The sequence below is a fragment of the Helicoverpa zea genome, unplaced genomic scaffold, assembly GCF_022581195.2.
Source record: "Helicoverpa zea isolate HzStark_Cry1AcR unplaced genomic scaffold, ilHelZeax1.1 pri_000016Farrow_1_scaff_6_deb, whole genome shotgun sequence".
NCBI classification, from domain to species: Eukaryota; Metazoa; Arthropoda; class Insecta; order Lepidoptera; family Noctuidae; genus Helicoverpa; species Helicoverpa zea.
The window spans coordinates 116,086-250,000 of NW_025899712.1; the positions used below are offsets into that span (position 1 = coordinate 116,086).

Here is a 133,915-nt window from a genome sequence, read left to right on the forward strand (position 1 = left end):
AAAACAAATTGACATATCTACGGTCTAGTCTTGTGGTTACCTAAAGGTGGTTTTCAATAACATATCTAGGTAAGTATGTCTTGTTTTGCTTAGAGATAGGATTATCTAGAATATTTCTATTAAAGATAGGACTTCAATCTAAAAAATAAAATAGTTTAAATAAAACATGATTTAATTAAATGTTCATTATAATTTGTTTTCCAGTCGAGCGCCTGCGACCTTTAATGGTTCATTTAATAAGGAAATAAAAAACTTCCAACGAGTTCTAGACGCTAGATTAGATAGGTCACTTACTAAAGTTACCTACCGACATTTTGCTGACTTAAATCTAGACTACATTTTATTCACAACATTTCACACTTTCGATAATAATTTTAAAAACTAAACTCAATAGCTACATATTTAAATATTTACTAGCGAAAGTTTTTTGCAAACGGGTGAGCAATTCTAGAGATAGATAATCTCGCATATAGATACCTAACGAACTATTCTTACATAATATACGCGTAGATAGGTGGTACATAATATTACTTAGGTACTTTTTCACTTCCATAAAAAAAAAAAAAAAAACAAAAAATAAAACCGCCCTCAATAATATAGCTAAAAGTCTAACAACAAATGCTGAAAATCGCATAAAATACATACAAGTCAAACTAAGAACATCCCTTTTTGGAGTCGGTTAAAAACTAAACCTCAATTTTCCTCCTAACGTATTCGAAAATCTTCAATGAAAAACCGCGCCTAGCATTAAAATTCTAAAATTCCTCTCGGTAACGTCACTGACCTTCAGTCGAGACGGCAGATGTCGTAACTACTAGACACTAGTACTTACTCCCGACGATGCTCGTGAAAGCAGATATAACTTAGCTACCTCACTTAGAAAGTTACTATATTTATATCTTTGTTTAAAGGGTGTGCCGTATGTAGGTATTGTACAAGTAATATTTAAAACATGTACATAAAAAAAAATATTGCCCGGGTAAATGGGTTGAGGAGGTGTGAAACACTGGTAGGTACTCAGCCGCATCCGGTTAGACTGGAAGCCGACCCCAACACAGTTGGGAAAAGGCATAAAAAAAAAACTTGGAAGATTAATTCAATGGCATGGAGTGCAGAATGAAAAACATCTCGAGGATATCTGGACTGTAAAGTCTGAAATCACCAACCTGCATTGAGCAAGCGTGGTAATTAACGCTCAATCCTTCTCCGTGTGAGAGGAGGCCGCAGCCCAGCAGTGTGACGATAAAAAGGCTGATGATGATGATGATTGTAAACTATCATTAAAAGGAAAATGTTTGTGTTTGTTTTAATTAAAAAATATTCAATTACAGTAATATGACTCAAGAATATAATTTTAAGTCAGCAAAGACATAAAATCACAGATAAAAATCGCATTAACGCTTTGTTCTTCAAAAACTGGCTGTTAATTGTAAAAACAATAACTCACTGTACAGAGCTACACACCTACCATAATAGTTTATTTTTAAACCTTTAAAACCAAGGTTATAATCATAAATAAGAAATAAAAAATTCTGTGTCCAAATGTCCGATACTAAAAATATGAATTGCAAAAATATTTAGGCCCAACAGAAAAATAAAAACTTTGATCTCTGACCCACGAAATGGTCTACAGTTATATGCTAACGATATTTGCAGGCTTTGTGGTCAAATATTATTTTTTTTGGTCTCGATATGGTCAATTTGGAAAACATAATATCTTTGGTCAATGTTTTCGGAGTGAATTCCAATACTTAAATGGCGATTTAAAAATCCAGCCCAGTGTTGCAATTGACCCCACTAGTAAATGGAACATTGGAATTTTTATTGAATCCTCCGTTCTCAGTCGTTTGTTTATAAAAAATATAATATAATAAACATGTTGTTTTTCTATTGTTTTTATATTCAATGAATTCACATAACAGAGAATAGCAGAACAGTGTTAATCAGGTGTATAAATGATAACAGTTTGCTCATAATATTTACTTTTGTTTTCAGGTAAACAATGGCAAATACCAAGGAGAACAAAACAGGAAGGAGAAAACTAACTCTTAATTAGATATCGATATTTACCGACCAATGTCAACGCTCAATTGCTTCGAGAATTCCACAATCGATTGATCGTTTTGTCCATGGAGAACAAAATGACTAGCGGAGGTGCCATAACGGAAAATCTCCTAAGAAAGTAGCGCGTCAAAATGCGGGTGTTCGGAGGACGAGGAACGTTACTGTCTTCGCCCTTATACGCCTTCTTTGGTCCGGATAATTTTTTGTAATACCAAAAATTGTTGACAGATGTCTCACAGTACCCGAACGCCTCGTTAGTTCACTCGTACTGATCGTTTTAGTCATGCCCACATACGTATTTGACCCAGAAGAAGGCGCCTGACCTACCTGCATTATAGCATCTCCGTTCTTCCTTCCATCTTTCCTTACTCCGTGGCTCAATTACTCCAAGAATTCCCATTCGATTGATCGTATTGTTCTAACAGAATTAATTCGTCACAATTGTCGGACCGAGTTTGATATATCGAGTCGATAAATCGACCTCACTTGTGGATGTGAAATCAATTATTTTTGTAATACGACACTAACGGCCATTGTCAGTGGTTTTAAAAATTGGGGCGTGAGCGTGACTGACTTTTAGAGATGTTTTTTTTATCGATACATTTATATTTACATGTATCGATATATTGATTCATTGTATTTTGATAGTGCCTTTACCATTAAATTGAACAGCAATACGAGTGTTGTACAAAAATGTGCCTATTTTAAATCAGAACAAATCGCTTTGTTTATTAGAATTATTAATTGTAATCAAAGAGTGATTATTGTCTCATAAAGTACAACTGAGCAAGCAATAAAATTGTAATGAATAATAAATATTAATTAAAAATATTTTATTGTTATATTAACTGGCCCAAGAAACACACCTTGCTTTGTGTACCTAAATACCTGCGTAAGCTTGGCCTTCAAGAAGTTTGTATTAAAAATACTTTAATTATGTCATCGAATACAGGAAGAAATAGTCATAATAATGAATTAGAATAGATTACAAGAAGTCTATTGTTATGTTATACTGAAATATTTTGTTTGCAATACGAAGCGGTTAATGTGATACTAGTCATATAAACACTGTTATAAGTGCATTGTTATTGAATAAACATATTTTTATTCTGAATACTGTGTTATTGGTAATTATCTATGACTTGTTTTATCGACATACGCACCTCCTTATTCATAGGAAAACATGAATTAATCACGTAAATAAAAATACTGCTTGATTTGGTAAAAGTGTACTTGATAGTTTTACAATCAGATTACATCGGTCATTTGAGTAATACATAAACCTTTTTGCATTTTTAACATAAACATAAATTGCATAATATCCTCAATAGGGGTTAACTGACTTCTATTATTTAAATTAATTATTAGTAATTATCACTTTGGGTTTAACATACAATTATTTGTTTGAGAATAACACTTTCCAAGTGAGTTATGACTTTCAAGCAGTTAACAAATATTAAATATTTAATCCTAGCACTCAGTTCGTTATTGAAGGCGGTACTTTCACCAAAGTTCACAAAATGTCAATCTACCTAGACAGTACATTCCGTCCGTCTGTCCGGCACAGACGTCCTCGATTTCAGAATTTATTTACAAATGAAACATCGCGAATGCAGCAATCAACTGATTCGCAGAAGAGATTCGTCACATGAATTACAGACATCGTTACAACTTCCTATTCAAACGACACTAGGCACTGAATACACACCAGCGAATAGAATAAAATCTGTTATTTTATCTACTATCATGTAAGCAAAAGGTCTATTACAATTAAATTCAGTAACATTGTCTTTTATAACTAAGGAGCCGGCGTATGCAGACACACCTTTTTCATTTACATCTATGTCAGCAGTTTGCGTCATTAGAGACGCATACACATCGAATTTGCTGATGCCCTTGAACTCAGCTACTTTAGGCTTAAATATTCTTTTAATGCCCATATCGTCAACTAATTCAGGTAAGTTTTCAATCTCTGTGCGCTGTTTGAATTTAGGCATTGTTACGTTAACTAATCTCTCATGTTGCCGTTTGTACATATTGAAAATTGCTGTCAACCTAGTACGCTGTAAGTTGTAGAATATCTCACTAGGCCAAAGCTTTTCTTTAGGCAAAAACACTAACATTTTAATTCTCTGTGAAGCACAAGGAATTTCTAAAACAGTTGCTCCTATATGAGGAAAGTCAGCGATATGATAGTTGCCTATCTGATTCATCATACTCACTGCACCAATTTTGACTCCTTTATTCGAGTAAAAGGGTTGTATCGTGGTCTCACTGCTGAAGGGGATCTTCCACTCACTTCGGAAATAGTTCGCGTCACTCATGATGAGCACTGTTGACATGAAGTCGTCGTAGTAGACGATCTGGTCGACCACTCCGCCGGTGCCGTCCTCGATTACGTCGTTGACTTCGCGTGCAGCTTTCATGGGCTCATTGAAGTCCAGCAGCATCACTCTAATGCCGTACAGCTTCTGAACTTCACGCACATAATTTTTCTTCACAGCCATTAACTTATCTATCGCAATCACACTTTTCCTCCTAACTTCATAACTTAAATCTTTATTGAGTTGCCTTAAAATATTGCCCAGTTGCCTCTTGAAGCACTTGTTTCTGTGATGTTTCGTTACCCTCCAAATTTCTTTGAAGGTGCTGCCGGTAGCACCCTCGGCGAGCGCGGACAGCTGCAGCCAGGTGGACAGGGGAGAGTAAACGAAATGGGCGTCTGTTTCTTGACTCACTCTTTGTAACATTTTCACTGAAAACTCGTATGCGGGTCGTTTGAGCAGCAGCAGAGCGGACCGCGTGCTACAATGGTACTCGAAAGCTAAAACACCGTAAGTCCACAGAGTCACTAACGTAAAAAGTTTAATATACATTTTGGCGTGTTTGTGTATGCGTTGTTATCGAGCGAACTGCGAAGCGCGCGCGCCGCAAGTTGAATGAGCCGGCGCGGCGACCGTGCCTACCTCGTAACACAGTTATTTATAATGATAGTCCAACGTATCTAGTATAGATTAGTTTGGAAACTTTAACTTTAAGACTCGGGAATTTTCTGGTTTGTAAAGGCCGAGATATGCAACAAGTTCACTTGTATAGACTTCGTGCGGTCCTGCGGGTTGTTTTGCGGTAATTATGCGCGCGCATAACGGTACATCTGGTATACATGTAGTACATCGGTGACCAAACTAACTGATCTAGGGTCGTGCCTTCATTATCGATAATGTTATCTAGTTTATGAGCTTAAAGCCGAAATGTTCTTATTATTTTTTAGAGTAGGTCTGTAACGTTTAATAGTGTCACGATGTCTTAGCATTTCTTTGTTTTGTAAACATTTTTTTCAGTAAGTCAAGGATAACTGGTATTAACAGGTTTCGGAAGAGAATTAATGGCGTCAACGATCATAGTTGTTAACACATCGTTTCATGTCTATTTAATTACCTGCCATTAATTAACGCAATTCGTCTGAACGCAACAGGTTTGCTAAAACAAATTGTAATTTAAATGAATAATCCTGTTTTAAATGGCTATAACTTCTGTGCCAGCTAGCTAAGGCTAAGGAAATAGATCGCACGGATTACCGCGCTCTGGAACATGTAGGTTTTAGTCAGTAAGAGAGTTCGAGAAAACTACAACTGCAAGTATATTGTCTCCTCAAAAGTCAGGCAGGCGAAAAACATCTGTTGCTGAACAACGGTCACTCTCAAGGTTTGCCACTTTGCTCCATCTTCATCAACCCGCTTCCACTGCTTCCCGGCGACATTGGCCAGATGGTCAGTCCATCTAGTGGGGGGCTGCAAATGCTGCGACTTCCAGGCGCCTTATGGATCATGTGTCATGTCTGATCATGTTTTAAGAGCTATGTACCCTGTAACTTAGCACGTAAATGTCGATCCTGCGCCTGATCTCTCTCCGGTCGTGTCGGATTGCCGTCCCATCGGGCTATGAGAGTGAAGGAATAGGGAGTGCACCTGTGTCTGCGCAAATGCTCGTGCACTATTATATGTCCTGCGCAGCTGGCTGATCTCCTTAAATGAGAACAGCCGCCGTGGCCGAAATCGGCCGTGGACGCCATTATTATTATTACCCTGTAATGATCTCACCCTTAGTCAAAGTTAGCAAACTTTAGTTGTTTAGACGTTCAGGCCGATAGTTTGTTTAGGTTCATAAATAAATACGAAGATGAATGGTAGTGCGCACATTACAAAGATCAGGTATTTAGCACGTGTCAGACTGAATAGAAACGTTGAAACGTATGTAACATAACCTGTAAATGACATCAACTACCTATATCCTTATATAATTAAATTCCAGTAGCAATATAATCTATTTAACAACAATTAAGAACCCCACCTCAGCAATTAAAGAAAACATAAAATGTAGAACTGATTCCGTTGATGTCATTCCTGATCTCATTGTCCACGCTGCGTTAGTTTCCAAAGGTCGTATGCCGGTCTATATAGCAAGAATAATGATGCACTGTTCAGCCGTGACGGGCATCGCTGAATTACAAATATTGTTATGTCCTTTAGGGCTAAAGTACACCGACAATATAAACACCAGTTTTCATAAAACTGATGTTTATCTAGCGACTATCAATTTTCACGTTACTTTTAAATAGAACCGTTGTTCCAGGGAAATCTTCTCCCGAGCCTTTTCCCAGCTGTGTTGGGTTCCCAGTCTCACCTGATGTAGTTAAGAACCAGTGTTTTACAAGGAGCGACTGACTATGTCTGTCCTCCTCAACCCAGTTATCCGGGCAACGGGTTGTTTTTGGAAAAAACGGACGTTAATGCTGTCGGTGAACTCGGGCCTCAGAAGCAGTGGAGCGTGAACATAAAATATGTATAGGCGCCAGAGGATATTACAGGCTGTGGGAACAACCCGGAGATAACAGAAATCTACAGCCTTTCTCAATAAATAGGATAATATATAGCCTTTATTTCCATGCAAATTACATTGAAGGTACATAAAAGAAAAAAATCTATTCATTATAGATTGAGTAATTTATTTAGTTTAGTTTTAAGTTTCTCTTTTATTCTCTTTGGTATGCGGTGTTTACCTTTAAGTAATGTTTGCATTTTAAAAGATTAATTTTAATTACTGTTATTTCATGCTTTGATGTAAAACATTGTTGGTAGACCTAATAAATATATCTTTCAATAAATAGGATATATCCAATACTAAAAGATTACTAAATCGGTATAGTGATTCCTCAGGTTAGACGGTTTATTAGGCAGATGATAAAAGGAAATTCTATTAATCTTAAAATGTAAGTGATACCGAACGACACTGGATGATGTAAGTCAAATAAACATTAAGCATGCTTAAACTATACTTAACGGTCCTTCAAGTGAGACTAGCCTTATATTATAACTTCGTTAAGTTGAGGCCGAAGCTTTCGTCATCTTACATGTTCGTCTGTTTCGTCATGTTAAGCATTTTATTAGTATATTAAGTGTCAAGCTACTAAATGTTCAGAAAAGATAGAACTAAGCTGATTACTTACTTGATAAACTGGGAGAGCCTTTTGTGTCAGTCTATTTTTTTAACCACATCTAGGATATTGATAGGAAAATTTTCAACAATGAAAAAAAATCTAAACTGTTCAGTGTTCGGCAGTTTTGGACCCTTTAGGGCACAAACGTACAAAAAAATGTTACTCTTTGTTATATAAGAAGAAGTTTTTGTTTTGTATAATTTTATAGTTTAAATTCTATCATTATTTAGCGTATGTTGGTTAACCTGTAATTGGCGACTGTGTAAGTCCCAGTAATAACTGAAATTGTACTCCAAGCTTTATCTACACAGAAGCTGATATAAGCATAGATAGTTACTATAAGCTATTATTCATTTAAGCATCGCGTATCTCATATCATAGTTGTATATGTTAGAAGCATATTATGAAATTGTATCAGCATTAGTGATTATTTACAGTAAGAATGTGCAGTCGTTTTTATCATATGAAGTAAATAAATACTTTAATACAATGGATGAATACGAATGAATGAATGATTTTCATTCATAAACATTGTACAAATGCGGCAGTAAGATTTATAATAATTTTGGACAAATTAGAATAATATAATATTAATATTCAACAACTGATTTATCCATTTAAGTCCATTCAGGTTCTAGATATTAATAAATTCTTTTTTTTATAACTGTTTTTATTAATACGGGTGTAAATGTTATCATGTTTATTCATGAATCAAGACATTATTGATAGCGTGTTGCAGATCTTAGGTTCCGTAAATAAACTAAATACTTATATCTAGTTCTTAAAATCTTAGATTTAGTTATAATTCTTTTCAGGAAAATTATTTATCTCTCGGGTGTAGTCAACATCTCTTTTGCAGATTTTAAAAAGAAAAATTTTATTGCAAATTTTCTTTGAACTAATTAAGTATAGGTAGGTACTTATAGGTTATATTTTATATAAAGGTAAAATTATATTTTCTTGATAGGTAATTCATACTCAGGAAAAAGTTATCTGGATTGTGGTACGTTGAAACTAAACATTTTTCTTTCTACGGATTTTTGGAATTAACACCCTAAACTCTACTTTCAATAATATCTAAAAAATACTCGTAAATATATTTTTTCTTTAAAATAAAGATAAAATAAATTAAATATCATCACTCAAGCAAACCTGTTTTGTAGTAATAATTCCTCTCATATTGTGATTAGCAGCTTAATTTATTATAATTGCCGTCATTCATATTGATTTATAGTTTTATTTAACCTTTCAACGGTCCAGTGGTTTACTGTTTCCTTTACAAATCTATTATTTAGGTCATATTATTATTTTAACATAGTTTCTATACGAGAACACCAACAATTTTCTATATGTATTCAGATCTAAAACAAAATGACCACAGAATAAGGAAAGAAGAGCGGAGATGCCATAACGAAGGTAGGTCAGGCGCCTTCTTGTAGGTCAAATAACGTACTGCAGGCGTGATGAGTCAATAGAACTAACGAAGGAAGGGTTCGGGTTCCTGTCGAATCAAACCACCCAAAACAAAAATGTGAAAGACTGCCAAGTTCGATAATATGGGAATGCTTCGCCTATAAAAGAAGTGAGATCTGAATAAGTACCAAGTTCCATACACATACCTCAGTTAAAAATAGTTACTTTTTAATGATGTTACTTGGCAAGTTTTCATACACCTTGTTATAAACCTACTAAACGCAATGAATCAAGTATTTAATTTTCTATTAAAACTTGCCAAGTAATCATCATTAAAAAGTAACTATTTTTAACTGAGGTATGTGTATGGAACTTGGTACTTATTCAGATCTCACTTCTTTTATAGGCGAAGCATTCCCATATTATCGAACTTGGCAGTCTTTCACATTTTTGTTTTGGGTGGGATTTCATTTATTTTTGTAAGGTTGTTTATTTTATTTTTTTCTTATGATGAAGTTAGTTAAAGAAATGTCTCATTTATACTATTTTTTAGATTTTTTAATATGCACTATGTTTCTTACAAAGAAATGAACTAGATTAACTAAATGGACTAGATTTACCAACTGACTGACATGACATGTTATCATATATTATGTTCGTGGATCAAAGTTACACATTCGTTATTTTCGAAAGTGATTCACACTTGGCCGTTTTCAGATTTTTACTTTACTTTGACTAAATACAAACCTTTGTACCATTCGAAGATATATTATATAAATATAGATAAATTTAGTTCGTTTTAGTTCCTTAGGGGTATAAATTTACACCGGGTATAAAACACCTTCATTATTTTGAAACCGACTCACACTTGGCCATTTTCAGATTTTTCCCTTTACCTTGACATAAAGACCTACCTCCATGCCAAATTTCAAGTCAATACGACCATTGGAAGTGGTCTAGGTTTTTGATGAGTGAGTCAGTGAATAAGTGAATAAGTGAATCAGTCAGTGAGTGTATAGTAAAAATAGCGATTTTCTGACGTCAATATCTCAAGACCTACAATAGGTATATTAATGAAATTTTGTATTTTAGATAAGTGAGGGGGTCTCAACAGATACTAGAAATTTGATATGCGTAAATAAAATAGATTTTGATTTACAGGGGGATCGAATTTGGCCCGAAATGGTTCGTGTAATATAACCCACGGCCGGTGTGTCGCTTTTTTGCTCGAACTTGGCGGACACACTGCCGTGTGTCTAGAACAAATCTGTTGAAGTTCATCGTACAATTTTTAATTTCATTACAGACTACATTACGTGATAAGTGGCCTCAACATAACATATCTTAACAACAAAATTGCAGAAAAAAAGTCTAGACACACCTGCCCAAATTCAATCATAACATTAGCGTTACATAGCTATATAGTTTCTATTCATTCAAAATTTTTGTCACGATAACGTCTAGCAGAGCCATGATTTTGATTAATTTATTTACTTTAAAACCAGAGGTTATTTCGCTTATTTTTGTCCGTCTCATTGTCAGTCGTCCGGTGTGCGATTCCACATTCCACAATCTGACCTTAATCACGCATGCGCTATAAATTAATTACTTGTTTAGTATGGAAATAACGCAGGACTTTCAATCATGGAATCGCAATAAAAGCTAGTTGACAGTTATAGCTAATAATAGCCATAGACTGGATATTTTACATTGCAGAATCGCGGATATAAAGAGAATCGAATTTCACTGTGATCAATCTTTAAGAGGATTAAGGAAAAAAAACTATAAATATTTGAATATATAAAATGAGTCCCCTCTTCGACTTAAATAAATAACAATAAAATATAGAAAATCTCCCTCCACTGATTGCAGTGGAGGGAGATTGTCTCCAAAGCATTGGCTTTGGAGACAATCTTTACTCACTAGCGGATTTTCCGCTCAGCTTTTCCGACAGCACCGCTCAATTCGTATGGGCAGGCCAACTTTCGGTACAAAAAAATAATAAAAACAGAGCCTGTAGCTCGCAGTTGACAGATCCGCTTAGAATGCGCGGCAAATCCGCCGGTATGAAATCGCAATTGCCAATTTCTGAAAATTTTGGTAATAAATAAACGAGATACCTTTTCAACACTTCAATCTATACTAATATTATAAAGCTGAAGAGTTTGTTTGTTTGTTTGTTTGTTTGAACGCGCTAATCTCAGGAACTACTGGTCCGATTTGAAAATTTCTTTCAGTGTTAGATAGCCCATTTATCGAGGGTACGGGTCGGTACGGGAAGTAGTTCCCACGGGATGCGGGTGAAACCGCTGGCAGAATCTAGTATTACATAAAAATGATAAATAATATTTTTAACCTAAGCCATTTTAGTGATAATTTAAGCCGCATAACTTAAGTAACAAAAAATATAGGGCATCCAGTCTAACCAGACTATCGAACACATAATTATTAGCGAGCCGAGTGTTTTGCGTCATTGTCGAGTGCATAAATAATTTATTTAGCTCTTAATTATATACTAAACGTATTTCGCTGTCTATCAAAAGGCGATAACTAAGTGACCTCCAATTATTACAAGTATTTTTTAGTAAATCTTTTGCACGTGTCATATATTGCAGTTTTGTCTGATAATAAAAAGGCAGTTCTGATAGTGTAGGTATATCACTTAACAGGAAAATGTGTGTAAAAAAATATTGTTGGTCTTGGAACTTCCAAATATAAGAAATGAACGGGGACTAATAAAAATTGGGGTCTATGAAAACTTTTCTTAAAACTTAGGAGGTAGAGTGGGTCAGCGCTGAAAACCAGCGCTGTTGTCTCGTGCCTGCGTGTGCGTGACACAGCATTTATGCTGAGCGCTGCCCCTTTTTCACGCATAAGTGACGCAGCTGCAGCGCTTTTATTTTTGTTTTACTGTTAGTTTTGTCCCTAGATTTATTTGTTTGTATTTGTGTGTGTTTCGTTTTCTGCGTCATTTGTGTGTAAAATAAATGGTTTTTCTTTCTTCTTTCTTTCTTTCTTTCAGGTAGGTACCTAAGACTGGAAGCCGACCCCAACATGGTTGGGAAAAGGCTCGGAGGATGATGATGAGGTACCTAAGACTAGTCTTCCTTACTTAGGTACTTGATTTTGGTGTGCTAGAATTATTACGATATTTATATGGTATTTTCAGCTGCATTTATGTCTTAGTAGTAATTTTACCTGCTCTTACACTGGAAACCAAGCCCAGCATAATTTAAGAAAAGACTGCGAATATGGCAATGACGGGTCCACTTTATATTTATTTGAGTAACTTTAATGTAGGTACTCAACAGTTAAAGCTTATCATAAATTATTTCACATAGCTATCACCAGCGGTTTCACCGGCTTTCCTGAGAGAACTACTTAACGTACCCGGATAAAAGTAGCCTATATATTATTCCGATAAATAAGCTATACTGCTACCAAGTTTCATCAAAATCCATCCAGTAGTTTTTGCGTGAAAGAGTAACAAACATCCAAACATACAAATATTCGCGTTTAAAATAAGTAGGACTAATATTAGCCAGATTTCAACGAAGCGTCTGCAATCCGAAATCTAACATCTCTTCCGTGTGTTCAAAGCTTAATCAAATCTTTGTTTTTGTTCGTCTGTTTGCGTTCAAAACATTGACCGGAGTCTTGGCTATCCACATCGAAAATTGCTGTTTACATTGGGTATAAAAACTATTGAACGTTGTATGATCAAATATCTAATGTTGGACAGACAGACAGTTGAGGTCTGAGACTAGATAGCCTTGGACGTACAATTGAATAGATCAAAATGTTTTGAGAGCTTATTACTTATTTTAATAATACGGGTAATCCCAACCAAGGAAATCTAAGTAGTATTGTACAAGAATGCATCTTCCTTTTCGAATCCTCTCTCTGATTTGCTAATTTTCTGATCCCGGATAGTAAGACACCTAAGAAAACCTATGTGTAGTTTACCTGATGTGTAGGCTACAATATTACTAAGTTTCACAAAAATCCGTTCAGCCATTTGAAGTAACAAACACACTTACACATATTCTCAAACATTCGCTTCTTGATATTTAATTAATTAATGTGATATGATAGCAATAACGTAAATATCTGATTGACCTGTGCTATCAGATCATTTAATTGAACAGGTGATTTAATCACTAGGCGACCACGTTTGTTCCTCGTAATAACCTTTGTTCGGAAGTAGAAATTGCAACATTCCTACTGGCTACAAGAAAAACAGCCGTGATAACATACCGATGTGATGAGTATTATAAATCTCAGGTTAAAGATCATATGATACTAAATATTGGCTCATATTATAAGGTGTTATTACTATAAGATAACAGCAAGATAATTCTGATCTATCTATTTAGAACACGCAAAAATTGGGGCCAGGATACTTCGATGGAGTCATTGGGTTGCCCGGGAAACTGGGTTGAAGAGGTCAGATAGGCAGTCGCTCCTTGTAAAACACTGGCACTCAGCTGCATTCGTTAAGACTGCTAGCCGAACCATAGTTAGAAAAAGGCTGGGCAGATGATGATGATAGTCATGATCACGGAGATGTAGTCACAATTTTACGGAGTCTAATACCTGAATTCAACTGAAAGTCTATAATTGTAGAATGCACATGTGTGTCATTCAATGTGTTTATCTTTCACCTTTTAGCGAGGTAACAAATGTTATACCTAAATATTGCACTTCTATGTGTATAAAGCGCGCGCGTGAAACCGCTGGCAGAAGCTAGTATTTAGTAAAGAATTTCACTAGTTAACTGCAGTCAGGCATTAATCTCCATCATCTCATTCCTTCAATTAATAGAAGCATACAGGAGGTAAGGTATAGCACTAGCATTTTTATTTACCTCGCCGTCATGCTTTTGTGTTCATAGAGTCTATTTACTGAACAACCAAGACTTCACATGAGGTCGTGAGCTATTTTGTATGTTCAATGCAGTTAAAAATACAACATTAAAAATACTTAGCTTCTGCAAAGATGCCAAGTAAATACCTATATTGTGTATGTTTAAGTTTTGGAAGTATGGTAATTCAAAAAGCAGAAATAAACCATTCAATAATTGTTTTACCTATAGAGCCTTTGCCTCTGTCCTCCACAACCCAGTTACCCCTGGCAACTCAATACTCCTTGGTAAGACTGATTTTCAGGCTTTATGGCTTTTGATTACCAGTAACGACTGCCAAAGATGTTTAAATGACAGCCGGGACTAACAGTTTATCGTGCTTTCCGAACCACGGAAGAACTCGATATGACAAGATGGTCACCCACCCATCCACGGTCCGATCGCGCCAAGCGTTGCTTAACTGTATGATCGTTCAAATTTGAATTAGCCACGAGCTCTTCCTAAATATTAGCACAAACATACAAAAACAATGGAATCACAAAACAAAATAAACACAATTGTAAGAAACAAGTGAAAACTGATTGAGTAAATTCGTCTGATTACTTCATTTTGGCTTGCGAAAGAAAGCGCGCTGTGAATATAATTAGTGAGACCTTTATTAAACTTGGTTCTATCGGCACATGTTTGGAATGAGTAGATCAGAGGCTGCCTTAAAATAAGGCCAGTCCCAGAAAAAGCTGCTGAGTGCAGATTGGTCAAGTGCACAAAGGTTCCGTACCATTTATGCTAATATAACTAGCTGTTCCACGCGGTGTCACCCGCTTCCCGGGAAACTTCTTTCCGTACCTAAATAAAACAGCCCATGTTCAGCGCAGATAGTGTAGCTGCGTATTTACAACTAGCTTCTGCCAGCGGTTTCACCCGCATCCCGTGGGAACCTGTGCACGAACCCGGATAAAAAGTAGCCTATAGCCTTCCTCGATAAATGGGCTATCTAACACCGAAAGAATTGTTCAAATCGGACCTGAGATTAGCGCGTTCAAACAAACAAACAAATTCTTCAGCTTTATTAAATATTAGTATAGATATGTACATCGCCGAAACGCATCCATAGGAAGTCCTAACTCTTTAATTTCGTTTACAACAAAGCTTACTTTCGAAGTTATACCTAATTGTTGAAAAAAATAATTAAATATGTCTATGAAGAAACTTAACAAGAAAATGCTTAGACAAAATTAAAAGGTGTGCTAACAAAATAGCAAACAAACGAACGCTTTAGCTCCTTACTTTTTTTCTTTCGTTAGCATACAAAAAAACAACAGTTAACGTAACCAAACAGATGACTAACACCGACATTACTGCGATGAATCACTTGAAATCAATTACTACTTAATATTCACTGAACTGTACTAAATTACAACGTACAAGGTGTAGATAAAATACCTCTATTAGGTTGTAAAGTGACTAGACTGGGCACAGATGCGATCCTCGTTTGAGATAGCAACCTGTCTTCCGTTTTAGATAGGTTTACATGATTTTGTAGGACTAACAGTATATCCTGCGGTTTTTTCTGTTCATGAAATTGAATTGATGTTCATGAAAACGTGATGGTGAAATATCGCTTCTGGAATTTCCCTATCTATGTCATTAAATAGTACTCAACTAATGTGGTTTTGTCTCCTTTAAGCAACCCCCTTAGGAACCACAACATTTCACTATAGCACAGTTTAGAAGCTTGTCCCTTAATAAAATAAATGAGAACAATTTTGCAAGGTAATTGAATATACTTCTCATTAATAGTTACTTACTTCGTCCTAGCAAATGTTATTGGATTCGGATCATTTCTGCAACATTAACAGTGTTTTCACACTACAGGTTTTTTGGCTCGATTTTTCCAGACGGCACATTCGTTTTGTATGGGCGTTACAGCAAACAATTGACAACTACTAAGTAGTACGAAATCTAACGCTTGGAATCGCTTTTGTTAGGCGCGACAAAAAATCGCTAGTGTGAATACGCTGTAGTTTTTAAAAGACAACAATAGTTTCATTCATAAGCCTTTTAAATTAAAAATAATGGCACAATTTAGAAACGATAACACAATTTTATTGTTCCTTTATGTTAATTTAATGCGTAGACATACGAGACCTATAAAAATATAAATTAGTATTAATTTACATTTTACGATCCTTTATTTACACTGTTATCATAATTATAATTAGATTATGATAATCAAATATTGCAGGTGTTGGTAGGTGTTTCGATTCAAAATATACGCATTGAAAATATCTTTGCTAAATTATACTAGCTGTGTCTATCTTTTTTTATTTTGAATCAATTTAGATAAGTATTTCAATCACGTAGCCGTGTCGAATAGTAAGCATAATAATCACAGAATAGATCTTATCCGTCTTACCACAAAAACTTTTTAACGTCAGTTTAAGACTTGTCTAAAAAAATGTCAAATTATGACGTTGACATATGGTTCATTTTGGAGCCACATTTTTTTTAGACAAGTGTAAAACAGTGGTTAAAGTTTTTGTAGTAAAGCCATATAAGTTTTATGAAACTAGACAGTAAAATACCCAATAGGTAAACTATATATATATTTTTTAAGTACGACCTACCATCATAAGTCTATCTGTATTACTTTTGGATAAATAATTTATTCCTATTTATTTATTTAAGAAAGATTTTCGCCCTGTCTTTCAATTCACTAACTAGGTATTTAAATAAGCAATTATTTGTCTACTAACCACGAACAGTTAAAGTCAGTAATTCCATCTAACAAGTGAAAGGCTATATAAACAACTGACAGCTCACTGTTCTATCTGACAGCAGTTTTGTGATAGACGGACATACATACAATATACGTCATACCTACTTACTTTCACTTAAACGTTTTATGTATATGAACAGTACCTTCTATGCTGATCTCATTCTATTTTTAGCCAGTTTAAAAGCTTGAATTTAATTAGCTGATTGACCTTTGAACTTTAAAAAACGGGCTAAGTGCGAGTCGCACCATTATAAATGTTGTTATTGTCTCTGATTACATTAACTTTAAATAAATGTTGTATCGGAGCCTCATAATATTTTTTATTCTATTCTAGTTTTCAGTGTCTGTTTTTGTAGCGGCATAAATCATCTGTGAAAATTTTAACGGTGTAACTATCACGGTTTATGAAATTCAGCCAAGTGATAGACGAACAGACGGACAGTTTGTATACCGAACAAAAAAGTGTGAAAAAGTTTAATTAAATGTACCTAGTAAGTATAAACTTACCTACCACTTCTGCTATTCTGATTATTATGCTTGTTGAAAATATTATAGCAATTCCGTCTAAACGTGAATTTGATTAAAGGTAAATACTTATTTAACATGTGAAACTTTGCGTCCCACAGGAAAAATAAAAATAAATAAAAAAGAAAGATACTTACATTTTTTTGTTACAATAGGTGTCTTATGACAAATACATAGATTATAAGAGAACTCTTGAGTAGGTACTTGACTTGGTTATTTTTTGGCTGCAAAGTTCTTACGTAGAGTATTTCAACCTTAAACAAAAGCCGATCGCAAGATAAGTGGATTGTACTGCATAATGGCATAATTGAGGGAGCGATACACACAGCTGATGTCAGATAGCCGAGCAAATAACACAGTGGTTTCGTTGCAAACCTTTTATTATGGCGTCTATCTTGGCTTGTACGAGGCTATATTGTGAGCTGAGCGAGGTAACATTACATTTCTTGTGTCATCTTTGTTAGGAAATAATACGAAACTACATTTTTTCAGTATGATAATTTATACGGGCCTGATGGAAGAGATTTCTTTTGAAATAAGCCGTGCCTCTGTAATATTTGTCCTATTTTTTCTTCTTGTCTGTGTTCTGTGTGTGTAGCTGTGTACATAAACTATTAAATAAATAAATATATTTTAACAGCAATAAACGCCTACTACAAAATTAATTTATTTGTTCTTATCGCACCCCTGCTTTTCATACAACACAAATACCTCTATTATAAGGCAAAATTTGATACTTCTTCACGCTCTGAAAGCTATATCAACTTTGATACAATTTGGTATGTTATGACCCTATGTTTCATCAGATGCAAGAAATAATTTCCTTAGGACGCAGGTGAAGCTAGGATAGGAAGTACAGAATGCAAAATGTCGCCAATGCAACATTTCACCCTAATCGGAGACCGGGAAGTGGGTCTAAGAAAGATTCCAAGATTTTCTTACATACATAGTTACAAGTGAACCTAATATAAGCGTGTTAAAAACAGCTTTACTACGAGCTAAAATTAAAACCTCATAATTTTTAAATATGAAAATCTCTCAGCTAGCAGTGTGAGACCTGACTCATCGGCCATCAGCAAGTCAACGGCCGATGTTCACGGTCGATTTTTTGCAATATCTTCATCATCCAACATTGTTTTACGTGTTCTTGGTTCACGGGCGAAATGTTTCTTTTTTTTTCTTTTTATAATTTTACTTAAAAACAGTAAAAGTTTGGTGGATTGTCTGGTGAAGGGTTGGAGGTTTTTTAAGCCTCATAATGAAATATTAATGAAGAATTAAGGTCTTTCATAATGAAATTCAATGTTACTATTACCTATTAATTATTTATGTATAATATTTTCTATAAGCCTTAGATGTCCGCGTCAAATAAAAAATGCTGAAGAATAGAATTCTCTGCAGGTAAGTTCATACAATGTTAGCCAATAAAGAAGTTGGTATCTAAGGGGTTAGTAAAGTAGTTTTGAAACATCTTTGAAGCATCTTTTTTAGAACAACGAGTCCCAAATATGATATCTTCTTCCTTCGACTATAGGAGTATATCTATGATAATTTATCCTTCTAGCTAGAGAATAGTCAATCTTGTTGGCGTTAAAAAATTAATGCTTTACTTCAAAATTAATGCAAGTAACTTTCAGCAGAAACCAATGACCAACATTAGTGGTTCATAAATCTCATTCAGTGCATCCGAGCAATAAATCCAATGTGTTTGTGTTTATCTTCGAGAATTACTGAACTAATTGTGATGGTGCTCCGGTTTGAGCTGAGACTATCCAGACGCGTGTAGAGCTATAAAAATAATTCTTTATGTTCGTTTCTTGTTACGGTTATTTTCGAAATTGTTTAATACATTTTTGGGTTCTTCACCTTCTGTATTAATAGCGAAAATTTTAAGTATGTAGGTACCTATGTTTGTATGTTATTAATTTGATATATAACTGGCTCATTATTTTTTATTTGATATCGAAACGTTATTATTTTTAACTCACTTAGTTGTTTATGGAGCTTGTCGTTATTTCGACTCTTTTTGGCTACTTGTTTGAAGTCATATTTGAGAACCAGAAAATAAAATATTATTTTAAACAAACTGCAATCTCGCCTATTTGCCAACATTAGTCTTCAATTTCATAATGAGGGTTAAATAGGACAGCTTTAAACGAATATATACTATGTAAGTACCTAAAGAGAAAACATTATTTTAGGTACCCTTAGGGCTCCTACTGAACCGATTCGAACAAATATGTCACTGTTTGCACTCTTCCCGTGTAACATATGCTATATTTTATACCGTAACGGGCAGTAGTTCCCACGGGACGCAGGTGAGACCGCGGGAAATCGGCTAGTTTTAAATAATGGAATCGAATGACCTATCTTGCTTGTCTTCTTAACTTACAGAACCGACGTCAAGTAGGTAACTAATAGTTTTTAGGAGAAATCTAAGAACCATTAAATATCTACCTCAGGTCATCACCCCGCCTAAAACATCAAATAAATACTAAAATCTAGACTAAATACAAACTCAAGAAAAAAATCTTTGAGGTAAGGAAACCATCAACAAAATTATATCAATGAATCACTGTTTTTACCGCCAAAAAGTCCAGAGACTAAAAACCGTATAAAAACAAGACCTAGATCGCACCTGCCAACAAATTGGTAGAAAATAAACTTTAAACATTGGCAAGACATGAGAAAACAAATGAATTTTCGTAATTAGTTAACACCTGGAGTTTGGGGTCAGTAACATCGTGGTAAATGTTTAGATTACCTAAATAGATCTTAGCTAAGTCTAACACCTGGTTATGCGCGAGTTTTCTTCGTCTTTGTATTTAAATAGTCCTGAAAGTCATAAAACTTATTGTGATTAGAAGTCCAGTGTGGGTGATTCTTTGAAACCGAGTGTTTTTGACTCATTGATCTGGCTCAATTTTTTTTTGCTCTTAGACCTGAATTGACGGCATAGTTTGACCCAGTGCCTTATGTGCAATATCATTTATCGAAGGCATCGATTTGCATCACGTAGATTAGGATTTAAAAGGTGCTGATTAATTGCTGGGCCAGATTAATTGTGACAGAGGCAGATGAATGTGATTTCGCACCATATTAATTAGAGGTATACAGATTAATGATACTTCCTTTATTTTTCCAATGATCTTTATTATAAAACTAGCCGTTTTCCCTCGGTTTCACCCGCGTCCCGTGGGAGCTACTGCCCGCACCGGAATAAAATATTACCTATGTTACTCGCAGATAACATAGCTTTCTAATGGTGAAAGAATACCTATTTAAAATCGGTCCAGTAGTTTTTGAGTTTATCCATTACAACCAAACAAACAAAGTTTTCTTCTTTATAATATTAGTATAAATTTTACCAAATATTGAAATAATTACTCCTATGACTACTTAATTATTTATTTATTATTAGGTTCACCCACAGCATATACATACACATACACAATACATACATAGAAGCATAAGTATTATTCTAATATATATGCCAATTAAGGGTAAACACAACATTTACATTAAATACGCCACATTACACACTACGGGTAAACTATCAGTTTAATTATGAATTAAGTAAACAGTCACACTCTCCTTCAAATTAATCATTTATTAAACCTCTTACGGTTGTTAAATCACACTAGCTTCAACGTTATAATAATTATATAAAATGGTAAACTTATCTTAATAAGACCTCTTAACTTAATAACATAAAACAAAAACGAATCTTAGCTTAAAATAAAAATAAACTTCACCGAAAACAAACTCTTAATTAGAATGAAATAAAACTTACTAATCAAAATCAGACTTAATTTTTCAGTACGATAGGAACTCTAAGCTTGAGATAGTAGAAAACTAATTAATATCTTGCCTGAATTACTAAAAAATATTAAATTTTTCATCATCAGAGTCTATTAAGTATGGATTTATATATTTCCTAAATCGACACTAAAATGTTTACTTCCATCTCTTGAAAAAGTATCTCTTAATCGAAAATCAGGTTAGATCTCCCAAACTTGCAGAACGCTGAATAATTAAATTTGAGTTTTTCAGGAACCTTTTATGAAAATGAAAATTCTCCTATCAGTAGTTGTTTGTTTTCTTCTTTCCTGCGTATATAGTTTTGTCTATTCTTTTCTTGTTTTTCTTTCCATAATTCTTCATTATAGTTTATTCTGTCATATCTTTTCTTATCCGCTAGTCTTTTTTTCTTAGTATTTCTTCTCTTGTTTACAATTGTCGTTATGCCATTTTGAAAATGTGGATCTAAAAAAATATAAAGCTATTCTAGCAACGATAAAAAAAACCCCAAAACCTCTAGCACAGAAATTGAACTTCGGAATAAAAACCAACAGGCCATTTGCTTTAATTTTTTGTATTACTTACTTAAGTAATCTTATTGAAATAAAAAATAAGTAATACTAATAAAGATCTATGTCCAGAGGAAAATAATTATTTCCACGGTATTTGAACAAAAAAAATGCACTAGAAGCCAACAAAAATTAACAGATATACAAACTACAATAAAGAAATGTCATCAGACATACCTGTAACATATGCCCGAATTTGAATGAAATCTAATTCATATGTCCCGCTCAAATTCATCTGGCTTTAAGAGCCAGATGAATCCAGACTAATGGGGGCCAGAAAAATTAGGAATTCGCAGATTATCAAATCCTGCTCCTTTATTTATAAACGTAAAGCATCAAACATGCAATTAATGTTAGCAAAACCATCTCATAAGACACTTTGCCTTGGTAACAAAACGATAGCAGATACACACTATCAGTTAATTAAGACAGATTGATATGACTACTTGCCTTACAAACACCAGATGACAACTTGCAATCGTATTTTTTTGGAAAAATACGTCCGCTCACGAGCACTCACTGTCACCGTTCGGTGCTGACCGGCGCGATCACTTACAAGTATACATTACTCTTTCAAATATTTTTCATTTACGTATAGATATTGATTGAACAAATCGAGCCAGCTTAATGATGAATTTAGTCGGGGACAATTTTTAAATTTATGTAATTATGAAAATACACCATTTTCTTTTATTTTAATGTTAAAATATTAAGAAACACATATTTAAAGATCATTTGGATTCATTAGTTTTATTGTAACGCGACCGTAGCTCGCAGAAAATTAAATAATGCAGCAAAAACCGTCGTTGGGACACACCAGATTAATTAGGTTTTACTGTTTTCTGCTAACTTAATTATAGTTTTTTTATAAATTCTAATTAGTTAAATGAGGCGTCGATAGACCTTTACCTTTTACATAAAACCTGAAACTTTCATTAAAATCGAATGATATTTTCATGTGTTCTTCAGTCAAAAACACGTAAAAACTGTGTTTCGAAGAATCACCCGTGTGCGTCTCTACATGGGTAGGTAGTCCGAAAATCGGGCATGCGTAACCGAAAGACACATTTTTTTAATACATTTTTAAAGAAAACTAAGTTACCAGTTACATTTTTAAAGAAAACTAAATGTATGAAAGTAGAATTGATGTATATTACTCAGCTTTGGTTAATTCATTCCTTTGCGTTTTTAATTTTCTCATGACTGTATAATATGTACAAAACAAAATAAATCATTCTAATCCTATCTTTAGAAAGTTACGCGAATACACCCACCTTTTACCCCCAACATTACCCATTTATTAAACATATAACTTGTATATTAAAATTATAACATTATCGTTATTTATTTTTATCTGCTAACGTTTGTAGAGTTTCACGAGTAAGATACCTAATTTATTTATCACCAAAGGAAAATATTATAATTAATTCAGATTTTACAGAATCACCAATTGCGTCACTAAATGTATAAAACCTGATTGATAACCTTTTAATTAATGTCGGGTATTTACAAGCAAACACTTGAATTAGTCTGTTATTTTTATGTTTTAAGTATAAAATATTACAGCAAATCTTCAAAAGTAACATAATAAAATGCACGCTATATTTATGATAATGATGATCTGTTTTATATAATAAAAATACTAATTGAACACAACTCTAAAAGAGAAGATGTCTAAAGTCAAAATTGATAGATGGTGTGTTTATACACAAATATATACAGCAAACAGAAGAGTTAAATAAAACTCTCTAATAACAATTAACAATTTGTCACTTGGATTAAATGCACAACTTCATAATTAATAATTATAACTACAGATTTATTTAGAAGTCACTGGGCTTTGAATATGCACCCGTGAAAATAGGAACATGTAAGATTCTATCAACAATCATGAACATGAAAGGTTTGTTGGCAACGAATTGTTCTGGTAACATCCTGGACTCGAACAAGGCTGCTGTAGCAGCTGCAGCCACCGTACCATCTTCAGTCACTTCAATGTCAGCCTTCTGGATGAAATTAGACAAACTCATCTGGTAGTCAGATATACCAGGGAAGCTCGCTTGTGTCGGGTCGAATAGTGTTCTCAAACCCATGTCGATAAGCAACTCCTTCAAGTTGTTCAGGTCTGAAGAAATTTTGAATCTCGGAATCTGCACTGCCACTGTCCTTGGTCGATGCTGCTCGAACAATATAAAGACAGAACTAACGCTGATGTACTTCATCTTTTCAATCATCGTTGTTACTGAAACCTCTTTATCAGGAAGGAATATCAACATTGAGTACCTGCTTTCGTCTCCGTAAGGAAGTTCCAAGACTTTGGCATTAATTTGAGGCACTGATGTCATGTTGAATGCTCCACTCACGTACATAAGGTTAGCGTCACCAATTTGCTGGCCTAAGTCGTTGTAGAAAGCACTGTATTCAGTGTCTTCGTAAGGGAAAGGTACTTTCCAAGCACCTTTGAAGTACAAAGCGTCTATCATAACTATCAAAATGTTTACCAAATCGCCTGAAGTGACTATTTCGTCGATGGCTTCGTTTGTCACACTTCGTACATGTTCGTTAATAACCGCAGCGGTTTCTGTCGCGTCTGCGAACGAGACGATGGCGGCATCACAGATACCGACCTTGGCTATGGCGTCGAAGAAAGATTGTTTGACGTACAGCGTGTCGTCCAAGAAGATGGTTGAGCTGCGTTCCAGCATGCTCGCGGTCGGGTTACTTGGTTTCATGGTCACTTGGTTCACGAGTTGGAAGTATAGGTTGTTGAAACATTTGTGAGGGTGTAGCTTGATGACTTCCTTTATCTCCTGGAGCGAGGTGTCTGAGGCGCCCAGCGACATAGCCGATAACAGAGTCCATGGTGACAGCGCCGATGAGACGAAATGGCTTTCAGTTTCTTGGTTAATCCTCCCCACTAGATCCAAAGTGAATTCGTAGACGGCTCTCTTGAAGAATGGTGTCGCCGTCTTCAAGTCGCACTGCCCCGAAATGAGGGGTATTAGCGCTGTTAGAAACAGAAATATTATTCCGTGTCTCGCCATTTCGCTGGCGCTGTAAAAGGACTACTAATCTATTGAGTGAGTTGTTTAACTGTCGTTTAAAGAGTCATGTTATCGAATGACCTGCAGATAACACAGCCAGAGGCCGGAGTTTGGCATGATTTTGATTGTGGTCATCGCTTCGAATTATGTAATGCAAGTCTTGTGTGATTTCATAAGTTAATTAGCATCTTATTTTTGCTCAAAATTGTATTCAACATTTTGCAAAATTTTACTACACCTGTTTCACAAACGTCGTGATTCTTAAAACACCTGCAGGATTTCAATAAATACCATCGATTTATTGTTTATCTTGAGTTAAATGAACTTTTAGATACATCTATTTTATCTATGATTGATTATAATGTAAACAATAGAAGCCCCTTTTATGAATAACTATTAATAGATGCAGAGATATTGAATCGTAACATATTGAAGAGCCCTTATTGGTAAGACAGTTTTAATTTTATTAACTTACTTTTAGCTTTGATAATAAGATCACATACTTGTGAGGCTTATGTAATGTGTCAAAAATAAACTGCCTAATCGTACCATTAATGATCGTGCTTTAGATCAGACATACGTATTACATATGAAATATGCTAGTGTCTAAACACCTTGGTAGGAACATAATCATATTATTATTTACAATCAACAGTTTAACTACCATCGTTCACAAATAGGTGTGGTTGTGTACATTAATTTAAACAATGCTCGTTTAAAACTACTTTGAAGATAAATTTTTTGATTAACTCTGCTCGTATTTATTAGCATTGTGCTTGTTTCAAAGTAAATGTGTATTACCTATAGATTTATTTAATTGAATATGAAGTCTAAATCGTAAGGAGACCATTCATCTCAAGAGTTGATGAATGTCCCCTTGACCGAGTTAAAACTCTAAATAAAATCTCAATATATAATTAATCCTTATTACTATGGGATAGATGGAGAAAGGTTTTTTTACGGAAACAACGCTAAACATCATATATAAATGGATATTATATTTGAATACCAATAGCAATCAACATCAAACCCGACTAATTTATGTCGATAACAAGCTCTTAAAATTACAATAAAATCACTCAACCTTTAGATTAACAGTCGAACATAGCCAGCAACATGTTTATATACGGAATACTATTTTCTCTATTAATATTAATACCATTTAATTCCGCCAGCTGTGACAATGGCACCATCAAAGATTTATTCGAAATTTCCATCTACAAATACACGTATAAATTAATGAGGAAGATTTATCAAGACAGCCAGAGTAACTTCGTTGTGTCACCTCTGTCCTCATGGATGCTACTCTCAGCCTTGTCACTCGGTGCTTCCAACAATACACTTCAAGAAATGACAAAAGAAGCCAAGCTCCACCCTGACAATTGTTTCAACACCTTATACCTTCAATACGCCTTGAAACTGATGAAGGAACTGAGCACCTTAACTGCAAGTACATTTGAACGAAGCTCCACAATATTCTTCGATAAATCGCTGCCAATCAAAGAATATTTTCTCCGCAATGTTTCCAAAACTGGTGTTTGTAATGTCCGGGAAATATCTTTCTTAGACGACAAGGTAACTGAGACAATAAATGAACTTGTAGAGAGTGATACAAACGACGCTATAGAAGAAATGGTCACGAATGTGAATGTGACTGGAGTTCTGGCACTCATGTTAGACGCTTTGTACTTCACTGGTGCTTGGAAGATACCATTTCCCTTCGAAGACACCACAACCGATACTTTTTACAATAAAAGAGGTGAACCTATAGGTGACGTCTCTATGATGTACCTCTGTGACAAGTATAACTTCACATGGATAAAAAAAATACAGTCTCATGTTCTCGAACTTCCTTATGGCAATGGTAGGACATTTTCCATGTTGATATTTCTGCCTAAAATTTCTATTAAACGCCTGATAAGTTTATTGCCAACTATCACGATAAGTTATATATTCAAATTATTTAAAGTCTACAAACCGGATTTGATCACTGTGCAGATTCCAAGATTCAAGATATTCTCGTCTTTTAATTTGAAGAAGCACCTTATTAGCATGGGCATAAAGGATGTGTTTGACTACCAGCAAGCTTCGTTTCCTGCTATATCGGAGCACCAGTTGTTTGTGTCCAATTTTATCCAGAAGGCGTCTATAGTGGTGGATGAGGATGGTGAAGTGGAAGCAAACCCACAAGTGACGTTACTTCAGTCAAGGATGTTGTTTGAACAGTTCACGGCCAACAAACCGTTCATGTTCATGATAGTTGACCGAAATTCACATATTCCCATCTTCACAGGTGTTTACACGGAACCCAGCATCTGCTCACGTGGTGAAAATTCTATAGATGACGTTGATGACTATGTTGATTAGATTTACGAACATGGCATTTTTACGACTGAGTAGTTTTATTGAAAATTACTGTTCTTCCATGCGGAGCTGATTATTGCACTAAAATTACCTACAACTATTTATCGAAAAATAAAATAAGAATTTGTTACAAGGTTTTTAGTTATGAACTATTTACCTACCAGATATATTTGCAAAAATCTTAATAACATTCGTATTAAGCATCGTAGAGCTTATACCTCAGGTCTCAGGTCCAGGGATATAAGTATGGCCTAGCCCTGGATTAGCCTAGTTAAAACAAAACTTGATTTCAAACTATTGAAGTGATTTATATTTACGCATTTGTTTTAAACCGTTAATAGCTACTTTTAAATGACCTAGCATACGATTCTATTTCATGATAGCATTCTTGCTAATAAAACTAATCTGATACCTATGCGTCTTATATTTATACTTTTGAAACTCAAATAAAATACATAAGTACCTGCCTATTTATCAAAGTAGGTCTGTACTCAGTGCTGTGATCCACACAGCTCTCGAAACATGAACAAATCTTAATTTATAGAATTTGTTTATTTTATAATGACAGACGGACTCTGATTTTGTTGACAACCACTGACATAATTTACTCGTAGGTACTAAATAACAGGCATCAATGAAATGCAGTTGATTGAGTCATATTGAGTGAAACAGAGGCATAGCTACTGAAAGACAAATTTAAATAAATTCCTGATACCACTCCACAAGACAATAATCCCGTTACAATTCTTAGAACACACACAGGAAATCTTAACAACGCCAGACAACATTCTATAGATTGAAATCGATTTCTCAAAAATTCATACAGATGAATAATGCCTAAGATCAAGAGGATTATGCCTACTTATAGGATCAAATCTAAGAATAAACTGATTCTGAAATGATTTTTGACATTAGCTTCGCACAAATTACATGAAAATTCAATCTATAATCGATAAACAACGGATGGATTGGATGGAACGGTTATTGTAATCCACAGTTAGATGTGACCATTTCAATATGCATTGAATAGAATATACCATATAATCAAAGCACCATATGAAAAGAGTTATTAAAGTTCTTTTAAATATCTGTTGCACCACCTTGGGTTTACTTAAAAAATAGGAAGTTTTATGTCTAAAGCGAATACGATTGCAGAAAAGGTAAGAACTCGTTCTATTAAGAAAATACCGTTTAGTACAACTCGCTATAGGCTGACAATTTCTACTATATTTACGTCAATCTCTTCAAAGTAATGGCGTACCCATACCCATTTATGTAACTATTCCGTTGAATCCATGAAAAATACGCATTCAAAAAAATATTGTAAGACTTTTTTATACTTTAAATAATATAAGGATATTACTAATAACTTGAAAGAACAAAGTGGTATTATTTTGATATTTGTCGTTATTTGTTTATCAACTAAAAATCCCGCAATCTATTTATCAGTACAATTATGAATGTATGGGACTGGCATTACAGTTGAGCAAAGTCCGTACGTTTACCGAAGAGAGACAAGACAATGATTTATTTTTGTAAACATTCAACAATTTACTATCATTCGAATAAGTTGTTCCAAGTGTATTTCTAGATAATAAGTTTATATTTAGCCCTAGGAGTTCAAAATGGTGAGAGTAAACTCCTTGGCTGGCGTTAGAGGACTTCCAAAACCGTAAGTAGTTTTATTAGTTTGAAAAAAGTTCTCTATTGTTTTTATTAAACTTTTATCGACAAAATTGGTACTCCAAGATAAAAATCATAGCAGATTATAACTCACATTCCTATCTTTTTAAAGCAAATCTTTGTTTAAGTACAATACTGTTGCAAAAATATGCTATGAAATCACCAAATCATTTTGCAAAAAAACTTACGTCGGATTATTCGCGAAGCTCAAAGGTTGCTAATAACCAGTTAATATAAAGGAGAACATGAATATTAATTTGAATTTCATGTGACTTAGAACCTCTTCAAGGGCATTGTGATAAATTGGCAAATTGGAAAGAAAATTCACAGCCAATTTCTTGGTTAAAGGTGAACTTTTAGAACTTGGTTCGTAACTAAAGTTCTCAACCATACTGCTTTTAACAACACACCTTACATCATACTTTATAAAATTGACCAAAAAAAGGATACTCCTCCCCTAAGACAACCCACTGACCCTGATTTTTTTGGTTGGCTGGTATATAGTTTTGTAATACCTACTCGCTGTTCGTCCATTCGTTGTTGTCACCATCCTGCTACGGGAAACAGTTAAACTTCAGATGGAAGCTAGTACTATCTACAACTACTAACTTACTATCTAATATTAAGTGAAATAACATCATTGAAATTGAAAATATGGACAATTTCATTATCATCCTCCGAGCCTTTTAGCCTGGGTCGGCTTCCAGTCTAACCGGATGTAGCTAAGTACCAGTGCTGTACAAGGAGCGACTGCCCTATCTGACCTCCTCAACCCAGTTACCTGGGCAACCCAATACCCCTTGGTTAGACTGGTGTCAGACTTACTGGCTTCTGACTACCCGTAACGACTGCCAAGGATGTTCAATGACAGCCATTTCATTACATCTGAACAAAATATTTTTCTTCTAGTATCAAATGAATTTGTAATCTTAATTACAGAGTATCTGCAGAAGCGTCAGACAACTACATATTATCTCCGGAGCAAATAAAATTCTATGAAGACAATGGATTTCTCGTCATTAAAGAGCTTATTGATTTCACATCTCTTTATAGTTACAAGTAAGTGTATTTACAATATCTACTATAAGAATAGTTTTTTTTTTTTTTTATCAGACATCTAAGGCCCATAGAAAAATACAATACACAAATATGATAACATTAAAACATACACTAATACATATTTTATATAAGTAACTTAATAACTAATGCACACGAAGTGTCGGCGTCGTGTTACGCTGCGAGGTGTCGCGTAGTCATCCTCGGAACCTCCGATAAACGACACCTTTCGGCCAAAACTCTTCCTTGAGGAATGTCTCGATGTGATGAGTTGGAACTCGCACCATGAACGAATTGAAGTTCGTATTGTGGCGCGACTCCAACTTCGCCACCCTCAAGGTCCAGTTGGTCTTGGACCGGACATACTCCACGATCTGCTCCACCGTCGTGGTGTGTGTTTTGTATGGGTTCACCTTTTGATGATCATAACTTTGTTATGAACTCATTGAGTAAGTTTGGCTATACTTAAAAGGAGTATACGTATACATAAGGGAGTACCGAGTATATAAATATAGAAAATATATAGAGTAATAAGAAGAATATACTATAGAGGTAGTACATAGGAAGTACATCAGTGAGTACATAAAGAATTATGAAAGGGAGTTCATGTAGGTAAATAAGTATGACATCACAGGTAAATTAGGGTTCTGCACCATAGTCCCTACTATGCGACGCCTTAGAGTGAAAACCTCGTAAGTGCAAGAGATAACTTTTCAGGATAATGATTGGTATTCGATATTTTTTACGATTATCTTCCAAGAAATGCAATAAAAAAATATTGAGAAAAAATGCATTTTTCAGGATAAGGATTAGTATTCCATATTTTTTACGATTATCTTCCAAGAAATGCAATAAAAAAATATTGAGAAAAAATGCATTTCCGAGGTTTTCATTCTAAGACGACGTATGGTAGATCTTATAATAGTCGACTTTGAGAACATACTATTATGACAGACTAGCTTCCGCCAGCGGCTTCGCCCGCGTGGTGTGCTCATAAAAAGTATCCTATGTGTTAATCCAGGGTTTCACCTATCTACATACCAAATTTAAATCAAATCGGTCCAGCCGTTTTTGCGTGATTGAATAACAAACATACATCCATACATTCTCACAAACTTTCACATTTATAATATAAGTAGGATTGGTGACCGATTTGTAGTCGAAAAATTGAATACACAGAAATAATAGTGCAATGCACACATCCTAGTCTTAGTCCGATCATACAAAAAAAAAAAATTCTGTTATCTGAACAACAAAAAGTAGCTACAATGGGCAGCCAAAGTAGTAAGGCATTCTTTATCTCACAGACCCGGTGTGCATACATAGATACACAACCAGATTAAAAATTTTATATCCAAAACAAATGCGTAATCTTTAAAACAATGTTCTCAATAACTTATCCGTGACGATAATAATTATAAGCCTTCTTATCTCACGTAACAATCAGACTAAATCGCACGTGAGCAGATTTGATTATTTCTCTACAGTTTTGGGTACTTTAAAGACAAGATACTTAGATACATTATTTTACGTAAATAAGATTAATATTTTTTGCAATATCATTATAAAATGGTTGTAACTATGTTGCTGGGGAGTTTGTTGCGCCAGTCCTTGTTCCCAGTAAAAAACACATAGGAAGTGGTGAAGGGTGGGCGTTTTGGGGACTATCTTCTGTTAATTTTGAAGATCAAAGTGTTGTTTTTAAGAAATGATTTTGAGTTGAATAAATGACTGAAAAAAAAAGTAAATTTATTTTTTTCCCATCAAAAGCTGATATATATTAGTAAAAAAGATATATTGTTTAGACTTCTTTCCTGTAGAGGCGAGATTTGACAGGTGTGCGATACTGTGTGTGACGCACATACAAATGCATATATATGTATTTCTTTGACCACTATGAAAAGAAACACTAGAAACTAGAATAACATAAATTTTACAAACTTGCTCGTTTTATGGATTAAAAAAATGGCACGGAACCTTTCGTGAGGGTCTCCAACATGCATTTAGCCGTTTTTTTTTTATAATTTGAACATTTTATTTCAGACAGCGGTTTTTACAGATATGTAAAGGAATTGTTCCACCCGGTAATGTGAGAGTCGTTAAGGAACCCTCTTTAATCAAGAAGAACTTGCCACCAGAAGATTATATTAATAAGGTAAATAAAAAAATATAGACAGGTATATAAATATATAGTTATAAAACTATATATAAAAATATATAGTTTTCAAACCTCAGATGGTAATTTGACACGTTGTTTGTGGCTAAATAACTCATCATCTGACTAGCCTTTTCCCAAATATGTTGTTATCTCATGAACCGTGATAGTTAGAGTTGAAATTCCTTCGTGTGCGATTCCGACTCGCATTTTGCCGGTTTTTATTAATATCATTACATTTTGATTAAAAGCTATTCTATCAAAAATTAAAACTAAAGGAGATTGGGCGAAATGTTTGGATGTTGGTCTACTCCCCCTCTAGTAATGAGTCATACGTCATTTGAAAGGTCTTTTCAAGCGTTACATTTTGTCCTAACATACTACTTACCAATTCTTAGTACTTTAGAAGTTAGAGCTTATTTTCGATTATATTATCGATAGTTAGTATCAAGTTATGAGATTTCTTCTGTAGTAATGAATTATATATCACTGGAAAGGCCTTTTTAAATAGAACATTTCGTACTAAAATACCTCTAACAAATTGTCAGTACTTTAGAAGCTACAGCAGATTTTAGACATAGTTATTATTTCACTAAACACGTTCTAACTCCCTAAATACTCACAAATGACAATCGCCGCCATACAAGAAAATACTCTACATAACACAAGCTTTCTATTGATATATCACTTAATGCTAGAGGAGAGGTAGACCAAAACGCTCATTGTTCTTTCCTCTTTTAGATACAAGAACTTCTCTACGATGACGTGTTCATCACCTACGGTGAACACCCCCGCATGCTGTCAGTGCTGTCACAGTTCATCGGTGAGGACATCACCGCGGTGAACAGCATGTTCATCAACAAGCCGCCCGGCTCCAGCCGACACCCGCCGCATCAGGTAAAGTAACATTTAAAAAAATATGATTAAAAAAAGAAGAAAGAAATTGAAAGAAGTCGAATCAAGACCAGTATTTAATCAATTCATCAACTACTCATAGGAGTGAAAAAAATATATATTTGAGCAAGCTCAACGCCATTTGAAAGAATAAGACTTGTTCTTTGAGACCCCTTGAATACTTTTTCAGGTAAAAAAAAGTTGCCGGTCTACATAAGCCTTAAAAATCCTCAAAATCAGTGTATTTCGCACTTTTAAGGTTAGAATATCTCAAAATCCTGAGCTAATAGAACAATTCTGCGGTCAGATTTAGATTCAGCCGACCGAAATCTTTCAAAAAGTGTAGTCTGTTGTTGACTTGTTGACCAGTGAATAGATAATAGATTTAGTTCAAAAGTTATACATATAAATCATATGTACTTAAGTTTGAAATAAACCTCTAAAGTATATTATTTAATTTCTTATATTCCAGGATCTATTCTACTTCCCCTTCCGTCCGGCCGAGAAGATCATAGGCGCGTGGACGGCAGTAGACCATGTCAACCAAGAGAACGGATGTCTGTACGCAGTACCCGGGTCACATAAAGCTAAGATCTTGTACGATCATGCTGGGAAAAAGGTAAATAATAAACAAGTACCTAACTATATATTGATATCATTTATTTGTGTTATAACAACAAACACATTGTTGGTTATAGAAAGTTTATTGTAATTCGAATACAGACATGGTAATTAGTTACATAGGTAGTTCACAAACACACGTCGTACTTAACTACATAGCCACGGTCGCGAGAGTTAACACATCGTGCGAAATACATGGCGTCGTGCGCCGGACTGGCGACTCAGCGAGCGTCCCCGCTCGTGAGAGTAGGCCCTCGCTCCCCGCACCCCTCTGCCGGCCGGCCACGTATTGGTCGGCTCGGTGATCATGCGATGGCCTTATATGGCCATGGACTCGACCACGAAAAGTAGGCGCGCGTTACACACTCCCCCTTTAGACCAGGGAGGGTCCCCCGACTGGTCGAACAACAGTAACGCGAGGCTCTAAGTTACATCACAAGGTAAGTAACATGATAAGTTAAACATTGCAAGGTAAGCAAGCCTATATAGCCTATAAGGTAAATAACAATACAGTAGACTTAAAAGGTAAACAATACAAGATATGTAAACTTGAAAAGGTAAACAATACAAGATATGTAAACTTGAAAGGTAACCAATACAAGGTAAGTAAACTTACAAGGTAAACAACACAAGGTAAGTAAACTTATAAGGAAAACAACACAAGGTAAGTAAACTTATAAGGAAAACAACACAAGGTAAGTAAACTTATAAGGTAAACAACACAAGGTAAGTAAACTTATAAGGAAAACAACACAAGGTAAGTAACAACTCAGCTGAACAACCACCTAAGGTAAGTAATATAGTTAGGTGACACCCTTCCGCGGTCTACCCCTACCACGCTTAGGCACCATCGGCTCAGGACACTCACCTTCCCTCGCATGATATGGGCGTAAGTCAGACACATGGTACTTACCAAAAACTTCCCCCGTCTTACTATGAGCTAGGAGGTAAGTGGTAGGACTCACCTTCTTAGATATAACGTAGGGTCCGTCCCGTTTCGGAGTGAACTTGGACGTGATACCTTTAGCAGTGCTGCTGAGGACATGAGTCTTCATCAACACCAAGTCACCCTCAAGAAACTTTACAGGCGAAGACCGAGTTTTATCAGCGTATGCTTTACGTACATCCTGATGACGTTCGAGGTTCTCCTTGGCTGTCGAGATGGTATCCGCGAGTTTCCGCAGATAAGGTGTGATTTGTGGTACAAAGTTTTCAGTTTCGACCACAGTTCTCAGGTCAGCTTGAACTGTCAGAGGAGACCGCAGCTCACGACCGAAGGTAAGATAAGCAGGGGTGTGCTCGGTAGACCGGGTAACGGAACTATTAAAAGCAAACCGTACAAAAGGTAATACCTCGGGCCAATTCTGGTGACGACCTTCCACCAAGATGGCGAGCTGAGCCTTGAGGTCTCGGTTCTTCCTCTCAACTGGATTAGCTTCAGGGTGGTAGAGAGGCACAAGGCTTTGCTTTATACCTAAGACAAACATAGCCTTCTGCATAACATCTGCTACGAACTGCACTCCGTTGTCTGAGATAATACGCCTTGGAAGACCAAACCTCATAAAGACTTCATTAACCAAAGTTTTGGCACATGTCTCCGCTGTAGCTTCAGTAAGAGCGAAAACCTCCACCCATTTACTAGTGGTATCCTCCACTATCAGGATCCATCTCTCACCTTGAGGACCTTTAGGCAACGGACCGAAGAGGTCGGTTGCAACAGTTTCAAACCTCTGAGCTGGAACTGGAGTTTGTAGCAGACCAGCAGGCTTGACATTCGACGGCTTGAATCGTTGACATTCGACACACGTCTTCAAATAGTCAGTAACAAACCTTCTCATCCCGGGGAAATAGAACCTTTGCGAGATACGATGTAAAGTCCTATCAATTCCACCATGAGCGGCGGTGGGCGAGTCATGGCACTCGAACATGACTGTGCTCCGCAGGCTCTCCGGGACAACGAGCTGAGGCTCCTCCGAATCAGTATCCGGGACGTACCGATACAAAACACCTTGATTCAATAGGTAACCTCGCTCGGACCAACGAGTAACAGAAAGGTCATCCTTACCTTCCAAGTCCAGGATGATCTTGGCGACTTCAGCATCTGCTAACTGCGCCTCCCGAGTTGAGGTGGCATCCCAGCGTGGAACATCCACGACAACTGGGCAGATGTCACACTCAGATGCAGAACCATCTTCCAACACAGGGCGGCTAAGCGTGTCGGCAATAACATTAACTTTACCTGGTGCATACTCGACACGTAGATCAAAAGCTTGTAGCTTCATGGCCCAGCGAACTAACCTTCCACTAGGTGACTTGAGAGAAAAGAGCCACTTCAGGGGTTGGTGATCAGACATCACGTGGACCTGATGACCATCAATGTAACCGCGGAACCGTTCCACAGCCCAGACAACGGCGAGAGCCTCTCTCTCCGTAGTAGAATAATTCTGCTCGGCTGGCGTGAGCAGACGGCTGGCATACTCGATCGGATGTTCTTGATGCGGTGACTCCCCCTGGAGTAAGGCAGCGCCTAAGGCATAATTACTGGCATCGGTTCGCAATATGAATGGCCTCGTGTAGTCAGCTTGCACTAGTATAGGTGCCGTAGTTAACAACTTCTTAAGAGTATCAAAAGCCTTACCTTGCTCTAGACTCCATTGCCACGCCTGTGATTTCTTAGTGAGGCGGGTTAGCGGCTCGGCCACCTTCGCAAACTCTGGTATGAACTTACGGAACCAGGAGCATGTTTGAAGGAAGGTGCGCAGCTGTTGGAGGCAGGTAGGTTCCCTCATACTAAGTACAGCATGTACTTTGTCTTCATCCGGTGATATACCTTCCTGGGAGATCACGTGACCTAAGTACTTAACCTTTTCTCTGGCGAATACACACTTGTCTCGATTCGCACGGAGCTTAAACACTCGGAGACGGTCAAATACTGCACGGAGATCTGAAAGGTGACGAGTATAGGACTCTGATATCACTAGGATGTCATCTAAATATGTCAGTACGGTGACGTCATTAAGTGACGACCCCGCACGGAACCGGTCAATAAGCCTCTGGAACGTAGCCGGTGCATTCTTGAGTCCAAAGGGCATACGTAAGAATCGGTACGTACCAAACGGCGTGACAAACGCGGTTTTATCCTTATCCTTGACCTTGCATTGCCAATAGCCACTCCGAAGGTCACAGGTGCTCATCACACAACCTCTCTTAGTGGACTGCAGCAGCTCATCAATACGCGGCATAGGATACGCGTCTGTCTTAGTGACAGCGTTGAGTCTCCTGTAATCTACACAAAACCTATACCTACCGTTAGACTTCGGTACCAAAACAGTAGGTGCAGACCAGGCAGACTCGCACTCCTCGATGACACCTTCTGCGAGCATCTTGTCCAGTTCTATTCGCATGACCTCCTTCTTCGCCGGCGTGACCCTGTATGGAGGCACGGCGATAGGAGGATGGTCACCGGTGTCGATGTGATGCTCGGCAAATGGCGTTGGTTCCCCCACCTGATCAAAAATATCAGAATACTCACCCAATAAATTTTCAAGGTCAGAACGCTGATCCAAGGTCAATAATGTGCCCTCGTCCTCCCGCAGCAGGTTGACCGAAGCACATTCCACCGCCTCGCGTGAACTCTCTGTGAGCAGGGGGTGAATGACCTGAGGCCGATCAGCTGTGAACCACGTCATATTACTAAAATTTAAAACAATCTTAGACTGCCTAATAAAATCTATTCCCAAAAGGGTTTCGTTATTACATGCATCGGGGAACACAATAAATTCAATAGGTATACACAGTGACATACATTTTACATTCACACATGTAAACAAAACGGTACTATTTCTAATAGTACCATCAGCCAGTTTCACCGACATGGTTTTTGAAACAAATGTATTACCCAATCGTAAAAGTAAGGCATACAGGGTCGAACCCGCGATACTACGTCGGGCCGCGGTATCAATAAGCGCTGAGCCACTGTGCCCTAAAATTTCAATATTTAAAATCGGTCGGCCTTGGCTGATAATAATATTATTCTTACTCTCACAGCTTACATTACACTCACTGAGTACCGTGTTAAGTGAGTAGAAAACATTTTGTTGTGGTTGTGAAACTGAGTTATTAACATCAACATTACAAGTTGAAACATTTTTACACGACGGACAATTTGATCTAACAAACCCTTTCTCGCCACAACCATAACAGAATAAGTCTTTAGAGTCTCTTTTTGGGCAAGACTCACGCGTATGACCACGACACTTACAATACACGCAAAACGACTTTTTGTTTACACTATCACTCGCGGCACTAACACTCGGCGAAGTATTACGCTGGAGCTGCGACGACGACGGCTGTGCCCCCGCGCCGCTGGACAGCGCTGGCGGCTTCGACGCGCCCTTCCCCGCCGAATACGGCGTCTGCATCGGAGCGGCCGCGTGCTGAGCCCGCAAGCCGGCCGCGCTGGGTCGTGCTGGCGCTGCTCGTGCGAGCTGTGACTGCGTGTTATTGTTACTCGAACTTGACGACGTTGTCATCTCTTTTTCGGAGAGCGAATCTTCGACGGCTCTCGACTTTTCGATTAATTGATCGATGTCCTCAATAGACTCGCGCGTTACGCGTTTACGAATGCGTTTGTTTAACAAACCGTAAACTATGTCGAGCTTGATTCGTTCGTCTAGACTGTAAGGTAACCTGCTCATATGTGCGCGGAGACGACCGACGAACACCTCCGTCCGTTCTTCACTTTGTTCCGCGGCGAACATATCCCGGAATACCTTATGTGGCGGACGAGGAACACCAAACATCGCCCGCAGCTTGGCAAGGGCGTCATCCCACGACGTAAGCGATGCCTTGACGCCGCGGAACCACACAGCTGCCTCGCCATGTAGAAGCATCGGGAGACCACGGAGTGCCAGGTCATCGGAGACAGATGCACACTCTTTGTAGATTTCCACGGAGTCGATAAACGCTTCTACGACTTCTGGATCTCTGCTATGCCCGTCGAAGCGTGCCGTACACTTGGACATGTTGCCGGTCTTGCATGTCGACGAGGGCGTCGGTGAGGGTCGCGCTGATCCTATCGCGTGCGATGCCATGAGGGATTCGACGAGCTGCCGGTTCGCTTCCGCCTGAGATTTCGCGAAGGCGGTAAGGAACGAGGCCAACTGGTCCCCAGACATGAGCGTTGGCGACGGTCTCGGTGCTTCTTCATCCGAGCTGGATTGCGCGTCCTCCACATTAGCGTCGGTACGTACTTTGCGTGGCGGCATTTTCAGCGACGCAGGTATAAACGCGAACACTAATGTCCTAAGTCGATCGGCAAAGAACCGGTTTAAACTGGCTAGCGGATTCACGGCCACTAGTTGGAAGCGCCACTTATAACAACAAACACATTGTTGGTTATAGAAAGTTTATTGTAATTCGAATACAGACATGGTAATTAGTTACATAGGTAGTTCACAAACACACGTCGTACTTAACTACATAGCCACGGTCGCGAGAGTTAACACATCGTGCGAAATACATGGCGTCGTGCGCCGGACTGGCGACTCAGCGAGCGTCCCCGCTCGTGAGAGTAGGCCCTCGCTCCCCGCACCCCTCTGCCGGCCGGCCACGTATTGGTCGGCTCGGTGATCATGCGATGGCCTTATATGGCCATGGACTCGACCACGAAAAGTAGGCGCGCGTTACAGTGTATAGTTTTTTGACAAGGCGTTATAGTAGGCTTGTAGCTAACGACAACTGTTAGGGCACAGCAACGTATATGGTGTGTGTTGTGAGTAGGTTTCTGTTTGGTGCCCTAACCAAAAAAGATACTCCTTTTTAGGAAGTCGGTTAAAAATAATGTCCCTAAAAATTTTGCACTATCTCCAATATTAACTCTATACGGTAATGCACGATTTGGTTTTGGAAAAATTAAATATAAGAAAAAATTAAATAAGTATAGAACAAAAAAACTAAATATACATTCTTACAGAATATTTTTTACACAAATACATACTTTTCTAAGCCTTTACCACAATTTCAGGACGCCCTGAAAATGTACCACGGCGTAGATGAAGAAGATATCGCGCCGCTAGACAAACGCGTTCACTTGGAGATGAGTCCCGGAGACACCGTGTTCCTGCATCCCTATCTACTGCACGGCTCCGGACCTAATGTGTCTAAGGTAAGAAAGATAAAAGATAAATTATTCAAAGTAGACTGTGAAATGATCACCTTTTGAAGGTCAATTTTACGAAAGATAAAACTTTTAAACCATAATAGATGAACCTTTTTTTAGCCCTTCATCACTTTCCGTGTTTTTGACTGACAATAAAAAGATTTTTGGCCGTCGGTTAATCACAGCGACTAATCGCATTACGATTCGCGCCAATTAACTTTGCATATCTGAAGTTATCCACAGATGTTGTCGAGAAGCATTGCTGGTCTGAAGTTGGGGACTTCACAATAGTCAAAAAATCTTCTTAAATGCAAAGTAAATTGGTGTCAACTATATCACTAAACTAAGAAATACTAATCACACCAACTGATCGCTTATGCTTCGAGTAATCGGCGAAAAACGCACTATTGCGATTAACAGCACGGGCGTAAGACCTAAACTGTATGATTTGCTAACCTCTTCTTACCCACAAATTGTCACCCCTTATAGAATAAATACACAAATTAAACACTCTTAGTAACTATTTCAGAACTACCGCAAAGCCATAACATTTCACTTCGCGAACAGCTCATGCGAGTACATAGACCTACGCGGCACAGTGCAGGAACATCTCGCTAAGGAGGTCGAAGAACAAGCTGCGAAGTCAGGATTCAAAGGACTTAATTATGTCGTGAGTATTACAATGTTATGTAGAAAAAGTATTTTTTTTATGGTTCCGTACCCAAAGGGTAAAACGGGACCCTATTGTTTTCGCTCCTCTATCCGTCCGTCCGTCACCAGGCTGTATCTCGTGAACCGTGATAGTTAGAGTAGAAATTTTCACGGATGATGTATTTCTGTTGCAGCTATAACAACAAATACTGAAAATTAAAATAAATATTTTGGAGGGCTCCCATACAACAAACGTGTTTTTTTGCTCATTTTAAATAATGGTACGGAACCCTTCGGTTTTTTTTTTTCTAGGTGTTAGCTATTAAATAATCTCTTTTCATTTCTAAAATTATACTTAGTAAGATGTTCTATCTACACAGGTGGTTTATTCGTCGTGATTTTGTAATAACATGTAGGTAATCGTAAAATCATTTTGTAGCGACATCTATGTTGCTTCAAAAGAACTATCATATGAGATTGTTAAATTCGACCTGCGTGGTGTAGATGGCGCCACATTCCTATTCGTCAAAATCTTTGATGTTTTTAGATTTTTTTTAAGTGCTTTTAATAGAGACTCCTCGTACATTGTTTAACCATTCCTTTAAAATAATAAGTTTAAAATAGTAGTATTCTAGGTCCTACTATTGTGTCTTTTACTGAAATCCAGTTTTCTTACATGCAAGAATATTAATAATAGTCTATTATAAATTATGTTTTGGAATAGAAGTTTAAAGTTCCTTGATTAGACTTGTTTTTTATGTATTCCTACTCTCAACAATTAGAAAAATACGTCATAAAAAGCAACAACCAATCATGTATTTGAACTCAACATTTGTCAACGTCCATACCACGTTGAAAGCACCGGTTCTCGTCCGATCACCGAAGTTAAGCAACATCGGGCGCGGTTAGTACTTGGATGGGTGACCGCCTGGGAATACCGCGTGACGTTGACTTTTTGCTGTTTTTTCAATAATTTGTTACTCGTTTTTCATTTTTTTTTTCTTTATATAAAATTTTATGTTTTTTTGCAGGATGTCTGGCGTTTCAAGAGCAAGCAAGTCAAAGGTGTACGGTCAAACCTTTGAAAATATTATTTGATTTCGGTGTTGGTATAAAACTGTCTTCGAGCGCAGTTTCATATACATTCCAAGTTTATTTAATAGAATCAGGTATTAAATGTAACTTTTGCATTTAAGTGAACAATATTTTTATATAGTATTTTATACTAATCAACGTTCATTTAACTATTTGTCTGACAAATCAAGAAATACCAAAAGTAGGGATAAAATGTTTGTAAAACATTGGTGCTTGGTGAATATCAAAGATTAAATAATAATATTATATTAAGAATATTATAAATATCCTGTTATATTCAATTTCTTATTTTTAGCTTATAAACTTATTATTTTTGTACAAGATTTTCAAAACTGACTTTTTAGACTATTGGATTGATAGCAGCTATGTCGCAGATTTTTTGCCAAAACAGTGGTTTTTGAAAAATATGAAAAATAGTCAACTTCAAATGTAAAAAAACATAGGTTAATTTTTTTTTTTTATTATAATTTTGATAAATTTATGATATAAAAGTTATGTAAAACATCGTGAGATTATTGTTAATTACCTTTTTACTAAATTTATCTTAATTTGTGTTGGAAATTGTGATATTTTGCATAACGTAATAAATACATTTTTATTGGACATTGTTATTTTATTCCCCTTTATTTTAAATGCGTTAAGTAGGTAAATAAGTCGTATGTAACAAATGTATTACTTAAAAAAAAATCTTATGTAATCTGAACAGTTCTGAATTTAAAAACTGAAACGTTTGTCAACATGAAAAAACGTCACAAAACAACTGTGAAAAGGACTTCTTAATCAAAGCTACTGACATGGCTCTAGAGTCCTTGTAAGCACTGGTACTTGGCTACATCCGGTTCGACTGGAAGCCGACCCCAACATATTTGGGAAAAAGGCTCGGAGGATGATGACTCTAGAAGTTTGTATCAAATCTGTCGACCGTTTTTTTTAGCCAGTTTCTACGAGAAGCGGATAAAACAGTGGGAAAACACCCAGTAATACAAAAAAACAAACTGAATGATTGTTTTGCCTACACAATGAACGAATTAAAATTTGTATTATAAGTAGTAATTTGTATTGTACCTACTACTGTTATTTACGTTCCGCTCCGCATCAATATAAATACAAAATATCAATTTATTACGAAGTTAGCCCCGTATTATCAGTGTGAAGGCCACCCGATTTTATTATTATTGAATTTCAGTTAATTTTAAACACGATTTAATTATTGGTTCAGTAGGCTAGGAATAGTTCTGTTAGGTAATTATTTATAACTATTGCCAATAAATGTCACAGATTACTATAATAGTTACATAAAGGTCCTCTTTAACCGAGAACAGTGATATCAAAAGACTTCACAAATAAAAAAAAAAAACGAAATGAATGCCAACAAGATTTCCTTGCATACATAGTTACAAATGAAGCTAATATAAGCGTGTTAAAATAGATATAGAACAAAGTTTTAGAAATGGAGTCGCGTTTTACCTTTTAAGTACGGAACCCTAAAAACCAAAATAATAGACAATTAACAATTATGGGCATATCATTACTTAATTAACATCCATTTACAAAATCCAAAGATTTGTCTATAGTGTAATAGTGGATTCCGAACCGACTGTACGACTTTACAACAATAATATTAAACGCAATAAAACAAATTATTATTTAAAACAACAAATAAAAATAAACTTTTGTGACTGTGTGTTGATACAAATAATAATAATTAATAATTAGTTACAAATAATACAAATAATATTTATTTCGTTAATCGTGTGATGGCGAACAGGAATTTCAAGATTATTCCGAAATGGTAAGTTAATATGTTAATTTAATTATTATTCAATCAAAAGCAGTTTAGTTTGGTCAGGTCAGTTTATCAGTATTTAGGGCCTTTAAAGGTAAACAGGAAATGGATATTTTGATGTACCTATGCACAGTGCCGGTTTTAACTCTACCAGCGCCCTGGGCGAGATTTCTATGGCGCCCTCCAACTGCAATTCAAACCCATACGAAAAACAGAGACATACACAGGTATTTACCGATTGCGCGAGCGAAGCGAGCGCGAATTTTTTTAATAGTTAACAAGTCAAAGCAAAAATTACGTAAAATCGTACATACGTTATTGCTGGTTGGTTAATGCAAAAACACGGAAACACAGCTTCTGATAGCGCGAGCGAAGCGAGCGCGAAATTTTTTGTCATGTTTTAGAACTCAAAACAAAAATTACTCAAAATGTAGCCCAAAAGTACATAACTCTTTGTTGGTGTTGGCGTCTATGTATTAAAATTTTGGGACTTAAAGTAGTACCGTAAATAAAAAAGTTCATATGGAAACTAGAAGTTACTTTCTTATTGATAAAAGGACTTAAAAACGACGCTACCTTTTTGCTAGGGTAGACTAAAAATGTTGAAAAAAACAACTGTAAAGTGAAGCAAACCCGAAATTTTTTGAGTTTTGGATCACTATAAGTCATAACCGTATATAATAAAAGGCAACTGTAAAGTGATGAAGCCGCGAGCGAAGGGAGCGCGAATTGTTTGAGTATTGGGAAATTAAAAAGTATATGTGATAAAAAATCTCAGTACAAAGTAAAGAAAACGCGAGTGAAGCGAACGCGAAAATTTTTGAGTTTTGGGACATAAAAGTAGTGTTTGTTCGAGAATTTCTCAAATTTAACGCGGACATTTAACACAAATTAAAAAAAACCGTGATTGGATCGACAGTCAGCTGTATGTGTTTGTTTCTTCGGTACTCCAACTTTTTGTTAGATTGAGAACCCCCTAAAAGTAAACGCAGAATAAATTAGAAATTAATAAAGAAGAAACCGCGAGCGAAGTGAGCGCTTTTTTTTCTTCGACGTCTGCAGCAAATTTGCTTGTCTTTTTGACATTTAACAAGGCTAACCTTCCATATAACGCAAGCAATCCCATGTTTATTATTTTTACAGGCTAGGAATTGACTTGGTTGGTGTTTTTAAAGATTGTTATTGAAAAACCTATTTGACTTCTAATCCTCTCAAATCGAGTGATCGTCTTCTGGAATCTAATGTCCTAGGCCTGTATGGCCTTTGGACAAATCTAACGCGCCCGGCATTATACGACAATACATTAGTTTCATTGAAATTTCTTGGTCCAGGAGCGTACCGCGGCGCCCCTGAGCCCGCGGCGCCCATACATTTGAATACAGTTCTTGTAAGTTGCGATCTTTGATGAAATTTAAAACAAAAATAGGAGTAACATTCTGATCAAGGACTGGTTGGGGGCGCCTGCGGCGCCCCTTACATTCGGCGCCCTGGGCCGTCGCCCAACCGCGCCCTACCCTAAAGCCGCTACTGCCTATGCAGTACCTAACTAGATGTTTTGAAAATAGATCTCCAGAATTCATATGCAGTTTGAATACCTCTAGGTACTGGAATCTGATTGTTTATTTAAGTCCCTTCTAACACCGCAAAATGTCATTTACCTGACACAATAAGATTTGACACGAATATGATACCTGTCTTTTACATGGAGTGCCTGCCTGTCTGACTTTTACATACCAGTAATCCGGGCCGGGCAACCGTAGCCTTTTCCCAACTATGTTAGGGTCGACTTCCAGTCTAATCGGATGCAGCTGAGTTCCAGTGTTTTACAAGGAGCGACTGTCTATTTGATCTCCTAAACCCAGTTACCTGGTCAATCCCATAACTCGGTAATATAGTAGCCCATTAAATAATATTGTATACCAGGGTGAGTTCGGAGTCATCAGACAAGTACCCCCTGACTCCGGAACCACTGAAGTTCTACAGGGTTAATGGATACCTGGTCATCAAGAAACTGTTCGGCTTACAGACTTTGGATAGCTACAGGTAAGTTATCTTTTATCATGGATAACAATAACCTATCTGTATGTAATGGATTTTTTTTATGCCTTAATAAGAAAGTAAACGGCATCGATAATAACAGATTCGGGCTAGTAACAACAGCATCCTAATACAGTGGCGGAGAATCTGTACTCTCCTACATTTAGGCATTTTGTGAAGTTGGTGATGAGAATAGCGTGAGGGTCAATTTGTGTTGTTTAATTATTTTTATCTACTAACAATAATTATTAGATGTGTTTTTACTAACAAAATGGACTGTATGTTGAACTACTAATCAAAGTCCGTGGACGGCGGTCGCGCATGCAATGGGGCAGTTTTAAACTTTTAAGATAATCTGTGGTATTACTTATATAAGAAGATTTTTGTCTTCTAACGTTCAACATCAGCTCGAAGCAATTCCTGCATATTCCATTCGATACATCTAACTAAGTTATTGCTGGGGAGTTTGTTGCGCCACTTCTTCATCTTCGCAGCAAAAACAATTTTTTTTATTTGACGTTCGAAAACTGCTGATTTGCAGCCAAGTTTGAATAAATCATTTTGAATTGATTGATGATAATCTGGTATCGACAGGCAACGTTTTACTGACGTGTGCGAGGGTCGGGTGGAGAAGGGCCGAGTCACCGTGGTGAAGGATCGCTCGCTCAGCACCCATCGTACCAGGCCTGAAGATTACATCAACAAGGTAATTATTTTAAACATACCTAGTTACTATAGTTCGGCCATTCAGAGAATGCGTTCCTGACACGTCGCGATTGAACTGACGACGTAACTTTGCAATGGCGTTGCAGTTACGATAAAAATATTTTTGCTGGTTGTTTACCGTTTTAACAATTGAGGAGCATTAAAACAACATTATTATATCAATAATCAATGAATGTTATTACGTCGTCAGTTCAATCGCGACGTGTCAGGAACGCATTCTCTGAATGGCCGAACTTAATGGGAAGGTTGTGAGGTATAAGGATGTTCAGGAATTGATAATAAATAGGTGGAAATGGTGGGACCTGTACCGACGAGTTAGGCTTTTAGATTAAAGAACAGGCACGATTCTGCTAATTTTACTTAAGCGACATACGATTCACATCCGACTGAGATCCAATCACGACTCAATTACGATAAACATTTATCATTCACCATTCATCATATCCTTTTCTGTCATTCAATACCTAATGAATCATTTTGTTTGCAAATGATTTACGATTGCAATAATATGATTGTAGAGCAAACTACCGTACAGACCAAAATGGCAGACCAATCGCAAAACAATCGAATGTCGTTGGAATACGATTGGTCTTATATAAGTAGCAGAATGCCCGATGTGGTTAAAACTGCTATTACGATTCAATTTTGACATTATTAACTTAGCAGAATCGGGCCCCAGTCTTCTGAAATAAAGTGGCGAGCGTGAAGATATTTACACTTCTTGAAGTTGAATAATAGGAACTGTGGCATTGAAAAAAAATGTTGCTGAAAATTTTACGCGGCCAAATAGGTACCTACTTAGGTAAGTCATCATCATATTATATAACAACTATGTTGGGGTCGACTACTAGTCTAACAGGTCAGGTAGATAGCTAAGTGCCTACATTTAAAGTTGTTCGGACGTAGGTAGTGTATTCTAGCTTTGTTTCGTCGGTCGTAATATATAGTTTAGTGTCCGTACTATTGACCGTCTCCGACATATATATTTTTTATTATTTTGTAAGTAATTTAGACAAACCTGAATAGCTATTTTGAACGTCATTAGTCTTATTTTGCACAAAGGTCAACTTGTTAAACATAGCCTCAAAAGGAAAAAAAATAAAAGGTACAGGTATGGCATTTTGAGGATAACAAACTAGCATAGAAACGATTTGACGTGCTTACCTAAATAGAAAAAAAAAACATAACATACGTGAACATAACGTGACGATTTTAAAGGAGCTTGGAGAAGGCTAGTACTTACTCACTCATTATTTTTCTTCTAATAAAAAGATAAAAGAAAACTTATTTTGTTAAAACATGGCCCCCAAACACATCATGAGCCATTATTTTGTTATACAGAACAGAAACATCTCAATATCCGGAGCTATTGTCATGATTTTCGAAATGCGAAATGTAGGCCTCGAAATCCTTTGCCAAAACGACGCACGGTACCAAAACTCCCCTAAATTCTTTCTGGTACGAAATCATGAAATGACCCTCCCGCTATGGGTGCAGCGTGAGGGAGTGTCAGACTCTTACTGACTAAAACCCACCATGTTCCTTCTTGAGCCCTTCATGTACCAGGGCCGCAGTAACTCTTTCGAACAATCCCGCAGCCCCGATACGAGCCTACTTTAGTTACCTACCATTAAGTTCTTGATTCGCAGAAGTGTAGGAACCTACTTATGTAACTCTTTTGTTTTTCTTTTTTCCCATGGATATAATACCACATAAAATAATCCTATAGGTACCTACCTCTTTATTTCAGATTCTTATCTGTAATGTAACCTTCGCTTCGTTTTGTTAACAAAATTTTTACGGTGAAAAACATAATTAAAGATGTTTTTAAGGAAGCTACGATTTATATTTTATAATCTAACTTTATTAAGTACCTACATAATGCTATAGGTACCTATATGTCAAATTCGAAATCAAATGAGGCTACAAAACAGCATTTTTCAAAAGACAGCCTCCAAAACGCCCACACTTCACCACTTCCTAAGTGTTTTTTTGCTGGGAAGAAATTTTAATTATATAGGTACCTACGTTTTATTTCAATGTTTGTCTAAATATATAATTTAAATAATTAAATTAACAATGTAAAAAAAATACTCTTAAAATATCTCATCAACATGCAATTTGCATTAAATACGTAATTGGTGTGAGAAAAAGTTTTTTGCATTTATTTTACTATTTTAATACATTTTCTTAATTAAATTATTACCTAAGCAGAAACATTTTCCAGATATACCTACCTATTACATTTTTGAAATAACCTACTTTATATTAGTTACATTAAATGAACAAATTAGGTTTTGTTGTAATTTTCATCAATAATAAATCTAATAAAACCTTCAAATTAATTTGCTAAATAATTAGTAGGAATATTTATTACCATGCAAACTGACAATTAATAAATCATACTGTTAATTAACTTGTAGGTAACTATTATAGTAATCTGTGCTTGTAGTTAATAAATTTAGTCGAACATGATTTTATTACCTTACAAAGAAACAACGCTTACAAAATAGCGATCCCAATTGAAATTAGGGTGCGTCTACACGGTACAAGTAGCTTGCGCATGTTGAGGCACATGCGTAGGTTACATGCATTTTAAAAACGTGCGGGTCTAGCGACTGTACCAAAGCAAAATACCAACCCGCGTCCTCTTGTCACGTGTCTCTTGCGCATGTTAACCCTACCTATTAGTATTTGGGAACTCAAGGGTCCCCTTTGTTCGTCACAGAGCAGTTCGAATGAAAGTCATTAATACGTGTAACCATGTATTCGTCTGGCCGTCATCGATACATATATTATCACTATAAGCTATTCACACCACGGAGGAATAATCTTTTACTCGAAACCTTTATAATAATGTAGTTTTGTGTAAAGTAATTATTCGTGTCCGTTGGAAAAAAGATGTGTTCCATAGAAGAAATGTCTATATGAAACATAATACAATTCTCGGGTTGCCAGCGCAGTGGCGTTCGGAAACGCCACAAGTACTTGCGCCGCTCATTACAACGGCTCTTTGCCCTCAAAATTATTCAGGGATTCCTGTCAAATGATAAACGACTCATTAATAGAGGGAAAGTAGACCAACATCCAAACATTTCGCCCATTCTCCTTTACCTAAGATAGCTCCCAAAACGCCTGCCCTTCACCACTTCCTATGTGAAGAAGAAGTGGTGGAATAGACTCCCCAGCAACACAATTCTGTCTGTATAGTTTGAAGAACCGTTGAAATTGATCATTTAATCTAATCTTAATAACCTGATGTTTCTCCAACAGATCCAAGAACTCCTCTACGATGAAGTATACAGCACGTACTCCGAAGACCCTCGGATGCTGCACATCGTCTCGCAGCTGATCGGAGAAGACCTGACAGCTGTCAACTGCATGCTCATCAACAAGCCGCCGGGGACGCATGAACATCCACCACATCAGGTGAGGAAAAATTTCACTCTCAAATGAACTATATGCAGATATGTCATATCTTAGCGAATCGTTGTCCTCATAGCTGAAAAATTTCCACTGCTAGACAAAGGCCTCCCCCAAGCCGGAAGAATTTGCCAACAGAATTTACCAGTGAAATCATAATAACCTGGCAAATTAATAGCCTGAATTCAGGATCTATTTACAATTGTTAGATAAGGTACCTGTGGTTATGATAAAACCAGCTCATGATATAAACTCGTATGTACCTCTTACAATCCAAGATGAAGCTGATATTCCTTCACATATTTAACTAGGTAGAGTTTATCCAGCAATTAATAATTAGGACCCTTTCTTTATGAAGCTTATTGGGAAAAGTCACTAATTTCATTAGAGTCCTCGCCACGGCTCAAATCCGGCGAAAAATTGTGGAACTAGGTACTTTGCATTTTTGACACTAGCGCCGCGTCTATCGGCCTTGAGTTGAGCCGTGGGGCGGACTTTGCAAGATTAACGTGCTCCCATTTAACAGGACATACTATACTTCCCATTCCGGCCGGCACACAAGATCCTAGCCACTTGGACGGCCATAGACCCGGTGAGCAGAGACAACGGCTGCCTCTATATGTTGCCTGGGTCACATAACCCGCCCGTCTTGCATGAACACACAGATCATGTTAATGTGAGTACCTCAAGTTATAAAAAATACATGTCATCTCCTGAGCCTTTTCCCAACTATGTTGTGGTCGGCTTCCAGTCTAACCGGATTCAGCAGAGTAGTGTTTTACAAGGAGCGACTGCCCTATCTGACCTCCTCAACCCAGTTACCCGGGCAACCCCATACACCTTGGTTAGACTGGATACCCCTAGGTTAGCCAATATATGTACTTACCTAAAACCTCCTAAGTCTGACTATACTAATACTATGTTGAAAACCGCATCAAAATCGATTTTGCCAAACGCGAGATAATCGCGCACAATACGGGTCGAATTGAAAAGCTCCTTTTGGTTATTTTTTTTAAATTCAGGCTCTTTGGTTTTTTTCTCTTGCCTTATCTTATGGGAGCGAGCACACATTTCAACTCAGAAAGTAATCGTTGACATATAAGTTCAAGACATTCAAATTATGTATAAAACTATATAGCTACCTACTGCAATGCACGATTACCATCCGTGTTCAAGCTAATTTGTGTGACCTAAGGTCACATTAGGGTCAATCCCCACTGAAAGAGCAGCGGCCGGCAGCGGCCGGCAGCGGCCGTAAATGCAAGTGATTGAGCGCGAGCGCCGCGCTCTTACATTGTCCGTGCTCTTACGGCCGCTGCTCTTTCAGTGGGAATTGACCCTTATTGTAATTAATTTAATAGGTAAAAACGAACACAAAAAGTAAAATACTCAACTGCAGAAACGTTTTTAAGTAAAATAAAAAAGGTACAGTATATATTTTCTTTATTTTTAAAACTCGTTGAAATACTAAATGCATTGTTTATGAGGTCCGTTTTCTCACGTTTATTATATTGTTAGCCAAACGAAATTACGATTAGGTACTAAGTCTTAATCATAATTCATTCTCTTCTCTTCTAATAACTTAAGTGCCGAAATACTTTTTAACTAATCTCCTTTTTACCAGCCTAATTCATAGATTAATTACCTATTTATACCTAATTTGACCTAAACATGCCTTTGAATTTTTTTAGAAGGTACTTTGTACTCAATCCTTTTTTAGCATTCCATATGTTATACGGGTGGTACATAATACAGTCTACGACACATAGTCATACATATATAGTCTAGGAACAATATGAACCGTATAGGGCACAGCTAATCTGTCTAGTCCCTTAAAAAACTTTTGTTGATTATTTGCTCCATTAATGCCCAAGTCTCCCATGAGAGTGAAAGAATAGTGAGTGCACTTGTGTCTGCGCAAATGCTCGTGCACTATTATATGTCCTGCGCAGCTGGCTGATCGCCTTATATGAGAAGAGCCGCCATGGACGCCATTATTAATGCCCAAGTATCACATTTAAATTCAAAGAAAACGGTCATTTTAGTAAAAATATCAATGATTATGCCTATTGTCCAAAAGCCTGTTAACTTTCCTCTTACAGCAAGCGAAACTGTTTTTCTTCGGGCTGGTGAACACTGGACAACTGGCCCCGGAGCACCAGCGAGTCCACCTCGAGATGGAGCCAGGAGACACGGTGTTCTTCCAGTCTACCATCGTACATGGGTCGAAACCTAATGTTTCTAAGGTGAGTGGCTTGTAATGGTTTTGTGATGGGCTTTACAACGGGTATGTCTTAGTGTTTAAATCATATCGTAGTGCAAGTAACACTGACAGAAAAGATTTCAAAGTAGACCGTAGATTTTACTAAACTTTCTAGTCCTGGTACTTTTCTAGTCATTTTTTGTGAGGGTATTTTTTTCAATTATATTTTAGAAGCTTAATTATGGTTATACAGGGTTATTGGTAACACACTGGCAACCTTGCAGGACTGTATTGCTAACATCATAAACTACAACTTTTGTTCTATGACTTTTTTATAAAACATAATACATTTGCCAAAAACAAACCTACAAGATTTCATTGTTCTATCTAACACATTTCAACTCTATTTTGCTGTCGAGATGTGCACGCCCCTACAATTTATTTACCAACTAAAGGCCCGATCGAGACCAGTCGAGCGATTAGTCGACCTTAGAGTGTGCGGATGAGTCGAGATTATCACACATTACAATAAATTCGTTTGGTGGAGGGTTTGCATTTTTAGAAAGAATGCAAGATTAGTATTAAAGTATGAGTAATTACCTAGTTATACTTTTGAATTGGAAACTCGCTACGCTACGATTTCCCGCCTTTTTACGAAAAGCTCAAATAAAAAATAAAAAAACAAAATATCTTCTTCTTCACGTACTGTGTGCCTCGGTGGACGACCACTATCCCTGATGGCATGCCGAAATTGCCCGTAATCTCGTAACCGCTGTGTGGCGGCTAGCATTGTCTAGGTCAGCGGTTCCCAAATGGGGTTCCGCGGAACCCTGAGGTTCCGTGACAGGCCCTCAGGGGTTCCGTGGAAAATTCAAGATTTCCATATGGTAAATCGTTTCACTTTTAACAATATTAATTATAATTCATTTTCAATTAAATTGTTTTAAATATTGCATTCCAAAATTCCATTTAGGCATCATGTAGGTGGGTACCACTCGGGAGTGTAAGTACGCGTCAAGTGGCGGGGGAAGTCCACGGCAGCAGATAATTTAATTCCGTTTTTTACAAATTGTAGATTAACTTAATAACTCCAGGTCTTCGGCAATCGGCAAAAATAGGTAGCGAGTCGGCCAAAAATCACCGCATTTTTTGGGCTTATTTCATCGCCAGGATTATACGTTTTCATACATTTGATAGGACGTGAAATGACACGGCATACGAGTATTTCCAGTGGTTATTTTTACCATGAATCAAAAAGTGACATTATTTCGAATTTTTGCACCTCCGCGAATTCGAAAATTTCGCGCTCGCTTCGCTCGCGACTCCATGTTACATGTGATGCTTTTATGTTCGTTTAATTGCTCAAGTATCCAACACCGAAAAAATTTCGCGCTCTTCCGTTGAGGTTTCCTTTGATGTTTATTTTTTATTCCTCTGGTTCAGAAAAAGCAATAGCGCTTCTTATTCATTTGCATTTGCTTTTTTGTGTGGATATTGTACTTTTTGAGACCTTATTAGTTTACAGTGGTTTTGTTTATTTTGTGTAGGTACTTAAACTAAAAAAAAATCGCGCTCGCTTCGCTCGCGATATCGGCTGCCACTAAATGCCTTTCAATGCCAGCGGGTGTTTAGAACTTCTTCTTTTAGTTAAAAAAAATCGCACTCGCTCGCCTCACACCTGTACAAACCTAATCTATTTTTTTTTGCGTTTACTTTGTCAGTCTTCAAACTGAAAACTATTCGCATAATGCACAAAGTCAAGGGCGGCTAAATTGTTTTCTGGCCCGTGTGGTAGATAGCCATGCTATGCCTGAGTATACTGAATATGTCTCTAACCATGTAACCATTTGGTGCGCTACCACACGCTACAAGCCGTACCTAAGTGTCTTTACGTCTTTAGTTTACTTCTTACTTAAGCTAAGGTTCCGCCGAAAAATGGTGAAACGAAAAGGGTTCCGAAGCCAAAAGAATTCGGGAACCGCTGGTCTAGGTGTAGGGATGTTTGGGAATCGTATGGCGTATTGGCGACAGGCTTCCGAAACATTGTCATCACACCTAGCAAGCATTCGCACCATTTCCGTGTACTCGACATTTGAATATCGATACGCCCCATACTGTAAAGATAATTACGTTCGCACTACCGAATTTCGCTACAAGAACACGTATGACGCGACGCGGGCGCATAACAATGATTGACGGTTCGTAAATAGGTCAAGTTCAAACGCTCCCCCGCCGCCCGAGCCCCGCTCCCCTCCGCTTTTGTACTACTATTTACCTAACTAGCGCTTCTTTTGCTTCGCATAGACTTCGTAGGTAAATTTTAGAGCGTACACTTGAAATATTTTAATTTTTGTGTGAAAATTTTGATGAACTAAAATCTGAGAATTATTAAAAGTCGTAGAACAGAAGTTTTAGTTTATGATATTAGTTATATGGTCCTGAGAGGTTGTTAGTGTGTTACCTATAACTATAACCCTGTATAGATGAAATAGCTTTGAAGACCCTTTGACTTTGAAGACTGGTAAATACCATTGGTGGGTAATGGTATTTTCCGGTTTTCTTCTTCCTGCCCTATTCCCAAGTTATTTGGGGTCGGCGCAATATGTTTTTTGGTTCCATTTCTGACAGACGTCATAATAACATCTAATGGTATTTCGCAGTAAAAGTAAATTATCACAAAGACCCAATAAAATACCACAAAGACTGTCATCACATTATTTTAACAAGTTACAAGTATATTATTATCACATTATTTAATTTCCCCCAGGCATACCGCAAAGCCATGACCTGTCACTTCGCGAGTAGTGAATGTCAGTATATCGAGGTGGCGGGAACACGTCACGAACAACTGGCCAAGCAGATGGAAGCCGAACTACGGAGGAGAGGCAGCGATCTTAGTTATGTTGTGAGTGGACCTTATGTACCTAACTATAAAATTACCAATTTATAACTAACAAACACTAATAGATAACTATGAAGTTTTCCATGCTCTTATTCCGCCATGCTCTTATTCCGAGCGACAACACCCGGTTCTTACGGGCACCGTTGCGCCCGTAAATATATTGATCAATTGAACGTGAAAAATTGATTGTTTGCGTATAGGCACGCCCGGTTTTGCAAAAAGTAACAAAAAGCTGATAGTGTGTAACAAATACTGTCCGTAGTGTCTACACACGCCACCTTATTATAAAACGTGGTTTTAAAACTTACTAGCCTTTTTACCAGGTTTAAATCGCTGTCCCAAATAAAGTTAGTGGACTAAACCTATTACTAAAGCGGGTACCTTTTAAAACCACGTTTTATAATTAGATGGACTGGGTTTAGTACGTCATTCTTTGAATTAATAGTTAAGACTCTTTTAATTATTTTTTTACAATTTACTTTACCTACTAATAGTTATTCGCATTTAATTTTTTTTCATGCTGAAAACATAGTTTATTTTAGAAAATCTTATTTTTCTTCAGCAATATTTTCCTAAAACTTTCTTTGTTTCCAGGATATGTGGCGTATAAAAACAAAACAAGTGAAGGGGGTAAGAAGCAATTTGTGATGAAATTATATTTTTAATAATAAGTAGGTAAATATTTATAATTTAAGTGATACCTACATCTACTAGTAAATGTACCCATATGCAAAGAAGGGTTGTAATTTTTTTTTATTTTTTCATATTTTATAAAAATAACTTATTTTAATTTTGGTCTAAGTCCTTTTAGTATATTTAAGATAGTTTAATTCGACATGAAGCTTTACCTATTCTATGTTTATCATTTTAATGCGAATTGTCGCTGCATATTTAATGTATAAATGAATATAGTGACAATATAATTTCCCAGGTCATGAATATACATTGTAAATATTAAATAATAGGTATGTGCTATAAATAAAACAATGTCAATAAATTACAAAAATATTTTATTTCTTTTACAATCTTAGGTACGGTACAACTTATACTACATACGTTGTAATACTCAGGTTCGTTTATTTTTAAGTTATCGGGCTCAGAATATTTAAATTATATTTTAAATTCTTATCTCTTGTTAAAGTTATTTTACTATTTAAGTAACTTACAACTAACTATTGAAAAATTCCCCGTTTGTTGTTATATTACTTTTTTTCAATCTAAAAATAATATAAAACTTAAATTAATTCAGCTATCGCAACGTAGATGGCGCTGTGAATTTGTCTCATATTTACTAACACTTAATTAAAATGTATAACATTAAAATATATAATAATATACATATACTAATCTCAATTAAAAGAACTTATTTGTCAATTCTTAAAGCTACAGTGCAAATTTACAGCGAAGTATTTTTACATAATATTTACATCATTTTTTTGTAAAAGAAGAAAATAAAATAATTAAGTACAATTACAAGTGAAAATAACTTATTTTTTAAAACTGTGACATGAGACTAGATCTGGTTTGGAAATAAAAAATATAAAATAATTATATTTCGTGAAAAATTAATAAAAAAATATCTTAAAAACAAATCGGTGCTTTTTAAAGTTACAGAATATTGTTGGTAACTAGTAATAGTCAGAAATTCATCGTGGTCTCCGTCAAAAATCTGCAAACAAACAAACCGTGGACATAAAATAAATTTATAAAAAAAAAGAAAAAATCTAGAAATTTCGGTAATTAACTAAATAATAAATATATTGTTAAGATCTGGTCATTTGTCAGTGTAAAAACTACATTAAAATAATGTGCCATTGTTATTCTAAATTGTGTTAACTTTTTAAACAAATATTATAATTTTTCCTTCTTTTAAAAGTCATTTATTTCATCACAAAATATTATGTAATGCATTCAACATGTCAATTTCCACAATAAATTATCATGGAGGTCACGATTCCTGATTTATTTAAATAGAATGTTGACCTCGTGAACTGTATAAACAAATTAATTGCGTTTTGAGTTCGAGTAAAGTCTATTAAATTGTAAAAGACATTTCATTAAGCATCGATACATTGTATGTGGACCTAGGATGCATCGATTATATGCACTAATTGAAAAGAAAAAACCAATGCTGAAGCATTGCTGCTGAAGCATTGGTTTTATCTACGGAAAAAATATAAAAACATGTTTTGTATACAGGTATTAAAGTCCCTTCGGGACGCCAGCGTGTATTATTTTTCAAAAAAAAATAATATATTATAAGAACAATTTTTTTTTTTTGTTGCGAGTTACTGTATTATGTTTCCTATACTGTTTATGTTATTGAGTATTTGGTTAAATAATATGTATTTGGTTAAAAAGTTAACACATATTTTGTTACATTTCGAGTGCTGTTGAAGCCATTCTCAATAAGCTTACATTTGGCAGCCAATCTAACTACGTGGTTTTAGTTGTACAAGCGGGATATTATTTGCAAAATTGTTTAAAATCGAAAGCAAGAAGTGGCAACTTATTTTATTTATTTTATTTATTTTATTTATTTTATTGTAATCGGAAAACATACAGTATTAACAACTAGGTAACAAAAATAACTAATTATGCATCTATTAACCAATAACATGTTTTCGCATTTAGGTTTTTATGAAGAGCATGCTTGAGAGAGAAAAGGAAACAAAATTAGGAATAATGTAAAAAAAAAAAAAAAAGGAAAAACTTAACTTAGACAAAACTACATTACTACACTGTAACAATAATAAGTGTTGGTACTAGATAGAACAGCTATCGAACCAATGTTTAGTCAGTAATCTATTCAATACATGTGGTTTAGTAACGAATAAGTCAAGTTCAGAAAAGTCGACCAGACTGTTGTAGAACTTTGCGCATCTTATAAAGAACGAATTCTGTCTGTAATTAGTATAACAACGGGGAACGTTAAGAAGAAGGAAGGGTGTTCTAGAAGATCTAGTGGGAACGCGTAAGTTAATCTTGGAAAGAAGTTGCGGGGCATCGATATAGGATTGTGTTAACTTAACGAGAAAAGAGATATCCGATATATTCCTTCGCGCCTTGAGTGGAAGTAGATGGTATCTTTTGCATCTCAATTCATAATTATGATCGCGTGTTTTACACTTATACTGCAGGAATCGCGTAAAGTTTCGCTGAACAGATTCCAGTCTTGAGATATAGATGTCATACATAGGATTCCAGACCTGCGAACAGTACTCAAGTGAACTACGAACGAAGGAACAGTATAAGATTTTAATTATTTTGAGATCCGTAAACTGGGAACAAGACCTTTTTAAGAATCCCATGGCTTTGTTAGCTTTACTTACTATATGATCTACGTGCTTCTCATAGGTAAGTTTGGAATCATGTATCACACCTAAATCCCGTATGGAATCTACTCGCTTTAGCTGGTCGTTCTTTAGCGTATATGTGTAGGATATGAAGTTGGGCTTGCGAGTAAATGTCATTGAGTAACATTTTGACACGTTGAGTACTAAATTATTGGACCGACAATAATTTTCAAGCCTATCGAGATCTTGCTGCAAGCAATAGCAGTCTCCGAGGTTGTTTATGCATTTAAAGATCTTCATATCGTCTGCGTAAAGTAGAAATAATGAATTTCGAAAGCACGTATGGATGTCGTTTATGAAGATATTAAATAATAAGGGCCCAAGAAGTGATCCCTGGGGAACTCCTGAGGGGACTACATACCGCTTAGACACAACTCCATTGACTACAACAGCTTGGGAACGATTCTTTATGTAGGATGTTATCCACCGGTATAAGTTACCATGAATGCCTGCATGAAAAATTTTTTGCAAAAGGATAGTATGGTCAATACGATCGAAACATTTACTATAATCGGTAAAAATACAATCCACCTGCCCCCCATCGTCCATACTTGTAGTAACGAAGTCGACAAAGGACAGAAGGTTAGTACTAGTCGAGCGATTTTTAAGAAAGCCGTGTTGTTGGGGAATAAATGTCGAAGAAAAAGTGCTATAAACTTGCTTGTAGATGATTCGTTCAAGAATTTTACCAAACAGGCATAATTTGGAAATGGGTCTATAATTATCGATGGCACTCTTAATTCCACTTTTGTGAACCGGTGTAATGTAGGAGTACTTCCATATACTGGGAAAAATTCCCTCCGTAACAGAACGCGTGAAAATAATCTTTAGAGGCTTAACTAAACCTTTGGCACACTTGACAATAAATAGCGGTGGTATGTTGTCGGGACCCGCGCCTTTAGTGAGATCCAAAGATTCTAAAAGAGTAAGCAGATGGTCAGAATTTATTTCAATCTCGCCTATGTTTAGTGCTGAGTCGGTAGGAGAAAAGGAACTGTGGGGAGCAGAATTTTGGGTTGAAGTAGGAAGGAAATTGGACTGAAAGTACGCAGCGAAAGCATCACTAATTTCATCATTTGTTTTATAGCAACAACCTTCAAATGACATACTGGACGGGAGAGTATTAGTGCCCTTTTTGTTCGCTTTTATAAAAGACCAGAACATTTTTGGATTTTTTATGATGGAAGCTTCAGTTCTAGTGATGTAAGATTTGTAACATTCTTCCTCAATTGCTTTGGCCCTGGTGCGAAGTAATATATAAGAATCGTAATCTGACGTGTTGCCGTAAATGCGGTATTTACGAAGGTATTTATATTTTTCCTTGAGTATCTTTTTTAAACTTGAGTTATACCATGGGGGGTAGTTTGAAGGATAAATAGTTTTGTGAGGTATGTACTCAGTAATTAAACTCTGAAGGTAGTTATAAAAAATATCAACTGCGTCGTCTAACGAACTACAATGCAAGTTATCTTCCCAGGCGTACTCATTCAATAACCGATTGATATTATCGTAGTCCCCTGACTCATAATAAAGTTTCGTTCGGGGATTAGATTTTAATGGCACATCAAAAAGGCGACCAAGTTCAATATCGAGAGATTTATGGTGGTCATCTTCAGGAACAAAAGGGTTGAGACAGGCGTTAACAGTCAAATCTACGTTTGATAATACTAAATCTAAAATTCTTCCCTTGGACTTGTTACAACAGTTGTTGTACTGAATTAAGCTACACTCGGAAAGAATATCAAAAAAGTATGTTTGGGACTCTCCAGTTATACCTGAAGGTTTTAAACAGTTGCCTACACTTGACCATTCTACATTGGGCATGTTAAAATCTCCCAGTATTATAAAAGAGTCGTCGGGGTTTGAGTTTATAATAAGTGATAGACTGGAAGAAAAATTTCGTAACTGCGTCTCGTAGGAGTTCCCCAAATTCTGCTTGCACAGGTAAATAACACAAATGTTGAGTTTATGTACAGTGCGGTCCTTTTTTTTGAGGGTAATTGTAACCCAAAGATCTTCGGCTGATGATGACCAGTCGGAACGAACTTCAGCTGATAGTTCTCGTCGCACTGCCAACATCACACCACCGCCCAAGGTTTGTTTAGTTTTACTATAATCTCTGTCCCTACGCCAAACTAAATACTCACTACCAAATAGTTCACTGTCGCTAATACTATCCAACAACCAGGTTTCTGTAATCGCAATAACTTTATAAGAATTTAAGAATACATTACGTTTGAACGTATGCGTCTTTGTTCGCAAACCCCGCGTATTTTGATAATATAACTCAAATGAAGCCATATTTATAGATAAGAAAATAAAGATATGATAAAAATTCTAATAATATAATTATAAATAGTATAATAACATACGCCCCTAGACCGAAGTAGTAAATAGTTAACTTAGACAAACAATACGAATTATAGTATTTAAGTGCAACACCACAACCACAGTATAAAGTGAGTACAAAAAATACCATGCGCAAATTAAGCAAAAATGAATAAATACGAACTATATTATAACTTTTTAAAAGGACGGTAAACAGTAAAAAGTGTTCGACAGATAAGCGCCTCGAGTCCGCAGTGACGCGGGCGCATGCAATAAAGGCGCAAGCAATAATGGCACATATGCCGCGGTATATTACTCGCGAGCAAATAGAAAACTGCATGCGCTGCAGTAGATAACTACACTCAATTAGTTGGTCGACTAATCCGTTGTGACTCATTCGAAACGTAAAATAAAGGTGAGTATTAGAAGGTAAGTTTGGTTTACATATGGTTCTCAAACTGTATACAAATATTATTAGAACATGTGAAATGACTATCGCTGATGTTTTGTAATTTTTAAAAGGTCTTTTTCGCATTTTATAAAAAACGTAGGTGCAGTGTCCGAACCTTTTGCCATGATCTTGCAGTGTTTCACCCAAATATACTTAAAATTATTATCTTTCGCAAGGGCTTTTGCCTTACTTAGAAGTGACTTATTGGTCGGTGTTAAGTGGTCATTGACGTAAAAATTGGCAGTTTTGGAAAAGCCTAGGTTGGTAATGTTGAGCAATTTACTTTTGCGCGCCAAAGCCACAAATTCCTCCTTGATATAGCGACTGTTAAAAGCAACTACAATCGGTTTATCTACATTAGGGATGCGAGTTGGTACACGTGCAATGTAATTTATATCTTCTTTTCGTACAGAGATGTTGCAAAGATTTCCGATTTTCTGTGCTATATCGTACAGATTCTCATCTTTCTTCTGCGGTATACCTATGATCTCGGCATTATTAGCTCTTGCCCATTGGTCTCTATCCCGCGATTCCCGGTTTAATTTCTCAATATTGTCCTGGAGAATTGGTATTTGATCCACCATCTTTTCCATCGTGATGATCTTTGATTCAAGAGAATTTACCTTTGCGGAGAAGCCGTTTATGATGTCGTGTGCCATTTCAATCGAGTCCTTGAGTCCGGACAGCTCCAGTTTGATGGATTTCACGTCAGCAACTAACGCTGCCAATGGGGCTAAATCGAGGGCAATCTTGTTGAGCTGTTCCTGCATTTTGTCGAGCTGGCTGGGCTGGGGTGATACGGCCAGAGGAGAAGGACATGTGCTGGACTTACATTTTGGGCAGCGCCAAGCAGTCTTCCTAATGTCGCCGAGTCTTCGGTAACCAACTTCCGTGACTCCTGCACACTGATAGTCGTAGTGTTGATTGCAACCACCACAAATCGGGCCGTCGGTATGCTCAGAACCACAACTAGCGCAGGTGAACATTTTTGGAAAAAGATTGAGTAACACTGGATTTTCTCTTTAAGCAAACAAGCGTGCACTTAAGGCGAGGGCCTGACGGCGAGTATTATTCAATTATATTTCAACGACAATTGCGAGTGCAGTACATTTGCATTTTTCCCCATTTGCAATATTCATTAAATAAATTAACATTTCTGTAGTTTTTGTAGATTTAAAAAAATGATTAAATAAAAATATGTCGTTGAAAAATAACCTGTAGGTTATAAATTATTTGTATTGTAATGATGTCTAACTTCAAGACGTTTTATTTAGAATTTTGCTAATAACATCCCAAGCGGTGGAAAGCAAATAACAAGTCAACTACATAACATTACATTCATGCAGAGCGCTTAACATAGGTAGGCACTAAATAAGTAATTTAAGAGAACTAATTGGGTGATTCTCAGCGTTATCCTCCTAGCTGATTGTCGGTCCAGCGGGGCCCAGCAGGGCCAAGGCCTGCCGGGGCTGCGGGTTGTTCGAAAGAGGTACCGCGGCCCTAGCACATAAGAAGGCCTACGACGGAACACGACGGCTTTTAGTCAGTAAGAGTCTGACACTCCCTCACCGCTGCTAACCCACAGCGGGAGGGGTCATTTGATGATTTTTTACGTCGTTAAAAAAAAAAAAAAAAAAAAAAAAAAGCCGATTGTCGGTCGCGGCGGCTGTTCTCGTATAAGGAGATCAGCCAGCTGCGCAGGACATTATTATAGTGCACAAGCATTTGCTTGGACATAGGTGCACTCACTATTCCTTCACTCTCATAGCCCGATGGGACGGCAATCCGACACGACCGGAGAGAGATCAGGAGCAAGACCAACATTACCATACTAAAGAAACAACTAATTGTGTGTGTGAGTGTGAATAGATAAGGTTTTTTTTTTTCAAGTATTCAGAATCACTCAATTGAGCTTCCATTTGTTCAAAAGAGGACTTACATGCTCAAAGCAATAACGATTTTGCAAGAATCAAGTCAATGCCTCCGTTAGACAGAGTTATGGTATGTCAAAAATGCAGTTTAGGTGGCCTTGCAATTTTTAATTTGCTAATCTGAAGCTAGCTATTTGGACGCCTCGGACATGCACAAAGGACTTAGTTCATACACTTACCCCCGCACTCAGAGACATTTAATGGTTACTTAAGCCGTTCCTTAGTGCAGAATTTCTGAGAATCTGTCACTATATAAGTAGTGACTTAAGTAATCATTAAATGTCTCTGAGTGTGTCCATTAGAGTATCGTGAAGTTATTTATAACCAACTTCAGTCAAGCGATATAGGCAGACAATAAATTAATATACCTGAATATCAAAGTTTAATAGCAAGGCTGCAAAAACTGCCTTTGACACGTTAACTAAAGTTAACTTTAGTTAACTACGTGTAAAAATACATCGAAACATCTACAAACTACATAGCGTACATGATGTTATAAGTATTATTAAGCATTAATATTAATAATATACTGGCACTTTAAGCGAATCTAATAACTAACAGTACATATAAAAACTCAAAGTACTAAACTGTCCTTTTAACAGTATTTTTTTTAATATCATTTGGTTTCAAACATTTAAGTTTTTAGTACATTACCCATTACAATTCTACTTGTTATTTAATCTCAATAGGTACTACAAAGCCTATATTAAATTAGCCATATAAAATATCATCACTGAGATACAAATGTCTAAACCATCTATGCTTAAGCTGGATTAATTTACGGTCCCAATAAAGTCCCAACTACAACCTACAACTACGTACGAAGTTTGTGTAGACATTTTGGAAATGACATCCTGTAGTGTTAGTAGACTATAGGGCCAGGACATACCTCGTACATACCATGTGACTAAGGTAAAACAGACCGCAGTACACAACGTCAAATTGTACACTTAAAGTCTAAACTAACTGTTTTGGAGTACTGACCCTAAAATCTCCACAAACTGCTTTGTCCCTAAAGTCTACAACCACTGGCGCTGCATGTCTTCCACCTTCACTATTGCAGTGAGACGGTATGAAGTAGAAGAGTGGATTTACCTTCAGTTCTAGCAAATATAGTATATTCTGTCAAGATATATCTATGTATATACTGATTAAGCCACTCCTTTCGTTATCTAATTCAAATAGTTTATTTCGGATCTCTCCATATCTAATGCTCCCAATAATGTCTATGAAATTGAAACAAATTGTTTTTTGGTGTTAGAAGTATCCCTAAAGTCTACAAAACTATTTTGAGTCTACACAAACTACATTGTAGCGTCCCTAAAGTCTACAACAACTACTGGTGCTGCCTGTCCCGATAGTCTACGTAAACTCGAACTACTTCACCTTCGTATTTGCGCTGCGACGGCATGAAGTAGAAGTCGGGGTGTGCTGAGAGACCCGCCTCGGGACGGACGCCGCGCGGGAGCGAGTATGTCGCACGATCCGGACGACCGTTGTAGCTGGAAATAAATAGGATAAGTATTTAAAATCATTTATTGAAGTAAGCTGAAAAATCATCACTTTTTGGACGTAAAAAAAAAATACATAAACAGCCCTCAAAACGCCCACCCTTCAGAACCTCCTATGTGTTCTGGGAAGAAGTTGTATAAGAAACATCCTTACTAATATTATAAATCGGAAAGTGAGTTTGTTTGTTTGTTTGTTTGTTTGTTCCGCTTTCACGCCGTAACTACTGAACCGATTGCTTTGAAATTTTGCAGACGTAAAGTTAGAAGTCCGGATTAAATAATAGGGTACTTTTTATCCCGAAAAAAATAGATATTCCCGAGGGAAAACAAAAATATTGTTTGCTTGATGGATGCATTGTAGATGGCGCTGTGTGTCGTTTAAAACAAGGTAATATATTGCAAACGAATATAAACATGTAAATTTAGAAGCTAAATGATACGATAATGAATCCCCGAAAATGAGGAATTCCCGAGGGATGATGTACAATTTGTTTAATCGTCTAAACTGTTTTTTTTTACATCTACTTATATATTGCAAACGAATATGAACATATAAATTTAGAAGCTAAATGATACGATAATGAATCCTCGAAAATGAGGAATTCCCGAGGGATGACGTACGATTTGTTTTATCGTCTTAACTGTTTTTTTTACATCTACTTATCCTGAATTAACTATAATTCAACGAATTACTAATTGGTATAAGTATTATATAGTTAAGTTATTTCGTTCTTGAGGTATGCGATAGATGGCGCTGGGTGTTTTTAAAACGTGGTAACGATGTGTTTTTAAAATACATAAGAAGTGGAATGATAGCTTTTTAAAACGTGGTGACGTTGTTTTTTTTAAGATACGTAAGAAGTGCAATGATATCTCGCGCTTTAACCTGTAGCTCATTGTTCAATCGCGAGCTTCCCGATAGCTCGATAGATGGCGTTGTGCTTTTCTGTATCGTGGTGTTAAGGTTCGCCGCGAATTAGTCTGTTTTGAAATCAGTGGGGCCCAGTAGCGCCAGGGCCAGCCGCGGCTGCGGGTTGTTCGAAAGAGGTACCGCGGCCCTGGTATATAAAAGGCCTAGGACGGAACACGACGATTTTAGTCAGTAAGAGTCTGACACTCCCTCACCGCTGCTAACCCACAGCGGGAGGGGTGAACCGAATTCCACGCGGGCGAAGCCGCGGGCGGAAAGCTAGTATTAAATAATAGACAGACAGACAGAAAGAAAAACAGCGAGCTTTTTTTGTAAGGATTTTTATGCAGATAGACTTTTGGGGAGTTCGTGGTTTTCGTGAAGTTATTAAATAAACAAGACAGACACTATATTAGAAAACTAGCTTAATATGTATGTCATTGTAAATTGATATCTATCTTATATTCATTAATTTATCTACGTGATCAAATTACTTAATGTTGTATAAATTGACAATCAATAAATTATTGAAAAGTTTATTCCTCTTCCCACAGTTATCCGAAATTCCGTATAACAAATTAATGAGAACAGATGCAATATTTACTTGACTCTTTGTGAATATTCTAAGTAGATAGTCATTTATGTATATTAAAAGACAATTAATAAATATATTATGTTACTGAATCTCAAACTTTTGTCAACTTGAATGTTGCAAAAAATATTCATCTCTAAAAGCACTACGAATATTTTGGAAAAATAGTACCAAAAATGTACTATAAGCAACTTGAATTGTGTCTCAAGTTGCTTGTCGACCGTGACAGGACTCGAACCTGCAATCTTCGGATCCGAAGTCCGACGCCTTATCCATTAGGCCACACGGTCGTATACGATGGGCGACGAAATTGTCAACCGCTTGAATACGTACTTTCCACCCCTTTGAAGATCCACCCCTTTGTTAGAAAATGGATAGATAGAGGTACTGTTATTGGTTTATAGCTCTTATAGCTAAGTGTTACGGTTGAAAATTATCTGGCAGTTTTTTGAAGTTGATACTATCTCTTGTTTGTGTTACCAGGCAAGGCATAATGGTTGTTTGAACAAGTGTTATGGTATTTTCTAATGGATTTGTTCATGCTACATATGTACTTTGTTTAAACAAATGGCATAATATAAGGTGCTTTAATATTACCTGCCAGGGCTTGAATGGGGGGTAGTATTGCGTTTATAGATTACAATAGTAAAGATAAATAATTGATTATTTATCATTTTTTTTTTCATACAAAAAGAAATACGTAAAAATTTGACTTAATTTATTAGTTTAAAACCATCCAGTAGAGTTGCGCGTTGCCATTCGTGCAGAACAGATAAAAAGAGATAGCAGTTGTTCATTGACGAAGCGACACTACGCGCATAATTTGTGAACCACGTTATGAAGAGTAGAGCCAATGTTAATTTAACTTGTTTAATGTCTCAAATTGAATTGACTGTTCCGGGGAACGAAATTTCTTCACTATTGTAATCTATAAACGCAATACTACGCCCCATTCAAGTCCTGGCAGGTAATATTAAAGCACCTTATAGATATTAAGTAATATTATAATATAAATAAATACTTAAATATTATACTTCATACTACTAACTATTATATAATCTGTGATACTACTATATTACATTGAACGCCTTCCTCTCTTCTAACTATTTTGCTGTGCCCATCAGGGTCCATAATTGTGACTACCTCTATTATTTTATATTTTCCACCAAATGTACATTATGGAATGCAATAAATGATATGATGATGATGATGATAATGATAAGTCGAGTTCACTTTCTGCGTCGCTTGAATATTATCATACCTATTTTTGGTTTTGTTGACAATTTTCTCTAACCCGCAAGGTGTGGGTAGTAGGTAACTCGCTCTTATATCGCAGAAAATCAATATTGGTTTACGAAGCGCCAGGGGTATTTTACGCCCCGTATGACACTTTTCAAAATGTTATATCTTCCTGTAAACTCTTGAAAACTAAAAGAGTAAATATTTTCGTCCTTCATTTCAGAAGAAAATTAATTTAAAGGACCGCATAATGGAGTAGAGAGGATTTTTTATAAGGAGAGTACCTACATTAGCGAGTACATAGGAAATTACATTGGGGCAGTAGATAAGGGAGTGTATAGTACATTAAGAATTACCTACGTATGTATTAACATAAGGAAGTTTACAGGGAGAAGACATAAGGGAGTTAGGTAATAGGGTGAGTACGTGGGGAATTACATACGAAAAGTTCATGAGGAACTACATAGAGAGTGTACGTACAGTGAATAATAGAGTACATTAAGAAGACAAAACATTGTGTCTTCGACAAGTAAATCCGCAACTGTTTGTTAACACGACAGAAATAAATAAAACAATAAAATAACACCTGTCCTTCTTTCCTCGCATTTTTTTAACTACATTATAAAAACAAACTTACCCGTGCTGTCCACCTCCACCGCCCCTAGGCCTTTGCAGCGACCTCGTCTCATGATAATACTGCGCAGCACTATTCTGATGCTTAGGGGTCATCCGTCCATTGGTCCCATGACCATTCACCCCATGCTGACTGTGGGGCATGTGTTGACCATTCACCCCATGTTGTCCAATGACCCCATGATGTCCGTTGACCAAATGAGGCCCATTCAACCCATGTTGGCCGTTCATTCCGTTAGATTTAGCTTTTCCGTTCGAAGGGGTCTTGTTGGCACTGCCGGGTCTTGGCGGAGGGGGGTCTGTGGGTCGTACAGGGGTCTGTCGGTTTCTTAAAGGTGCTGTGGATGTGGTGCTGTTGTATTTGCCGTCGTCTTCGAATGGCTCGAAGGCGTAGTTTGTGTTCGCTGTTGTGTAGTCTTTCCATGCTGAGTTGGGGATCAGTTGGTCCTGGAAATGGGACGGTTTTAAATGTATGATCCAAGGTTCATAATTAATGAGAAATCAGGAAATTATCGCAAGTGTGGAAGACAACCTTAAAAATCTCCTTCTTTTTTGAAATACTGTTACACAAGAAAGGTAGGTAAATAATAAAATGTCTCAGCTCAGTGACAATGTGACAAGTTTGATACTTAAAATTTAATTTAATTTCTCTTTCGAGTAGAGGACTTCAATACCAAGACATCTAATGCCGGGTTCATATAAAAAGAAACGATTCTTTTGCCAACGGACGATGTGTTGGGAGCAAAATCGATTTGGAATATAGTTATTGTTTCTTATTTATAATAATTGGGCATCATGCAGTTCACAAACTCATATCTCCTACCAACCTTAGTCTGTTGCGCAGTATTCCTACTGCGGTATAGTGTGCAAGCGGCCTGCAGGACCGCGACCAGTATAAGGGCGGCCACACACCCCACCACTACGTATAGTTTAGTCTCCGCGAGACCGAAGAACGCTCGAGCGTTCCCGGTGCTGTCTTCTTCTGGGATATCTGTTATTACTGTTGAAAAAATATATATTTGTGAATTTACATAATAGACCAAACTTGTGCCTTCTGGAAGACGGAGGAAGTTGTGGTCATAAGATGGTCTTATACGGACCGATTTTTGTTTAAGAATTCGAGTTAGAAGTAGGTATCGGTCTGGTAGGTCCTGAGATTAGCACGTTTAGGTATGCGAGCTAATAAACTCTTCAAAATTTAAGAATTTATAATTTACTAGCTTTTGCCCGCGACTTCGTTCGCGTGGAATAGTGACTTCCGGCAGATTTTTGGTTTTACCCACATAGTTCCCGATCTCGCGGGATTTTTGAGAAGTTCCCGCTCCCGCAGGATGAATTAAAACAATAACATGAACCGAACACGTGTAATGACACCATTGCGCGATTAACGCCATCTATCTACGGAGCATAGGAACAGCTCGACATTTGACCAATAGATGGCACTGTATGTCCGTAATATATTTTATTTTTTATTTTTATTTTTTGTAATAAAAACTATCCTATGTCCTTTCTCAAGTTTCAAACTATGTCTGTACCAAATTTCACACAAATCGGTTCAGTAGTTTAGGCGTGAAGAAAAGACAGACAGACAGACAGACAGAAAGACAGACAGAGTTACTTTCGCATTTATAATATTAGTTTGGATTTTAAGAATAAGAGTCGTTAATCGTTACCTGTTGTGTATACAATTGTAAATAAGTTGCTGTTGTGCCTTGTCAAATAAATAAATAAACCTTTCTCATACAACTTTTGTGAGGTATTTACTGCACTATGTTTCACATAATCACTCATGGTTATATTAAAACTTCCCCGACACTGATTACAAAAAAGACCATAGATAAAAAAGAACATTGAAATTTTTCGGTCTTCGATACTGACCTCCTTGAGGCTGGAAGACCAAGAACTCAGGGTCCACGTTGAGGTTCCCCACGCTGCCTTTAGCGAGTGTATCCCTGACCGCTCGCTCCCAGCGCTCCGCCTCAACAGATGTGGAGTTAGTGTCCTCTACGGTGCTGGACCCTTCGATGGTGTTCAAGTCGATGGATTTCAGGGTAAGGTCCGCTATGATGGCTTTGGTTTCATTTCTGTGGATAAATATGGTATTGTTGTTAGTCTTGGTAATGTTTAGCTTCGTATTTGTGGGGAACTAGAATGGCTCCTTTGGTTTTTTCGGAAAATATAATTTTGAATATACCAATTACTGTCGACATTATGATCTATATGTGATGTAGGCTCGCTAATGTAAATGAACACACTTTCCTTAACCGATAATAAATACTTACCTGTATTTTTATGTAAATAAAAAAAAATACCTATCTATAAATATATTTTAGAAAAGTATTTATAGCAAATACACATGAACTCTTGACAACCATGGCTCTTATCCCATTGAGTGGCTAAGTATGCGTATTTTATTGCCAGAGAAAGGATGGCTTGGTTTAAGATACTCACTGCATAAATCCATTAACAACAATAGCCTGGTATCCCTTGTTCCCTTGCAGCTGAGTGGCCAAGTTGTCAGCCACTTGGCGCCTCAGTTCCTTGTACTCCTGGCTACCTGTCACCCTATTTTATATGGCCAAGTTTAACTAAAGATACTTACTGCATAAATCCATTAACAACAATAGCTTGGTATCCCTTGTTCCCTTGCAGCTGAGTGGCCAAGTTGTCAGCCACTTGGCGCCTCAGTTCCTTGTACTCCTGGCTACCTGTCACCCTATTTTATATGGCCAAGTTTAACTAAAGATACTTACTGCATAAATCCATTAACAACAATAGCTTGGTATCCCTTGTTCCCTTGCAGTTGAGTCGCCAAGTTGTCAGCGACTTGGCGCCTCAGCTCCTCATACTCTTGGCTGCCGGGTGCGGGGGCACGGAAACTGTCGCCAAGTCCGGTTATACGGATGAACATCGTGTAGGAAGACTGGCCCGGGATTATTGCTTCTGTTGTTACTTCTTCTTCTACTGGTTCTGTGAAGAAAAAATATAATAATAAGAATTGTTAAGGTTTCTTTCGTATGCATTATCAGAGTTATATTCTCTGCATATATAACAAACAAACAAAGTTTTCCTCTTTATAATATTAGTATAGATAAGGTCGAAATTGGTAAGAAATTCTTGATGTTTTTACTGCTTTTAATCTCTATAGTTAATTGAAATTCAAGCACATTTTTGGACCGACCGAAACACTAAATAGATTTACTTTCTAAATACCAAACTATTTATTTTTAATATTCATAAAACAATACATAGTAGATATCCAATATTACCCAATTCTATAATACATAAACATCAATAGTATAATACTCTGTTTTAGCTGAAAACACAATCAGCTCAAGAAAACCACATAAGAAGACCTTAAAAATCTCAAAAGGTTACCTATATACGATTAAAAAAAATACGTAGGTACTAAAACATTTTTTTTTGTAGACTGAATTATGTATAACTTGTAAGTAAATCTCACCAGGCCCACAAGGCTTGATGCAGACCCTCTCATCAGTAACAATAGGCGTCTGCATGTGTTTGCTGGTCCGCTTGTTCACCGGGTCGAAACCTCCGCCGTGGGTGATGAACATCATGTATAGACATTGCGAATCTGTGAAGGCTAGATCCTGTGGGACAGATAATGTATAAGAAAACTTTGATAATAAAACAAATTGTAAAAATAAATAGGTAAGCAATAAAAGGAATTGGTAAAGAGCAAATTATGATTACAAAAACCATCTAATTTAGAAGAGGTATAAAAATAGGCTGATGACGATGATAGAAAAAAAAATTGTGTACCAAATGGGGACACCGCAAAACTCAGAAATACTTTTTTCATAATTTTAGAATAGAGGATCTATAGGTAGGTATATAAGAGGCTTCCTACAGATTTATAAATATCTATGTAGAATTGTTTTTCTTTAAGAGCTACAACTAAAAGAAACTGTAGGTAGGTACGGTAGGTACCTACGTCATCGTAGGCTTGATGAAAGACACATTTTATAGTTTCAGATTAATTCCATGAGAATATAATTCAATCAAGTTTTACCATAAAAGCGTATGAAATCGATGTTTAAATTCGCGATTATATATGTAGGTATCGATTTATGTTCGCGTCATCATTGCCAATAGCTACAAAAATGTCTTGTGTGCAAACATTTGAGCTCCTCAAACAGATGCGTCGGTGGTGTAATGGTCAGCATAGTTGCCTTCCAAGCAGTTGATCCGGGTTCGATTCCCGGCCGACGCACACTTTTTGCAAAATTTTCACAATATTTTATTCATTCAGACCATAGAGAACAAAATAACGAGACTGACTCATAATTATTTTATAAATTATACTTAAGTAGGTATTTTTCGTTTAATATTTTTTACCAAACCTACATTATTATGTACTGATATTATTTCTTAAAAAAATATTAATATAAATAAAGAAAACCAATTTTTTTATATTACCTTCTGGTCACCAGTATTCCGTTTCCTCACAAAGCTAAGGGTTGTGATGCCATCTACCATGCTGCCGGACTCCTTGGACAGATCCTGTCGCTGGTCGACCCTGGGTGCGGAGTAGCCTGACACCCAGGTGTCCATTATGAAGGGCCGGCCTGAACGGGCGTCAACCCAACCTATTATGGCGTCTGATTGAGACTGTGGAAGAAAAAGGTTCAGTAATAAAGTTTGGGTGAAATGTCTAAGATACTTAAGCTATGTATTGAAATTATTTAACCATTTATGTATACAGTAAATAAATTACAGAAGAAGTAATAACATAAAATTATACAAAGGTGTAAGATGATTAAAAAAATAACTTAATTCTATCAAGGAAAAATCCAATAGTATCCCTATACTTTCTTTCAATATATCTTCTTTCTTTATTGTCAAGTTTAGTTTATTCTTAAATAAAAAGATATATACAATATATTTATATAGGTAACATTGTAGGTAGTATTTACTAACTAAATTGCTAAATAAATAATTATGCGACTTCAGCCGCGTCCTGAGAGAACAATTTTGCTATACCTACCTGCATGAAAATAAATAGTATGTATCCTGGATCTAAGCTACCTCTCTCCCAATTTTTAGCTAATTCGGTTCATCAGTTCCTGAGTTATAATTAAGTAGGGCAGGCAACACCATTTTCTTTAAGAAAATACTGGAAAATTGTAGAAGTAGAAAGGTGCTACTTCTTACAATTCTAGATCTGCACTAAAAGAATTAAAAGGGCACAGAGTGTTCCCTTGCTGTGTCCCAGGCACTTCCACCTGACTATGGAGCTTACTTCTAGAACATTCTAGTACTCACCATCTTCTTGTTATCGCTGAAGCCAATGCCGGTCCAGTGCTTACTCTGTTTGGTAGCCAGCGTGAACCTGACGGAGTCCTTCCCCCGCTTGAGGCCGAGGTACTCCCACGAAGCTACGTAGTCACAGCTGTTGTTCGCAGGGTTGCAGTTGGCGGGGAGACGCCATTGTCCTCCGCATTTGTCCGGGAGCGGGAGGATGCCGCCTGAGATCGATACTTTTGTTTCTTCTGCAATGGAGAAGAGGTTGAAGTAAGAATAAGTTACTTGGTATGACAGGAATGGGTGAGGCAATTCGTCGACTATCTCCAAGAAAGATTTGGAGGTATATTATGTATCCGAAAAAACTATCCTTGGTATTTATATTATTTAAGGGAACGGTCTACTCCTGCCAATGAACTAGAAGACAATCTAAAGGTATTCTTTGAGAAGCACATAAGCTAAGCTAGAAGACATCATACTCTGGTTGGTGATACCCACTCAAATAGGTAAGTATTAGATTAGCTTATGTAACAAAGATGATCCCTAAAGCACCTATATAACAACCAAAAAGGCTTCATCCCAAATCCAATTACACCCCAGTGTTTCTTCCATTCCAAAAAGTTTAAACACCCAACAAGACACTCACCAAAGAAATTAATACTGGCCACTCCTCTCTGACCTCCATGGCCGTGGTATTTAAGCTCGTCAGGGCGGTAGAAGTCCCCAGTAGCGGCCGGGCCGCGCTCCAGGCCGGAGGGGGGGGAGTGTGCATAATGTCCTGGTTCCTGCCCGCGTGCCCAGATGATGTGCATCGCGTCGTCTACTATCGCGTGGTCGGTGGGCTCCTTGGCCTAGAATTTTAAAAGGGGTAAAGATGAGAAACGATAAGAATAGAGCTTGTGATAGAGTGGTATTGAATACGGCAGCTAAATCAAAATTATGGTCCATAGGATGGAGTTATAAAAAAATGCCTTTCAAAGTGGAAAATATGAGATTGGTCTTGTCAGAGCCGAGATCTGATTTTGAAGGGTTTTGCGATTTGCCGTTAAGCTCTTCACAATCAAAGCACGGCATAGTCTTGAATGACCTATATTAGACCCAAGAACCATTTATTACACAAGGTCTTACTTTAATCTTCTTTCTAAACATGATGGTGGTGACACCGTTCTCTTCGTATCCTGACGCTGCAGTAATGTCATCGTGACCGCCCCAGAACGTGTCCACTCGGGGAGTCGACCTGAAATTACGAAAATAAAGCGGAGTTAGAAGCCCTGTATAATTAGCGTAAGAAGGAGTTCAATCAAGCCCACCTGTCTTATCATCTGCTGTAGCCTTTTCCCAACTATGTTGGGGTCGACTTCCAGTCTAACCAGATGCAGCTAAGTATACCAGTGTTTTACAGGAGCCATTGCTTATCTGACCTCCTCAACCCAGGAAAACCCGATACTCCTTGGTAAGACTGCTCGGCAGACTTTTTGGCTTCTGACTGCCCGTACTCTACTCTACTCACAGTACTCTGTTCAACTCACCTGTCTCTAGTATAGTAATCCAGTACTCTATGGTAGTTGCCCTTAGCGGTTCCTATGACGATGTCGGTGCAATCCATGGGGTTGAAGTCAAACTTAGGTACGTACTCGTGCTCGGGGAAGTAGCCTGAAATGTTTCAGTCTTTGTTTTAGATACATGCCTTGGTAATATTTCGAGTTTTAATAAACCTGCTAAAAACCTGAGATATTAAAATCTATGTTTTTTAAGACACAAAGACTATCGAGTAGGTATAGTTTGAGCAAAAACTTTCTTAACAAAACTAGGTGCACAGTTTCAGAGTGCTTTGTGCAACTACTTGTGAAATACATTGATGACAATATTAGTTACCTATTTAATATTATTTAAACATCGTTCTGTTACTTTCAATCTAAATAAGATTTTGTGATGCACAAATTATGAACATCTACACAAGTAAACTAAACAACATCAACTTAGTCAGACAATCTTATCCACAATCAATCTTATACACCAACTAACGAAAAAAACTATTTTCCCTTCACAACTGGGTAAAAATCTTTGAAGTTCTATTCGGCCCCCAACCTCTTACCATTGACGGATTTCACCTATAAGCGTAGATTAGGTAACATAGATTTTAATGTTAACTTTTATGTACAAAAAACACCACATATTATTAAATCACACTTTACAGATTTCAAATTAAAGAAATAGACGGTTATGAAAAAACAGGTAAATACAATAGAACGTAGTCAGTTTCACCCCCTCTTATCTACCAAATATGTAAATGGATACAAACTTCGATCTATATTAAATTAATCAATCTGGTAGAGAATCTTTTAAAGTAATTAAGAAGTGGTGAAACAGGCCTTAAAATTATACAAAAGAATCCTTGATACCTGGACCTAAAGTTAAAGAGAAAAGACACAGAAAAGATAAAAGAAAATCAGTTGAAAATCAATTTTAATTTGTTATGGGAATGAGGAAAGGGATAAGGTAGCGCCCAAAAGCCCAGCTAAGCTTAGAAATATTAAAGCAGAAATTATAAGTTTAATTTCTAAACATGCAAGATATATTAAAGTGTAAACACATGCAAGTTGAAGATTATATTACAATAGTTATAAAAAGTTTATTTTACAATACCAAAAAAGAGCATGTAAATAAGAGATTAGGTAAATACACAGGTAGAGGACTTTTGTTTATTTTAAATTATAATATTTTGTTTGTGATTTCAAAATCAGACAACTAACTTATGATATTGTTAGTAAGACGGAATGTATTTTTCTCATTTTCATGCCCTTAAAAATATTATTTAAGTAAGCACATCCATACTAGTCTCTCGCTTTAAATTATTTACACACCAAAATCATGTCCAGAAGAAAGCATAAATGTTATAAAAGTACACAATTATTTTATTTAGAACATAATTATTGACAAGTGCTGCAAATTGCTATACAAATACATCTATTTTATATACATATACATTCATTGGTATTGACATCATAAATGAAAATTATTGGTATCTCGGTCCAATATATTTACACCGCGATTTGATTGATTGTTTAAAGATTTTTATGATAATAACAGTTTCTTTTAAAGACCTAAAAATATAATCATCGGCACGAATCTTGAGCGCTGCGCTGACCTTCACCTGCGCAGAAGTAATTTATTGGGTCCCTTTTGTGTTATGAAGTGAGGCGCGGGGGCGGGCTAAAGCGGTGATTGGCCCGCAGCGCATCGCGTCATAGCCGCCACTCGGGATTGGTTCTTTGCTAATAAATCACTTCTGCGCAGTTGAAGGTCAGCGCTCAAGATTCGTGCCGATGATTATACCAAATAGTATACTTAAAAAAAAAGAAATCAATACCAACAAACGTATAAGCTAGTGCAAAGCATGTGGCGTTACCTGCTTCATCTTTAAGTCCCTTCACTAGCAATGTCTCGGGTTCCAATGCTGCGGTAGGTTCGGGACTCGGTTCTGGGACCGATTTTGGTTCGGGAGTGGGTTCGGGGTGAGAATCAGGTTCAGGAGTCGGTTCGGGAGTCGGTTCAGGGTGAGAATTCGGTTCGGGAGTCGGTTCGGGGTGAGAATTCGGTTCGGGATGAGAAGAAGGCTCAGGACTTGGTTCAGGAGAAGGTTCTGGTTTTGGTTCTGGTTCGGAAGTCGGCTCTGGAGCCGGTTCGGGATGGGCACTTGGTTCAGGGGCTGGTTCGGGATGAGGACTCGGTTCTGCAGTTGGTTCGGGGTGAGATTTGGGTTCTGCAGATGGTTCGGGATGAGTGTTAGGTTCTGCAGTCGGTTCGGGATGAGAACTTGGTACATCAGTCGGTTCAGGATGAGAATTCGGTTCAGGGCTGGGTTCAGGTTCGCTAGTAGGTTCTGGTTCAGGTTCCGGTTCCGAAGTCGGTTCAGGCTCCGAAGTCGGTTCCGGTTCCGAAGTCGGTTCGGGACTAGGTTCAGGACCAGTAGTAGGTTCAGGACTGGGTTCAGGAGTTGACGTAGGTCCAGCTAACTGTTTAGACTTTGGTTTGAACTTTGGTTTAGTAGTAACTTTTGGTTTGGGTTCCGCACTGGGTTCGGGACTGGGTTCCGGTTCGGAACTGGGTTCGGGGGAAGCTGTGGGCTCTGTAGGGGGTACAACAGAGTGATTATGGGATACAATGGATTTCGTAGTGTCCGAATCTGTAAAAATAATTGATCATGCAGCATCATATATACATTTCAGCTTATTTTGTCGCTACCTGATATTATGATTAGTCTAATAGAAAAAAAATTGGGAATGAAATTTATACTTTACAAGAATATAGAATATATCAAGTTTGTTTTTGCGTAGCATTTGTTTAGGTTTAGAGTGGTACTTGCAATATTGTACAGCAAGAGACAGAACATGCATTTTAGCAATAAAGGGATGAATAACTTTATCGTAGTTTTGTGTTTAAAAAACAAAAAAAAATTTACAACTTCCCATTTGATTTATTTTTACCACTAATTTTTGTTTTAAGTGAAGTTGTGGTTCTCTCTTATTTCCTATCAGGCAGCAACAAAACAAAATCATAGAGTATCGCAGTTAGTATATGCTTTATATTTACTAATATTATAATAATTCTATGTGCAGTGTTGCATGTTGCGTGGCTGTCGCATCGTAGCGTTGTGTTAAGTGTGGTGCAGTAGTTTAGAAGTTAGTAAAGTTATAGCTTACCAGTGGTGTTTGCTACTGCTCGCTTTTTACGACCTGAAAATAAACATCAGTTAGAACAAACTCTATAAAGCAAAGACTTGTATATAAAAAGTTGTTAGTCTTCAATTAAAAAAAGACCTTCTACTTGAAAAACCATTACTGAGTTATGTCATTATCATCAAGTACCTATGCTTATTGTAAGAAGTTACAATCTTTATGTAGAAACTAAAAGATTTCATACATAGATGCATTTTTTTACATTAATGTTATCATTATTATACAATGTTAATAAATATTTTGAAAACGTTTGTTTAAGATTTCACTTGCACTTTATAATACTTATATAAAAAAACAAGACAAAATATAACTAACCTTTAGAACTAGACACTTTATAAGACACACTAGTCTTCACAGTAACATTGCCAAGATTCTTAAAATCATATCCATCAAGTGAGTGCATAGCAACCCTCTTATTCCTATTATCACTCTCTGTTACTTTCGTTGGTTCGGGTTCGGGGCTCGGTTCTGGTTCGGGGCTCGGCTCCGGTTCGGCACTCGGTTCGGGCTCAGCACTCGGTTCAGGAGTAGCATTAGGCTCCGGCTCAGCAGTGGGCTCTGGTACACTGCTTGGTTCAGCTTTCGGTTCCGGTTCGGAAGTCGGTTCCGGACTGGGTTCTGGTTTTGACTTCGGTTCGGGCTCTGCTTTCGGTTCTGGTTCGGCCTTCGGTTCGGGTTCAGCCTTCGGTTCAGGCTCCGCTTTCGGTTCTGGTTGCGGTAGAGGTTCGGTTTTTTGTGTGGTTACTACAATGATTGAAATAAATTTTTATCGAACTTGAACCAAATATTACGTAAAATTTAGCCCAAACGTACTTAACTTTTTGTTTTTTGACAAATGCAAAAATAACATAAGTAGTTTCTGAATACGCGAGCGAAGCGAGCACGAAATTTTAATTATTTTTTAAAACTCAAAACCAAAATCTACGTATGTCGCCCAAATATACATTTTCATGAATGGGGGGACACACCCGATATACGTCCATACGAAAACCCCCTCGCCCGCATAGATAAGTCGATAAAAATAAAGTTAGATAACGTATAGCAACGTCGCGCAGCTAAGCTTCGCGGACCACTTGGAATGCTTCCAGGGACCACCAGTGGTCCGCGGACCACCGGTTAAGAACCACTGTGCTATAAGGTCGTTCTATTGTACAGGTCGTACATGGCTGGGCAAGCTAAATAGCGAGCGCGGTTTTTACACTAGGATAAAATTGTTCCATCTCCATCAATGCATTATTTTTTGGATTAGATCAGTGGTTCTTAACCGGTGGTCCGCGGACCACTGGTGGTCCCTGGAGGCATTCCAAGTGGTCCGCGAAGCATTGCTTCGCGACGTTGCTAATCTAATTTTATTTTTAAGAACTTTATATGCGAACAGGGGTTTCCGCATGGACGTATAAAAGATATCCATCTTACTTGTCCAACAGAAAAAAAATATATGTTTGGACTACATTTTACGTAATTTTGGCTTTGAGTCTTAAAAAATAATTAAAATTTCGCGCTCGCTTCGCTCGCGAATTCAAAAACAGTCAATGAACAAATAGTTAAGTACGTTTCGGCCACATTTTACGTAATGTTTGGTTTGAATCCGAAAAAATTTCGCGCTCGCTTCGCATTTGGAAACTAAACGCATGCATTAGTATGTCAGTAGATACTTGCGTTTTGTACACGCAATGTTTAGTTTGTAAATGAAAGATTTAGTTAAAGCTATAAATACGTACGTGGGTTTTCGACGCTTCTGATTGTTAGAAACAAGCATAGAAATCTGTTGGATGCCACTGCCGACATGCGTTTTGAGTAGTACTGAACCAAGAATTCAGAAGTTAGTAAAGGGAATGCAGTCACAAAAATCTCATCAAAATCTGTAAATTTTAATTATAAAGTGTGCTCGTATTCTTTATCAAAGAAGCCTCAATTTAGGTAAACCATTGGGGTGGTCCCCGGCAAGACAAACTTTTGGTAAAGTGGTCCCTCATGCCAAAAAGGTTAATGGTCTCTGCACACAGCGGGCGCGGCGCGGCGGGACGGGACGGCGACGCGACACAATGTACTAGATCGTCGCGTCACGTCGCGCCGAGCGGGACGGCTCTGTGTGGCGGCCTCCGTAATATCTAGTACATTACAACTGCTCAGTGTCGCGTCGCCGTCCCGTCCCGTCGCGCCGCGCCCGCTGTGTGCAGCGACCATTAAGAACCACTGGATTAGATGGACGGCTCGGCTCGCTACGCCACATAGCACCTATTCTTTCAGGGAATACGGCTCGCTTTCAAATGACGCGCGCACCGCGCACGTTCGGGAACTCGAGTGTGCATTTTGTTTTGATCGCGCTCTTTTCAAAGTCGACATTTTTTTTGTGCAATAAAGGCGCGGCTCCACCGCAGTGCACGGAGAGGCTACGCACGTGTATTAAGCTTCGCTTTGTAAGAAAATGTATGTGGTTGTGTCCACTGCAACCCACGGAGAGGCTACGCATGAATTGACGTCATTGATACACGCGTGGCTTGCTCGAATAGGCGGTTACATAGCTCAACGCTGTCAACGTGGGTCTACGTTTCCACTGGAGTACACGAATAAGACCCACGACTATGTACAGCTCGGTTATCGCAGAGCAGTTGTTGTAAGCGGTTACGTAGCTCAACGCTGTCAGCGTGGGTCTACCCGTGCGCCGTGCCACGCTATACATAGTCGTGGGTCATATTCGTGTACTTCAGTGGAAACGTAGACCCACGTTGTCAAACAAATGAATACACGCAGCTAAAATGCGCCGCGTGTCCGTGCACAGCGTGCACTGCGGTGGAGCCGCGCCTTAACTTACGGATAGTATGATTGTTGATGTTGTTAGTTAAAATTAGTAAAAAAAACATTGTTTAATCAGACACCTTATAGGTCAGAGCCAGGGCCCAGGGTGGGGCAAGTGCCCCAGCTTGCCCCAGTGTGACTACGCCCATGTTTAGGACTGTAGGTATTTGTAATATCTGTTTCGAGATTGTAACAAATATATATTTTACCTTTAGCATCAAGAGGCGGTCCTAACACGGGGAAGTTCTTGCACTGCTTGGTCAAACCACTGGGACGCCAACCCACAGCTGAAATCATGAAAAAATAATCGTAATACACTCTTTCATTTGACCGCGTTAGAATAGGTATCTAACAAAGGTATGTATGTACCTACCTTACGCTATTTAATGTATTTGATTTGATTTGATTTGATTTTATTTGATGTATTTTTGACTAGTAAGTACCTAATAAAATTTTCTTAAGTTGGACTTGGACCAATACTTTACGCCGAAAAAACCAAAACTGTCCTTTTCTGTGAACCTTGTGTACTAATATGTGTTTTATTTTTCAATACATCATTACGTACCTGCATAAGAAGTGCCGTTGACCATCATGATGACCTCGATCTCTGCGTCCTCCTTCAGTATGCGCCAGTACAAGTTGAACTGCTTCGACAGCTCGCGCTTGCTGTACAGTCCAAGGTTCACCTTCTTGTCTTTCCATGGTGCCTCTGTAATTCAGGTATAGAGTAATTAATATAACAGACGAGCTGAGCCCAGCAGTGGGACGATGAAAAGGCAGAAAAAACGAAGAAAAGATTTTGATTTCCTGTTCTTCGTATAATTGAAGCCATAAAATATAATTTTAATAAAATGATTGAATGAAACAAGCCCGAATTTATTTTTTTAAGACCTTTAGTAAAATCACAGGTCACTTAGTAGTTACTACGTAAGTAAAATACTGAATTTGCGCCCGATTTTAAGCAAAAAAAAATCTTTTATAATTGTAAATACTAAAGGGTCAATTGTAAAGAGCTTATATAACGGCAGTATATTTTCTCCGTTACTCTTCAGGTTCCTCTACTTTTTAGGTACGACTTGGTATATTTGGCACATCACTCAAATTTAATACCTGTTGATCTAAATTAGACTAGAAAAATGACAAAAATGTACCATAACCATACTCACTCTTATTACATCCCTTCCCATAGAATCCATACGGACAGTAACACATCTTCGTCGGTGACTCAGTCGCGTTAACGTCAATGCATTTGCCTCTCAGCCCACAGTCGTTGTCTTCCGAACATTCATCGCTGAACTGACAGCGAGGGCCTGAGTACATCTTGTTGCATTTGCATCGGCCGAGGATGTAGAAGCCGTGGCCGGAACATGTCTCGTGGTATTCTTTGCCTGGAATTTTGATATTTAAGGACTTATTTAGTTATTGAAAAAAATCAAATGTAGTCAGGATGTAGTTTTTTTTTTGGACTGAAATACAGATGAATCTTGATTTATAATGCCTCACAATATATGACTAGTCTTCATCGTAATTGATAACATGAAACATAATAGTTAACCTGGATCAGTTATTGTAGTTAATATTACAAGTAATTCCGAGTTATTATTAGAATTACTTCTATACTATACTATTGTACTATTATACTTCATTGATTTCGAAGATCTCCTACATAGCTAAAGTTTACAATATCACAAACTTATATTACTTTCTGTCATATTACCTGGTGTTACTAGTCTACCAAATAAGTGACACCAGGAAACTAAAGCTATATTACCTATAAACAAACAAGTTGTCTTAAGCTGTTACTTCCACACATCAGCCTTGTCAATCAAACCGAACAAACATTGATATCCGACTATCTAATATATTGTAATTAGATGTACATACAATCAACATTCCGATCGCAGTTCTAATTCAATGCAGACGGAGCATTCAATCAGATGGCGTTAATGGGAATACCTTGCAAAATATGACAAGGTCGGATAGATATCGAAGTATTTGTTGATATCTATTGATATTGTTTTAATTTTAAAGGTAGGACAAAACAGGTATATGGATTAATTTTACTTAAAATAAACTGATTGAAGCTTTTAAACCTTAATCCGTCTTACCACAAAAACTTTTAAACGTCAGTTTAAGAAATGTCTAAAAAAAATCAGATTATGACGTTGACATATGGTTCATTTTGCAAACACAATTTTTTTAGACAAGTGTAAAACAGACGTTTAAGTTTTTGTAGTAAAGCCGTAAGAATCCTATATAAAATTAAATACTATTTGTATATTAATACAGATGACATACAACTTATACTTTTACAATTAATCAACAAATAAAATGTTATCGAAACCATACAAACAGCTAGTAGCAAAAAGTTTTATCCCACTATTTGTATAGGTACACCGCTTGCGTCACATGAATGAATATGAAATATACGTATCTTTAATATCAAACTTAAACAATTTATCATGCATCGTCTGTCACATCGCAACATTTGCCACGAAATCATAAACTTATTAATATATGCTAATACACATATTAAAAATACACGTCTCTCTAAGCGGTTGGCATCCGAACAATTTGCTAACTGAGTCAAGGTAAACTTGCTTACACTTAAATATACGAAGCTTACCTAATTAGAATACAGTTAATTCTGTTTTGTTTTGACAGATGAGATATATCAGGGCAGAATGTATTTATTTAAATTTTAATGCAAGCTCGTTCATTACAATTAGGACCGTAGTTAGATAAATACTATGTATGCATTATGTAAGATAAAACTTTTTGCGACTAGCTGTTTCTGCGTTTCGATAATATTTTGAACTAAAACTTGTGCATCACGCTACCAGATGTATGATTCCATAGATTATATTATTATATAAGGTGGGGTATATACCCACATATCCCAATCGTACCCACGATAAGTCAAGATAAGGGTTTGGTCGGTACGACATTAGGACAAGACGTTCAGGCACATAATAGGTACTTCAGACCAATGTCCTACAGTACTGTATTAAAAGGCCATTTGCAATATTCTTTCAATCTGTTGATTTGCTTACTAGAAATGGAATTGACCTATTCTTAATGGGAAATCATCAAATAAGTGTCCCGCTTTGGGTGCAGTGTGAAGGAGTGTCAGACTCTGACAAAAACCCATCGTGTTCCTTCGAAGGCCGTTTATGTACCAGGGACGCGGTAACTCTTTTGAACAATCCCACAGCCTTGGCCCTAGTAGGCCCCATTGGGGTTTCCTGACATCTCTTTGAGGAATAGAATTATGTCATTAGCCACATACAAGTAATGTCAAGTTCCTAGTAAGTGAGCAAAATAATGGATAGATAGAATATTGGGAGCGGCTGTTAGACGGTAGTGGTGTACTCACGTGGCAATATATCGATATCGGAGCAGGACCAGAAGCGATAGTTACTCCCCCACTCCCCCGCCTCGCGTTGCAGTTGTAAAGTGCAGTTTTCACAAGTGAAGTCACTGGGTAAACGCACTTCGTACTTTTGGGCGCTGAAATTTGAATGTGTAAACTTTAATTAAAAGAATATCTTGGGTGGGCTACAGCAAAAGTTACATTGAGATTATTTTTTACCTCCTAGGTAATTTACTAAAATGAGGGTTGTTGAACATTTATACCGAAATGGAAATAAATGGTAAAATGACCGATTCACATTATAGACTATTGAACAAAGTGTTAATAAAAACAATTCATTAAGTGTCGGAAACATTTTACTTACGTCACATCATCTCGAACAAATTCAGTGCCACCTGCTCTTGGCGTCAAATCAAGAAGAGGTCTTTCCAAATCATCTAAAATTCGCAAACTGAAGCCTCCCTGAAAATAAAATATAAAAAATATGAACAAAAAGAGATTGCGCCCAACGTGGGGCTCGAACCCACGACCCTGAGATTAAGAGTCTCATGCTCTACCGACTGAGCTAGCCGGGCTTGTGGTGACAAGATTAAAAGTACGTATCACTTACTCGATGTGCGTATGCTAAATGCCAATGAACTGTGAACGTTGATCCAGCTAGAAATGATGTTTTTAATGATCCTGGAACAAAAGAAAGATAGCAAATTAAAACACGCACACTTCAAATGACTCATGAATTTGTAACAGAGTAAAATAATTTATGCTTAACGTTTTACTTTATGATAACAATAAAAAAAACATAATAATATTAACTTCCCAAAAAAATACACTAACAAAACCTAAGTAACTATTTTCATCATTTATCAAACAGCGCCATCTAGTATCAAGTAGCGGAACTGCTTAGGAAACGTAATTTGCATAGTTGTTACGCAACGAAAGGTAGATGTCGCAACTGGTTTGGAACGTAACATTCCGGTATCGGCTTCGCTATCGCTGTGGGAACAAGTTTTAAATCTCGATAAGTTTTTTTTTTATTACATAAACAAGTTCTCTAATTAATTGAGTACTCTTTGCATAATGTTTGATGAAATGGTGGAAACCGTAGTAGCTGGCTGAATACGATGGAAATCGCATGGGTGATCAAACCTTTTTGCTGTTAATCAAAAGTTACAAATCTCTGTAGCGTCATTAGATAGGTATAATACAATTTTTTACGTTCTTCAATTATTTTATATTGCATTTATTTTCAAATCAAATAGCTTTTTAGCATAATCTTATAAAATCGAAGTTAGATAAAAAAACAAAAAAAAGGTTAGGTACAAAAAAACGATGAATTGAATCTATACTAATATTATAAAGCTGAAGAGTTTGTTTGTTTATTTGTTTGTTTGAACGCGCTAATCTCAGGAACTACTGGTCCGTTTTGAAAATTTCTTTCAGTGTTAGATAGCCCATTTATCGAGGAAGGCTATAGGCTACTTTTTATCCCGGTACGGGAAGTATTACTGTTTATTATTTACTGTAGCAACTTTACAGCATTGATTTGATGTAACAAAATAAATCTAAAACACACAATGTACCACTGATGACCTACTTATGCCTAAAATACCTACATTAATTAATTACTTAATCCAAAAAAAATACACCAATTAAGCAAAACATTCCCTCATTTATTACATTTAAAACTGCCAACGACATTGGCAAGTGACCACAAAAAACCTATCGACCGTGACAGGACTCGAACCTGCAATCTTCGGATCCGAAGTCCGACGCCTTATCCATTAGGCCACACGGTCCCATGAAGTGTGAGGTCGTACGAGAGGCTAGGTTCTAAAGTTATGCGTGCGCAGAAAAATATACGACCTATTTGGTTCATGCATAGCGTTTAGGCCGAAGCATACAGGACTGGTTTTTCACCCGCGATAAAATATAGCCTATTTTACACAGAGACAGTGTAGCTTCCTAACAATAATAGAACTTTTCAGATTGGTTCAGAAGGTTTGTAGCCTTGACCTAAAAACAAACAAAACAGTGTTTCCTCTTTATTGTATTATAATACATAGTGGTGACTGGTGAGGCTACGATATGCGGTATATCAATGTGTGAAAGAAAACTAAATCTTTGAAAAGTCAAACTTAAAGAAAAGCCTTTGAGAAAAAGCTGATGCACATTAGGTATTAAACAATTGGAATTCTCGAACTCTTTACTATTGAATAAGTGAACTAATCAATCAATGCTGTGTTGGTTAATTAATACCCCACATTGTTTTAATTTCTCCAAATGTCACGACTGCATTGGCCTAGAATTCGGTGTCTAGTGGATGATTATATGTTTATTTCGCCACCGACTTCTAGGCCGATGCACCTAAAAGTAGTTTTTTTTTGCTTTTCAGTGTTTTTGGAAGTCGGTTTTATTTTTTTGTAAAAAGTTTTTTATTTTTGGCTTTTCAGTGACAAGTAGGTATAGTTGTCACTATCCGCATTAGTGGAAAGTTCTTATCAATACGAATAATATAAGCCCAAACACAAGGTAGTTTACATATTTAGTTGACGAGTTCCCTCGACCTTCTCTGGTCTCCATCATAAGATCAGCTCCAAACTTTCACTGTTACGAAGGTCTCGTCAATACAAAGAATATAAGCCCAAACACGAGGTAGTTTACACATTCAGTTGTCGAGTTCCCTCGACCTTCTCGTCTCCATCATCAGGTCAGCTCCAAACCTTCACTGTTGCATAGTGTTATCAGACGTACAGCTTATTGTCAAGTTTTTAACCTATGCATGCCTACAATTTTCCAAAGTTGCTCTCGATTTCTCAGGGTTTCCATCATCAGATCCTGACCTGATGATTATGGGACCACCTGTGAGGTATACCATATCAAACAAAAAAGAATTTTGCAAATCGGTCCAGGCGTCTTCGAGTAATCCGTGAACATACATAAAAGAAAAAAAAAAAAGTTCCCGACGAATTGAGAACCTCCTCCTTTTTGGGAAGTCTGTTAATAAACTCGGTACAGAAGGACAGATTGATTAAGTACTAAATCCCACCAAAAACATTAAATGTAAAAAAAAGCCAATCCTCTACGCAATTCCTCCACCGTAAAAAGTTTTGAGATCGCATAGAAGCCAAGTCCTGTTCTACTTTATTTGTAATAATAAATCAATATTTTGTGACTATATCAATAGTTTTGTTCACTTTACAATAATATTGACTTGGCCATGAGCACAATAAACTACAAATATAATACAGCATATCTTGGAGAGGTGAAAGTCAAACATGAAGTTTAATATCACAGAATTAAATACTTTTAGTTTATTCAATTGTTACTAAATGACCGACAGTCAGTATCATCCAACATCAATGAACTGCACATGTACTATGGCGCATGTTTAGTCCATGGTGATCTCAAATTCCAATCAGTCCAATCGTAAAATCATGTCCATATAGAATTTATCAATTCAATGGTATTTACACATTATTACAAGGAGCGACTTTTAACTTGTGCTCATGGCCAAGACAGTATTATTGTAATGTGAACAAAACTATTGATATAGTCACAAAATATTGATTTATTATTACAAATAAAGTAGAACAGGACTTGGCTTCTATGCGATCTCAAAACTTTTTACGGTGGAGGAATTGCGTAGAGGATTGGCTTTTTTTTACATTTAATGTTTTTGGTGGGATCTAATTTATTTTTTGTAGGTCTCTTTCTTCTCTAAGTATAGGTATAACAAAGTGAATTAACTTACATGCAACTAACTAAATATATAACAACAAACTAAATATGTACACCTAAAGTAGCACTTAAATAATATTTTTTTTAACCTAAAAAATTTCGAAATTGTCGAATTTTTTAATCGAATATCTTTTAGAATAAAAGAGATTTATTTCAGAGGTAGATGACGCTATCACATGAAATTATTTGATTTGTTTTTAAGTACTACTTATACTAAGCTATGTAACGAAACCATAGCGCGATTTAGACCAGGACAACGCCATCTATCGAGCGAGCATGCAGTGTTTATCGCACTGCATTAATATGAAAGAGTTTATCATTATTCATTTCATTTAAACCTAGCTTTTTTATTCATATGTTGTTTATTTAATACATAATAACAATATACCACTACGTAACAATGAAACAAATAGTAACATTTTGTACATAAATAAATAACAAAGTTATCAATGCAGTCAAAATTCATACACAATGTTCTTGAAAAACCGCAAATATAAATTTGTTTCCTATTTTTTTATTAACTTTTAAGGTTTTTATAATTTTCCCTTTATATGTAGCTAATAACCTATCTTGGTGCCAAATTTGAAGGTTCTAAGTTTGCTAGAAGTACCTTAGACTTTTGATGATCGGTCAGTGAGTGAGTCAGTGACAAAATGGTGTAACTTTGATCGTTCATAACTCGTAAACTATTTATTCAAATATCTTGTAATTTTGAGACTGAGCTTGTTCTAATACTTGCTCTTGGTCGTCGAAAACCTAAACTCCTAGCTTTGTTCACATGGAAGATACAGGGGGCTGAAATAGCCGCGAAACGCTTCGAGAAAAGATGGTACGGCCGTGCCCGCTTTGCTCGAGTCTTGGCTGGGGCACTGCCGTGCCCTCAGATAGTTACTAACACAGGACTTTTGACACATTTCAGTTAAACAAATCCTGAGGATAAAGAAAAACGAAGGAAATTAATCCTGCTCAATCAAAACTTCATAAATGCACAAATACATAAGGGCCAAAAATCAAATAAAGGTCAAAAAAACTTTGAATTCTCAATTATTTAGAGGAATATTGTCGACTTTCTTCTGCCCACAATTATTATTTATTTACGTGCTATCATTACGTGATATAGCCAATGCAACAGCAGTAACTTAAACAATAATTTAAGTATAATGTGTACAAACAATAAAAAATATTAAACATAACTAACATTTAAAATAACTACTTATTGCAAAACTCAGATTGCACGATAATACATCAATTCTGTTGTCCTGCAAAGACTTTTTTTACTATTGCCGAGTGCGTGTAGGTAGGTTTACCAATGACAATCATCATTTCCATATTGACGACATACATATACTTTTTAAAATGTCCATTTCTTAAGTTTCATCAGTGAACATTCCTTCTGGTTAACATTGAGAATATATTTAGGATTTATGCAATTTCGAAATGAGGAAAAGACAAGGAAATTGAAATTGAGCAGATAATGAAATAGTTTAACTTTTGATACCATTACTAAACGGATTGCGTATATCAGCGAAGATGGAATATATAAAGAAATGTCGTCTGGTGAAGAAATATTGGCAAGAGAATTAACTAAAAGCAATGAAATTACAGATGTGGTGGAACTAGAAAAAAAAACAGGTGAAGAAATGCAAGATTTGATTGCTTGAAATAACATACTGAAATATTAACCAAATCCAACGAATTTATGAACAAGGTAGACTCGATATAGATAACATTTATACAAATAAGTAACTACAAAGAGAAGTCATGATTTAATAAAAGAGTGGTACATACGTTACGTTTTGTTTTTAGGGTAAGTTTTTAATGATCGATCGATTTGCAAAATTCTGTCGGCCTTTAGAAAATAAAATAAACAAAAGTGAGGAAACAGGAAAAAGGAAGTGTTGAACAAAATAATCACATTGACATAAACAAACATTGACACATTGACGCAAAAAGATTCGCAGCCGGTAGGATTCGAACCTACGCTCCCAGAGGGAATCTGATTTCGAGTCAGACGCCTTAACCACTCGGCCACGACTGCTTGCGTCAGAAGCACGAAATTACCGTTCCAACTCCCCACGTGTAATTTAGAGATTCAAGGTGCCATAGACCACATTTTTAACAAAGTGGCTCCAAAAAGTTTGGTATAGCATTTCTAAAAAAACAAATTCAAGTTCTTCCAAACCTTTTGTTTTTTTTTTATATGCTAATGCTTAATTAGTTCACCAAAAGCTTTTACCAATAAAGTATGAGGACAAATAAGCACACTTACCAAAGCTAACGAAAGATTCTACAGTATAAATCATCAACACAACAAAACTAAGAAGATTTTAAGAGAACAGAGCAAGGACGACCTTGTCGCGTTTGCATTTCCCATCTTGGTCGTGACCACGCTCAGTGACTCACAGTAGTATAATAATCTACACCACAGTAGGTACATTATATAGGTGTATCTATGAACAAAATAATCATTATGGAACCAGTATATTATTTGATCACGAATTCACAGCATCGCGATTAAAATTCCTTGGCGTCAAATTGCGATCGAGATGATTCTAAAATGACGATTTAAGTATGTAATACAGATAGTTCAATTAAAATTTGTAATACAGATAGTTCATTCAATTAACGTTTGTCCTAAACTAAGGCAGGGAAAAATGTTCTTTTCTGCAACTGCAGTCAAACAGACTGACGATTTTGCTGTTGCACAAGCGATAATCAGCCAAAGCCTGTCCTGGTTTCGGAAATTTTCGAAAGAGTTATCGCGACCCTTGATCACAAAAGGCTAAAAAAGGACCATGGATGTTAAGGACGACAGTGTCGGTTTTTATCTTATAATAACAATAGGATTAAAATTATTTTGTAACAATTGTTGTTGAAAATTGCACTAAAATTATTTTGTATAATTTATTAATACATTTTTAGCTCAATTTGTATTGTATAACATTCTCAGGACTAGATAGAAAACTGTATGAAATATGTAATTAATTTTATTTTCTTTTAAAAAGAGTGTCCATGGAGTTTCTTGCCGGTTCTTCTCCATGAGACCAACTCTTTGGAACCGTGCACCTAACTTTGATGTTTCGAAAGAGCTTTTATAGGCCTATTTGAAATAAAAAAATTTGAGTTTGAGTTTGATGAATTGTTGATTTCAACCCAAAATATCACTTTAACTATAACCGAGAAAATACAAGCCGACTTGTAATCAAATATAATAACTGACAGGTCACAATTAAAGTTAATGTAGTGTTGATTGCTTGATTACTCAAATAGCAGGCCTAGTGAATAATATTGTAAATACAGTTAATACACTATAATCTTTTATGACAACGGCCTAGCTAGATAATGTTGGCAGGACTTGTCACAGATGCTGTGGCTATTTGATGACTTACGAGGTAATAATTAGCTGAAATTGTTGGTTAATTTAGCAAAAATAGGCAGCTGGATTAGCTGTGTGAAATCTACCTATCTCTCGGGATTTGATCTTTAGGAACCAGAGATGGAGAGAAGATAGTTATGTACTGTACGTGTTTCAGGCAGTCAAACTAATTTAACTAATGATCAGGTACCATGAGACACGAATGAAGAGATGCATTTAGTCAAAAAGTGGACTTACTTAAAAGTGGAGTTAAATAATCATTGTGATCGAAAGAAAGAAGAAACAACAAAAGACAAACATAAATCGTGGGGGGAAATGTTTATAAAGGTAAAATATAGACTTTGTGTCAAATAAATTATTAATTAAAAAGAGTAAAGTTTCTTGCCCGTTCTTCTTCATAGCAATCTACTTTTGGAATGGGCAACTAGAATCAAACTTAGTTATATTTTAGACGTTCATAAGTGCTTGTAAAGGCCTAAATGAAATAAATGATTTGATTTGAAATTGGTCTAGTTCAGCATTACACCAGACAGCCAGAGTCTGTCACTAATGTTCAACTGGATCTTCAACTTCATATAATATTCAGTCCACTAAATCATCATCACAAGATTCGATCTATATATTTATTTTGCAATGATACTAACTAATTGAAATAAGATCAATAAAATCATAAAACACGCTACTCATTTCAAAAATATAAGCTAATAAGTAAAAGTTTCATACAACCTACCGCAATGAGTATTGTGGTGACCTACCTCTTTCGCCACTTATTGGTACTGGCCGGCTGGTTTGGCAGCTACGTTCGTAAAAATGAAGACTTGTCAAACCAGTCGGCAGTCGGTTTTTTCTCTTTGGTAGGAAGAAAATGTATATTTTTATTGTCTCAATTTATCTTGTAAATATTATGTAAATATATCGATGTAAATACCAAACCCATTTATATTTCTTCCTACATTTGGTGACCCCGTCTGAGCACGACAACAATGTCGATCAGCAAAGCCGACGTTGACGGTGCTGAGACTAGCAAAGTCGGCATCGACGCTGCGGAGGCATGCCGCGACGCCCAACCCGCCCGCCAGCGATAAGTATGAAAAGCTCAAGGCCGAGCTCATCAAGAGGCAGTCAGCTTCACGCGAGGAGAAGGTGAAGCAGCTTCTCATGCACGAGGAGCTCGGCGACCGGAAGCCGTCGCAGTTTTACCGGCACCTCCTCAACCTCGCCGGTCCAGGTGTTCCCGAGGAGTTTCTGCGGACGATGTGGACGAGCCGTCTGCCAGCAGGTACGCAGACCATAGTGGCGTCGCAATCCAAGCTGGACTTGGCCGAGCTGGCCGAGTTAGCGGACCGTATCCACGTCATCACCGGTCCCGCGCAGGTGGCATCAACAGCTGCCGTCGCCACTGCACCGTCGTCGTCCACCAGCGGTCTGCACGCCGAGATCGCCGCGCTAAACCGGCAGATGCAGAAGATGGCGCTCAAGCTCGAGAGGTTATCCCGCAACAGAAGCCGTTCCCGTAGTCGCTCACGTCACCGGTCCAGCTCCAGAAGATCGCAGTGCTGGTACCACCAGCGGTTCGGTGATAACGCTAAGAAGTGTATTAAACCGTGCGACTACACAACGTCGGGAAATGCGCGGGGCAATCTGTGATGGCGGCCGATGATTGTCCGAGCGCTGGTCGCCTCTTCGTCACCGACCAAAGGTTGAAGATACGGTTTTTGGTTGACACCGGCAGCGACCTCAGTGTATACCCCCGGTCGGCGATTCCGCGACGATTAGGAAAAACAGAGTATGAACTGCGTGCAGCAAACGGCACTGTGATAAACACTTACGGTTTTGTGAGCTTAACATTAAACCTAGGGTTGCGCCGCGACTTCGCCTGGCGATTTATTGTTGCAGACGTTACAAGGGCGATAATAGGTGTGGATTTTTTGTCTTATTATAATTTGGTTGTCGATTGCAGGAACCAACGCCTCATCGACAACCATACTACGCTCTCCACCCCGGCGTCGCCTGTCCGCCGCTCTGATGATGTGTCTTCGGTGAGGGTGAGTCTCGGTGATTCCGCGTTTACACACATACTGCGGGAATATCCCGACATCACTCGACCTCGCGGCATACACGACACATCCAAACACAATACAGTACACCACATTCGTACTACGCCAGGGCCACCAGTATCTTCATCCCCACGCAGATTAGCACCGGACAAATTAAAAATTGCGAAGGCTGAGTTTGATGACATGTTGCGGTCCGGTATCTGCCGTTTATCCGAGTCACCGTGGTCGTCGCCTCTTCACCTCGTTCCTAAAAAGGGCAATAGATGGCGCCCTTGTGGCGACTACAGGATGCTGAACGCACGCACTGTCCCGGATCAATACCCTATCCGGCACATCCAGGACTTCGCGCACAGCTTGTCTGGCTGTACCATCTTCTCGCAGATTGACCTAGTTAAGGCTTATAACCAGATTCCAGTGCATCCGGATGACATCCCGAAGACTGCGATCACGACTCCGTTCGGGCTTTTCGAATTTCCGTTCATGACGTTCGGGCTTCGAAATGCCGCACAGACGTTTCAGCGCTTCGTGGATGAGATGCTCAGGGGTTTGGACTTTACATACGCATATCTTGACGATTTTTTGGTGTTCTCGAAAGACCAAAAGACGCACGAGCTGCACCTGCGTCAGCTGTTCACCAGACTGCGAGAGTATGGTATGGTCATCAACAGTGCTAAGTGCGTCTTTGGTGCGTCGGAGGTTAATTTTTTAGGGTATCACATCTCTTCCAAAGGGACGAGACCGTTGCCTGCCAAAGTTGAGGCTGTCCAGAATTTTCCTGAGCCAAAAACGGTCAGGGAGCTGCGCAGATTCCTCGGGATGCTAAATTTCTACCGCAGGTTCATCCCGAATGCCGCAGCCTGTCAAGCACCTCTCAACAGCCTGCTCTCCGACTCCGTGAAGGGTTCGCACCCTGTCAATTTCACAGCGGACCAACGTGAGGCGTTCCAGGGCTGCAAGGACAGTCTGTGTCGAGCAGCACTGTTGGCGCATCCTGACTGCACCGCCAAGATGGCGCTGGTCACGGATGCGTCTGACAAGGCTATAGGTGCAGTTCTACAGCAGCGTACCGGAGGAGCATGGGAGCCTCTGGCATTCTTTTCCAGGAAGCTGAGCGACGCGCAGGTTAAGTACTCTCCTTACGACCGTGAACTGCTCGCTATTTACGAGAGCGTGAAGTACTTCAGGCATATGCTGGAGGCTCGTGACTTCGTGATCTACACGGACCACAAACCTCTCACATTCGCCTTCACCTCTCGTAAAGAAAACTGTTCCCCACGACAGTTCCGTCACCTGGACCTGATTGCTCAGTTCACTACTGACATCAGGCACATCTCCGGGAAGGATAATGTCGTGGCGGATACCCTTTCGCGGGTTGAGGAGATTACTCAACCTGTGCCCGTCGAGAGGATCGCTGCAGCACAAGAAGATGACCAGGAGCTGCAGCAGCTGCTCGCCGGGGACAACTCACTGCGTCTGCAGTTGGTTAGCGTCCCAGGTTCACAACAGCAGCTGTACTGCGACCTCAGCAGCGGCACGCCTAGACCTTTTGTACCCAAGGAGCTGCGCAGGTCAATTTTTCTCAGCCTGCACTCCTTGAGTCACCCTGGTACTAAGGCGTCTGCCAGGCTGATTGCAGCCCGCTATGTGTGGCCTGGGGTTAGGAAGGACTGTCGTAACTGGGCTCAGAGTTGTCTGGCTTGCCAGCGCTCTAAAACCACACGGCACGTCTCTGCACCACTGCAGACCTTTAAGTTGCCCCAGGCGAGATTTGCCTTCATCCACATTGACCTCATAGGACCTTTGCCGCTGTGTCAAGGTTTCCGGTATTGTCTCACCGCCGTCGATCGCTTTACGCGATGGCCTGAGGCAATACCCCTGGCAGACATCACTGCAGAAACCGTGGCAAAGGCCTTACTGGGTGGATGGATTGCCCGATTCGGCTGCCCATCGGATATCGTTACCGATAGAGGTAGGCAGTTCGAATCGGCCCTCTTTAAGTGCCTATCCGGCATTGCTGGCTTTCAGCATCGTAGGACCACTGCCTACCATCCAGCCTGCAACGGACTGGTGGAGCGATTCCACCGTCAACTGAAGGCTGCAATCACCTGCCACGCAGGCAGCAGTTGGGTGGAATCTCTTCCACTTGTGCTGTTAGGAGTGCGCAGTGCCTTCAAGGAAGACGTACAGGCTTCCGCTGCCGAGTTAGTGTTCGGCCAGCCACTGCGCCTTCCAGGCGAGTTCTTCGACCCGCGGGTCGAGGAAACGGTCGACATGACCGATTACCTTTCTAGGCTTCGGAGTATTGTCCGGAGTTTGCAGCCAGCACCAGCAGTCAGACACAACAGCCGCTTCAAGACATTTGTCTTCAAGGAGCTGGCTACAGCCACGCACGTGTTCCTTAGGGACTGCACTGCTGGTGGTGGTCTGAGACCGGCATACTCTGGACCTCACAAGGTGCTCGAACGAGGTGACAAGGTGTTCAAACTACTGGTGAACGGTAAACAGGTCACAGTATCGATAGACCGCATCAAGCCGGCCTTCATACTGCGTGACCCTGACACCACAGCACACTCACCACACAACACTATCGCACATAACTCACCACAGTCACCACTCGACAATAACACTCATCACTACTCACCTGACGCGGATAACCGAGGCTTACCTTCGGCTGACGATGGCGTCATCAGAACGACGCGGTCAGGACGTCGCGTCCACTTCCCAGCTTATTATCGCCCTTGAAGGTCTCTGGGGGGGGGTGATGTGGTGACCTACCTCTTTCGCCACTTATTGGTACTGGCCGGCTGGTTTGGCAGCTACGTTCGTAAAAATGAAGACTTGTCAAACCAGTCGGCAGTCGGTTTTTTCTCTTTGGTAGGAAGAAAATGTATATTTTTATTGTCTCAATTTATCTTGTAAATATTATGTAAATATATCGATGTAAATACCAAACCCATTTATATTTCTTCCTACAGTATAATATTACAGCACGCGGGTACGCAACAATGTAGGATGACTCACCGAGGTCAACGACCCCGAGGTCAGCTGTTTGTAAACAGATTAGTCTGAAATTTCGGCCTGACTAGACCGTGTGTCTAATTCAGTCATCACGGTTGAGACATGCTGTCTAAGAGTTTGTGTTCATTTTGTTTTGGTAGCTTGTTATCTTCTGCCTAGCCGTTTTCGATCTATGTTGGGGTCTGCTTCCAGTCTAACCAGATGCAGTTGACTGCCGATGGCCTGATGACTGCCTGTCTGACCTCCTCCACCCTGGCCATTTGTAAGAGTGCCAGGTACTTAAGATAGAAAGTTGCTTCTTAGGAAAGACTGTCGACCCTGATGTAGTTAGAGAGGACCAGGTGTCGGGTGATAATTACGTAATTTCATACGTAGGTAGATGATCCTAGAACTACGGACTTTTAGTAAACTTACAGAAAAAAAAAGTTATTTTTACCTTTTGGCATTCCACATGGCGGCTTCGTTCTAGAATTATCTAGAAAATCCAAGTCGTACCTCCTTGCCGGAGGGAACGTTAGGGCCACATGTCCATACACACTCACACAACTGCACAACACCAACACAACACTTATTAACGACGCCATCTTGTTTTCTTTACACTCACACTATTGTACCTTCATCACTTTTGAATTTAGAACGTTCTAATCATGGTTGTTGTTTCTTCTCCTAATTTGTCATTTTGTTTGATGTCTCTGTCACTGGCTTGTTGTGATTATCTGTAACAAAAGAAAATAATGGATTAGTTCATTTGTTTTTGCACAATGTTATTCTTATTTCAAACCTGAACATCATTGTTCTTTTTTTACAGAAATGGCCGTACAATCAGGGAAACGGGAGAGTCATACTTTAGTCGAAGATAGAATGGTTTTGCTTTCGTTATTCTTCCAACTTCGAGTACCTCATGCCTTAAGCAATTAAGCCCCACACATCCACCATTGAGAAGTTAATAGCCCTCGCAGATACGTCAAACAATACGTAGGATGTGAGCTCAAGGAAACCACCAGGCACTTCCATTGTGTAGACGCTGGCAGCCAACCGTGACTGCCTTCTAAACGCCTGTATGCGCTAATTATGTTACATGTAGATACAGTAAGCTAGAGGTAAGTTGGAGTCAAGATAAGAGCCAATACTTGAGAAGTTACGGAACTTGAACTAAAAAGAATATGTAATCGCCGAACCACAGGCTGATCTCAGTCAAAGAAAATCGGTCCAACCAAACAGGGCATAATTACACAAACATAAACAATACACATACAGGTCAAACTAAGAACCTCCTTTTTTTAAGACGTTTAAACTAGTTAAACTAATCAGCTCTCAGATCAAAGAAATAGAATCAGCTATTCAATTTAAACTAAACTACTGAAACGGTTGAATTGGTGCGGAACCAGATTGTTTCTTGAAAGTGTCATCACTTGAACTACAGCAAAAACTTCAAAGTGTGTTTCTTTTACGGATTACTCTCCAAATGACAGTAATAAGTTGTAATCCGGTGCTTAGGAATCAAACTTTGATACGACGAAAGAAAATGAAAGCAAAGACAAAATGAATTCCATACTCATGTAGGTATAACAATCAGTTTAGTAGACGCTAGTAACGTCGTAAATTACAATTGGAGCGTGATCAAAACAGTATTTGAAAAAAAAAAAACAAGAGTAGAATCGATGATAACAATACTACATAACGAGGCTATGATTGCTATAATCATGTAACATTACAGAACGTTCGTATCGGCAAATAAGATCAATTTCGTTACATACACACACATCTAAGCGCGGTTCTTACTTTCATCATAGAAAGTTGCCGCTCAAATGTAATTTTATTAATTTAAACTATTTAGTAGAAGTGTGTCAACATCTTCTGAGAGTTAATTCGTAATGTTCCTGTTTCTTTACTGGTTAGTCTAGTAGGGATTATTCCTTTTGAAATTTACACAATTACATTTTTTTCAAAATCTATTACAAGATATTTCTCACTTCGACTGACAAACCTCTAAGTAGAAGCTAGTACAGTGTAAGTGTAAGTGTAAGTACAGTGTACACCAAATGAAGGTAGATACGGAGATAAGCAAAAGCTTAAATTTGTTTTAGGACACCAAAAGAGTTACCGCGGCCCTGGTAAATAGGTAAAAGGCCTACGACGGAGCACGACGCGACGGTTTGTAGTCAGTAAGACACTCCCTCACCGCTGCTAACCCACAGCGGGAGGAGTCATTTGATGATTTTTGACGTCGTTAAAAAAAAGGACACCAACAAGGAAAAATGTATGTACGTTTCTTTTTTTAGGGCTTGAGAAAAACCAAAATTTACAGTTGCTAATGAATGAATGGCTACAACGTTACAATCAGCAGTAAAATAGGTCAAAACAGATCAGATCCGAACACCAGATTACTCATTGTATATTTGTGTATTCATTAACTACAGGATATTTACTTCCTTTCATTACAATAATCTATAATGGCTTCTTACATTGATACTATCTTGCGCAAGTTTACTTCTCAAAACATTTAATGATCGGATCTCTTGTCGGTCTCAAGAGAATTATATGAATATCAACATTAATGTTAATACCAGTTCATCCATTATTCATCGTCATCAGCCTTTTTATCGTCCCACTGCTGGGCACAGGCCTCCTCTCACACTGAAAAGGATTGCTCAATGCGGGCTAGTAATTTCGGACATTGTAGTCCAGGTTTCCTCAAGATGTTTTCCTTCACCTTTAATCCAACATTGGTGTCCAACATATAATTAGAAAGTACATACATATAATTAGAAAAGTTGCATTGGTACTTGCCTGACCTGGAATAGATTCACACTTATACTTAAGAGGTTGGTCCAGAGTACCAGAGAACAAACCAAAGAGTGTAAAGACCCACTAAGCTCCCACGACTTCCTCCATAAAACAAAGGTATTTTGGCCACATAACTGATAATTTCATAGACAGGTGTACAAACATTCTCAAATTGTAACCAATCAAAGTGATGTGGCGTGCAACTTGCCATTTTCATTCTCATCTCCAAAGTGGAGCTCATCAGCAAGTGAATTTAGACCTTACTTGTCAGTTTTAAGACTGGGATTACTTTAACGATGTTTTGACAGTATCTGAATGCTCTGTCTTGTATGATTAGGGTTGGCAGGAATATTAGAAGCAAATTAAAGTGTTGCATTATTTTAAATGTCTTCTAAGACACATGACTGTTGTTGATAATGTTTGTCTCAACTCAATAATAACGTCTTCTAATCGATTCTTTTAAATCGTTTCTATTCCTGGGGAGTAAGACTTTCAGAACTACGTTACTCAAAAACATACCAGCTATATTGACTCCTCCACAATGAATTACAATAATCTTTATAGTATGTAACGATAAGTTACCAGTAGCATTCCCCAACACCATGGGCATGTAATGAGGAGGGACGATACGCATGCAACATAGTGTGTGCTAAGTATGAATGTAGATGGATGGAGAGGAAGCGGAAGACCTAAGAAAAGGTGGATGGATTGCCTGAAAGATGACATGAATAGGAAGGGAGTGAGTGCTAGTATGACGTGTTACAGGGGAAAATGGAACAAGATAACATATTGCGTCGACCCCAAATAAAATTGGGAACAGAGCAGGAGGAAGAAGAGCATTTCCCAACACCAAATGGACCGCTTATATCACAAGCCTCTTCATGACATTGGAACAATATTTCATTCCAACCAATTTTGCCTCCATTTCCCTGTGCACCTTCATCGGCAACCCTGACCGAAGGTCGATTATCTGGTCGTCACAGTCGCTGAGTCTTCCAACTTTCTCCACTACAATAGAGTTAGTTTATTAATATAAGCACTTTTGTTTTCTATAGACCGGTTGATGGCCACAGATCAATGGCTTCCTTGAATAATTGATGGTGTTATGAAATTTGGAAAATATTTGGTAAGAAGCGAATTGGGTGAAGTATAAACGGGTGCTGGATATTATTATACATACAAACCTTCCTCTTCAATCATTCTATCAATTAGTTTTAAAGGATTAAGCCTACATAGGGATATAGGGACAGAGAAGGTTGGAGCGACAGAGGACTGTTTTATGCTTTTTAGTGATATGAAAGGGAAAAAGGATAAAAAAAATTGGTTCTTAGTGAACACAGACACTGATATTAGTAACTGTTAGTAGCCGGTAAGGTGTTTTTAGCCTGCATGAAGGCCAAACTTCCGCGGTTTTTGCCTATCTAGCAATCTAGGTAACTTTTCCAAAGCACTATAAAAAGTCACGGTATTATTGCCTGAGGTTAGGCATCAGTTTTATTTCCAGTTACCACGTCTAGCAAATGTCTCGAGTAAACTGTGTTTCACTCCTAACTTATACTATAAATGCGAAAGTAACTCTGTCTGTCTGTCTGTCTGTTTGTTACGCTTTCACGTCTAAACCACTGAACTGATTTTAATAAAATTTAGTACAAAGATAGAGTTGACCTTGAGAAAGAACATAGGATAGTTCTTATCCCGGACTTTTGCAGAATTCTCTTGGAAACGCGATATAACCGAACTCAACGCGGGAGAAGCCACTGGTGGAAGCTAGTTGTTTTATATAGCCAGTTGACATTTTAGTATGCTTTTGAGAAGAGTTTGCAGTATCCTGTACCTATGTATGTTTTATCCCTCAATCATTATCTACTTTGATATTCGTATTAGGGGTTTCATTTCCACCACTATTGTAATGTAATTCACCATCGTGACGATACATTCGATATCCCATGTTTTTAATAACATTACATACTATTCGTGAGACACATATTATTACTACGTCTGAAGTTGAGTTGCACCATAAAACTATAACGATAACGATTGTTTTGGGACAGATTAAACTTCTGTGTTTATAAAAGCATACATTGTGTCAGCTCCAAACCTTCACTGCTAAATACTGCAATGAGGCATATACCTGTGTGTGACCTGAGTGACAAGTTTTTACCCTATGTATGCCTTCAACTTTCGAAAGTAGCCCTCGATTTCTCAGGGTTTCCATCATCAGATCCTGACCTGATTATGAGACCACCTGGTAAAGTACAGCCTATCAAAATCGATTAATAAATGGAGGAGTAATTGCGTAACAAATATACAAAAAATACGGTCGAATTGAGAACCTCCTCCTTTTTGAAGTCGGTTAAAAATGGTTCGGTTATCGTTATAGTTTAGGTAATGGTGCGAGCCACCGTAAGTGTCCAATCTCGAATTACTTTGAAAGCGATATAAGTAGCAATAGATTATTATTGTACAATAATAATGTAATTTAATGTCTAATTCACTATGATTATGGGTTTAATATAGATCTAAGTATGACAGGTGCTGTTGCATCTAGATAGAAAATAATTACGAAACTGTGGCACTTCGGTTTGCACAATCATGGTTTAACTAGGTTGCTTTTTGTCGCCTGAGGATCCTAGGTGTTTTTTGTAATTAATCAATTAATTTCACAAGTCTAATTTAGTTTGTTTAACGAGGCATTTCCTTTGAGGTCATTTAATTATCGTCTCCTTTATGGATTTCAAAAAATATATCTATTGAATTACTTTATAGACATTGAACAGTGACATTAGCCCACTACTGTGATGTCAAACTCTTATCTACAGTTATAAAATCACAGATAGATATGTTATTAAAATCCGCAGTAAGCACCTATATCATGTAATTTGTCTACAACGAAAACTTTCAACTGGCTACCGTATCTTCTAAACCCTATTACATGGTCTTCATATCTACCATTCTCTTTAAACTAATTAATAACAGGTAATGGTATCAATATTTCTCCTGTCATCACCGACCAAAGAGGTAGTTATTCAACAAGAGTAATGGTTATACCATCGAGCACTCCGTGGTTACGGTACCGCGTTGTCTCTGGTCATTTGGCGCCAAGAATGCGGGGAAAGTGCGATAACCATGTTTTGTGTTATACAGGTACTGTTTAGTATTGTTATTCACAATCGCTTATTGTTTATTAGTTAAATAAGATTATAGAACAATTACTTTTATGTGAGAAGTTTTTAGAATGCATGCTAAGTAAAAGGGAACGTATGAACGAGCAATAAGGAATGTATGAGTGAACTTGGTAGGAGTGAATGGAAATACAAGATGGTTTTTTTTTAAAGAGAGGTAAATAAACTTAAGTATTTCAACCACGGTGCATTATTTTACCATTAAATCCTACTTATACATAGAACACGCCCATTTCGGACAGTCTTATGTCTGACTAGCTTCGGCCGGCGGTTTCACCCGCTTCCCGAGCGAACTACATCGCCCACCGTGATAAAAAGTAGCTTAAGGCGACGAATTGGTCAACAATAATTCCATAATCGGCAGGCGCATCTAAGGCGCCAAAAGGGGTCGGAGCGTCTGAGCGGGGCGAGGATAACAATACGCGCGCTAGCTTATAGGTAACTAAAAGTCGTAAGCGACAAAATGGTTTTGTAATTTTATTATTTAGAAATGATAATTTGATAAAAATTCCTTCTACAATTTTAAAGAGTATGTATATATTCAACTACTAAAAAAGTTAAGAGGCTTAAATCGGTCCCGTTTGCCCATAATATGAGAATCTCTTTTTAAAAAGAGGTGTGTTTGATATATTTTTCGCTGTTATAAAAGTTACCTAATCATGTTTTGACGTCTAACAAAATAAGGTTTATATCATGAACTTTCAGGTAACCAAGTTGTATTTTGATCCGTTTTGTATTTACTGAGAAAAATTGAGATCCTTGGCGCCAAAAGTTCCAATTCGTCCTCTTAAGAATATGTCAAGTTACATCAAAATCCGTTCAGACGTCACCAATTTTCGCCTTTATAACATTAGTGTGATATGTAATAAAACCCCTAATGTTAGTAGGTACGTATAATGTTTTAAAACCTAAAAAATCTTTAATTTTTTCTATGTTTTCAGTCTAATTAAATTTGTTTGTAACCAGTCCCAATCAATGAATGAAACTAGAATTCACTTAAACTTTTGAGACGATGCAAAAACCTTACATCATATCATGTCAAACCTACATACCTACTTATAGGATTACTAGCTTCCGCCCTCGGCTTCGCCCGCGTAGACTTCGGTTATATCGCGTTTCCAAGAGAATTCTTCAAAAGTCCGGGATAAAAACTATCCTATGTTCTTTCTCAAGGTCAACTCTATCTCTGTACCAAATTTTATTAAAATCGGTTCAGTAGTTTAGACGTGAAACCGTAACAGACAGACAAACAGAGTTACTTTCGCATAATATTAGTAGGGATATAGTAGGGAAGTAGTGATTAGTTGATGAATAAAATTAATTTGCAAACCACAATTTTAAGCCAAATTACAGAAGCCCCCGTGGTACAAGATACCATCACATTTGCTAAGGGAAACCTGCAGTTACCATAGTTTCCCTTCCCATAGCAATCCCATTGTGTTGTACTGACAAAAGAACAATAACATCCCAAAAGTGTTATGTAAACAGTTAATGTTATATGTTTTTTGAATAGGCTTTTGAACATGTTTGGCAGTCGTTACTGGTAGTCAGAAGCAAGTCTGGCAACTAGTCTTACCTAGGGGTATTGGGTTGCCCGGGTAACTGGGTTGAGGAGGTCAGATAGGGCAGTCGCTCCTTGTAAAACACTGGTACTCAGCTGCATGCGGTTAGACTGGAAGCCGACCCCTATATCGGGTGTGTCGTTCACAATCACATTAAATTCTATCGCATATACTTTATGATATTCTATGGCGAATTGTAAAAAAAATAACCTAATCCATTCAGTGGTTTAGCCACAGGAGTCATTTTTCGTTTTTATAATTTACAACATCATGTGTAAAGCAGAGATAAAGTTAGGAGTATCGAATGTTTTGATCAATTGACAGCTGTCAGTTTTCAAGGGAGAATTACAGTTGTTTGTAATGACTGACTTTTATATGGTGTTCTAATTTTCGCACATTATTATTCTATTTATTATTCTTTATTGTACACAAAAACATTTAAAAGACACACACAACACAGAGAAGACATGTACAAAGGCGAGCTTAACCCAGAACTGGGTTCTCTAACAGCAAACCTTAGAGCGATAGAGAGATGCGATATTTACTTCGTTTGAAAAATTATTTTTTATTATTTTTACGTATTTTTCTTTTTGCTTTGTGTTAATGGACATATATTAACCAGTATATTAACGCATTTCATTTAATGTGATTATGAACGACACACCCGATATAGTTGGGGAAAGACTAGGCAGCCGATGATGATGATTTCAAGAATAGGTAGGCTTACTGTTTTTATCAAAATTTATAGTAGGTATTGCAACAAATACACAAAAAACACTAGCGTGAGTGATTGGACGAATTTTGATTTTAATTTATTTAAGGATTTTTTTAACTTTAATTTCTCAAAGTTCCTGATTTCTTGAAACTTGTCGCTGGTTTAATAAAATATTATTTTAGATAAAAAACTTTTTTACAAAAAAATTAAACCGACTTCCCAAAACACTAAAAAGCAAAAAAAAATCTATTTTTAGGTGCATCGGCCTAGAAGTCGGTGTCTAATGGATGTTACTAAGTTAATTTTGCCACCGACTTCTAGGCCGATGCACCTAAAAATAGATTTTTTTTTGCTTTTTAGTGTTTTGGGAAGTCGGTTTAATTTTTTTGTAAAAAAGTTTTTTATTTAAAGCTTTTCAGTGATACGAATAGTTGTCACTATCCATACAAGTGAGAAGTTCTCATCAATACAAAGAATATAAGTCCAAATACGAGGTATTTTACATATTCAGTTGTCGAGTTCCCTCGACTTACTTTCTCTGGTCTCCATCATCAGGTCAGCTCCAACCTTCACTGTTGCAAAGGTCTTGTCAATACAAATAATTTAAGCCCAAACACGAGGTAGTTCACATATTCAGTTGTCGAGTTCCCTCGACCCTCTCTGGTTTCCATCATCAGATCAGCTCCAAATCTTCACAGTTGAATAGTGCTTTTAGGCGTACACCTGAGTGTCAAGTTTTTACCCTATGTATGCCTACAACTTTCGAAGGTTGCCCTCGATTTCTCAGGGTTTCCATCATCAGATCCTGACCTGATGACTATGGGACCACCTCGGGAGTATATCCTATCAAACAAAAAAAGAATCATCAAAATCGATTAATAACTGGCGGAGTAATCGCGTAACAAACATACAAAAAAAAAAAAAAAAAAAAAAAATACGGTCGAATTGAGAACCTCCTTTTTTGAAGTCGGTTAAAAATAATTAAGAATTTCGACAATAGTTTCAACATCCGATATGGTCTAGTGGCTAGGATACCTGGCTCTCACCCAGGAGGCTCGGGTTCGATTCCCGGTATCGGAATAATCTTTTGTCTTTTGTTACTTCATTTGTAATCTGTTTTTAAACGTTGCCATTGTTTTATTCTCATAACGTGTGTTACTTAACATTTTTATACATTTACTCAACATTATATTGTTCTTAAGTTACCTCATCTCAATGGCATAAAATAATTTCTTCATAAAATATAAATATTTAATAACCGTAATTTGATCATTGTCAATTGTAGCCGTATTATTATTGTGAGTAATCTTTAAGATAATGCTTTTATTATCTTTATCGGGAGTGCAATATCATAATAATAGAGTGTAGTTACCAGTGAATGAGTCAACGCCCTCTTGTGGTTAGTAAAGCAACTACCCGGATGTTACGACAACAATATTACGGAAACAAAATAATGCTGCTCTGACAAGTAAATAGCGTTACTTTACGAAGAAACACCTTTATTATCAGATCAATTTGCTTCCCGCGACAATATAAAAAAAAACCTTAGTACAAATATTCTGATGTTTTAATAGGTAATTTGCGCGTTAAAAAACATACACTCATTTTATATTTGATACTTAATCGATTATTATCGTTAAGACTGAGCGCAATTTGATTGCGCGTCAAATATTAATATTAGTGTATTCAGTGTCGTCTTTATTTTGAATGCTTATATAAACAATTTAAGCTCAAGATTTGAAAAGCTCACACAGCGACATCTAGTGATGAGTTTGGCTTACTATTACAACGCTCTTATCGAGTATGGGAGCAAAGTGCAAATCTAAAAATAGCATTCAGTTTATTATAATATCTAATATGTGAAATTATGAAAAGCTTTTTTATTAAGTTTAATCGAATCAATAGCATAACATTGTCTTTTTGACAGTCGGGTAAAGTTATGAAATGAAAAGAGAAAAACAATAAGTATTGTCTTAGGAGTTTTTCTCAATTTTAAAATCTTTCAAATGTCAAATTTCAATAAAGTCTGGAACCTATTAATAATTAATCAGAAAAGTACTGTTGCTTATAAACTTAAATCAGAATATTAGAATCATCCATCATCCACAGATTATAAAATAAACATCAATCAGAAACAGTGAAAATAGTGTAAAATCTTCGATAAAAAGCTTGAAATTATCGTGACGAAGTGATTTGCCTTACGGCAATGCCGCCTTCATGGTTACTTAGAGAGCAACTTTATTAATGCAGCTACAGTCACCTTTAATGTCAACGCAATAGATACCATTTTTCAATGATCATTCACTGATAATAAAGTCAGATTACAATGTTGTATTTTGCACTTTATTACCACCTAATGCCTTCGACTTAAAGGCTATTTTAGATTGATTGTAACGTAAAGGGACTGTTGTTTCCGTGAGGTTATGTTCTGATGTCTAGTTAAGGTGGGAAAAGATCAACCGATTTGGTAATGTGACCTTCCTTGATGAAATTCTGAGGGTTGACGCGAAAGATAAGCGCGACGGAGATCTTTTTCATCTTTACCGGTTTATAAGGATTGCGAAACTGAAGTAGTTATTTTTCCCAATGAGTAATCGGTATTTTTTCTTTCCCGGTATATTAAATGCTTATATCTTACTAAATTTATAAAAACTTTAGGCCATGTATATGTTGCTGTTTGTCCTTTATGCCGATTAAAAAAAAAAACACAATTTCGTTGCCTTTCTCACAATTGGAGATAAACTCAATAAATTACATAGGTTATTAATTACCTACTTTAAACCACTACACACAATTTCAAGCTCTTTGTTCTCATTTATAATTATTTTGAAACGAAAAAAATAAAATCAAAAAGTGAACAAATATGTTAATTAATATTATTTGATGATCACAAAGCAAAATATTGAAGTGAAAAAAAAAAAAAAAAAATTGTGCCCACCCGATGGCACGACACCGATGCTATCGATTAGGGTGATTACATAAGTGATAGCGCGGGGCTAGCCGCCCGCGCTGTCACCCTCGCGCGACCACCGCGTCGCGAGGGTCGCGGGCCATCATCGCGCCGCGCCGTCCGTCCAGGACGGCCTAGCGACGGGCAAAAAAAGAAGACACGTTATAAAGATAATATTTTATAAAGATGAAGATGAAGAAAACTAATCAACAAACACAAAACACCAAGCAAAAGCAAAGCAGCAACACATGAGCTGGGAGTACCTCCGCGTGGTGAAGGCGGTAACGGTTAACTTGGATAGTTAACTGGCTAAAACTCCCAAACAACATAAAAAAGCATGCCTTCGGGCTTATGTTGTTGTAAACTAACTATTGAACGCTTGCGCATCCGGTAACGCAGGAGAGCGAGCTAATCAAGAAAAATAATTATTACAAACTTTCAATGTCATTAATTAAAATGATTAAAGTAATAGCGGCCGACCAACGTACTTTTGTACGTCAGCGCCTGCTATTGCCATGCAAAAATTGGATAACTTATGTACAAAGAATCATCTGCGATAAATTACGAAATCTAAACAAAAATCCGCATACATACGCGGCCGCCCGTTTAAAAAACAAACACGTATACTCTAATGGACCCCTACAGACCTTCAAAGGATATACCGTTGATCCGCCGTGGATTAAAAATGAAAACGTTAATTTTTTTAAAACCATAATTATGAGCACCTTTCTTTTCGCGCTAACTATGTTTGAACATAACCAGACAAACCATAAATTCGTCGATACCAGCGTCTACTATCTGGAAGACTTCAGATCACTTTATCCAAACTACATGAGCAAAACGCAATAAAACTAAACTATATCTACGGAAGTTTTATACGACAAGCAGAAGAAAATGTGATTTATGGAAGTGCGAAGTTTTTAATCTTTTTTTTCACCGTCATAATACACGAACTGGCTATTATTAATGCACGAACTGGCTATTACTGATACACGAACTGGCTGCTACAAAATGCAGCTAAGCAAACTACGCAAAGGACAATGCTCAAAAAAAACCCAAGCCCGGCGCAAAAGAAAAGTAACTCAAATTATAGGTAATAATAAGTAATGAAATACTGCATAGGAGGCAACATCGAAATCAATGGCTATATGGGTGAAATTGCTATTTGATTTTTACAAGGGTAACATGAGCAGCTGGGGCTTATAGTTTCATTAAAGTGCTATCTGAAACAACAAACAAGTAATATGGCATGTAATAAGCTTCTCCAAAAAGATAAATCAATACCGATGTACAGCTCGGGACTTTGGGATGCGACGTAAGCTTGTCCCAACTTAGGGTGGGCTAAGCATGTGGAACAGTTCGCGCATCCCGCAACATTTTTGGATCATGCCGTGTTAGAAATAGAGAATCGATGACTTTTAAGCGTATCTAATTATTAAAATGAAAAGTACATTCATATCGTGCTTTAGTTCTATCATCCTATTATGTAAAAGTAGGTAGAATAGACGAGAAGTTGCCATAAACATGTTATTATGTACACTCTTAAACCACAACTGTATCGGTTTACTGTTCCTTTTACTAATTCATTATGTTACCTCTAAAATCTCGAGTAGCAATGTGGCGCAGATGTTAATATTCGAATAGCAATTTCACACACATAGCCACTGATTTCGATGATGCCCCCTATGTAATATTTAATGACTTACTTTTACCTATATTTTGAGTGACATTTCTTTTGCGCCGGGCTTGGGTTTTATTCTCATACTTCATGAGCATTGTCCTTTTGATTTCTATTTTATAACCAAACGCACATTATTTCGATCGATTGCCAAATTTTCTACCGATTTACAATTTACACACGTTGTAATTGAATTGGTCAAGTTTTAATTACAGTTTACGGTTCACACTTGACTCTGTGGCTTGTTATTCTTATTTCTCAATATATTTTGAAACTTTATCACGTTATAAGAGCTGCTATTGATTAATAAGGCGTAATTCTGATTTTAATTCATCGTCTGTAGCCATTGCAACCTTACTTATCGTTTAAGTAGTGCTTAGCCTGAGATTTTTTATAACTTAATACATAACTACAAAAAATACACAAGTCAAATAGGTAATTATTACTTGTTGGTCATATTGCAAGATCGTTTAAAAACTTCTTGATCTCAGCGATGTTCTATTTCGTTATTTATTACAAAGAAAACTTATTTCTTATTTACATTCTATTGTTATCCTTAATCTTAAATAGTAAAATGATATCGATAAGCAACGATTACTTAATAAATAAACCGGCCAAGTGCGAGTCGGACTCGCGCACCGAGGGTTCCGTACAAATGCTGTATAGATAAAAAGTGAGTTTCGCGCCAACCGTTCAGTTTAGAACAATCATAGTTATGGTAATTTCGTGAGAGTCAAAATAGTTAATATTTTTTATTTTATAATATAACTAAAATAGTAGGCCAGTACCTTGTAAAAGTTATTTTATTGAAGTTATTTATATACAACATTTTATAGTCATCATTCAGAAATCTGATTGAAAATAACTAATTATGTCTTAAAGGTCATGGGGCATATCTGACCCGCTTTGTAAAAAGTCGTTTTAAATCGTGGAGAATGGTATGACGTTTCTTTGAATATAAATATTTTATTAAAATTCCATGGAGACGAATGTCCAGGATCGTTTGAAAAATATAAAAGACAAGCAGTTTCAGAGGATTGTACAGGTTGCAATGCTAGTTTTTATTGGTAAAGACATTTCATAAAGAAGGAAGGTGCCAATCCGGATGACCAGGATCTGATGAGGATCTGGAAACCAAGAGAAATCGAGGGCAACTCTTGAATATTGTAGGCACGCATCGAGTCATAACCAGACATGTGAGTGTATTTTTGAGGGTACTGGTAAACTGAAGGTTTGGAGCTGATTTGATTATGGAGACTACAGAGAGTCAAGGGAACTCCCGAACGGTATGTTGCAACTACCACGTGTTTGGGCTTATTTTATTCGTATTGGCGAAGACTTTCCACAAAGATAGGTTTGACTGCCATTGTGGGATCGACAGCTAAGATCAGATATAGTTATGGGAACTCCTTTACAATTTATAACGTAACCTTGTGTCGGAGCTTATTTTATTTTAGGTGATGAGAATTCACTACTAACTTGGGTTAAAGCAGCCATTGCAGGAATGGGATCTTTTATTTTTGAGGGATTAATCACCTCAAGAGCCCCAGTTTCAGGTTTTTTTCCGCCTGGTTTCTAGAGCCTTGACAAAAGTGTAATTCTGTCCCTTTCTTTGTTTTATAAAGTCGGCATTATTTTATTTTGTAGCATTTTACAAACAAATCCAACTTCAAACATATAAAAAAGCAACAAGAAAACAAAAGCAAGAAAGAAATTAAAAAGATGTTAGGTGCATCGGTCTAGAAGTCGGTGTCTAGCTAGAGGATGCATCTATATTTATTTAACCACCGAGATCTAGACCGATGCATATAAACAGTTTTGTTGAGAAGTTGTTTTTTTTTTTTGTAAAAAGTTTTTATTTTTAACTTTTGTGAAAAGTTCTCGTCAATACGAATAATATAAGCCCAAACACGACGTAACTAAAACATACTGTTGAGGAGTTCTCTCGACTTTCTCACGTCTCCATCATCAGGTAAGCTCTAAACCTTCACTGTTTGACAGTATCACCAGACATACATCTGAGAATCAAGTTTTAATCCTATGCATGCCTACAATTTCTGATAGTTGCCCTCGATTTCTCAGGATTTCCATCATCAGATCCTGACCTGATGACAATGGAAATAAACGGCGAGTATACTCTTTCGAAATGAGGAAAATATTTAATGTTTACACCTGATTTTCTCTAGATTCCCATGGTTCACATTGATGCGACTAATGCCATAGTAAATCAGAGCCTTTATCATTATACTGTGCTATATTTCGTTCGTATCCGCCGTGGGTATGGTTTTCATACTAAGGTGCCCAATGACCATTGAATGATTTAAAATTTTTCACAGTTTAGAGGCCATTATATTTAAGAAGTGTTTGATATGAATTTCACTTTTTATTCAAAACGTTAATATCTCTACGCGTTCATGTGAAAAAGGGTAGGTAGTAGGTTTATAATTATTAAAAAAATATTTTATGTCATGTAAGCAAAAATAATATTTTAATATTTTATGTAACTTCAAATTTATCATTTTCGCAATTTTTCCTTTATCTGTACTATATAACGTTGCTTCGTGCCGAATTTTAAGATTCTGAGTTCACGGGAAGTACCTTGTAGGTTTTGATTCCCTAGCGTGTGACGGAAATTCGTCTAAGGTGTCGGTAAAACTGCTGTATCTTTTGATCGCGTTAACTTAGAAGTTTGATTTTTTCATTGCTTAAAGGGACAATAGACCTAGGTATTTGGTATAAATTTCAATTTGGTACCTTTTTTCGTTCATGAGAAATAAGGTAGTAAGTTTCATTTTATTAAAATATTTTTTTTTATATTATATAACAAAAAAAATGAGATTTTCGCAATTTTTCCTATATTTGCATTATATAACAATGCTTCATGCCAAATTTCAAGATTCTGAGTTTACGGGAAGTACCCTGTAGGTTTTGATTCCTTTGCGAGTGTCGAGAATTTGTTGAAAATATCGACATAATCGGTTGTATCTTTTGATTGGCTTGGCTTAGAAGCTTGATATTTTCACAGCCTAAAGGGACAATAGACCCGAGTATTTCATGTGAATTTCAGCTTGATACGTTCACGCGTTCTTAAGATAAAGGGTCTTGACAGACAGACAGACAGACAGACAGACAGACAGACAGACAGACGGACAACAAAGTGATCCTATAAGGGTTCCGTTTTTTCCTTTCGAGGTACGGAACCCTAAAAACAGATAAGTATCTCGAAGTTTATAATTCAAAATAATCTTCAGTAAGTACTAAAGATATTACAAAGAGTTCATTCATAACCAAATCTAGTGTGGACATACCAATGAGAGAAATTCCCTCGCACAGGTGAGAATAAGCAAGTACTTATCAATATGTACCGAATAAACAGTAGGACAGCACTTTCCCTGGTGACGTAACGAGACGCGGAGCTATGCCACTGTTATGACGAATTTCTTAAATAAACTGCCATCTATAGCAATTGTAATGCATGTTTTGGTATTTTTCCGAGTTACTGTTATTGTAATTGGTATATAAGGGATTCGATAAAAATATTGTATATCAACCGTTTTCCCGCGGTTTCACCCGCGTCCCGTGGGGACTACTGCCTGTACCGGGATAAAATATAGCCTATGTTAAGAGTGTAGCTTTCCAACATTGAAAGAATTTTCGGTGCCTTTAGGGCTTACATATAGGGCCTTTAATAACAAAGCAATAATTAAGATTTATTATTAGTATAGATTACAATTTACTTTTTTAAATGGTTTAGTGCGATTCGATAGAAGATGGCGCTAAAAATATTTTTAATTTTTGTTATTCTAAATTCAAATTCGCGTTTGGAAAGCGCGACGCCCGCGAAGTGGGACGTACGTGCGATTACCGAACTACAAAAAGAGCTCACAAAAATCAAAGAAAGCATTTTGTTTGCATGTTTTTTGTTTATAAAGAAATTATGAACGAAAGTAAAGTGTGAAATGTTTAATTTGACGTCTACGACTTGGCTTTGAGTTGCGGTATTTGCTGCTATTACTTAGCATTATCTCAGTGAAATGTGTTACGTATTTTAGAGAAAACGCAAATTGGTAAATTGTTTTGCATAATCTATGATTTAGAAAATGGCTTAGGACTAAGTACAATATAGGTATAAATAAACATATACATGTATAATTTAATATATTCTGTTCCCAAAGTAATATGTACGTTTGCAACTAGTCTCAGACTTATCTGGTTAATTAGAATCTCGCGACACTCACCTTTGGGCCCGCTATCTTCTAACGGTCTCCCAGTAATGAGTGAACACAATAACAATGCCTGATAGGTCTAATTACACGAAATTGTCGCCGATCATATCTCGAAGCTTTGTTGTGCCAACAATCAACGATTAGAATCGCAAGTAAATATGTGAAAGTTGAAAATGTTAACTGTTAGTTTCGCTATTCTATGAAATATAAATCGATTTTAAACTGGGAATGATAATTATGTTTCATCAGTATTGGCTGTGTTACTGAATAACAGAAAATTCTTGCAAGTCAGGAACAGAAAATACTACTAAATAAATTACAGCAAGAAATAATTAGATATACTTAAAAATGTGCTCATTTAAAATATTTAATACCAAAAGCACACAGACACGAGGAAACTTTAATAATATCTCAATATATTCTCCTCAAGTAAGTTTTAACACTATCCACCATATTAGGAAGAAATATGCTATCATAAGAAATTCAGCCGCACCCATACATATTCGAAACGTAAATCCTATTAAACTTGAAGAGACATGGACCGCCCACTTCACTGTTACACTGACACTTTCGATTTTATCCGTCAGTCGTCATGGTCACTCGCTTGTGGTTACTGCTAGTTTTAATGACGAATAATAATAAATCGTTAATAATTGCCCCGCAGGGCATCTGAGGCGGATGACGGGAAGTAACGACCCCGCGGGGCTATATATCCGAGTACTCCAGGGCAGGAGAGTATACTGTCCCCCATCTCCGGCCTACCGGAGTGAAGCATGACGGGGGATAGGTCTCCCGCCTCTTGGCTTGCCTTCATCGGCCGGTCAGAGTGGAGTCGCTAGAGCAGGGTTAGCAGCCCGCTCGGAGGGTAGGTGCCTCGTGGTAAGTGGCGAGTGGGCCAGTGATGCTGAACCCACAGGGAGCGCGTGATCTGCGTTTAAAGTCCGCCGAGGTATCCTCACCCTTCAGCCGCTCATGTCCCTGTTGCCCTCTTGTTGCTATTCAGTGACTGATTCCCGGGGGCCCAGTAAGTGAGCGAGCGGGCCCAGAGCTGGCGAGTCTCTACCTGCCATTTTTACGTGTGCAAACATTGTTATCGGCAGGTGCCATAGTTCCCATAGTTATCCCAGTCCCAGTCCATTAGCATCCCATCCCAATAGCCCTAGTAGTTTTATTCCATATTAAGCAATAGTTTAGCACAGAACCGGGGATTGTCCTTGAGTACGTTTCTATAGTGTATACAGGGATAATCTTCGGTTTTGTGTCGCCATTTCATTAAAGTTGTCTCAAAAGGGCTTCAGCGTGTTGGCTTCGGCCCCACGTTCGCCTTCCAAAAATCCGGGACTTTGTAGTCCCGTGGTCGGGTAGAGACATACAAGATAAATCTTTATTTTTCTCTTCACAAAGTTACCTTAAAAACTAAACACAGTTGCTTACAGTATGGATATGACCGTAACATTGTGAGAGACTGGTGCCTATGGTAGGTATGTCAATACCTGTATTACAGGTCACCAGGCCTCTCCCCGGTGCTAGCATTTAATGACGAATAAACCACCTATGAGGATGTTGGTTTCAGCCACCAATCAAATGAATCTAGTTTTTAACCAACTTAAAAAAGGGGCTCTCAGTTTGACTGTCTCACCGATTTTGATGTGGCTTTCATCATAATATTTTTCAGACTTAGAAAAGTTTGGTTCCATTTTTTTAGTTTTTTTTTATACAATATGTTATGGTGACGTAGAGAAGTAAAGCGTTTATTAACTAGTTTTATTGTTGTTATATCGCCCAGTATTACTCAGTAGCTATGTAAATTCATAACACTTGACAATAGTTATTTCTCAATTGTTACGATAACGTTTCAAAGTGCCACGTGCAAGTGGCAGCTTAAACAGATTAATCATGACTCGACACGGGGCGTAGAATATATTAGAACTGCTTGTTGCAAAAATATATAAATATTTATTATATATTCGTCAAAAAGTCGTGGTGGCCTAGTGGGTAAAGGACCAATCTCTCAAGTATGAGGGCGCGGGTTCGATCCCAGGTCAGGCAAGTACCAATGCAACTTTTCTAAGTCTGTATGTACTTTCTAAGTATATCTTAGACACCATTGGCTGTGTTTCGGATGGCACGTTAAACTGTAGGTCCCGGCTGTCATTGAACATCCTTGGCAGTCGTTACGGGTAGTCAGAAGCCAGTAAGTCTGACACCAGTCTAACCAAGGGGTATCGGGTTGCCCGGGTAACTGGGTTGAGGAGGTCAGATAGGCAGTCGCTTCTTGTAAAGCACTGGTACTCAGCTGAATCCGGTTAGACTGGAAGCCGACCCCAACATGATTGGGAAAAAGGCTCGGAGGATGATGATTCGTCAAGATATCTAGTACTTTAATAATTCCCACAATTTATTCATTTGACGTACAAACAATAACCTACTACCTACATTACCAATAGAGTTACAAGACAGATTTATTTTTGATTGTAAGATGTTCATCATGCTTATTGTATCACACATTACATTAACAGTTACTTACCTATTGTATTAACAATAGTATGTTTACAAAAATAAATGATTATGATTATGAATTTCCAGCCATTTTCTATTAGCATGCTCTTCAATGGTGTTAAATAATACACAATGTTCAATATTATGAGATCAGCCGAGATCTATTACTTATGCAAATAATATAGATTACACGCTAAATTCATTGCAAAATGCTCGTTACACAATTCCTTGGTTTTCTTTCTTTATGTAATTTGTTTTGTAATTCGGACAAAGCTGTCCCTTGACGAAGAATTGATGTTTGTTTAGTTTTACGTGATTTTAATAATGAGCTGCCTGTTGTGTAAACATATTATTTACGTCTTGTTTAAATTGAACAAGAATAGATTAGGAATTTAACTACAATCACAATGACATTTCAAAATAATATACAATCACCTTCATCAGGTTCCAGTAGCCGACAGCCATGTCACCAATGAGGCGAATGATTAATTTGTATTATTTTCTTGTTTTTGCTTTTGCTGTAGGGCAATTTAATGACGTTGATTACCTCACAAACTTTCACAATTCCAAACGAAATTAAAAATAAAATATTAACTTCAGCTACCAGCATCATTAACTACAGTTACTTATTACTTAATATGCTTCAAAAATGGAGTTTTAAATAGTGGTTCTGAAAGTGGATAATTCACTGGCATCCATTAACAATCTAGGTCTAATAATGCACGGTATTCGTATTATTTCCGCGTATTTCATCTTCGTTCCCGATTCGCACCGTGAAAGAATCTTAAAGACAAAAGTTATGGCCATAACAAAACGCACATGAAACGTAATCGGTCAGCGGTTAAATTACGTAAGAAGGAAAGTACAGGTGCACACGGTGGACCGAAGGCGTCCTTTGCGACGGACACGAAAGTTCTTACAAAAATATTTATTGAGAGAGTTTAAGAAAGAAACTTTTTGCATGAGAAATGTTTGAGAGTTGTCACCGTTTTTGTGCGATCGCCCGCAGTGTGACACAATGGTTTTAAAGACCTCAGCTTTAGCGGTTAATGGCACCCCGGAGATTATTGTAATTGGGATGCTTCTTTTTGTATAATAACAATTTTTTTATCATTCCCAAAAAAGCTACAATCCATAAAAGTTCCACTGATAAGTACTTAATTGGAATCGAATAATATCTCCGTCAATACCTGTAGTCACAAAACACCAATTAATAAAAGCCAACGCCGTAGGTTTAACAAATGAAGGTCGGAGCGAAAATATTTGTATTCAAATCTCCAAACATATTAGTAAGAGGAGGCGGGTGCTTAATTGCAAACAATGATCATCCCACGCGAGTATAACCCACTAACTCAAGGTTGCACATACCTACGTAAGACATCGTGAATGACACAACTCACAATGATCTAAGAAGACTTACGGCCATTCCCATATTTTATCTGTCTATTGATTTGCTTGCTAGCGATAGAATTTTGACATTAGCCTTATACATATGTAGGTACACTGCCGGGGCTGCGGGATTATTCGAAAGAGTTACCGCGGCCTTGGAACATAAAACGCTTAAGAAGGAATATTATGGGTTTTTGTCAGTAGAGTCCGACACTCCCACTCACGCTGCTAACCCAAAGCGAGAGGGATCATTTGATGATATCCCATAAAAAAGCAAAACCATAGGTAGAATGAATATTGGGAACGGGCTCTGTGTCTGAGTCTATCAGTTCGCTGCAAGTTTTACGACTTCAACAGACCTGCTTAAGGCTACAATTGATGGAGCTTTTACTGCAGTGACAAATAGTAAAATCGGAATTCAATTTAGGTTTATCGTTTTGCCTTTTAGAATTGCTAAATTGGTCTTATTGTGGAATTAATATTAACTTGCATTGTTACCACTTTTAGTTGTGGGTTAGCACCTGTGTCCGAATTAACAGAACAATTTAGTTCCAAATAGAAATAGTTTCCATGTCTTTTTGAACTGGTTAAAAGATTTCCAAGAATAATGACTTTAGCTGCTGTGCAGACATCATTAACATAAATTAAACCACGTGAAACCTCACACAGGTGTAAAAACGTCACTTTACAGTAATAACTCGTTCTGATATCATCAAAAATTTCGCGGTTACTTTGAAAACTGCGCAAAAACAACCCGCTTTACTGGTTCCTAGTGAAACTGTAATTTCGCGAAATGGTCAGCAGTGAAATTATCATTGTAGCGAGCAATATTTTTTTCCTTAATTCATTTTGACACAATTATCGTGTAAATAATAACGAAGATGTTGAGTTACGACGAGTTTTTTATTTTGAAACGTTTATTAAAACTTGACTTTTACTTATAAATCAAGAAACTATTAAAAGGTTAAGTGATAGGTCATAGGCATACGAAATATCTGATTATTCATCATTTCATAGCTGGGCAAAGGTTTTGAATATATAATGAAGCTCATTTTGCATCCTACCCATGGTTAATATAACTTATGTCATATTGGAACTCTTCTCTGTATGGCTCTAAACTCTGCACCTACGTAATATATAAAATATTCGTGAATATACTCCAGTAACCGACATTTAACTGAAAAATTATATAAACTTACAAAAGACTATTAAAAAAATGCTCTTGAATCTAGAAACGTAGCGGAATGTCCTTGTCTACTTCGGTTAGCTAAATTATGAATGCGATGTTAAATAAAACATCACGTAACGTGCATATTTGTTCAGTAATGCAGTTTTTAGCACGCACCAGCCAATGTCGAGCCGCGAGCGTGACAATTACATAAATATCTGTATTGATATCACATTTATCTTAGTTCTTATGGAATGCAGATAAACATCATGTCAAATACTTCCGTACGTGGAATGTTTTGACTGAATTTCTATGACATGATAATCTTCATATCACTGCCCAAGTCCAAAATGAACGTCAGTTTTCTTAAAACAACGGTGTACGTGTGTACTTCCGTTAGAACTTCAAGATTAACAGTTGTGTCAAAAACGGACGTTTATTTTGTCGCCGTTGTCTATGAGCTTGGGCCTAACCTAATCCATTTACCTGTAGATACTAATGTTGGAAATATGAAAATTAACTCAATAACACTTTCACAATAATAATGCTTTACCTATTAGGTTATATATTGATATCTGGAAAAGGAAATAGCACGACAAGTTTTTGTATAAATAGGCACCTTGTTTCCTCAGGATACAGGTGAAAACGGTAACAGCTAGTCAGTATTACAAACTCGTTAAAGATAAACAGATTATTTTATAAGGAAACTGAGTTGTACAAAACGGAGAGCAAAATAATAAAGTAGGTATGCTATGGACAGTGGATCGTTTAAAGTCAGCCAGACAATAATTTATGTACAAGCGATGGTTAACATTTACAACACAATGAGTGAGGACTATGCATTAGTACGTATTAATAGAGATGCTATAAAACCTATGAATGAAGCAATACGCATAACCCCAGTTAACCCAACGATTAACGCAACACAAATTGCAGTAGACAACAGTAATCGTTTAACAGTAGCCCTTTTTACTATCAATGGTTGGCCAATCAGGGGCTGGGAATTCTCACGGCATGCTTTCAAACCAGAGCCAACAATACCACTGCAAGTAAGTCGTAATATTGCAAAATATTACTCATATTTGATCTATTTCACTTCTTTGTTGTCAAGATGAGAAAATAACAGAACTCTAAAACAATTAAATGGACAGGCAGGTACCTAAATTCTTTGCTAAGCATTATACAAGTCTTGTTAACTGTTTGTTCTGAAAGCTCTGTAATTAATGCTAATTTTAATGAATACAAGTTGTAGATATTTGTGCTGTTATGTACACAAAAGAAGGAAGTTATGGCCTCGGTAATTAAAATAGATGATCTAGATCTACTTATTTATGTAACATCATATTCCGATAAATTACTGTAACAAAGGTAATACAGCAAAGCAAGTATTGTATGTAGTCTATACTTCTATACTAATATTATAAGGAAGAAAACTTTGTTTGTTTGTTTGTTTGTAATGAATAGGCTCAAAAACTACTGGACAGTTTTTAAAAATTCTTTCACCATTCGAAAGCTACATTATCCACGAGTAACATAGGCTATATTTTATCCCGGTACGGGCAGTAGTTACCACGGGACGCGGGTGAAACCGCGGGAAAACGGCTAGTATATAATAAAACTATGGTCAGATGTTACTATAAAGGTGAGTAAGGTTAAGGTACAAGAAGTAATAATAAAAAATAATATTCAGTCATTAACAGCACGATTGCTATTAATCGCAAGGCATTGTGTAAATAGACATAACCTAAGTGCTAACATCATTGACCCAAACAACGCCATTTAAAATAATAATTTGCGTCGACAGAACATGGGTAAATACTAATTCAGTACCTATTTATTACTGAGGGGTCAAGACATGGTGTGACGTCATATATTGTGCCATGTACAATACATATTTCTATTCATCATCCCCTTAAAAGAAATAAATAAATCACTAATAAGGGTACTCAGAAAACGGCCATAGTAAGTATCTATACGTAGTTCACAATCCTAGAAAAATCTAATAGGAAAATTCCCACAGAATATAGTAATATAGTTTTAATATTTAATAATGCTGCGGACTTAGTAATTGTGTATTACGAAAGAGGTAAACTCCATCCGCTTATAAATTCGTTAAAGATGGCCTATCGATAAGCTAACGGTATTCGCTTTGGTTGTTAGCTAAGATGACGAAATCAGATAAAAAAAACATAAGTGTATAATTATTTATTTAATGGAAAAAAAAGAAAATTTGCACTTACATCCAAATCCTTGAACGGCGCACCACTACCGCGGAAGTTTCTGGAAAAAAAAATATTAACATTCAATTATTATCTTCATTGAACTAGAAACCACATTCATATTTGGCTATTCTTGCCAGCACAATTTCATATTTTTATTGCTTCATTAGTGTGTCCACTGGACAATAGATGGCGTTAAAATCAATCTTGACAGCAATCTATTTGTGAAATGTCACACGCGTACTAGCGGAATGCAGGTTGCGAAATTCCGTAGCGACTTAATTACAAGTCTTATTACTATTTATGAATGTAAATAATCACAGATACCATGATAATAAAGACGTGGGCTGCCTTGTACCGATATTTCATTGTTTAAACTGATGGGATTTGCATACGCGTTAACATTTCGCAACGAACGCCAGGTGCGTATAGATTGATAGTTGCAACAGTACAAGTGGCAAACAAGTTCCATGGCCTCGTTGATTGAGAAAAAGTTACGAGTAAGGAATAAAAAGTATCGGGGAAAATGACAAAAAGATATGCCCCGGGTGAGGATCGAACTCACGACCTTAAGATTATGAGACTTACGCGCTGCCTACTGCGCTACCGAGGCCGATGATGACATACCCGAAACAAGTCATCATATTCCACGGCATGACATAAATACACACATTTATACGTCACTAGTGTGACAATGATAATATTATTTGGGGGACATTTTGATCTATATTAATTCTTGAATGCACGAAATACGGAACGAAGCAAGGTATTATTAATTTATCGATTTACCAAAGGCTTTTAACAGGTCTCGGAATGTTGTTTAGCATGTTTATTGTTAGTTAAGCCTTTTGAAATACAATAAATTTATTGGTGACATAACCTAAAATGAGCTAAATTACCTTCGAATTCCTAACAAGTACGTGCATACATATTTAGTATTTGTATTCAATTGGTAGCCACATACTATTTCATGTAATAAATAGCTTATGTAGTAATTAATGTATTAGTTGGAATTATACATATAGGAACTTCATACTCAATTGGTTAATAATTAATAATGTGTGCTTCGCAATAGCCGTTTTATAGGCTGTTTGCCTCATTCGTATTCTGATATAGGTATCTAATGATTTATTTCTTTATCAAAGAGAGGAAGGTAAATAACTGATCCCATAACTGCTAATTTCAATGAAACGTCCGTGTGGTATGAGCACTCATTTTTAGCCTTAGCTGTCCATTATTTTAAATTCTTTATCGTATCGACAGTCACAGAAAAACAACAACATTTCACCTATAAGAAACATTAGCTAAAACTGGCATGTATATAAAGTCTATCTATAGTATCGCTTTATCAATGTAATTTCTCCTCGATATCAACTTGAAATCCTGTCGATAGTCAATACGGCACTCAACACACGTACATGACACTTTCACTGGCCAATAACATGCTGATAGTCGGCCATCTTCGTTTGATGGCGTCGCTTCGCTTTGTTTTAGAGTATCGGTTAGAAAGCGCACGCGATCTACAACTAAGTATATCGTTATGTACTTACAAGTATATACATCGGTATTGGTATTAATATGGGGTATAGGAGAGCAGGTTTTCAGCTTGTGAGTGCTTTAACAGGTTAATGTTATCTGGTTCTGCTTTAAGTAGGTACGTTGAAGGGATTCAAATCGTTGCTGCTAATGAAACAGGATTACTAGAATTGTCCTGAGGGATTTGATTATGTTCCACTTAGCATAATTACAGACGAAGTATAAACGTTACCTACATCGACAAGGATTGGAAATTGCTGCGGAAAGAAATAGCGTCTCACAAAGATTCGTAGAAGGATTAACTTATATGAAGGATTTCACGAAGCTAAGGTTAACTATATTGATATATTCAGTGAACTACGAAAGAATTCGCAAAATTTGTATAGAACCTTAAGTCCAAAACGTGGAATACTTATGATATTTCTGAGTACAATTAAATAAGAGCTTGCAAACGGCAGCTCGAAGAAATTCCAAAGGCTTATGTTTGTAACTTTGTATCGATGTAAATACGTCTACAGTATGAAGTACAGTATACAGTACGGAGGCTGCGAAGCTGTGATACACTTAGCGTGACTCGAAAAGGTCCTTTCAAAGGTCGTCTAGTCGGCTTATGCCTGTTTATTAAAACGGATTGTTTGCACATGACGGAACTAAAGGTAACTAGGTGTTAATAAGTTTGATCTTAGATTCGTAATACTGTCCTAATATTATCTACAAGTTTAGCCAACTGAATTCATGTTTATCCATGGCCATAAAACTGATATATCTATCGACAGATCATCGATAGGTCACACCTTTAATAGCCATCAAATTTCGCAACACAACACATGCGTGTAGTAAACATGCCTATTTTGAATTGCAAAACTATTTCGAGGAAAAATCTCACACAGCAAGACTTCTGTGACTCTGTGACAGTAGGTCATTGCAATCGTCGGCGCTCCCTTCGAGAGTCACGACCCCGAGTTACTAGTATATTGGCGATGTTATACACTTAATCATTGGTAAGTACCTGCCAATTAGCCCCTGTGGAGGTAAGCAAGCCATTTTTGTATCAGGAAGTGCCTTGAGAATGCAAAAATACAGTAATCAATATGCACTTCAAAAATCCTTCTGGTGTTGTGATACATGACCAATGAGCTGATGGAAGACGTCTCATACAAGTAAGTTTAATAACTAATGAGACAAAACGGAGCACATATATTAATAGCAGAGTAAGTAGATCACCGAAAATGTCAGATTTTTTGTGTAAAAAATATCCCATAGAAACTATAAAATTGTCCTCATTCAACATTCGGTTAACATAGAAGTAATGTGGCATAAAGATACTTAAAATCTTTATGTGCACATTTCAGAACGAAATAGTAAATTTTCCGCCAAATCGTAGAATGCAACGTTAATTACAAAACAAACAAACAGTACTTAGATACTAATGGTGTTAATTACGAATAAATCCAATTTTGTCGTAATCGAGTTTCCATATCAGTTTCGCGCCATTTTTGGTATCCGCCATATTGAAAGCTGAATATTCAGTGCGATAAAGCCCCAGTTTCCCACAGCTACAATAAAAAAATAGAACTCATACATGAGTACCTAATTCTAAAGAAAATTTTAACTAACAAATACATATTAGAGACATACATACATTGCCTTGCCAGTTCTCTCGAAATTAATTAAAATGATGATTTATCTTTGACTAACATTTGCAATCAATCAGACTGCGGAAATTCCATAGATATTTCACCGAATGCTATTCAAAACGAGTTCAAATTGAGGAGGTTTTAAACCTAAGCATGAATGCAGACTTCAAACTAAATTGGCAATTTGAAATCAACTAGTTTGACTGTAGATGCGTACGATGTGACCCATTTGCATACAAGTTGCTCTAAAGATGACACATGAATTAGGCAACGCAATTTCGCATTTTCAAGATATGAATAAATTAAGCTAATATGAGATTCAAATTTTAGATTCTTCTATCAGTTATATTCATGGAATTCTCGTAGATTCAGTTAGGTACATAAGGCGAAAGATTCATCATGCAAATATGTAATTTAATATCAAACTGTTTTCTCAATACTCATTATTAAATTCCCATCTTCTCAACAAAATACAGTTAATAATGAATATCTCAAACCATTAACCAGCAAACTTGATTGTCTCACTTCAAAGAGTTTTTGTCGCAAAGCGTCTCAATTACCAACTCCATAGTCTATGGTCTTAATTATACTCATGCCATTTTAGTTGTAACATGCGATGGTGTTGCCAGACGTAATTATTTATCCTACATAATATTACGATGATGGTATGAGTTAAACTTTTTGCTTGAATTCCATCAACATGTTACCGAGCTTCTAAGTCGTGTTTAATATCTGTTGATATGACGCAATAAAGAATGGAATCGTTTTTTTATTGTATTTTTATGTTTATTTATGGGCTAGTAAATTGGTTTTGAATAGGCTTGTAATGTAAATCAAATATATTTTGAGAGTTCAACAATTTGATTATTTTCAGATAGACATAAAATGCATGTATTTGAATAAAGTAGGTACAACATATTACATTCATCATAAACGCATAATTGATCATAAATCACATACCTAGATGGTTTAACAACTTGCAAAAGAAAAATAGTTTTGTCAAAAATAGCAATACCAGTAAATCCATACCATGCGCATGACAGCGTGAAAAATCTCATACAGATAATATAGATACAGATGAAACAAAAACATCCTTCTTTAAAGAAACTAGCAAAAAATCTTCAAACCCAAATTATATCCACAACAACAAAAATCATCATCAATTTATTACATCAGCACTTGTCCTTCAAAAGCAAATCGTGTGGTCACCGTAGGCTTTACACGTAAATATTGCCTAAGTGTAAACTATATGAATAGAAGTAGGTATTTAAATTGCCTAAGTAGGTATGTGTGTCGGTCGCAGGACTGTCCGAGTTTTGTCAATAGGTTTGTCAATAGCTTTGTAGGGACATGAACATGGTTCTAATGTGGTTTGTGCACACATATGCATAATGGCCAAGGCTGGCCGCGTTTTGATGTTAATTGACAAATGAATGAAGATGTGTGTAAATACCTCCAATGTAGAATTAAGTGTTCTTGTAAGTACTGCTAAAATGGGAAAGATTTTTTATCAAAATCATTTTTGCACTTCACAGGGTACCTAATTTACGAATGGTTGTAATTATGTATGTAAAAGTATGTAAAGATAAGTTATTTGACAAATTTCAAAATGTTGTCTTAGAAGCGTCCTCAACATATTTTAAGTAGGGTGGCTATGCATCATGTACGAGTTTCATGGACATGTTTTTACTTATGACTAGTACAAATTCATTTTATTTTAATTTTGCTAGATAAAAAAAAATCAAGCAAGGAAACAACAGAATATTAAAAGCAAGCGTCACAAAAGGGCCCTTAAACGCAGGCGAGCGGTCACGGCTGTCGGACGACATTACGCGACCTCAACTAAATGAATTTATAATGATCTATCGAGATTGCGGGTCGTGCAGCAATCTTAGATTGCGTACTTCCCATATCTTGAGAATATACTGCAGAATGAATGCAATATGAGTCATAGAGTGCGCAGTCAGAACGACTGACAGCTCGATTTGACATTTAAACTTTAGGCGTTGAGTTTTATTGGTAAGACTGTAGACTGTTGTTATTGTGATTAAAGGCTTTTTTATGTAGGAGATAAACGATTTCGAAGTTCAAAATTCACTTGCCAAATTATCCTTCATGTGTGTATACTTCAACATTTTAATTACAGAATATCCAAAGCTATCGCTTGGGCAATTTTTATCAAACGTTTCGTGCTCTCAAAACATTTGAATCTGCAGTAATAGAGGATATATTCTGATATCCTACAAACATAACACAGCAAACTTGAATTGCCTATATCCCTTTACAAAACCTCAGGGCCTGGTAACATTATATATGGAAAACTTGAATTTCCACAAGCCACGGAACTGAGTCGTCTCGCCATGGGAAACCAGTCCCCTGTTTGCAAATGAGCAGATTGTTAAGTGGTTATTAATAAGCTTTAGTACAAGAAAATCAAGGTACTTCGACCGAGGAGGTTGTTTTAAAAAGATTTTAAAAGAATCTCGCTTAATTCGATTGGCATATATATGTGTATGGAAATAAAGAGATTTTGACAAGATCTTCAATAAGGATATTTTTTATAACAGATACATTTTTGGAATTCCTTGCCACAGGAACGGTAAGTTACTCAATTTTGTAGTAAATAACTGTCCTTCACAAGTTTTTAACACGAGAATCTTAAATATAGATCTGAAGCGGAAAATAGACGCTGATTATAAAACATCGCTAAGTACTTTATATGCAAAATTACGAGTATGCAAATTATTTGTATCTTTATTTCCATTCGAATAGTGTTGATCTGTTAATAACATATCATTTCTGTATGTGTGTCGCTCGTATACAGTTTTATTACAAGTTGCATACGTGCGATTTGTAAATCTCATTACTTTGCTTCAATTCACTGATTTAATTAACTATTACAACGCCTTTGGCCAAGTTAATTAAAGCGTAGGAACCAGGATATCTTATAAAGACGGATAGAATTTTGTAATTATTACAGAATTCCGATTCAAACTGTAATTATTTATTGATCACTGGAAGTTTATTTTGGGTCGAAGTTTTGCTGGGATGCAAAAAGTCCACCCTTCAGTGGTATGTATTTTCCAGTCTTTAGTCATCTGTTGTGTTGATAAAAGCAGATTAACAGTAAATAGCAATTTATCTACATGTTCATTTTCCAATCCAGGCATCCCACCTGTTTATATTTAAAGATATACTTAAGTACCTAGAATGTATTCATACACATCCGTCAGCAAGAGCTATGGGTTTAGATAGATATACAAACTATTTAATATAACACATAGGTAAGTACATCGATATATCAGGCACGACATTGATGCTGGCAAGATGCCAAGCCACGATTCTCGTATAAAAACACCATAGACTATGGGCAAGGTCACTAGATAACCTACAGACCTCATAGGGCAGATGGTACTCAACAGGTGTAATTACTCCGTAATGCTTGTTATGTTGGTAGCCTTGTATGTATGTGTAAGCAAGTGTGTGTGAGAGCCATGGAGAACAAAATGACTAGCAGAGGTGCCATAACGGAAAACCGTCTAAGAAAGCAGCGTGCGTGAGCGGGGGACGAGGAACGTTACTATTTTCGCCCTTGTACGCCTTCTTTGGACCCGACCATTTTTTGTTATAAGTACCAAAGATTGTTGACAGGTGTCTCAAAGAACCCTAACGCCTCGTCAGTTCACTCGTAACTGATTACTTTGGTCATGACCACCGTACGAATTTGACCTAGAAGAAGGCGCCTGAACTACCTGCATTATGGTATCTCCGCTCATCTTTCCTTACTCCGTGGATATATCTTATAGATCTACTCTTTGAAGGTGTTGAGATTGCCAGTATCTTAATGTTTATTGATTGATTGATGCTCGATCAAATTACTGCTGCTAAATCAAATTACGGATTGATATTGGTAATACATACTATAAAATTGAGTAACCTCTTAATATGCGCTCTTAATATTTGAAATTATTCCGATAAACTTTAAAATAAATAAGGAAATATATTGGTAGCTATTAATGAAGAAAAAAGATTAATTAAATGAAGTCACATTTCAGCAACTAATCGTTATTAACAGGTTTAATCATTCATTAAAAGTCAGAAAAAATATCAATAACAAACATACCAAGGATATTTTTCTTTAACAACCAAATAAGGCGCTCCAATTTTTTTTCCAATCAGTGTCATATATTCATTAGGCTACCTTCCTGTACAACAGGTTATTTTAAGTATACAAATACTGCTTAATTATTCACAATAAAAAACTTATCAGAAAAAACTTGTCAAGCTATCAATAACGAGAAAACGGAACGTGTCAACTTGTATTGCAATTAAACTGGAACATGATTATTAATTAGTAAACAAAAGCATAAAGCTTCTGAATTTTTTAAGAACTCAATATATTTGATTGTTCAATTAGAACAATCATTTTCATCTATCTACTGTCAGTGTGTCTGTGTATATATATCTACTGCCGTGCCCCATAATGTAGGTCCCGGCTGTCATTGACATCCTTGGCAGTCGTTACTGGTAGTCAGAAGCCAGTAAGACTGACACAAGTCTAAGGGGTATTGGGTTGCCCAGGTAACTGGGTTGAGTTGAGGGGGTCAGATAGGTCGCACCTTGTAAAGCACTGGTACTCAGCTACATCCGGTTAGACTGGAAGCCGACCCCAACATAGTTGGGATAAAGGCTCGGAGGATGTACATAACCGATAGATCGTGGCCACGACTATAATTCAACAAAGAAAAGATAACTAAATTACCTCAGTTTAGTGACAAACACGGCTATTATAAAATCAATTGTATTTCCCAGTACATAAATACAAGTTAAATTATGAATTAAATAGATTGCAGAATCGTTGACTGTATTAGTATCGAGCTTGCGACCGTAAAAAACCTCGGTTAATTAAAATGCTGACACAATTCCTTTTACTATATTCGCCATTAGTCGGCATTCTATGTCGTATTGCAAAATGTTGTGAGGAAAAAATGTTGCCTTGCGTTCAAACCGTGATTAGAGTAACTTAGTACACTTGTACTGCAAATAATAATAATAATATCGTGTTTTGTAGCGAAATTAAACTTTTTACTGCTGTAAAATTACCTTTATTTTAGTGTCTTGTCAGACAGTTATAAAATATTGCCTAAAATCTAATAAACACGTAATACAACTTAATAAATCATTGTACTCAAATTCCCCACAATAATCGAAAGCTTTCATCATAATTCATAACTAAGAGGCACTTATGAGGAACTTTTTACAACATAAATAAGAAAACACAAGACAAATCGAATATTAAACTACGCATAATTTAAAGATTTCATCAAAACCGGACTGTCCGTGCAAATATTGCGCAACATGGTGACCCTTTTGACAACTGACAACTACTATTTTGACAGCTCTAGAAAACGTCAAATATTATTAAAAAAATATCCGTGGATTTGGCCAGTTTTAAATGGTAGTTTTATTAACTAGTTTCTAACTAAACTGACTGCTTACTAACGCCTACGGTACGCACTCCCTAATGTCCGGATTAACTGGCGGTCGGTCGCAAACCTGTTCCGTGCATACCAGCGGAGCGTTGCGTCACCGCGCATGCGCCGAACAAGAAAAAATGGCAGACTCAGCCATGTGACAGGTGAAAGATGTGTGTGCAGAAGAACCAGTATAAACGAAGTCAGTTTTAGGAATTATACAATTTGAAATGGTTCGATTTGTATTGGAATAACCAGTGCCGGTTTTAACTCTACCAGCGCCCTGGGCGAGATTTCTATGGCGCCCTCCAACTGCAATTCAAACCCATACGAAAAACAGAGACATACACAGTTATTTACCGATTGCGCGAGCGAAGCGAGCGCGAAATTTTTTGTCATGTTTTAGAACTCAAAACAAAAATTACTCAAAATGTAGCCCAAAAGTACATAACTCTTTGTTGGTGTTGGCGTCTATGTATTAAAATTTTGGGACTTAAAGTAGTACCGTAAATAAAAAAGTTTATATGGAAACTAGAAGTTACTTTCTTATTGATAAAAGGACTTAAAAACGACGCTACCTTTTTGCTAGGGTAGACTAAAAATGTTGAAAAAAACAACTGTAAAGTGAAGCAAACCCGAAATTTTTTGAGTTTTGGATCACTATAAGTCCTAACCGTATATAATAAAAGGCAACTGTGAAGTGATGAAGCCGCGAGCGAAGGGAGCGCGAATTGTTTGAGTATTGGGAAATTAAAAAGTATATGTGATAAAAAATCTGAGTGCAAAGTAAAGAAAACGCGAGCGAAGCGAGCGCGAAAATTTTTGAGTTTTGGGACATAAAAGTAGTGTTTGTTCGAGAATTTCTCAAATTTAACGCGGACATTTAACACAATTTAAAAAAAACCGTGATTGGATCGACAGTCAGCTGTATGTGTTTGTTTCTTCGGTACTCCAACTTTTTGTTAAATTGAGAACCCCCTAAAAGTAAACGCAGAATAAATTAGAAATAAAGAAGAAACCGCGAGCGAAGTGAGCGCTTTTTTTTCTTCGACGTCTGCAGCAAATTTGCTTGTCTTTTTGACATTTTAGAAGGCAAAACTTCCATATAACGCAAGCAATCCCATGTTTATTATTTTTACAGGCTAGGAATTGACTTGGTTGGTGTTTTTAAAGATTGTTATTGAAAAACCTATTTGACTTCTAATTCTCTCAAATCGAGTGATCGTCTTCTGGAATCTAATGTCCTAGGCCTGTATGGCCTTTGGACAAATCTAACGCGCCCGGCATTATACGACAATACATTAGTTTCATTGAAATTTCTTGGTCCAGGAGCGTACCGCGGCGCCCCTGAGCCCGCGGCGCCCATACATTTGCATACAGTTCTTGTAAGTTGCGATCTTTGATGAAATTTAAAACAAAAATAGGAGTAACATTCTGATCAAGGACTGGTTGGGGGCGCCTGCGGCGCCCCTTACATTCGGCGCCCTGGGCCGTCGCCCAACCGCGCCCTACCCTAAAGCCGCTACTGGGAATAACTGCAGAGTAAGCCTAGACAGAATTTTTCACAGATTTCAGAGCTAAACGAGCTTGAAAAGGTTCAGACTTGCAGATTGTTTAACATCATCATAGTACCTATGTGAGCAAATAATGACTCCGTGTAGTACTGATTTCTGTGTAACTTCTGCTCTTTCATCCAACATGGCCGCCGTCAAAATGAGCGGGTAAACTCGCGCTTGTGTAATCTGTCGCTAGGAAAACTAGCCAGTTAGCGTCTCGTTAAAGTTCCGCTAAACTAATATGTGAAAACCCTTATGTATGTGAACATTTCACAATTTTCTAGCATAAGTAGTAAAAACATTTTCGCAGAAAAACCTCAGTTTGTACGTGACAAGTAAATTTCGCTGTAATAACCAGTAAACTACGCGGTTTGTTGCAACCATAGTAAACGGGTAATAAGTTATGATGGTCATTATTTTAAATAACTGATATTTACTGTCGAGGACGTGCTGAGTGATGACAATCTTTATAGCGTCTTTCTTAATAAGAACGAGGTTAAAAAACTAGACGGACGACGAATTTTCGCGATTACGAAGAAAATCTTTTTGAATGCCTACATATTCCTACTCAAAATTCACTGCAAAGTTACTCTCGAAGACCAGGTTATGAAATTATAGATTTTATATTAAAAGCTTCGATTCTCTGCCTTTATAAGATTAACCTCAAATAAATAGCCGTTAGTAGTGTCATTGAACGGAATACAACATGGCCACTTTCAAGCCATAAAACACCTCTCACAGCCTTCGGACCGCCATAAAACTAACATTTAAAATTCGAACCTAAAGTTACGTTCCAATCTGCGTGTTATTCGTTTATCGAAAACATCTTGAATCATAACAGTTGTAACTCATAAACAGGGCATTGTCTGCACTTGTATCTAAGTCTACACAGACGCAAACAATATTGCACAATGTGAATTGTAGTAGGTATCTATTGATAGTTTTTTCATTGGTTAGTTTTTGCCCGACACGCCCTAGAATGTTGTAAATGCTTGTTAGCTGTCTGGCTTGCTTATACAGTGTTCAAATTGTCTTATAAAATCTGCTTTGCGCTAGGAAGAAATACGAATAAAACATCGCCGACAGCTCAAATCAAAGAAAAATATTTAAAGGCCCTATTTCAAAGACTGTTACTTGAGACGTAGAGAATTCAGAAAACCATTATATTTAATCAGAACACTAGTTACCATTTTACTCGCTTAATGCTAAAATCTATGCTTCACTTACTTACTTGTACCGTCCACAAATCTACATCTCACACAGAAAATGCTGTTACAATTCGTTCCCACATACCGGCAAAAAATGTAAGTAAACGCGCTTAGGAGCAAATGTTAAAGTTTAGTCTGATTAACAAATTACATAGCGTCAAGCACTTCCTGGCTAGAGTTCCCACAAGAAGCAGTATTTACTGTAATTAGCGAGTAGGCACAGACAAGCATGCCACTTAGACCACATAGACTTAGGTTAGCACGCTAAGCTTTTCTCGCGCGCACTTTTTGGACTTATGTAGTTTCCAGGAATATTTAAGTATTTTGGTGAGGTGAATTAGTAAATGAGAAAAATGTTTTAAATAACGTTGTTCCATATAAAGTTCTTCAAAAGTAAGTAGGTAAGTATATCTTAGAATCTGGAAATCAAATGACATTTTAGCAGTACCTACGTCACATAAGTACCTAATGAAGTTGGAATTTGTCAATTTCAATCCACATTCTAGACTTAGAACCAAAGTTTGATGTCAAATAAAAACTATTTCAAGATCAAGAATAGTTTCGTATTAATAGCTAACGCAAAGCTAAATATTAATAACTAAGCTACACCATAAACACACACCATCATAATAGACAAGTAAGTAATTTATCGTTCACGTTCTTATAATGAACTCGTGGTAGGAAACAGATGACTATCATACGCGAAGATGATCGGAGGCTCAAGCTATGATCTCATCTCCTTCATATTGTATCATGCAGTTTTTTGCGAGCTCTGCATATACATATTATGTTTCGTGTCGTCATTTCAGAGGGTGACAAACAATGGGATAGATAATATCATCTTTGTTTGGAATACGTACCGGTATTTTTTTTAGTTACTTACATATGAGTTTTAATTTAGAGATCTAAAAAAATGAAGCAGTGATGATTCAAGAAATCAGCAAGTATTGAACCGCTTAATAATTGTAAATTAATTATTTCAACAGTATGGTTTTCCCGCCACAATGTGACATTGACAGGAGAAATGGCGCGTTGTTTCACGCCCTCCGCTCATACGATATTCTATACGTGACTGAATTCCGTTTTGCTCTTTAGTGAAACTACAAATACCAGATCAAATCCTCGTAATATCGTTATATCTTTTTATATATCACAATTCACAATACCTACATACTTACATGTTATAGCCTCGAAGAACTTATTGGGGTGCGAGGAGGTCCCAATTACAATTTAGGAACTCAACTCAACTTCACCTGTCTGTGAATTAGATTAAACCCTTCATACGACTAACGAGGCTCTAACTAAACCAAGAAGAAGCAGTCTCACTTCAAGAAATAAGTATATTTTCTAGAACAAACAGTTTAGAAAGATAGACTAGTTACCTATTTATTACTTCACTTGGTATTGTTATGTAAGCACATTCTTTCATGTTTCATGTTAAGAATTAGTTTTTGTGAAATTCTTTAACAGAAAAACCTTGTCCCACACTAGATCTGTAGGTCATGTAAATTGCTTGTAACATTAGACAAGTTACATTTATATAGTATTTTCTGGATACGTAGTTGGGTAAATCCTGGTCTATTTTATAATGTCACACAGTTGTGGTAGATTCCCAGATTTGTAGGGTCTAATTTCTGAAGACGGACTGCATAGTAGGCAGTTGATGAGAAGGCTACAGAACAGACCTCGCGTAGCTTCCAAATTCCGAAAGAAGTCATATTTGTTTGTGGTTGTGACCAGACTCAAACACAGCTAAAAATCGTATTGCCAACCTAACATCTAGCTAGCGGTTATTTACAATGTAAAATGCGCTAGGCCTTTCCATTTCCAACAGTCAGTTTCTATTTCTAATGAACCTAATACTGATACATAACGCAATTTGTAGTTTAGTAACTATTTGCAATGTTTCAAATAGTTTTTAGTTAAACTGACTGATTGATATACCACAATTTTCTTCTTTGAAATTTCAGTAAACGCATCTATAGACAGGTCCCCCTATCGAACAGGCCCGCCGCTAGCAGTTTGTTCGCCCGCGTGCAAAACTGATTATGCCGCCCTACTACACTACATATTATACTGGGCTTTGTCAAAAATGAAAAAATCGTTAAGCGCACAAAAATACCCCAGCAAATTAAAAGAAAGTAGTGGAAAAAGCGGCGAGCGCAGCGAACGCGAAATTTTTTGAGTTTTGGGACACAAAAGTACCCAAAGCGGTTAAAGAAAAGCACCATAGGTAAATTGGAAAAGCCGCGAGCGTAGCGAGCGCGATTTTTTTTGAGTTTTGGGACACAAAAGTACCCAAAGCGGTTAAAGAAAAGCACTATAGGTAAATTGGAAAAGCCGCGAGCGTAGCGAGCGCGAAATTTTTTGAGTTTTGGGGCACAAAATTACCCAAAGCGGTAAAAAGAAAGCACTATAGGTAAATTGGAAAAGCCGCGAGCGTAACGAGCGCGAAATTTTTTGAGTTTTGGGACACAAAAGTACCCAAAGAAACCGTGACT

The 133,915-nt window shown here is 37.1% G+C and overlaps 6 protein-coding genes and 8 non-coding genes across 15 annotated transcripts; 6 read left to right on the top strand and 8 right to left on the bottom strand.

The window, feature by feature from the left end:
- Positions 1-3,277: 3,277 nt before the first annotated feature.
- On the bottom strand, positions 3,278-5,038 carry LOC124645553 (serine protease inhibitor 77Ba-like). Its single transcript, XM_047185365.1, has one exon. It carries the CDS (start codon positions 4,938-4,940, stop codon positions 3,744-3,746), a length of 1,197 nt encoding a protein of 398 aa, XP_047041321.1. The 5' UTR covers positions 4,941-5,038; the 3' UTR covers positions 3,278-3,743.
- An 18,096-nt stretch (positions 5,039-23,134) lies between these two features.
- On the bottom strand, positions 23,135-24,576 carry LOC124645556 (ovalbumin-related protein X-like). Its single transcript, XM_047185369.1, has one exon. The coding sequence runs from the start codon at positions 24,554-24,556 to the stop codon at positions 23,336-23,338; it is 1,221 nt and encodes a 406-aa protein (XP_047041325.1). The 5' UTR covers positions 24,557-24,576; the 3' UTR covers positions 23,135-23,335.
- Positions 24,577-25,593: 1,017 nt separating this feature from the next.
- On the top strand, positions 25,594-26,923 carry LOC124645554 (serine protease inhibitor 77Ba-like). The gene has a single exon (XM_047185366.1). It carries the CDS (start codon positions 25,673-25,675, stop codon positions 26,921-26,923), a length of 1,251 nt encoding a protein of 416 aa, XP_047041322.1. The 5' UTR covers positions 25,594-25,672.
- Positions 26,924-28,401: 1,478 nt separating this feature from the next.
- LOC124645550 (phytanoyl-CoA dioxygenase, peroxisomal-like) lies at positions 28,402-41,838 on the top strand. Its single transcript, XM_047185363.1, has 8 exons — positions 28,402-28,592; positions 29,543-29,662; positions 31,703-31,814; positions 32,556-32,711; positions 33,181-33,327; positions 39,355-39,495; positions 40,019-40,159; positions 41,172-41,838. Exons 1-8 carry the CDS (start codon positions 28,546-28,548, stop codon positions 41,223-41,225), a joined length of 918 nt encoding a protein of 305 aa, XP_047041319.1. The 5' UTR covers positions 28,402-28,545; the 3' UTR covers positions 41,226-41,838.
- Positions 40,975-41,093, top strand: LOC124645557. The gene has a single exon (XR_006986251.1). It is a non-coding gene; the product is annotated as a 5S ribosomal RNA (ribosomal RNA).
- Positions 41,839-42,538: 700 nt separating the features above from the next.
- LOC124645548 (probable phytanoyl-CoA dioxygenase) lies at positions 42,539-55,312 on the top strand. Its single transcript, XM_047185361.1, has 8 exons — positions 42,539-43,027; positions 44,945-45,064; positions 45,653-45,764; positions 49,058-49,213; positions 49,734-49,883; positions 51,310-51,453; positions 54,178-54,315; positions 54,907-55,312. Exons 1-8 carry the CDS (start codon positions 42,993-42,995, stop codon positions 54,958-54,960), a joined length of 909 nt encoding a protein of 302 aa, XP_047041317.1. The 5' UTR covers positions 42,539-42,992; the 3' UTR covers positions 54,961-55,312.
- Positions 55,306-120,066, bottom strand: LOC124645547. 2 transcript variants are annotated; one of them, XM_047185358.1, is made up of 23 exons: positions 120,025-120,066; positions 96,065-96,344; positions 84,050-84,120; positions 83,804-83,901; positions 83,443-83,576; positions 81,233-81,454; positions 80,632-80,775; positions 80,276-80,353; positions 77,583-78,011; positions 77,232-77,264; positions 75,938-76,714; positions 74,058-74,181; positions 73,657-73,765; positions 73,175-73,379; positions 72,550-72,776; positions 71,704-71,895; positions 70,727-70,874; positions 70,017-70,233; positions 69,142-69,347; positions 68,091-68,263; positions 67,268-67,710; positions 63,765-63,880; positions 55,306-55,981 (listed from the first exon to the last, which is right to left on the bottom strand). In XM_047185358.1, exons 2-23 carry the CDS (start codon positions 96,210-96,212, stop codon positions 55,974-55,976), a joined length of 4,302 nt encoding a protein of 1,433 aa, XP_047041314.1. In that variant the 5' UTR covers positions 96,213-96,344; positions 120,025-120,066; the 3' UTR covers positions 55,306-55,973. The 2 variants fall into 2 exon arrangements, with proteins under 2 accessions (XP_047041314.1, XP_047041316.1); XM_047185360.1 differs by lacking the exon at positions 75,938-76,714.
- On the bottom strand, positions 65,609-65,681 carry Trnar-ucg. The gene has a single exon. It is a non-coding gene; the product is annotated as a tRNA-Arg (tRNA).
- Positions 71,426-71,497, top strand: Trnag-ucc. Its single transcript has one exon. It is a non-coding gene; the product is annotated as a tRNA-Gly (tRNA).
- Positions 83,942-84,014, bottom strand: Trnak-cuu. The gene has a single exon. It is a non-coding gene; the product is annotated as a tRNA-Lys (tRNA).
- On the bottom strand, positions 85,163-85,235 carry Trnar-ucg. The gene has a single exon. It is a non-coding gene; the product is annotated as a tRNA-Arg (tRNA).
- Trnas-cga lies at positions 89,134-89,215 on the bottom strand. Its single transcript has one exon. It is a non-coding gene; the product is annotated as a tRNA-Ser (tRNA).
- Positions 104,883-104,954, top strand: Trnae-cuc. Its single transcript has one exon. It is a non-coding gene; the product is annotated as a tRNA-Glu (tRNA).
- Positions 120,067-120,543: 477 nt separating the features above from the next.
- Positions 120,544-120,616, bottom strand: Trnam-cau. Its single transcript has one exon. It is a non-coding gene; the product is annotated as a tRNA-Met (tRNA).
- Positions 120,617-133,915: the final 13,299 nt, after the last annotated feature.

Coding starts and splice junctions, on each gene's coding strand:
- LOC124645553 (XM_047185365.1), bottom strand. CDS start 4,940: ATGTATATTAAACTTTTTACGTTAGTGACTCTGTGGACTTACGGTGTT.
- LOC124645556 (XM_047185369.1), bottom strand. CDS start 24,556: ATGGCGAGACACGGAATAATATTTCTGTTTCTAACAGCGCTAATACCC.
- LOC124645554 (XM_047185366.1), top strand. CDS start 25,673: ATGTTTATATACGGAATACTATTTTCTCTATTAATATTAATACCATTT.
- LOC124645550 (XM_047185363.1), top strand. CDS start 28,546: ATGGTGAGAGTAAACTCCTTGGCTGGCGTTAGAGGACTTCCAAAACC. Junction 32,712..33,180: donor GCCGACACCCGCCGCATCAG/GTAAAGTAACAT, acceptor CTTATATTCCAG/GATCTATTCTACTTCCCCTT. Junction 40,160..41,171: donor TCAAAGGACTTAATTATGTC/GTGAGTATTACA, acceptor GTTTTTTTGCAG/GATGTCTGGCGTTTCAAGAG.
- LOC124645548 (XM_047185361.1), top strand. CDS start 42,993: ATGGCGAACAGGAATTTCAAGATTATTCCGAAATG. Junction 49,884..51,309: donor AACACACAGATCATGTTAAT/GTGAGTACCTCA, acceptor TTCCTCTTACAG/CAAGCGAAACTGTTTTTCTT. Junction 54,316..54,906: donor GCAGCGATCTTAGTTATGTT/GTGAGTGGACCT, acceptor CTTTGTTTCCAG/GATATGTGGCGTATAAAAAC.
- LOC124645547 (XM_047185358.1), bottom strand. CDS start 96,212: ATGGCGTCGTTAATAAGTGTTGTGTTGGTGTTGTGCAGTTGTGTGAGT. Junction 84,121..96,064: donor GCCATGTGGAATGCCAAAAG/GTAAAAATAACT, acceptor CTTTTGTTCCAG/GATCATTAAAAACATCATTT. Junction 67,711..68,090: donor ATACTGCGCAACAGACTAAG/GTTGGTAGGAGA, acceptor TCCCATTTCCAG/GACCAACTGATCCCCAACTC.